At 38.4% G+C, this 128,959-nt stretch overlaps 1 protein-coding gene across 1 annotated transcript; it reads right to left on the bottom strand.

Moving 5' to 3' along the window:
- Positions 1-10,559: 10,559 nt before the first annotated feature.
- SMPD3 (sphingomyelin phosphodiesterase 3) lies at positions 10,560-126,881 on the bottom strand. The gene is made up of 8 exons (XM_074583203.1): positions 126,682-126,881; positions 42,605-44,230; positions 30,376-30,451; positions 23,264-23,419; positions 19,916-20,005; positions 18,978-19,041; positions 13,750-13,912; positions 10,560-12,903 (listed from the first exon to the last, which is right to left on the bottom strand). The coding sequence occupies exons 2-8, from the start codon at positions 43,940-43,942 to the stop codon at positions 12,802-12,804; spliced, it is 1,989 nt and encodes a 662-aa protein (XP_074439304.1). The 5' UTR covers positions 43,943-44,230; positions 126,682-126,881; the 3' UTR covers positions 10,560-12,801.
- Between the last annotated feature and the right edge of the window lie 2,078 nt (positions 126,882-128,959).

The following is a 128,959-nucleotide window of genomic DNA, read 5'->3' as shown; positions in this document are numbered from 1 at the left end:
TTGCTTTTCTCCTTCATTAGTCCCTTTGAAACTGCTCTGTGTAGGCTTCCTGCATTTAACAAGATCGAGGATGCAGTTCAAGACTAATTCATTTAGTCACTCATCTTTTGTATTCTATTTGTAGTTACAGTGGGTTGTTAGAAGGGCAAGAGACTATTACGGCTTCCGAGTGTTAGATTTTTTCCAGTGACGATTGTGAGCCGAATACAATGGGTGCTTGTGTTTTCATTCTGCCTTATTGACTCCGATGGCATTGCAAAATGTTAGTTTGGTTTGGTACTTAATAATTTTAAAACTTCACATTTCCAAGCATTTAGTGCAGATTAATGATCCAGATGCTTCTCGGAGAGAGGTGTGTGTTGATATCCCCATTTTTCAGATGAGGAAAAACTAAGTGTGCTTTGTGTGGGTGTTCAAGTGTTTCATCTGCCCCAGGCTCACTATAAGATTAGGGCCTCAGAGCTAAAAATGACTTGCTCAAGGCCATGCAGAATAAACTAATCCCCTGGCTCCCTTGCTCTGCTTTAATCATTTGTTTTCTTAGCGCAGTGTGATTTCAAACGCAGCCTTAGGAGGTTTGACCGAGATACAGCAGATAAAGGCTTAGAGGCAGCAAATCCTTGGATACTTCAGTAATAAAAACAATCGGGTTTCATATATATATATAGAATGTATATATTATATAAAAATTATGCTTTTAATGTATAGATAGTATATGCACTTACATGGCTATAGGGCTTTGGTTTTGTTTTGAAAGGCTGTCATGAAGATGACCCACTTTTTTTTTTTTTTTAAACTTTTTTTTTTCCCCCCTAGCAGGATTCTGTCTCAGATTTGAGAGCCCTAAAGATGCCTCTCATGTGGACAAGGGAACTAATGAAAGAATGAGAGCTGATGATCTCCCTGTACGCAGAGGGAAAGCCTGCCAGTTGCAGGTCTGATGGTGCAGGGGTGGCGACGCCATCCCAGGATATCTTAGGGACTGGTCATGGAACCTCCTCTTCTTCCTTGGGGTTTTGCTTAAGTGCAGCTGTGTAATTGTTGTCTCTCACTCCTGGTATTTTCCACAGCCTCTGCTCTCTCTGGCTACGCCAGTCACACTCCAGGCGAGATGTTGGTCTGGAAGAAAGAGCGGGCGCTGCCGTTTGCCGAGTGGACTCCTGCTTCTCAAGGCTGATGGATCCTGCTGTGTCTGTATTCCCATAAAGCGGCTGCTTGCTTCATGTTAGAGTATCTAAGAAAGCAATTATTCACAACCCTGACAATTGGCAAATAAATCAAGTTGCAGTGATGAAGGGGGTGGGAGGGAGAGACAAACAGCCTTCACTGCAGCACTTGGAAATGTCATATTTCTTTTCAACTGCAGCATTTCGAGGAACGGTTGAAGTGACTGTACTGTAGGTCGACACACATAATCTCATGCCTACCTCCCAGGCAGCTGCAAAATCATTTACAGTGAAGGGCTGATAAGCGCAGCTCTCACAGAGGTGGAGAGCGCCATGACTGCATCCAGAATTAATTAATCACAGATTCATAGAATGGTTTGGGTTGGAAGGGACCTTGAAGCCCACCCAGTGCCACACCCTGCCCTGGGCAGGGACACCTCCCACTAGACCACGTTGCTCCAAGCCCCGTCCAGCCTGGCCTTGAACCCCTCCAGGGATGGGGCAGCCACAGCTTCTCTGGGCAACCTGGGCCAGGGGCTCACCACCCTCACAGCAAACAATTTCTTCCTTAATTTGATCTGACTCCCCTGGAGCCTCCAAAGGTGTGAGGGAGAGGCAACCGGGTGGCCGATTGCCGGGGATGCCGCAGCACTCCGGCAGCGCCTCTTCCTCCTCCTCCCGGTGCCGTCCTGCCGCGGCCACCTCCCCGCGCCCCCTTCCCTCGGGAGCGCATCGGCCCCGCTCCTGATTGGCCGAGCCCCCTTCTTAGCCCGGACGGGCGCCATTTTGGCCTCCCGCCGCCTGAGGGGAGGGGGCGGACATGTTCTCCTCACACCCCCAGCGTTCCCCGCGCGTCGCTGAGGAGGAGCAGCGGGCCCGCCTCTGCGCCGCGGGAAGTCAGCTGTAAGCCGGGCGGGGGAGGCGTTGGGCTCCGGGGCTGGCGGGAGGGACTCCGAAGCCGGCCAAGCCCTTTGCGCCGCGGCGGGCGGCCCTGGACGTCGAGCTCTGGGGCGGTTTCCAGTCAGGGCGGCGCAGGCCCTCGCCCGTCTCGCCGCGGTGGCCCTGCCCAGCGGGCTGTGGCTAACTTTGCTGCCACGGCGGGTCTGCTCCTCCCAGCCAGCCTGGTTGTTTTCTACATCAAATAAGTTGTGTCAGTACCTGCTTCCGGTCCGCAAGTTTGCACGAGGGAACAGACTGCCTCACTTAGAGGCCTTCGTTTTAGAAGTAATGGTGGGACTTAAGAAACAAAAGCTCATGTGTTGAGTGTGTCTATGTGACTTTCAGATTGAGGAAACTAAGTGCACACACGGGTAGTGAAAAGGTACAAAAAGAATATTCATACCATATAATTTTGCCTGCTCTTTTGCCACGTGTGTATCCTGGCGTGCTGGGACGCTGTACCAAGTAGTGAGTAAGCTAAGGACCAAGACAGCGGCTTTAGTATTGAATGTTCATGCCCCTGGTGTTTTAAAACAGCAGTAACGCTTAGGGTCTCTTTATTGCTTCTTTATTGTTGTTTGAGAGTTCTCCATCATAGCTTCTTTCTTGTGAGTGGAGCCTCTGTCCTATGGCCCTTTCAGAGGAAAGCTTTATGAAGAGAAAAAAATCTTTTGAACACACTTAGCCTCTTTCTGTAGTATAAAAGGCTTAATCTTTTGGGGGGGCTTGCCTGTTTGTTTGTTTTGTTTTAAGTATTGCTGAAATTTAGTTGCTTTAAGTCTGATTTGCTGTAGAACTTTATTTTTTCTAGATATGCATTTACAAATAATAAAATAAGTCTAAACAGCTATTTTTCAAGTCACGTTGACTGACAAAAAGGCAAACAGTATGTAAGGATGTTTTGTGGGTGTTGCCTCACTTTAAGATACTGTGTTATGGCTAGCATTTATTAACTTTATGAGCTTTCCTTGCCCGAGGGGGAAGAAGGGAGAGGGCAATGGGGGATAAAAGGTTGCGAAGCCCATTTTTTCATTTAAACTTAGTGTTAATTCTGTTGTAATCATAGAATTAGAATCATAGAATCTATGCATGTAAGGCTGAAAACTCAGGGGAGTGTTCTTTATCATAGAATCATAGAATCGCTGAGGTTGGAAGGGACCTTTAAGATCATCGAGTCCAACCATTAACCTACCCTGACAAAAACCACTTCTAAACCACGTCCCTAAGTACCACATCTACAGTTTTTTTAAACACCTCCAGGGATGGTGAATCCACCACCTCCCTGGGCAGCCTATTCCAATGTTTAATAACCCTTTCAGTGAAAAAATGTTTCCTAATATCCAATCTAAACCTCCCCTGACATAACTTGAACCCATTTCCTCTTGTCCTATCACTTGTCACCAGGGAGAAGAGGTCAGCTCCCATCTCTCTACACCCTCCTTTCAGGTAGTTGTAGAGGGTGATAAGGTCTCCCCTCAGCCTCCTCTTCTCCAGGCTGAACAACCCCAGCTCCCTCAGTCGCTCCTTATAAGGTTTGTCCTCCAGACCCCTCACCAGCTTTGTAGCCCTTCTCTGGACACACTCCAACACCTCAATGTCCCTCTTGTAGTGAGGGGCCCAAAACTCAATGCAGTAAAATGCGTTTTATGTTTAAGTCTAGTCATCCCTGGTTCGTTTTAAAACATTCCCCCCCTAATTTTAAAAACAAGTAACTGTTTCAGCTGTGTTAAGTGACACATATCAGCCTCAGCTGCCTATATATACATTTCTGCTACTATGTGTCTCTCTCTGGTAGTGTGTCCTCATCTTGGTGATTAAAATGGTCTTTGGACTCCAAATCTAGCAGTTTCATTTGGTTCAGAGAGTTTAAGTAATGATCCCTTAAACGACTGTGCTGGCATCCTCATTAAGCCTTAGCCTTGCTTAAAATCAATGGCCATCTCTTCCATTGTTCCCGGTTGACCAGGCTGTCTATCCTTAGAGCAAAGCAGAGGTGTCAGAGGCTAACAGAAAAGCAAGCCAGGAAGTGTCTCAGAATTGGGCAGGCATTCATGTTTCTCTTCAGCAAAAGGTGTTTCTGCCTACAAAAATGTTTCATCTAAGGTTTATGCATCTGGAACTGAAGCATAAAACCAAAACTATCTGAAGACACTGATGAGGCATGGGGAAAGTGTGGTAAGATTACAAGAAAATTATCTTGTGCAGCCTGTTGCTCATTGAAGAGCACTAATCCTGAATCTCTAGGCCTAGCATGCCAAAGGACAAAGATCTTGGTGTTGATATGTTATGGTCTTGTGCTGAAAACTGTGCTGGTATATTGCATTATCATGGCTTAATGTCTTTCTGTTTTGTGTGAAACTGCTAGGGAAGTTGCATCTCTTTTCCTTCGTGCATTAAACACATTTTTTGTAGATTTCAGGGTTTTAAATTTTCCACACATACCCCACCACCGTTCTCTTTTTGCATAACGCTGACTAATGCTTAACAAAAACCAGCAGTTCTATGTTGCACAGCAGAACCGTAAGGTCAACTTCCATGTTAAATGTTACATTTTCACATTTCCTTGCATTATCTTGGTATGTGCTCTGCGATACACATCAAAAAAGTCTCCAAAAAGGGAAGAAGGCGGAGAAAAATCTAGGAAAGACTATGTCTTCATATTTCAATACAAAATAGGCTTTAAGTCTGTTGTAGCAAGGCACTTGGTTCCATAGGTTTCATGGGTATATACTGACGAAGCATTTAATTTCTGTGTGTTTTCTTTTGTGCTTGTCACAGACAGGAAGCTCTTCAAGGCCAGTCTCTTAGTGTATCCATGTGCAATGCCTGCACTGCCAGGCTATGGGTTTTGTTTGATGTTTATAGATGATATGAATGAAACAGCAGGATAGAGGTATAAGTGGTATTTCCATTCCAAAAGGGGCACGAGCATCTAAGATCATCTAAGTGGTTCTTTCTAAACCAGGTTAGTGTCAGGGTTTTTTGGTAAAGATGCAACGCGGGCCTTTTAAGTGCTGTTTAGCCCGTTCTCTTTCTTTGAAGCCTCCCTCGATGGCAGAACGTGTCCCCATTTAGAATGCTGCCATTTTTGTATTTGACATGGTGCCAGTCGGCTATGCTGTGCAGTCTGCCTGAATAAATAAAGGTATTTTCTCACAGGAGATCATCTGTTCAGATCGATGCAATGCCATATATACAGTGCCAGCTTCCTGCGGCTTTCTTGGACGCTGCTGCCTGTATCCCTTTGCTTACAGGGAGAATATTCCACTTGTGTCTCTGCCTCTAGCTGGGAACTAGATACACTGCTCCATTCTTTAGCTCCCCTTAAAAGCTGAGAGCTGTGACTCTCTTTTTGAGACACTCTGTATTTGCATTCCCTGCGGTGGCTGGGCAACAGCTAATCAAATAATTATATTTAAAATAAGATTTAATAAAAGCATCTCAAAAAGAAAAGGCAAGGTGTAGTCATGCTTCTCAGAAACAAAATTAGTAAGCAATGTACATACTGTGGAATGCCTCCCAAATAATGAAGGGCCATTTTGTGTTTCTTAATGTTTTTTCTTTTGTTGCCGATTTTGGTTTTTTTTTCCTTTTTAGATGCTTTTGTATCTTTATAGTATGTCTGCGGATTGAGTATCTCCTCCTTCCATTCCTATTTTTTTCTATTGCCCTCTGCCGTCCCCATGCTGGATGGGAGCTTTAAGCACAGTCGTCTTATGTAGAGCCTCGACAGAGAGCTATTCATAATTGAAGAGTTTCTGCTTGTGACAGTTCTGCCCATGTTTAAAATGTGAATAAAAATATAGATTATTTTTTAAAATAATAAACTGGAGGTCCCAGACAGATAATTATGCTTGCACTTGTAAATAATCATTACCCAGAGGCAAAAGAAATTCTGTACTTTTCGCTTGTCCTCAAACCAGACATAGGACTGAGTGGGATCTTCTGTGTTGCTCTCTGTAGTCCCTTCTTGTAGTAGGACTCGTGCATATAATTTCTCTTTAAAAATACATCAAACTGTTTTAAAAGCAGTGGGGTTTCAGAGAGGAATGCATGTTTATTTTGCGTTCCATTGTGGTCATTTGGAAGCTGTTTTTGAACTTGTCTGGTATTGTGGTCAGAAACCTCCTTGTAATTGTCAGCCCCTGGGAATCCAGGCCTGGACAAGGACCTCTTATACTGGGTACAGAGCCACTGCCCAGCATTTAACCAGACTCTGTTTCTTTCTGGTGGTGTGTAATCAGTGCTATGTTTACAGCTTCTAATTTGCTCTAGCATTAGAACACCCAGCTGCAGAACAGTGATGCTGAGGATTTTGCTGTGGCGTGGAAGGATGTTCAGGGTCAGCTGCAGGTAAGAGCACTGTTAGTTCATATGTGCCACAGAGTTCCAAGAACACCAATCTAACAATTAATGAAGTAGCTACAGCATGAAGTCCTTCTTATGTGCTTATTGTGGGATACAAGAAACGTTTTGTTAAAAGTCTGAGTTTGCTGTCGCTATAAATAGCTTTCTCGGCAAATATGGAAAAGAGAAATTATATGTAACCAAGGAGTAACAGAAAAATAGAGTTTAAATACCCATTTCACAACAGTCTTATTTTGGGGCTGAGATAATAGACCAGGCTGCGTACTGAGAATTAGTTTGACTTGTGTGATACACCTTTCATTAGAAATATATTTAGCATAGTGCTTGGCACCATACTAGGCTGAGGATTTTTTTTTTTCCATTGGTGTCTTGCAGACCTTGTAATTGCCTTTTGTTCCTTGGTATCCTGAAGGTCCTTACTAAGCAATATAAAATATTCAATATTGGCTTTGCTGAAGCTGGTGACAGTGTGGCAGTTGACTTCAGAAGTTTTTAATTGCAGAGAAAGGTCTAGCTGGATTTTGCTGAATATTTAAAATTCTGGATTGACGTTTGAAAGGTATTTAAGAGCCTGTTGCAGCCAAACACAGAGAAGGTAACAATTACACCTAGTTATAGGCAAAAAGGTAGTGAGGATGTTACACAAATTGCAGCAGGGCCAGGGCATTCAAGCTGACAGTCTTCTGCTAATTTAGAAGTTCATGAACCTCTTTAATGAGAACAAAGGTACTTAATTACATTTGATATGGAAAGACATCATCTTCCCCTCATCATGCTCATCTCTTTCCGTTCTTTGCAGAGGGATCCATTTGGAATATACTGCTATTGTGTGATTTCAGGTTTTGAACTCCCACATCGCTGCTTTCAAATACCAAAGTGTTTGGAGGCTGCCTGTGCAGGCACTGTAGCATGCAATGTTGTAGCAGCACTGGAAACCCCTTTGGTTGGTTGTACTGCATCATCCAGAATCTTAAAATTAGAGAAGTACTGTTGTGGAATGGAGCAGTTCTTACGATAATTGCATCCTGAACTCCGTGTGAGTCATTCTGCCAGGCATTTGTGGAATCGCAGCTCACAGGTTTTGTTAAATCACTGCATTTCTTAAGGACATATGTACATAGGGTTTGTTTTGTTTGGCTGAACAGTATAAAGATAAAAACCTGCTCTCCATTAGTTCAGGGACTAGATAACTGTTGAGAGGTCAAGAAGTACAACTGCATAATAATAAATTGTTGTTGTGAAGTGGTCTTATATTAAATGCTAGCAGAATGCAATGTGGAGTGGATGCCCTCGTACTTAAAGCGTGGACTTGTGCAAGACGTGGGGCTCAGGTTTGCAGCCTGCAGCAGGCACTGTGAATGCTTGCATGAAGGTTGCACACCTTGAAAACTGAGGGGGCTGTGTCTGTGCAGGGGGATGTCTGAGCCATAGAGGCCAAGGGAGAGGGGCCAAGTTAAAAGCACTCATTTCTTTCACCCTTTATGCTCTGCAGATTCAAGAGAACAGGCATAGCATAGTAGACCATACTTGACCCACCCACTGAACTGCATCTTAAAGAGTCGGGTTTCTGTTAGTGCTGCCAGACTCCACATGACAGAACCAGAAAAAGTGGACTGCACAGAATTATTTGAGCCTTGAAATTTTATTATCTTGTTTGCATCAACCAGTTATTCCTTTCAGCACCAACGAAAGACAAAAACCCCTCCCTATTGTTCAAAATACCTTGTTTTAATCAGGTCTGAGAATGTGGTTTTCTTGCAGGCAAAGAAACCAATGAAAATATTTAAACTTTTATTTTTTTAATACATTTATAACAAAATGTCAGAAGGTGTGTGCTTACCATATAAAAACATTAGGTTCCAGAAGGATACAATACCGAAAAATCATTGAAATAAAAAAGGTTATTCTTCTTACAGGATTTCTAAACCTCAGCAATAATACAAGTCTTTAAAAGCATCAAGATTATATTTAAAACAAGATGGTATGGAAAAATGAGACTTTCGGTAACAATTTAACCCTCATTGGAATGGATGATAAAATTGGGAGTTTTCCAAAGTGCTTGAATGGTATTTCTGTTCTCGTCCTATAGGGCCAGGAGGAAGTAAAAATGCTTAATTTCTGAGCTGATGATATGTGCTGACACTGATGTGCTGCTGTGTGAGCCCAGGGTAGCTCAGAGACCAAACTGGGGACAGTCAGATCTGCTTAATCTGGACCACCGAACAAAGGCTATTTAAAAAAACCAAAAACCTTATTGGAATTGTAAGTTGTTCCTTAAATCTTACTGTCTTACCCAACAAGTAGGAATGAGGTTCTAGCCAGAGTAGCTGAGAGTGCTTCTGGGACAAAACCTTGCCATAATACTAGCACAAGATAGATAAACTGGTTGTACCAGACAGCTTTCTCAAGGGTTCCTCTACAGCAGGCTACACCTAGAGCCAGCATGTGGTAGAGTTTGGTTGCTTTAGACAGCTTCTATTAAGCATCTTGAATTAGTTATAGTAAGCACTTTTTCATATAGAGTCACAGAATGATTTAGGTTGGAAAAGACCTTAAAGATCATCCAGTTCCAAGCCCCTGCCCTGGGCAGGGACACCTCTCACTAGACCAGGTTGCTCAAAGCCCCATCCGGCCTGGCCTTGAACACCTCCAGGGATGGGGCAGCCACAGCTTCTCTGGGCAACCTGGGCCAGGGGCTCACCACCACATAGCATGGAACTGTACACTAGGTGTTGCTACCCCAGTCCTTGGTGGCTGAGCTGTGGTGCACAGCAGGTGGATCACACATCCCACAGACCCTCAGACAAACAGCACACAGATTAACTGGATCTGAACGTGCTTGAGAGGCTACGTACTGTTTTCTGTAGGTTGTATTCTAGAAGTGATCTAAAGGTACCAGGTTTGTAAGGACCTGACATCCTTGAAACTTCTGGAAGTTCTTAGGTTTTGGTGTCCTCATTTGTGTCTTTTGTTCACTTGTTCTAGAAGTGCTGTTGTAAAATGTGAACTGAACATGAGAACCAGAAGATGTTATGTAGCTTTTATAAAAACAGATGACACTTCATCTACAATATCCCTGTTGAGTGGCACTTATTAAACCAAGAATAGCATTATCACCCACTTCTTGAGGATACCTGAAATTCCCATACAAAGTGGGGTCGTGTAAGCTTAAGCAGTGTAAGCTTAACTCCAAATTCTTATAAATAACATCCTACTAATAAATTGGGTCATGCTATCCTTAAGCAAAGTGAGATTGACATCTGAAAATGCAATCCAGGGTTTGATTTCCTGGGCATGTTCTGCCACCCTCCCTGCCCGCCCCGCCCTTCTTTTTTTAATGCAAATATTCTATTACATATTATCTGTCTAAGGCTTGTAACAATTGATATCCTGTCAGTATCTATGTGAGATAGTATATGGAACTGTGGTAGTAGTGGTGTAGAGAAAACTCATTTTCCTCCGGGATGTTACTCTGCTGGAAAGGAGAGCCTGTTGGTTACAGGTTACTGGTACATACGCTGTCTGACTCCTGCAAGCGTACCAAGGTATCAGAAGGCACAGGATCAATGCAAAAAAGCAAGGAGCATCTGTACAGTGGTGCCACAATGCTGTACTTCCCAGCATCACTCTTGCAAAGTTAGATCCTTGAGACAGTAAATTAGTAAGAACTACCTAGACTGATTAAATGTATGTGTATTGTTTAAAGAGAACATTTTACAACTATCCATTTCTTGATCACCGAGAAACTAAGAGCATCAAAATCTAAAACAGTTTACTTCAAATTTGAAAAAATACTTCTCAACGTATCTCAAAAAGTTGACAAAAGTGCCTGGTTTTTAGTCAGCACGAAGCCACAGAACGAATTTAGAAGTAATTTAGACCATGTTAGTTTTACTGTAAATGTAACATTGTTTGGCAGTAGTTTTATGATTATATCCTACACAGTGTCAAATTCAGCTCCTACAATTGATACTTAGTGAAGTTGATATCAAATTGTAATTTACATTGTTAGGAAAGCTATTAAAAATACTGTAGCTTATATTTACTCTTACTACTGAGAAATAGCTGCTGGACAGCACACAAATTGCTACTGATAACCATTTGGTTTTTTTAAAAAGGTTAATAAAATACAAGCAAGGTACAAAATAGGATTAAAAGCATTGTTTCAGGTACAAGTCTTTCTGCATTGGGTGGAGAGATAAGAAACCAGAAAAACACATTGCACATAGGTGCACCCTCTGTATAAAGAGAAACATACAAAGTGGGAAACTAGTGGTGCACTGGGATAGTACGCTAAAGTCTCTGATGCTGTAAACTTGAATTCCTAATTTTATCAAAAAGGGGAATTGAGTCTGGTTCCATTGTTGAGTCCCCATGGGTGACACTTGCAGACTACCCCATGGTTTGGCACAGTACACTTTTAAGAGGCAGTCTCTGCTGAAGGGATGCCAGGACTGGAAAATGAGGCATAAAACGGGTCTAGACCAGGTGCAATGGGAGAGTGTGAGAAGCGGCCTACTACCTACTTGGAATTAGCAAATACTGTTAGTCCAGTACTTTTATGAGTTTCTCTACTTGCAAAATCGGGCTGATTTAATTGAAAGTTCTGTTTACTGTAGCTAATTAAGCTAGTACCAGAGGCTGTGCAGACTGGTGTTTCTAATTTAAATCTATTCTGATTTAGCTCAAGCTGATTCCTAGCAGGTATAAACTAAACCAAAACAGGAACGTCTTCAGGAGTTTGTGGCCAGCATAACTAAAACAGTTTACTTAATGGAGTAAGTATAAGTATTAGATTAACTCTTCTACACAGGGAATTTGTAATGTAAGAGGAAGTAACACTAAAATTGAACAGGAAGTAGGCAGAAGAAACTAAGTATCATTTAAAACACAAGGGGTCTCATTGTTCTCCCAACAACACAAACCCTTCTGAATTTAAATCCCTAAAAAGATGTCAAGTCTCATTATGGACCTGCTTCTCAGCTTTTCATTATTTTTGTTTAAGGTTAGAGAGGCTGGATAGGTCAGGTCATGGGGATAAGATGGCAGAGGGGAGCCCCACATTTAAAGAGCCGCAGTGGAAAGAACGTATGCATTAGACGGCAAGACCCCTATTACAGTCTGTGAGTGCATAATAAATGGAGAATTGTCTCACAGACATAGGTCAGATCTACTCTCTAGTAGCTAGCCACGCCACACTTTCCCTTTTAGTGTACTGATTCCTTTGGAAAATTGTTAGGTTATCCTGCCTTATCAATCATACACTGTTCTACACTTTTTCTCGCAAAATATCACTTACATTTATTTTAACTCTATATCTAGCATGCATTTTACAAGCTATTTCCCACTTACTCTTTCTAGCTAAGGCAGAATGTTGGCTCTGGTGTTACCAATGGTACTACAGGAATCTATTCACTCTACTGTAACATACATATCATCTCATACCATAATTCAGAACTGCCCCACGTATGGGAAAGAAAGAAAAGACGTTACAGGGGAACCATATTTCTTCTTAAGGGAATAAGTTGCGCTTAGAAAGCTAAAGGCCCAGTTCTGGAGTCATTATTCAGACAAAACACTTCATAATTTCAGTGGGAACACAGCTGGAATAAGGGTAGAACTGTGTTCTTAAAGTCTTCATTCTGAATCTTAAATCAGACAGGAAGATATTGGTCTGCAAACTGAATAGGTTTTGTTTGTTTGTTTTAAGGTCTATCTGTAATGACAGAAGGGTTTGCCAGTCCCAGAATGCCTTGCTTTGGCTGGTATCTGATTTTTGAACTCGCTTCCATTCTGATATTCCCCATGGTATCTTACTGACTATTTTATCTCAGAGTGGCATGCAGTGCGGGCGCATGCTACTGATGCAAGCACGCTACTACAACTTTTAACAGGCGAAAAAAAGAAAAAAAGCTTTAGCTTCTTAGTTATACAAAGAAATGATGCAAAAAACCATTTAGCAGCACTAACTCACAGACTAATTACAAACTAAATTGTGCTATATATTAGTATAAAAACATGTTTTAGTAAGAATGGCACTGGTTCAGAAGGAATTAGTACTTCCATCTTGGTTCCGTTCGGTCCACAGTGAAAGCATTGTAGTACAGGCCTGCCCTGTTGCCTGAGCAACTTGTGACAGTGGCTTTTGGCCACAACCCTTCCATTTCTTCCCTTTGTATATCTGCCATCGTTGGTACGTTCTGGGGTAGACCGGGTCAGGTCTGGTCATCTTTCCTAACGTGGCACCAGAATAGTTCGTTCTTTTCCTCTGATATTTTCTTAATATCATTAACGTTTCCCTCTTCTAATCTCTCAAAGCTGGTCAGTTTTAAGGGTCATCTTCTCCTGTAGACACCATGAGACGCATTGCTACTGGTAGGTGGTCTGTCAAGCCTGCTAACTGGGTAATAAAGCTGAACTCCTCCACTTCCTGCAGAAGGAAAACAGAAGGAAGAAAGAAGGAATTGGAAAACCGATCTGTTATACCACACACCAGGACTCAGCTTTTATGCCTTTTTTTCAGTTTACTTTGAATGACCTTATTGTATTAGTAGATGTATGGGACCAGCTTGGCTGGGCTAATGGTAAACTACATGCCACACAGGGCATGTCGATGTGGTGCAATTGATGAGGTGAAGCATTTATACAGTACACAGTTGAACTAGTCTGCATGAAATCTGTTGTTGCTTTTCTTTACATTTACAGTAACATCTGTGTTGTTCCAGACAAGACTTATCTGTAGTGCTGCAGTCAGTAATCCATGTGCATACGGAGGCACTCACTGGGAGGAGGGCTGGCTGTGCCACACTATGTACAGCGGGCGGCTAAAAAGGAAGCCTGTCTTCATTAGATTGAGGTGTTAAACTTCGTGGGAATTTAAGGTGACCAGGAAACCCGTCTGAATTCCAGTCTTTGTTCTGGCAACGTTTCATAGGACCAAATTAAAGTTCTGTTGGAAATACCGCCTGCTTCCCAGCTTCTCAAAGCTGGGTGGAACAACCTTAACGCTCGCTTGATAAAATGAGTTGTCCCCTCCTATGGGCCAGGTACTTAGAGCAGCCTATCTACGAGTGTTGCTCCCAGAATCCCTAAACTCACCTTAAATTTCTTTACGTAATAGGTCTACAAACTCAGTACTTGCATGCAAAAGTAGAAAATAGCAAAGCAGCGGTTCTCCTTGGAGGATAAACGTGAACCCAAGCAGAACAGGCTGCAGTGCCATCCAGACAAGTTTATTGTGTAAATTACGGCTCTCTTTGTCAACTTGGAAACTCACCACTTTCCATTCCAGGTAGAGACCTTCTTCTGTATAGAGCATATAGTCAATCCTCCTCCCGTTTCCTTTCAGCGATGCTTTCCTCCCCTTTTGACTGGAACTGTGGTTCTTGCTGGTGGGATAGACTAAGTATCCTTTCCTTCCTTCTTCACTTTCCAGCACCCTATTTCATTCAAAAAACAAAACAAATCCTTTAAATGTTTGCTCATTCTGTCCCTTTGTACGTTACACTAGATTTTCTCCCAGTCCCCAGTAAGGGTAATGCCTGTCCAAAAGGTCTGTTAAACTTGTAAAGCCTATCTTCCAAATGCATTTTCCAGTATGAGGCTGTACTGACTGCTGACAGTGCTCTTAAAAGCCTCACAGCGGGTTTGGCATTGCTGTGTCTTGGACTCAAAGCTCTTACTTCACTAGTAATGACAGCCTCATTTATTTGATTCCTGTATGTGACACTCTTCAAACTCCTCTACAGAGACGGACTTACTCAGCAGGTTTGTTAGGACTGCCCCCATCTTGCATGGAGATTACCCAGCCCAAGACCATAGACAGAAGCAGTCAAAATTAAGAATTGGTTTTCTAGGTACCAGTCTTGTGTTCAGGCAAATAAGCTGCAGCTCTCCCGTTGCAATTTTTAGTTTGGGTGCTTAAACCTTAATAGTAGGCTTTATACAGAAGACTATTAAGGCCCTTAGCAATTTGATCTAACTTTGAAGTTAGCCCTGCTTTGAACGTCTCTTGGGACCAGATAACCCCCAAAGGTCCTGCCACTCTATTTTACGATAATTCTATGTTGCTGTGTGGTTCTGTGTTGTTTTGCTGTTGTATTGGATTTAAAGGGAAATGTGGTTTGCCTTCTTGTATTTTATTTAAAAGATCTACCAAAACAGCGCCAAAGGCAGCAGACACAACTGTGCATGCAAAAGCAGGGGTCGCACACAGTAAGTGCATGCATAGGATACTTTTGCAGACAGTGAAATTTAAGTACAATCGAAGCTGTTCTGCGTGATAACTGTGGATGGAGAGAGGGGCAGATTAGGTTGTGGTTTTGCTATCTGGCTCAAAACACAAACAAACTACTTTCAAAACCACCTCCTTGAAGATGATTTTCCTTTACTTACCTACCAAAACCTGAGCTCAGGGTTCTGTGGTTTCCCTTGTAAGAGTTGATTACGCCATTAAACTACATCATCAACTGTCGCAGGAGAAACACTGAGCCATGAACTTGGGTCCTAGCAGGTACAAAGCCTTTAATTTCACCTTGGAAAAAAATAAGATATTTTTGATCACCCAGTTTTTAAGATTTGACTTTGGATGGGTTTTATGGGGTTGTGTTTAGGAATTTTTTAATCCATGCACGTGAGAGTACAGAATGAAGCAGAAAAAAGAGACAAACCACCAGACTCTTGTGATGTGTTTTAATGGTTTCTTTGTCAAATTTTGTCTCTTTGGAAGGACCTGAATCGTGGCAGAGGGGACACAGCAATCGCTACAGCTGATTAGGTCTCAGTAGTGTTATAATCTGTAAATTTGGGTCAGTTGATAAATACAAAAAGTACTTTATGTGCCTTCAAAAGATAACAGTGACAAAATTCTGGTCATACAGTTATTTAATCAGAACTTTTCTTTACCTCCTTTGGACTTAATGAAGTATTGAAGGTTCTTAGGAGTTTATTGTAACCAGTTTATGAAAGTAAGCTTTTTATTCAGTTTTAGACTGTCATCTAATAACTCACATTAAATTAGCTTACTGTCTGCACCCCATTTGCAAGCTGATTCTACAAAGAGCTGCTGCCTGAAATTCTTTTTGTAGGTTCAAGAAAGCAAGCTCTTTGATGGGACTGACCTCTTTCAAAAATTGTATTTATATTTGGCAAAGCTAATTAAGTAACAAAGTAGAAGAAACTGTTGATTAGCACTGCAGTACTACTGCAAAAAAAAAAATCTTATTTGCATTAATTTAAAAGATGAATTTATTTTAGCAATTATCTCCTTTTAAAAGTCTGTGAACGCTGGGTATTTACTTAACCTGCACAACTGCTCACAGAAGGGAAATGTTAATTTCAACTACATGAGGAAATGTAATTGTAAATGTGCATGCATCTGCTTCTGACTAAAACTTGTACCACTCTGTATGCAGTGCTTAGCTGTTTGTCTCTACAGAAAGTAGACACAAGTACTGGACATCTGGCTATGCTGTGCTAACAGTTAAATGCTAACAATTTAAGTGAACGTAGCTTATTACGACTGAGTTGCGGAACTAAACCTGAGTTTTGTCAGAATAATTGTCTTAATTCATAAGACACAAAGAAAGGGTGGATAAAAAGAAATTGGAACTTTATTTTTTCCTTGAAAGACTTTCAGTCCCAAATAACTCCAAAGTTTAAGTATGAAAATTCTGTCATGGAGCTCTGTCCGATGGTTGGTTTGCAGCACTGACCGTAGCTGCAATGAACAAAGGAGCACGAAGAGCAGGATATGTAAGGAAGCCATAAAGCGGAACTTACTCCCTCATCATAAAGCTCAAGGGAACCATCTCTCAATCGGGTGAGAAGCACCCCAGTTAAGGAAGACTTTTCTCAGTGGTGTTCCAGCCTGTTGCCCAGAATTGTGAGCCACTGTCCAGCAGTGGAGACTGGAAAAATTTGCATTGAAATCTTGTTTCTTAGCTGTGCTGTAATGTGGTCTCCTGAGCCAGACTCTATTTAGGGCTTAGAGATGAAAATGGGCTTATTCCAGTGCTTTGCTTGAAGGTGACAGTTGTCTTTGTGAGATGAGATTATTTGTGTGTATTTCATAAAGCCGCTCTGGGCAGAAGCTCGTGCAGCTTCCAGTGCTGTGGCAGGGCCCAGATCGTTACATTTAGCTTACTAATTGTTCTGTAATTATAAATGACTTGCTCGTTATTTGTACCAAGTATGTTCTTCTAGTCCGATGTTTTACGTATGCTGTACTTAACATGAAAGAGATATTTAAGAACGAGTTGTTCTGCTGCTTTTATGGCCTAATTAGTTTAGTAATGTGAACTACTTAATTTTATTTATAAACTAGAGAAGAGTGTTCATGAAGAAATAATTCCCTGGATAGCTTACGCTGCCAATTTCAATGTCCCTTTTAAATGTCTCTAAAGTTTGATCAAGCTTTAAATGTCTGTAAAGCTTGATCATTTATTATTGAAAAATCTGAGAACAGATCAATTTTAGGAGGTACCCTGTTTTGCTGTGTATATGAATTATACTTGTTAGCTAGACAGTGATGCACAGCTTCTGTGCTATTTAACATTTCAGTGTCCTTAAAGCTCAGATGCTATTAAGAGCTTTAATTTTTACTGAACTTATTGGCAATTTTTATGTTTACTAGTCCCTTGTAGAAATGGCAGGGTAGGCTCTCTTGGCCTCTTGTGAAGTGAAGGTTTCTCTAATATAGAAGCACATCTATGTAATGTACATATGCCTAAAAAACTAGTGGAAAATCTGGTCTAATAGAGGTTTTTTTCATCAGTTTAAGAGAATTGTAACATATTGCAGAAAACTGAAAGCCACTTTGAGTAGGGAAAATGTTTTGTGGATATTCTGTTATCAACACTCAAAAATATTTTCCAGTTATCTCATACTGACGTGCTGTAGATATATATAGGTAACGGAAGTAATACTCTTAAATCTTTATTGATCATTTGATGGCTCTTTATCTATCAGTCATGTATTTGTCAGTGGAACTTCACTGCTGAATACAAGTAGCTCTTCAGGGAATAAAATAAAATACCCCTAAAGTAATTTGGTGACAGATTGTCTCAAAAGGCTGCCTGAAAACACAGGGTGGTGGGTTTTTTGGGGTTTTGGGTTTTTTAATTTATTTTTTTTTAAAAGAGCTCCAAGCCTGCTTTTGGAACCATAAAATAGAATGTTTCACCCACATATAGATTTCCATTTGCAAACTTGATTGTAGGGCCAAATTACCTTACTTTTGCTTTCCAGAAATCCGTTTCACATGTACCAAGTTCATGTTTTCAACACATGCATAGAAATGCCTAGAAATTTTGCAGGCTATTGAATGTGCAAAGCATGACTTGCTGTAACAAATCCTTATTTTGAATATAAATGAAACCCAGATCTTATGTCTAGAATTCAAATTTCTTTGTCAAAACTGATACCAAGAAGACTAAGACGTTCAATTAAGTGTCCAACTATATGCAGTGTACTGTACTTAGTGAGTAAAAATGACAACATGAACTGTGCCAACATAATGTACCGTTTCCATTATGTGTTAACTGAAGTATCTGCACAGATGTAAAGTTCAAATAACTTTACCTCTTTAGTACATTTGGGTAATGAACAGCTAGAACATGTTTTATAGTTAGTCATGATAATAACATATTCAGTCCATTAAACTAGCCTTCAAGGTAGAGAAGGTACAAAAAGGATTATCACATTCATTAAGTGCTGCTCTAAAATGTACAAAGCTTATTATTTTATCTCCACTGGCATATTATTTAACAAACAGTACAGGTATTCAAGAAACTTGTCTTAAGACGTCTGCAAATTAAGGTTATTTTTGTATGTCTCTTAAGTCCACTAGCTCAAACTAAAGATACCTGTTTCTCAATATCAAATGCTCCTTAAAAGTAATGCTGCACTACTATCACCAATAGATATTAAGCCTTATTCCTAGTTGTGTCTGAGGTGCTATTTAATTCCTCTCTATATTTGTGAGCTTGCTTTTTTAGGTGTACCAAATTCAGCAATCTCTCTAGAATGGGCAATTAGTTGTTGGGCTGGGAGTGGTGTTTTAAATTTTATGGGTTTTTTATTTGAGGAAAATTATATTTCCTTCTGTTGCTGTCCTTTACAGTGCCATGACCACAGAACTGTCTGTGCAGAAAGACTGTCAGACAAGCTGTCCGCCGCGTACCTTTTCCAGCAGCGCTCGGAGTTTCTTGTCCTATAGGCCTGTCCAGGTAGGACCAACTCTAGAGACATAAAACCACTGACTGCAGTTGCTCTCATCTTTTCACCCATTGAAGCCAATTCTATTGGACATAGAGAAGAAGCTGCTTTTCCTTCCATTTTTTCCCCTCTTCCCCAAGTAACCCTGAGTAAAAAATTATGTTTGGCTGGGGTTTTTTTTGACAGTCCATAAAACACCCCTCAATTTGTGAAATGTTAAATAGGAAGGAATGAACTGGCTTTTTAAGGAATTGTCTAAAGCCTGTGGGAGGATTAGGAATTGCATACTTCTGTAGGTTGTCTGGAGTGCACACTTCTTCATCGTATAATCCTTCAGGGTCCAACAAGGTACCTGTGAACAGAAAGGGAGATGTGACTGTCACAGCATACCTCCTGTGATGTGTCTCTCGGGAGGCTTCTGGAGGCACAGGTGTGTGAGGACAGCATCTGTGTGGAAGAGGGGCAACTGCTCTGACTGAGCGCTTTTTGTTCACTTCTCCTCTGCCCACACCTCCCTACTGCCTGCCACTTCTCAAAATGCTGCTTTGGCCCCTCCTGTTTCTCAGCCCCGATGTCTCTGATTTTCCTGTTTTTCTGCTACAACTGAGTAAAGACACACTATTAAACAGTTCCACGTTCTTACATTCAGTATCTTCACAGTTATATAATTGCTCTTCTAGAGAAAGTCTAATTCCTGACCTAAAACTTCAAGTTCAACTGAGTTTCACCAGGTATTAATATCGCAGAGTTCCATGAAATCTTTTGTAAGATGAACCCTACAAGTTTGTAGTGTTGTTGAATTGCTTTGTTACATCCTTGCTTACAGTATTTATAGAAAACCGAATGGAACATTTGAATCAAAAGCTGCAGGCAGAAAGTACAGAAACAATAGTTTGGCTTACCTCCCAAAGTAATCTAGAGATTGTTGTAAAAGTAGAATAGGTACGGGAAGGCACTCAAGTAGCTTGAGGCATAAGTTCTAGAATGTGGACTGAAGTTTGAGATCTCAGTTTGATTCTTAATTATAATTCAACAAGACAGTGTTAAGGTTTATAAAATAAGTGTTACAGAAATAGCCCATGTAAATATTTGGTCTCTACCAAATTCTTACTTAGCTAGTTATTCTTAGCAAATTCTTAGTTACCTGAACTACCTGCTGCTTATAGATGTCGTGTGAGTGCCACAGAAGTAAATGTTCATACACTGACAGCTAGGGAAGGTCTTACCAATTGCCCATGGTTTATCCTCCCCAGGACCAATTCGACACGGGTCTTTGTAGTGTGTAAACAGAGAATGCTGTTGCTCCAGCTTGTCCTCTGCAGGGAAAGATCAAACCCAAGAAAAGGCACATCAGCTATGTGTGGTGAACCTGTGGACAGTTGTGTGTTCTGCCACAACAGGAAAGGCAAGTCCTCCTTCATACTCAGTATACCGTTAATAGGGTGGATTTGAATCTGTTCAGTAGTAGCTTTACTGCACAGCCATATCTTGTCTTGATTACAAATTCCAAAAAATGCTTGCTAATAACAATGTTTCCCTGCAAAGTCTTTCTATGAAAGACATTTTTGATAGTTTCTATCTGTAAACTTAAGTTTTTTCAACATACTTCCTTACCCTGCCATTGACGCTGCATTGCTTACACCAGTACAAAATTTATGTTGAGATAGATGAGACAATGGAGAATTGGACTGACTTCACAATGTAAAAGGCTGTTTGTGGGTGTATACATACATCTTGGTAAGTCTGAAAATAGAAGCTGGTACTTTACTTGCTTCAGAAGAATTCACTGAATGTTTTCCAAGCTATAATAGATAAGAGAAAGGATAGGCAACTGATAATTTGTTTGGGACATTATCTAAAGCATCAAGACCATCCTAAACATAATCAGCATCACCTATCTGAGATAGATTAAAATTTTGTTGTGATTAATTTGCAAGTGATGAGCCAAACTTTACCCATCTGACTAGAAGACTTTTTATCTTATGCTGAAAGGTTTAAAAACATAATAGACTTTTATGCAAGTCAGTCCAAAGCAACCCGACAGTAACTTTCTAATAATGTTCCCACAGAGTGTGGATTCACTGTATGAATGTTGTCATAATGTTCTGTAAAGCTGGGGGGGAGAACTGAGTTGCAGAAAATTTGTCATAAGCATTAAGGTAGCTCGTGGACCTGGAGATCTTTGAAAACTGTACTGTCAATACATCTAAGAATAGAAGCTTGATATTCATTGAAACATTAATTACTTGCCGTATCAGTCCGTGGAGTGGGAAAGAATACAGAAAATCATACACAGAATTACAAGAAGCTGATTATTGTTTTCTAAAAAAATTAATCTCAAAATGTTCAATTTTCTGTAATGCTAACAAATGTCCCTAAAACAATGAGTAATGTAAAAATGGAGAAGAAAACTTTAAAACATTGCATTAGTCTTGCTTAGTGAATAAGGAAAGAAAGCAATCTAAAAATAACAAATGAAATAGCTTAATTTCAGTTTCCAGGCTTGAGTGAATTTTAATGGGGAGGGGGATGTAAATAAGCTACACAGATAGCAAAATTGGTTTTTTATAACGTACTTTTCAGTCCTCTTTAGCAGTGGCTGCAATATTTGCAATTATTGCAGTTTTCTTACTTTTGCTTTAAAAAGACATTTTTAAAGCTTTAAAACAACAGCATTAATTATACTCTGTACTTGTCTGAGACCTTGGTTAGTGTGCCAGAACTTCTCAGGTAGATAATACTGACCATATGTTCTGCCTCACAGCTTCACTCCCGTCTGCGTGCCTCATGTGGCACAATCCCACTTGCTTTCCATTTGCTATCTGACTATCATATCCTTTGGTATGCAGCAGATTGTTTATTTCCTTGATGGACATCTTTGCCTCCAGGCCACTTCATCAATCCAACAGTATTGCAAGTGAAACAGTCAAATCACAGCAAATGTGTCCATTTCTATCCTGCAGCTTCTGTCTCCCTCATCGGGACTGTTGCAGTTGCCTCCTCAGCCTGCCTGTGTAGCAGCTTGGCTAGCTGAAGACCAGTTCCTGACCACGTTTCTTCCTTCCTTCCCTAAAAATGCACTACCACTGCTACCATTATATTTCATCCTAATAGGTGTTTGTTTAACTACAGTATTCTGTAGCCATTACCACTTACTATTTACCTCCATCCACAGTGCATAATGGATTCTTCTACCAGTCAGAGCACTTGCCAGTACCTTCTCTGACAATTCTGAGTTTCCTTAGGATCATATACTTGTGACTGATTTACCTTCTGTACATACAAGCTAGAAACAAACAACAGAAGGGCTGTGCTTTGGGTTGATGGTCTTTTTCTACCCAATTAAATGTTTCTTCATCTTTGCTGAAATCTTCCATTACAAGGGTCTGATACAAATCATGAGATTAAAGAATACTAGTTATTTTTGAGATCAGACAATGTTTGCTTTTTGTTTCTTAATTATTTTTTTTTGGTACAGTTGTTGCCCTCAGCCTCAGTTATGTAGGCTTCTTATGAGGACTACAGAACTCACACTAGATGCCGTTCACAAATTCACCTGTTAATCCACAAACTCTGGTCTGAATTGCTGAATCCCACAGCCAGAGCTCACCTGCACACTGCACATCTCCCTGATAACAGCACAGACAAAATCCCTCTGATGACACCTCTCACTGTACCTGCCTTGTGCTGCTCCTCCTACCTCAGTACTTCAGTTTTGGCCAGTCACGCAAAAGGCCTTTCAGCCATCAGCTGTGCGGCAGGCTGGCTGCTGTGCACCACTGATCCATTTGCCAGCTCCAAACCAGCAGAGTCAATTGCTATCACATAAAGGCAGCAAGGAGCTCAGCTGGGTGCCCTGAGCTGTACTGAGCAGGAAGGTAGAGTGGATACACAAACACAATGCTCTGCACGCTGTGTTGGCAATTTAACTCTTAACAGAGCATAATGTTTATGTTCTGTGTGAACTCGCCACCCATTAATTATGGTTTTGTGGAGTTCTTTTTCTAGTACCCTCAGCATCCAAATATAGACAAAAAATATTAAAAATTTATTAAAATAAAAAAACCCAGAACTACACAGCGTCAGTTAACTTTTTCCAAGACTGACTCAGCAATGTCTAGTTGTCTCTGCAGCATTAATCTCCTATGCCTGTGTATATGCACTATCAAATTATTTTTAACTGCATGAATTTACTATGTTTTCCCCACAAAAATCTCATAACATATATGTCTTTCATTAGTAACTAAAATTCTAGGACAGTAGGTGTCTACCTAATTCAATAAAACTAAACCACTAGATCAGTCCTCATTATTGCTACTCCAAGTCACAAATTATTGCCCTTCGTGCCTTGAAAAACATCATGCTTAATAACTCAGCGGAGCTCGTAAGTGTGAGCCACTCTCCCTGGCTCATCTCAAGGCTGGTACTTTTTTTAGAAGTATCTGTAGCAATTAGATTTTTCCTTGCAAAAGCCAGTCACAACTTAGTATACTGCCATAACCCACAGGAATCAAGAACTTTCCTATGCCTTTTTGGAATAGGTAGACATGAGGAGAAGAAAACCCTTGTCTTACCAGAGGAGCAGTTATCGAAGTTGAGATCTCCACAGATTACATCAAATGCCACCAGCTCCTCTGGATTGGCTGTACTGGAGGAGGAGGTAGATTTTCTGAATTCAGACAGCCAATCTTGAAGCATATCCAGTTGCTCACATCGAACAGTAGTATCTCCTGTAGCAAACAACCAACCAATGAAAACAAGAAACAAGACCTCCTTTTAGCATGTTACGCAGCCACACATTTGTTGCTAAGCTATTGTTAGGCAACTTGAGAAAAAGGGTGCAAGATAAAAAATGGCATTGCTAATAGTATGCTCAGTACATAGTGCTCAGCCTATTGTGAAGTTCATTAGTAACCACGCTTTTTGTTGTTTAAATCTCTCTTTCTGGAATCAATTGTACTAGAAAACAAAGTGCATCTGTGCTGCAGACAACCGGTCAAAATAACGTTTCTAGCCACAGAAGGAGGATGATCTGATGCGCTAATGTTTGAAGTGGGGTAAACCACTTGATTTTTCTTTGCTTCGCTAATTTTTAAAAGTGAAAAATTTAACTTTCAATTGGTTATTAGTAACTATATATCAATGGTAAATTCAACTCACTCATAACTGTAGCAGTCCATCCGAGGAAGGGTTCTATTTGTATTCAAGTAAGAATGCCTAAACTAGAAGTATTTTTTTTGTATTTTTAAAGGTATGTGTAGATACAGGTTTGGGCAGGCAGTACTGCCCAAATAAAGAACCAGATCCTTTTCCCCAGTTGCAGGGAAGTTACACCAGGCCACATGTGCTGAGGATGTGCCCCCATTTTATAGGAGTGATGTGAAAGGGTTGAGATTGATTGGTTGCCAAATATTTTTGTTTGTGAAACCATGTGACACACAATCCAGCTCTTTAATTATAGCAACTAACCACACTTAATTTCAAACACATTATGTGACATGAGGTCTAAGAAAAAATTAATTACTAGCCCTCTTAAAATGATTACAGGAAAAGATTGATGTGAGGAAAGGAGCAGAAAGAGACACATTCTAGAAATAATTGTTTACCATATTGTCTTTCCTTTCTTTTTCTTTTGTTTTCACTGTACCTATAGTTAACAGTTATAATTTTGCTTGTTTCAGACTTGAAATGTCAAGTCAGAACATTATTTTCTTGAAAGTAAAAGATTTGTTTTCAACTGCCACAATCAGAAGGAAAAGCAGCAAACCCAGAATGACTTATCCTGACTACAATTTTATTTTAACCTAATTTACTACTTTGTGCTAGCTATTAAAAAGGTGTAAAATACAATTAGAAATGTCAGTTCTGTGTACGTCCAAAGCTGCTGTCAGGGGCCACTATGGAGTTGGTGAATATATAAGTCTGCATCCTCACAGCTTGTTACTCACTCGTCTCAACTGCAGCTGTCCCCAGCACTCTATAGACTTTCAAAACATGAACTCGGCAGCACGCTGGAACTGTGTTAGCATATGGACCAACTTCAGGCCTTAGGACTTCACTTTCCTACCACTGTCAAACTGTGAGGGGTTGGATTTTCAAGAACATCTCAGAAGGGCTAGGAGTGCGGGGGTTAAAACAACAGTTACATACAAACTGAATCAGAAATGTTCAACCACGCATGACTTGATACAATCCTAAATAATTAAAAAAATATTAAAAAGAACATAGCCAGGGAAAGAAAGAACTCTAAGTAGGTTCTGACGCTGACTTGTCTCTTCAAACTGGTAATTCCAACAGCAAATAATCTGGTTTTTTTCTTCCATTCATGTTATTCTCAACAAATCTTCACCTGTTGGGCTATAATACTAAAGTAGGTACAAGTGCTTCCTGATCTATTCCCTAACCTGCAGCTTCTAGTACTTACTTCTCCCTCAAGTTCACACAGTATCCTAATCACACAGCTTGACACAAATCCAGAGCAATGTATTCTTGGGAAAGCCCCTTGCTACAACAGCACAAGAAAGCCCTACAGTGAAGACGTAGCTAGACAAAAGCACAAGAAATAGGTCACGTGGAACTAATACAGCCTGGAGCAGGTGACACTAACCACAAAAGGTGTGCGTGACTAACATATACATTCTGATGAACTAAAGATACAGACAAAATTACAGATTCACAGCAAGCATGAGCTTGAAGGGGACCTCTGGAGATCATCTAGTCCAAACCCTCCGTTCAAGTGGGGTCAACTACAGCAGGCTGCTCAGGCCCATGTCGAGTCAGGCTTTGAATACCTCTGTGGTTGGAGAGTCCATAACCTCTGGATAACCTGTTCCAGTGCTTGGTCACCCTTGCAATAAAAAAACATTTTCCTTTGTCCATACAGCATTTCTTGCATTTCAGTTTGAGCCCATTGCCTCTCCTCCTGTCACTGGGCCCTACTGAGGAGCGTCTGCCACTATCTTCCTTACACTCTCCCATCAGGTATTTTAAACACTTCGGTGAGATCCTTCCTGTAGCTGAACAGGCCGAGCTTTCTCATTCCTGGTGAAGCTTATTCAAATTCAGGACCTGTCCTTCTTTTGCAGCATCTGAATCTTTCTATCTCCTAAGGCCAGTATTTTCTTCTGGCCTGCCTTTTTTTCCTCATAACATAACTATTAAGCATGGTACTTGTTGACAGGAATGCAGTAACGTCTTGCTCCCCACAAAGTCCCGATTACATAAATTGCTTAACTTCTAAGACCAGCTTTTATATCCCTGAACTGTCCAGGTGGTTTTGCATTTTCTGTGACTTATCCATCTAGCATGGCTTCACTAGGATGAGTGATAAACTAACGCAGCCATTACCATACAGGCATAAAACTCAGGCAGCAACCCGTCACAGACCAGCGTGAAGAATGTGACAAACCCACTTAACTGAAACACACAAAGCTGAAATTCTCCAAAACAGAAAACTCTTGAGAAAAACAAAATACAGACAGGCAAAAACATTTTAGGAGGATATTGTGAAAGGTGTCTGGTAACATGCATTGCTATTATTAGAAGAGCATTAACTACATAGTGAGGTACATCTCCCTGGGTAAGAATGCTGAGCCTTTGGAGCAGCACTAGAGAGCAGATAACCTCAGGGCTCTACAGAAAAATAGCCTTGGAAGTCTAGGAACAGATGACTTTCATTTCTTTTTAGAAAAGCATAGAACTTGTGATAGTCTGGCATCTCTGATTATCCCCACTAGAGGTCACAGAAGTAATTGCACTTTAGTACACTACCTGGAGCATGTGCAATGAAGTGAGCTACATTTCCATGACAAAAGATGGGATCCTCTAATGCGACTTGAACGTAACTGTTTCTGAGATTCATATTAAACTAACGGTGTCCAGCTTACTGCAGCTACACAGCAGGTACTGCATGTATCTGTATACAAAAGTCACTAGTGAGACTCAGTCTGACCAGCTCCCAATGATCAATAGCTTTGGAGCTGAAGAATGAAGATAACTAATCAGACATGTGAGGAGAAGCCAAACCTGTATCCAGAACAATCAGGGGAGCAGACATTTCATAAACTGCTGCTGAGGTGAAACAGCATCAATAAATACTAACAGAAGAGAACTAGGTAGTAACTCCCAACACTAACATTCAACTTCTCTGTCTTCCAGCCTTCAGCTCTAATTACGTCCAGATAGAATCACTAATCTGATTGACTGCCACCAGTGATTAACCAGAGAATACAGATTTGTACTAATTGCTCTACACTGTTTTCCTCAGTAACTGGCCTGGAAAAATGCAAATAATTGTGTTGTGACTGGTTCCTGCAGTCAGCCTTTCTGAATTCTTCGCAAGTTCTCTTCATCTTCAAATTTTGTGGAAGTATGAAAGGGTAGTGTGGGAAACTTCAGCCACCATAAATAAATACTTCACCTTTGTTCATTATGGGATAATCATATTTGCACTTTCCATTTACTTTTGAAATGCTTAAGTGAAATCCTGGCTTTAGTTAGGGCTGCAGGTAGGTACTATATGCTGAGGAGGACTGTTTTGTCCTGCTCTCAAAGACGTTAGGAGCACTGTGGTGGCTGAACAAAGCAGCTGACAGGCCTAATCAGATGAAAGCTCCAGTGGAGGTTTTTAAAACCAGCACTGATAAGTGCTATGGGATATATTGGCAGGGAACCTGGCACAACTGAGAGGAGGGGGCAAGGGCAGGCTGCCACAGTATGGATATGTGCCAGCTTTGCTATTTCAGAAACATCTGGGGAATCACTGCCTAAGGATGTTTAGCTCTGAGGTTACTCCTGATTGCACAGTCAGAATTCTAAACCTTGAGGGATCTCTGAGTCCTGAGCTGAGTTCTGCTTGAGCTGTGTGTAGGTTTGCAGAGCCTGAAACTAGAGAAGCACAAGTTGCCAGTTACTGTGAATGACCAGATTCACGCTGAACGCCAAACAGGGACGTGAACAAGGTTACCAGACAGCATCCAGCATGCTACATCAGCTGGACCTGGGCTGGAATAGCTTGAGGTTGACTCTGTTTTGATGGCTTGGTGGGGTGTCTGAAAGGCATGACTCAAAGGGACTTGGGAGGTGGGTGGATTCTAGGCAGCAAAACCTGTCCAGAACATTAATCACTGACTAATTGAAAGATGTAAAAGAACCATGTAAACTTAACAGCCCCTTGCAAAATAATTACATTCAAGTCTCATTAAAGGATCCCTTCATTTGTCACTGAAATGCAGCTATTTCCACAGTGGAAATAACGAGCTGCTTCATAGCACCATTCAGTAATAGCTAGAGAATTGAGAGGATAAACTAAATCTAATTCTAAAGTTTTATCGAAAAAGGTGAATATCAGGTCTGAAAAAACAGTAATTGCTCAGAACAGAGTTGAGCCAGCCCATTTCTTGAAAAAAAGCATTAGTAGTTCGTCCCTGACCATAAGCAGTTGGATCCCTTCATTTTATACTCATGTAAGTATCAGAACTGTCAAGTGTAAGTTTATGTATCCTAGAAAGGAAGCCAAATTGCACTCAGCCATGTATGACAAGATGATTTAAATGGCTAACCTTTTAAACAGTACTTGTTTTTATAGATACCACATCTTTACATCGTTGAAGCGTTTTTTGGATAATTTTTTAAATGCGTGAAATGTTATGAATCAGATGATACAAATCAGAAAGCACAGCTCTGCCAAACTTATGAACTTTAGTTTTCCATTTCATTACATAAACTAATATGATATATCAAAGGACAGTTAGACTCTTAAATCATTGTCTGCTCTATTTGAATGTAGTTTGAACCAGATAAGCCTAAAAACACGAAGCAAGAACATAAGTAGGAAAATGAAAGGTTGTGTTTTACCCTTGAAGAAGCTTTAGGCTGACTTTGAAAATAGAACATTACTTCCCCATTATTCTCCCCCCTCCCCCTCTCCCTCTTTAATATTTTAGGGACTTCACAATGTGGTTATCAAAGACCAACTGAGAATACATGGCTAGGGTAGCAAAAAGGAACGGGACTGGAAATGGAGGTTTATAACCTAAACTAGAACGGCAACAAATCTCAGCTCCACAAAGCAATCTCACAGTACATTACCATAATTCCAGAGTTAAAAATAGAAAACCAGAGAAGGATGTTACATTGTTAAAACCTAGCTGAAAAATTAATGAATCTTCTTTAGAACTATCCAGTCTCTCTAATGTACTTCAGGGACTGGCAGTTTTGTTCCCAAGTCTGTCTCTCTGCGACTGAAGCACTGACAAAGTAGAATGAATGCTAGCTGCCTGGCTGGGTTAACCTAGACATGCTGTAGCGCAGAGGTTCAAAGTTCTACCATTTATAATACATTACTGTCTCGCCTCAGTCTGCAGCATACATGCTGTCTTCAGGCAGGCTAGGAAGGCTGCGTTGTGCTCTCCAGCTCTCAGCAGCACAAGAATTGCAGTTGCATCAAGTAAAACTAAAGATATCCACCCCCTCTGGCTAAATTAAATTCTGATCTTACACAAAGTAAAGGTTAGTAGATTTGGCTTTTATTTTATTGCTACACCTATTCTAAGTATAGAGCTGATAGCTTTGATGCAAAAGATAGGACATACACACAGAAAATTTTCCATAGAAATCTCCAAGAATTTCAAGTATTTGTCAGTTTTAACTGATGAGTGTTCAGGTGAACAGCTAAAATGGAGAAGCATCCTGAGTTCAAAATGTAAGCATCAGAACGCTAAAAGTGGAATAAAATGACCTGAAGTTACTCACTTCTTTCCCCTTGCTTTCTGTACTTGGGTTGTAAAATGGAGATCAGGCCACCCATCTACCTCAGCCTTGTTCTGAATATTAGTATTATAAGGAGAGCTGAATGTTGAGATACTATCATAAAAAAAGGTCATAAGATGGTTGAGGAGGAACAGGCTCCACCACAATGTGACAGAGCTACATGAAATTCCAGTCTGGTTATGGGAAGCAGTAGAGTCCATGCCTCTCTTGGACACAGAAATCTGCTATTAAAGAACATCTCATTCTTTTTTAAGATAATTTAGTGAAAATTCCATAAAAAGCTTTCCACACCCTGCTAAGAGTTTTTGCATTTTATTTATCTTTAACAACTTTAGAAAATATTGTTTCATGAAACAAAGGGCACAGAGCATGCTCTGGCATGCTGTAGTAAATGTAATAGTGGTACTGCTTTTAAACATGACCAAAAGAATTTTTCAGTAAGTGTATTAATTTTCTAGCTATTTATGTATGAAATGCTCAGGTCAAGAACCAGAGAATTTGGGCTTATTTGAGCTGCTGACTTCTGAAGGAAAAACTGTCCCAACTTTTATCTTCTGATAATCCACCAGTTATGTACAAAGAAATTTAAGTTTATGTGCTGATATGGGTTGTTAAATACTGTTGAGTAATGAACATAGTAATGTATTTGCTAAAATAACAGTATTTGGTTTAGGGGGAGCAAGAGAAGAAACGCTCTAAAAGGATATTCTTTGTTTGTGTCCTGTAATATTTAATTACTCCGAGACTGAAAATGTGAAGGTTTGGCGATATACTTGTCTACCCTTCTTTCTTCACTATTTCACTGCTGTTTGCAATGCACGCTGCACTTTGTCACAAATACTGGAGGAGCAATGCTTTCTACTTTTGCACAAGAATACCACCACAGGCCTAGAAATAGTGAAAATTAGGACAGTACCTGCAATAGCTTGCAAGTGAGTGCAGGAAATGTATCCCACAATTCTTTGGTCCTGAGGTGTACTTCCCACTTGCACCTGGAAGGGAAGGAAGAAATGAAAAGGTGACTAATGGAAGAGCTCATGCAACTCCACTTCCAACCCGAGCTGTGCAGCCTCAGTACATGGTATTGGCCTTTTTCACACTTTACTCTTTACAGCCAGCTCCATTTTGAAAAAATGCACATGCATACAAAAAACCACCAGAGACACACTGGGGCTCACTGGGGTCCCATCTGCTGCTAGCACACTGGCTTCTTCCTGACCACCACTACTTCAATGTTTCAATGTTGATCTGCAGCACATGCAAAAATTTGACTTCCCTCTGCTTTTCGCAATCCCATTGGTTCTGTCCCAGCTGCGCTGGCACCCTTTTGCATTCCAGCTCTTGTTTATATGCAAGATTCAGACCCACCACCGAAGTGCCATGTAATACTATCAGCAGTCTCATGCTTGGTGTCTGTGTAAGACTAGCACGCAGAAGGAAAAAAAATGCCAAGGGAGTCTGGGGAAAAGGATGAAACATGAAATAAATACTGGGTTTGACCATGTTTTCTCCATTCCACAGCAACTTTTGGATTTTGATGGATTTTTTTTTTACATTCTTCTACAAAGGTGCTGGGGATTTTTGCTATGTCTCAGCAAAGTGTTTACATTCTTCAGCTCACAGCAGCAGCCCCCAGGTCTGTCAACCAGATGAAAACACAATGTGTGCCCCTGCTCTTTCACACAGAAGAGGCAGGGCTTCCAGGGAAGCTGGAACGTAGTATAATTCCTCATCTATATCATATGCGTGATCTTTTAAAAATGTATTTGCTGGTGGACACACAAGTAAATTAGAATCAAGTTCTGGTTTAGGTCTTCAACTCTATTGAAGGTTTAGTCAGTTCAGGACTTATAGCTGCAAATCAAAATTCCCAATGACCTGAGGATCAAGATTTGGATTGAGGCAAGAAACTAGTTCGAGCATATGGTTTTCCTGTTGGCGCTTAACATGGCAACACTGCATAGACTACTAAAGAAAATGCCCACCGAGGAAAGCTGTACTCAGGGCTCAGAAAACAAATACACAGATGACTCTCCTTCACAAGGCGAGACTCAAATTTCAGCTGATACCTCTAAATAAGAAGCAGAGCGCAATATTTCATACAAACACAATTTTGTCAGCTTGGTTGGTTTTCTTGTTTTTTAGCTATCCAAGAACCATCCAATTCATTTTATAACTGTAAAGTCAGCTTTGCAGTAAGTGAACTTAGAAGTCATTTGGACTCAACAATGCCTTGTCAACTTTCAGGTTTTGTTCCAGCTAGAAGAGCATGCAGTGAACAACTTGCATTATTCTGCCCTCAGTCTGTTCAGTCCTCCTTTAGACAATTTCCCAAACAGATATTGATGGTGTTCTTATTGCTGTTCCCATGCAGTTTAACCTGCTTCAGGGAGGGTGAAGGCAGAGGAAGACAAGGAAAACACACACAATCACTGGTGGATCACCCTAAGCCAGAGGATTCTCCTAAACTCACAAGATTGTAGCAGAGTCCCAAAGGATATCTGCTGGCAGGCTGTCAGTGACTACTGCAGAAGCTTTGCTATGCAGACCTTTTCCTTCCTCCCTCAGGCTACCTTGCTCTGAACAGATCACCATGTGATCGATTAGAAAAGATGAATTAGAGGAGCATTCTCTCCAACTTTTATGCAACGTATGCCATTCCAATAGAAAAGTGGGAAACCATTAGTTTCTATCCTCCACTATCAAGGGCAGGCAGGTGTATGAATTACATATTTTCTGAACTTAATAACTCAAAATCAGATTTTCTCTGAAAACTATATATTGTAAAGTCTCTACTAGTTTACAAATTTGGAGTCTCTCTTGCTGCAGAGAAAAAGCACGCGTCGTACATCTTTCAATGCCATCTACTGTAACCACACTGAAAAGAAAATACTGCATGTAAAGTTTTCTGCCTTACAGCAAGAACGTGTGGTTTATAATCCTCTTATTGACTAAAGCAGATGGAATCATTTTCAGTGTCTATCCAAAAAGCATAAGTGATTTAAGTCGAAAAGCTGAACACCCAAACATAAATTACAGTCGGTTGAAAAAAAGAAATCAACTGAAATTGGTTTTAGAATTTCCTGTGCAGCCTTAATGGAGTGCCTGACAAGGCCAGTACTCATCAACCAATTTATGCATAGAATAACAGTCATTTCTATTAATCATAAATAAATACGTATTGTATGGTGTCCCTGTGTGCACAGATCTATACTGAAATGGACTTGGGATCTTTTGCTCTCAAAGAATGACAAGAAATGGCCAAGAAGAACAAAAAACTGCCGCTCTATGGGGGTAGGTGACCGGGGTTGCCACCCCAGGGGACAGTGCCCCAGGGCTCTGTGCTAGGAACAGTGGCTGCTTTACACACAGTCCTAAGGGGAAAAGGAAAGGTGCTTTCATAAACGCTCTCCTAATTTTAAAAGAGCTCAAAAGCAAGCGCCGAAGACATTAGAATTTCCTTGGAAAGCGTGAGCATGGAAGTACATCCAAAGCAGCTCGTCTCCCACATTGCACATTTCCTCCAACTTTTTTGACTTTTGGGTTGTTGTTTTTTGGGGTTTTTTTTTGAGCAGCAGTATTGATGTAAACCACCAAGCAGAGTCACTTAGAGTATAATCATAATGGAGGCAAACATTTGTGACAACTACTAGGAGAGAAAATAAATATCCTTGCAGCTACCTAGTCAATTCCCAGCAACAGCAGAAGCACTAATATTTTAAATATGGTCTGAAATAAACCAGTAAGGAAAATCTGATTATTCGGTCTAATTTGGTGTTTCACAGATGGACACAAATCCCATCCACAGATGGGATGTACAGACAGGAAAACTACTTGACCTCTGGAATATTACAAGCCCTATAATTCTGCATAAAAACATTCCTTTGTGTGGCCAAATACCATGTCTACTTTTAGACTGTTCCATTTTCAAGGGTATATTATGTTGTGGTGACTCGGCCTGAGCAGCTACGTGGCAGTCCTGCAGGAAGGCAACACGGAACGTTCACTTCAGCCTGCAACGTGGATCTTGGCAGGAAGGTTCTACTTCCACCAAACCAAGTCAGCACTTCACAAATAGAACATAATTTTTGCTGCTTAATGCAGAATAAACTTCTAAATTCACATTTACAAAACAAAAAAAAAAAGCAAGCAAATTGCTGCAGAGTGGCTCCTTCACCATAAGCCTAACTTAGGTTCTCCTCAACTCTTCTACTTTAGTAGCTCTGTATCAGTAATACATTCATCAAATTACCCTGCTATAGGGAACTACCTTCAGATACTGCTTTCTAAAAAATCATTGTCTAGTCTTAGTCATGTCATGGACTCTTCTATGTCTATGGAAATTTATAGGAAGGTCATATCAAATATATTTTTAAGTTCCCAATATTTTAAAATATGATAATTATTACAAGGGAAAAAGTTTATGTGATATCCTGTTAAACTCTGATGTTACACAGAGGAAAAATTAAAACTGAGAAAACGTATTTGTGGTTTAACAAAGTGTCCCAATGATGTAACAGAAACAAATTAATATTTTTCAATATTATGCTGAAGTAGGCAAAATATATTCCAATTCTCAGTACATCTGCAAAGGTTAAGTAATCAAACTAGTCAAACCTTTGGAAGCTAGGAGTGGATTCTCACCCTGTTACACCACTGAACATTACATTTTCTTAGCTGTTGGGGGGCGCATAAAAAGCTCATTACAGATGAGAAAGCGACTTTTTTCCATAAAGGAGAAAGCGTACTGAGGTTGTGTTTGGAATTCAAAATGCCAATTTCTACTGCTACATATTTACATTTGTCCCCTGCCTGTAAATTAAATACGTAAGTGTAAAACTGACAGCTCTGAATTTTTATTTGCAGTCAGAGTGCTGCCTCTATCAAATACACAAAAAAGTACTTGACATCAAGTACTTCTTTTTATTAAAATATTTCATCTCTATGCCATAGCACATTAGTGCAATCTACTGGAGAGACCATGCTGATATTTTGCTGTACTGTGGCAAAACTCTGTATATTCCCATAATTGTGTATCAAAAGCTTGTCCTATATGGACTGAGGATTGTATGTCCTCCAATTAGACTGGTGTCAGGTAAGTTACAATGCTCATGAAAGAAATCAAGCCAACAAGGCTATGGCAGAAAGATTCTTGTTGACAAGAAAAAAACCCAACATAATGAATAGCAATAGTTGAAATTTTAGAGCTAGAGTGAAGGAAATAACTGTAAATTCAATCACATTACTTGCTATCAATCATGGGCATTTTCTGACATAACTAGAAAATCTTGTACATCTCATGTTTACCATACTCCAGTATAAGAAGTATACAAAGCTGCAAACATGACAAATATCTTGTCTTTAACAGTTTATATTTACACACAGCTGTCCCAGCAGTGCAAAACAGTTCTATTACATCTGGATGTCAAGAAAAGCATCAACAGATACTTAAACAAAAAACAGGGAAATGCTACCTAAATACCAGGGAGATTTCAATACCAGCTTAAAAACCAGCTTGAAACATGTCATCACTGTGTTAATAAATCATCGGCTACTTGGAAGGAAATATTCTTTAATGCTTAAAAATTTGGGCCATGCCACACATGAGAAATCTCTCTTGATTAAAAGAATCAAACTAGGTTCTCAAGCACTGACCAGTAATGTGTAGACAAAAACAAAAGGTTTGTTGAGAGGGGAACTTAACCTTCAGTGACATTGTCTAGAAGCTTCCCATTGCCAGGAGGCGCCATTCAAAAAAATCCTAAATAAAGTAGACAGGTTCTTAAAAGTGTACCCTCCGATGTGAAGGGTTTATAGTCATACATACATTCCCTTCATGGGAAGCAAATCCAGATGCACAAACCAGAAGAGAGCTAAAATTTTCTTGTACTCCTGGAAAAAAGAGTTCCACGGAGTTTATCACCCTACAATCTACACACGGCCAATAAGGCCAAAGCTGGGAAAAGTAAATAATCTGACTGCAGCATTAAGACTCCTTCAGGGAAATGGGATGCTACACAGATTAGCTCTAGCTTCAGCCGTTATAGTTTAATTGCATCTTGGACTGTAATGAGCAAAACAATTCATTTCATTAGTTGACCATGAAGGTGGAGATTTTGCTGTTGGAATAGATGTAAACTGTAGTACTGATTCCTGCATTATTCTTTTGAAGAGGGTATGTCTCCAAAGTAATAGACCTCTACAGCAAACGAATTTACAGTCATGACAAGAACCAAATTAATGATGATCCTATTAATAAAAACTAGCCAGGCTGAAAAGCACACCTGCATGCTCTGTGGAAAAAAAACCCTCTCTCTTTAGAAACAAAAGCATGAACACTGCATTTGTAAAGATCGTCATCCAAGCAGGGGCCTTGAGTTACTGTTTATCTTGGAAATAAAACACCCCAGACAGAGAATAAGAACAGGGCACAGAAACAGACTTTACAGGAGATGTGACAGTGACTTACTCCCACAGAAATATTCCTCTTACCATATGTAGTCAATATTGTTTAAGTTCAAGGGAAGCTCCATTAAAAATCCAGGAGCATGAGATTCAAGTGAATTACTGCAGATAAAACAACTGTTTATGCATCAGTAGCACTATCTCCACACACACTCGTGGCTCAGACTTCCCTGGTTTGATGCTCTGAGGCACGCTGGTAAAAGTACACTCTTTGTACCTCCCTATTTCAGCTACTGTGGGACTGTCGTTACAGACATCCTATGGACCTATAATGAGCAAAAATAGAGTGAGGAAAACAAATGAAAGAAATGGAAAATACAGTTTCTCTTTCTTTCCAGTACAACTATTCCATAATCTCCCAAATTGTATCAACCCCTTGTGGACATTTTTTTTCATTACAGCGGTTCCCCAGGACAAACAGGAGGGTCGGCACCAAGAAACTAACTGGAATAGCCAGACAAACTGTGTGCACAGTCTTCATTCCTGCTACTGTTAAGATGCCAAGGAAAACTTGCAACTACTCACATTCACAATTCAAACATTCCTGTCCCACAGAGATGACGTAGATTAGCGGTAAGATGTATTTTATTCCTGTACTTTGTGTTCTTTGTAGTAGTTTTTTGGTTAGTTTAGACATAGTGTAAAAAGATCTATCTTATTTTTAGTACACTGACAGCTCTGCCTTTTGCCTTCAGGGATACGTACCAGCTTCTGAAGAAGATGCATTAACTAAGTTACGAATTTATTATAATAAATATGTTATTAAAGCATCTTAAATAAAGAAGTTACAAATGTTACAACGGTCAGCTTAAAATTCTGTTTGGTGCTCTGCAATTCTTTCTAGCTACATTTGTACTTGATTATTTCAGAATCCTATTTTTCCCCACCTACCACATGACAACAATTACTGTTCCATGAACTCAGACAATTAGTTATTTGGCAAAGCTTCATTAAGCTTATATGTGAGGGAAAGTGGCTGTAAATTGGTGCCATGAACGAAGGGCTCTTCCACTTCTGAAGAGGATAAAGCCCACAACTCACATTCTCTCAAACCTGTATTTCACTGTGCACAACAGTTGTAATTTGTCCCCATTAATGATCGAGAAAAAGACTGTGATTAATAACGTTAATTACATCAAAGTGAAGGAACATGGTACAGCGCCATGGTAGGGTGTTTTTTTTTTCTTTTTTAAAAAAGTCTCAAGCAGTTTATTGGACTCTATCCAATTCCTGCATTAACATTTTATAGCAGTAACTGAACATGTGGAAAATGTTTAGGTTACCCTCCTGACTTAAATGGCACAGCTTTAGAGTTCTCTAAACAAATTCATGAACAGCACTAGACATTTCTTTTATACATCATGGGATAACTGTAGATACTGGACTACTGATCACGGACAAGAAAATCTAACCACTGAAATCTTGATATGATCTTTTACTGGAGTCAGAAAACAGCCATTCCCATTTTCTGTGTTATTCCTAGGTAAAAAAGCCTCCCCTCAATATGTTGTGCAGCTGTGTAGCAGAAGTTGCCCCTTCGCTCTCAGCCATGACACACACAAGTTGGCATGGGACAGTAAGGAGAGCTTAAGTTACCCAAGCAACATGTATCTACATCAGCAGTATCAAAAAGGAGAATCACAGAGGTTAATTCAGGGAACCCTCATTTTATCAGACAAAGCAGGCACCTCCAGAGTAGCAAAGAGTAAAAAACGGGCTTCAGAGCAGTTGTACAGTCAGAGCTACCACTCCTTCTACCATCTGTTACCACCATATCAGCTCTTCTGAAAACAAGTTAGCTTTGCACATAAGCAAAGGTTGCTAGGTTTCCTTTAAGCAATGAATAATAACATGTTATCCGCACAATTACTGTACTTCCTGAGAACAGCATTAATTTTCAGAGAATTTGAAAAGTAAATCTGTTAATAAGCTTAGGAATTAATATTAATTAAACACATGTTCTTTCAGAAATTTAGCAAAAACCACAAGACGTATTTTTTCCTTTTGCTTTTGTTAGAATACTATTAGCTGTTCAAACTACCCACCAGACTGCGGTTTTGCTTTTGCTGTGTGTTCACATACTGTGTTTTAAGCAAGCTTTCTTATTTTTGCTAAAATCTCTCTCTTGGCAGATGCCAAAACCCATAATAATCTTCTACTAAGAACGAAAGGAAGAACAGCCTTCTATACAGTATACTTCCACATATCCCAGTTTCGGTGGGAGGCAAACCACTCCAAAACTTCCTCAGTTAATAGCCATTTTGAGAATAACACCTCTTTCACTCACCTCCCTACCCCAAGTATGGCTTAGATTTACAGTTACAGCTATTACAACTTACGGATAAGAAAGAGGCAAAACTTGTCAGCAGAAGTGACAATTTTTATTGGATTGATAGAACTGGAAAAATTTGTATAAGCTCTCCAATTCAGTAATTCATCAGGTCAAGTTAAGGTTATTTTCTGGTTTTATTACACTAATGTCCAAAACTTACACAGCATCCCTGGAAGACAGTCTAACTAAGGCTACATACTAATCCCTCTATCTAAAGATGGATGTTGACATTTGGAAACCTTCTGGTAAATTACAAACAGGTGATGCATTACGCAATTTCTGCTCAGCACTCATTGATACCTCTTAAACATGGTTTGACTGCAAATCATCATCCAGTTTCTGAAAGGGACATGTATTTTAGAACTCCCTTTAAATTCATCAAAACCACTGTGAATTAAACTTATGTACATGTCAAACCAACAGCTGCAGAGTAACTGAGAACACTGCAATCTGCATCGCAGTATATACAGATACACACAAGCTCGCTTTTTAGTTAGAATCACCAGCACAGGGTAGCATCTGGGTCAGTCCCATTTCCCTCCTCTGTCTGTAGCAGAGCAGCAGCAAGAGACAAGTGGAGTTATAAAACCTACAAAGCAGACTAAAGGGTTCTTTTCTCAGGCATTTTAAATTAATGTGAAATGCAATGCTAGAACAGAGAGTTACGGCAGAGTCTCCCAAGGGCCCAGACTGTCAAAGTATAAAAATGGATTGGCTGATTTATATATTTGCTAACTACTTCTCTGAGTCTTTAACGGCAACTAGGAACAGTGGTTTAACACTTCAGACATGAAACTGTCACTTAGATGTAAGTGACATTTCCCCCCTTCTTACATATTTTTTTTGTGACCCTGTCCCTCTTACATCCCAAAGAGAACCCCAGATTGGAGGCAGAAGATCAAAGTGCTGAACATAAATTAGTCCTCCAGTTATGAAGAAAATGGGCTTTACACAGTAGTCCCTCGCAACTATGTCTCCCTCATGCCTTCATGGAGGCTGACCTGGAAAGCATCGGCCTATACCGATGGAAAAACCAGTCTGTAATCTGTCAGGAAAAGGCCAGCAGCAGCACCCCGCGTGGCAGACATCTTTAGGAAGAGAACTGACAAATTTCCTAGCAAAATTCCTTTGCGCAGTTCTCCAGATAGCTGTTAGGCAGCATGAAGTCAGTAGTATGAAAGAGCGTTAAAAGCCTCTGTGATTTACTTCCAGCTTCCTTCCTTGGTTGTGACACCCCCGGTGGTAAGCCACAATCAAATCACTTTACCTTCCTGTGCTTTAGTTTCTCCTTCTATTAAGCAGATATTGACCTTTCTTTATTATGCGCTGAGACATATGAATGAAAAGCAGTACATAAGAACTGATCGTTATTATAGCTACTAATAATAACCCTTGAGCTGTATAAGTCTCTCAAGTAAAATAATTCTGTATGACTAAGCAAATCTCTCAAATCCTTCCAAATCTCCACCTGAACTTTACAATGTAGATGGTGAAGGCAGGGCAGGGAAGAGGTGGGCAATGGAAAATCATTTCCTCTTCATTGGAAACAGAACCTATTCCAAAAGGAAAAAACGTGTGAAACACTTGGACCTTGGTAGCAGGGATCTGTTTAGTAACACAATGCCCCCAAGACAGTTTTGCCTTTTTGTTCAAAATAATTCAACCTTCATTAAATGTTTAGTTCTGAGACTTTCAATTTATCTTCCTAACATCTGTATTTGTAGTAAGGAGACCAACCATACTTATTAAATGAGAACCAGTTTCCTTCTCTGAATGTTCTTTAGAATTTGGATGTTGGGTCTTCCATGAGGTTTAGAAAGATTTGAATAAAGGCTTCATCCTCCTAATGAGTGGAAACATTAAGTGATTTTATCCATATTTTCAAAATACACAAATCTCCCCTCACTCACTTTTCACAGCTTTTTTTTTTCTTCAAACAACATACAAAGCAATTGCTCCTTTATTCAGAGCTGGAAGCTATGCAAGGGGAACAGTCTTTGTAAGTATACTTGCAAACCAAAACTAAATTGATGTCTTTTCTACTTCAGAAATGGGAACATTTCTGAATGTCCTCATTTTTCAATGAAGAACTGAAAAACACAGAGTTTGCACAGGGCAGAGAGACTTAACTGCATGCCACTACTGAATGGAAAGCAATTAGGAGACTCTTGTTCTGCACCGCTCTCTTACTGTCTTTGAAACCACACTGAGATAAACGCTAATGTAGGACTGGATACATAAAAAATATTGTAAGAGCCAGTAAAAGAAGTATCTATAAGCTGTCCATTTTGAATGGCAGAGCACTGGCTAGAATGACGCCTTCCAACCACAGTTACAATTCACTGGGATAGCGGCAAGGTAGCAAAGCGTAAGACCTCAGGACTTCTGAAGTTAATGGACTGCTTCTCACTGACGTCAAAAACAAGCCAGGCTTTTACTTACTGTAGCTTTTGTCTCCAGAGTCCACACACACTCAGTTGCTGATTAAACACTACATCAAGAAAAACAACCTTCAAACCTACTTTATTTCAAAGCTAAATTAAATAGTTCATTCCTACTTTTTTTTGTCAAAGAAAGAAATGACCAATAATCACTTAATGTACAATTAGGACAGGAAATCATTTTGTATCAGGATAGACTTAACTCAGAATGAAAAATATTTTAGGTATAAAGTACAGCATGTCAGAATGACACAGACATAAGGAAAAATGGTCTTTTAGCTGGGCCAGAATTCTGTCATATTTGAAAGAATGTAGTCATCTTTGAATCTTCATAATAATGGGTCCCTATTCCCTGCTCAACTGTAACATTACTTAACAACTTGAATCCATAATTAAGTTCATCATCCCAGTGGAATTTTGAAAACAGGCTTAATTTTCTGCAAGAGAAACGGAGACATTGCGGCCTGCTTTGACTCAGCAATGAGCAGCTGAAAGCAGATTGGTTTTAATCTGTTAATCCCTAATATATGCATATGTTGAAGTGTAGCCTTTATGACCCTGGTAGTATTTACGCTGCACGTGTATGTTCCTTTTTTGCATGCAGCACTTCATGATGAAAAAAATAAACTTTAGCTGTTTATAAACACATAAAAGACTACAGTATAGAAAGCTTAGACCCAATTTTTGGAAACCTGCATTCAGATATAGATAGGCTTTTGTCTATGTCAAATGTCTATGAAATACTGGAGTACTATCAGACTGCAAATTCTAATATTTGGGGAGTCTACACAAGACACAATACCAAAAGTTTTTGCTTCATTTACAAGTTACAAACAGTGGGTACAAAAAACCCCACTGATCCTTATTAACAATCCATATTTTTAATGGCTATTAATGGCTTTTGTTGAGAGCAAATGATTTTTTTTGAAAAATTAATTTTTTTGTTGAGAGCATATGCACTAGAAAGTACATATAATTTGAGCACCTAATATATTTTGCTAGCATTAGGAAAAAAAATCAGTTTTTAGTCAGTGAAACACATTCCAAACTGTGACTAAATCACGAAGTCTGAAATCCAATATCCTAGGAGATCTTCAGATCTGTCTGGGTTTGGGTCTACAGATTTGGATCTCTCCACAAAGTTTTGGTTCTCAATTAATCACAAATTAGAAGAGCTCACTTTCCAGTCTATGAAGAGCACAGCCAGATTCATCCAAGAATTACTCATGAACAGCCACTAGTCTTGGAAAAGCAAATCATTACATGCAGACTTTTATTTCTGCTTTTCATGATTTACAGAAGCATAACCCCAGGCTTCCTGTTCTCACGACCATTAGTTAATTTAAGTAAACTGTGTTAATAAAGTGAAAAACCTCTCTGGCTCCCCAGTGTCCCAGGCATATTTTTTCTGTTTACTCTTCTTCATGTCTCTCCTTAACAATTCTTTTGCAACCAAGAGACAGCCATACGTTTCATTGCAATTATTTCAGTTTTATGCTACTGGCATTTAGACTTTTGAATCCCACATAAACACACAACATGCATAAGCTGGTTTCCAATAGTAATGTCCATTGTACTATACTCATGTTATGAAGCTTAGAATTTGTGCATTTTACTAAAGACATTTCTGTAAAAAAGAAACTAAAATTACATGAAAACTACTTCAATTTTTGACACTTGAAATTATACTCAAGTTCTACTCCTAAAAGCCCCTCATTATTTCATGCACATCCATCACTTTAACACTGTATCTAGGCCACAAAACCTATATATAGGTTACATCAGGTAATCTAGATCTGAATAGTGCCTCTTTGAATGCTAACAGAAGTGACTGAGAGAAAATAATGTAACTTAGTAACTTATCACATCCGTAGAGTCAGTATTTATGGCTTTGAAAAGGCTCTTACCTTGAGAAACAAGGCTCCCTTGGAAGCCAAGGAGTCCGTTCCTCTTCCGTTGGGGTAACAGTGATAGGCAGCATCCATAACAGGATAGCGGCTGGCAAAAAGTAGACCACTGTTCACAAACTTAAAGCTACAGCAGCCATGGCAACTGTAGACCCCAACATCATAGACAATATATTCAAAATAGTGATGAAGCTGCTCTTTCAATTTCTCTGCAGCTCTTTTGTCAAACACTTCCTGCAAACACAGAAAGTCTAAGTTGGCAGGGAAGAAAGCAGAGATCTCATGATCAAAGGTCTCATCTGTATGTTTCTTTTTCCGCACTGAAGTCTTCTTCATGATTGAAGCTTTGTAGAGGAGCTTGTTGTTGACAGTGCTTTGGTCCACTGTACCATCTCCAACACGAACTTTAACTAAGGACTCTCGTGAAGCAGAGTAGCTGTCTAAACTCCCAGAATCGCCTTCTTTCTGTTTGTGGTTAGGTGTTTTTGAGATCTCCACATCACCTTCCAGTGAGGGCTCTGCTGGGCCACTGGCATGAGCCTGGCCATTGACGGTATCTGGTTCTGTGTCTGACATGTGGCCATTATCCTCTCCATTTATGCGGACAATGCAACTGTTTTCTTCTCCCTCATTTGACTCTCCAGCTCCACCTTTATCTTCTCTACTATCCTCACTGTTGTTTGAGCCAGAATTGTCTCCTTTATACTCCATTGATGTTGTCCTTTTGATGCCAGCATTAACAGTACGATTAGTGTTATCTCCACCCTGGGGGGAGACCAAGCTGCTAAAACTCGCTGCACTGATGGATGTGTTGGTAGGAGAATCTATGTATATTTTGATCTGTGGTCTGCTTGCCCCATTTCGGATCCTCCGGCCAATCTCCTTAGCCCTGGCCTGTGTGTTGAAAACATTATTAAATCTTGCCAGAGAATCTGGCAGGAGGCAAACATTGGCACTGCCAAAGCAGAAGCTTTTCCCATTCCCTGCAGCCTTCCATTCAGTAAGCAATGTGGCTCCATTCGCGTGGTTCTTGTCTTCTAGTCTGGAGTAGATATACGGCCGTCTGGCTGACTGGAGCGGAGACCATAACAAGAAGCCAATCAGAGCAAAAGGAAGCGAGGCCACCAACAGTGCCAAGTAGATGGGAGTGGTAATAATGATGCAGAGTGCGTGAAAATAGCACGGATCATCTGCTCTTTGACGTTTTTCATAGGTGGTTGGAACAAAAGAGGCCACAAGCCTATCTGCTAACCAATAACATGGGAAAATCAGGCCCCAGGAAAAAGAATGCAGAACTGATAGAAAGCTGTTGGGAAATGGGGAAGTGTATAAAACCATTGCAACTTAATTATGACAGCACTTCAGGGCCTACTACATGATGTCACTAAGTCAAGCATCTGTAAGAACACTGGGACAGGGCAGGGGAAAAAAGGTCCAGTCAGGAGTTTGGTTTTTTTCCAGTGAGAGTCAATAACAAAACTTTAAGAGCACCATTTCACTGTCTTGGAGTAAAAGTGAAACAAGGCCACTGTTTTCGTCTGGCTTTTTGGCATTTGTATTTGTCAAAGGATGTCATTGTTCACTGGAGGCTGCCATAATGAAACACTCTGGAGGCAAAAAGGAAATCTGTAAAAACAGAAGCCACAAAACATACGTAACAGTTATTAAAAGTTTAAAGCATATTTTCTCATACCAATTTTGCCTTATAGTCTAAGTTATTTCCCTTTTTTGTTTAGTTTACCATTTTTGATAGTCTGTTAAAGGCTATGGATCTAGGGCAACTCCAACAACAAGGGACTGTATTTCTGCAAATGAAATCGGTACATTGACTATTTAATGCATATGACTACTATTATCATGAAATTTTAGGCCTTACATCGAGAAATATAGTTTGGAATTTCTTTTCTTTTATAATCCATTGACACTAATATTTATATTAGCTGTTCTCAGAACCTTGCAAGTGGAGTTTAGCAGTTATCTTTAGGCTGCTCTGAAAGACTATTACATCTAGTATTTTATCACTGAAGTTGTATTTGCTTCAATTGCCAAAGTCCTTAAAAAAAAAAAAAAAAAGAGATGTGATGGCACTGGCAAAGGCACATTGTATTTAAGAGCAGAAAACATCTGTTTGCTATAAAATGTTATCTGCTTTGCTGCCCTTTAAAACAAAATTATTTTATTTAAATAAATTAAAATACTCTTTGTATGGTTGCATATGGTTTCAAATTTTTAATATTCAGTTTATTAAAACTATTAAGTCAAAGTACTTTGCTTTAATATTTAGGTATTTAATACTCATTATTTATTTCAAGCTGTAGTTCAATTTCATTCACCTTAAGCCCAGAAAACCTCTGATAAACCTCTGCTAAAGCCCAGAAAACTATGATTTCCTATTAACGGTTTCTTGTATCTAGTGAATACATAAACAAAATATAATGATAATTAACATCATTGTTTTTAAATTCCAATTTTCAGCTTTGAAAGAAACAATACTAATTGAATATATCAAACAAGAAAAACGGTTTCGTGTCTTTCCGCTGAAGACAGATGACGTCTTTCAAAAGGTTTTGCTACCAGTTGGGAAACTCTGACCTGAGGTATTTAGAAAATGTCATGATTAACCCAAGACATCAAATTGTTAGAGGTCTGATCTTATAAAAAAAGTTTTCCAGTATACATAGAGCTTACATACTTTTTTTAAAAAATAATTTAAGTCATCTTAACAACTTGTAGTAAGTTGATGTTTTAACACAGGTTTTGCTAATATGAAACATAAATTGTTTTTAAAAAAGAAGCACTCGCATTTATCAAACTTTATCAACCTTGAGAATGGTTATCACCAATGAATGCAATGTCAGTCTCCATAAACTGAAACCGTGACATTATGCAGTAAGAGGAGCAAAGCTAGATGGCTGATGAAAGCACAATTCCCATTTACAATGTTTCAAGTTTCAAAACGAGAATGTAAATAATATTAAGCAGCACTGAATAAAAACCATTCACCAAGTAAGCAAAAGAGAGGATTTGCACTGGACCGTGCTTCAAACCCCATCTTTATTTTTGACATCTTAGAGAAATGAAAATTACATACGTATATTTACTGGCATAAGTTCAATTAAAATCTGGGGCTCCCAGGGAGCCAAAATTAAAGAAATGATAGTTTGATGTGTATTTTAAACATTCTGCAGGGCACCCAGAGACAGTAGGGCATTTTTATTTAATAGCAAACAAAACAACGATATGGGACACAGAAGAGAGAAATACAGTTTTACAAAGCAATGCTGCCTTAGAAACAGAATAAAAATTAAATTCTCCAATTTTCTCTCACCTTTTAGATTTCCATTTCTTCAAACCAGGCCCTTGCAACTAATTTATGTTCCTACTGTCAGCATATTTTTAATTGTGGTACACATGCAATACCAGCCTGCCAACACAGAGTATACTGTACAGGTCAGAAGTGACAAGTAGGGCATTAAAATACACGGCTTAACTAGCTCTCTTTTTACCACACATATTTTTTGATTATTAATGATATGAAAATTCTTCCCTCAGATTCCCGATCAGCAGGACTAAGAGTACTCACAGAACGTCAGATTTATAGCCACGCATTTTTGGTAGGCACCATGGCAAAGAAGTTTAATGGAGAAACAGATGAAGATGAGATAGTTTTGCAGATTATTTCTTCACAGAAGTGAAAGGCAACCCTGGTCCAAGCAAGTAAGTGTTAGTCTGAAAAATCTAGTAAGATGGTGACAGCGGCTCCTAACAGAAACTGACCGGAGATAGGAATCAAATTCTAAAATGGAATGAGAAAAATCAGGTTGAGTGGGGACAAGATTATAAAGACCTTCAAAAGCGAAGCCAAGTAGTTGGTACCCAAATAGTATAGAGAAGGAAGAGTCAGTAAGCGCGTGCATTAAAAAGGACGGTAGTACCACAACAGAAAACTGCTTTTAACTACTGTGTCCTGGGCACACAAGGAAAGCTGTATGCCAGAGATGTAGAATCTGCAAGGCAGCAAACGACAGTTAATAAATATGCATGCACTGATATCAGGAAAAGATTATCAAAACCTGACTAAAAATATAAAGTGGGGGGAAGGACAGAAGAAAAGGAGCTGTTGTACTGTAGCAACACACACCTGGCCTTCCACGTATAAGGGTTACACCCCTGCAAGTGCTCCCAGCCAACTGCACGTTTGGCCAACACCAGGCAGTCAATTACATTTCATGGGAGACACGGTCCTGTGTATTTTTGCCCTGATCGTACTATTTAGATGGAAATTTGAAAGGCTGGATCAAAAGAGGGGTTTTTTTTTTGTTGTTTTTAATTATTAGCTTAGCATAACTTTCACAATCTTATGCAACATGTTTGAGTTTAAATAAATGAGTGACTAGTCAAGTGCCAAATAACAAATGCTTGGCATTTACTCATTGCCAAAGGCATTTGGGGATGTTGATAATAGGGGGAAGCCTAGCAGATTTGTTTTCCTGAGTGATTTTTAGGACTCTTTAGTAAGAATGTTCAAAAGAGACTCTGGCATCTACATATCAGATTAAAAAAAAATAACTTAAAACCTGTCCAATTATATAATTACCATTAGATAAGAAAAAACTGTAAAGAAGTTATTCTGTTCTATTGGATGTTTAAAACGCTTTATAAAAGCCCTGTCTCTTTACATAATCACTCAGTGGACCAGAAAGGTTCTTGTTTACAACAGTGCCAAGGGTAAACAGAACACTGTTGTTTGGGGTATGTGAAGTGAGGACAGACTGCAAACCTTATATTCCAACTTTCAGGCTAATGACCTTTCTGGTGAAAGCTGCAGTTGTGCTGCAGACTATAAGGTCAATTTGACTTTGACTATTTTAAAGTAACACACCAGAAAAAACACAGAACCACAATGGATCCGTAATAATTTGTCTAAGTAGGTCTTCTATAGATAAGTATTTTCTTAAGCATATGAAACATGACTTCAAGTGACAGTTTTGTGAACAGAGTAGTCAACGCCTGCTCGATGACGTGATGAAGTAAAAAAATCAATCCAACATAACTCCTACCAGTTCTGTTATGGACTGCAGCGTCAATAATCTACACTCTAAACAGCTGTCCAGCAAACCATAAAATGCTGGACAAAAAACGCTAAAATGGCTTCACAAAAGCAATTATCCAGATTATGGGGACATACTAAATCTAAGGAATTCATGCTTACTGTAGATACAACATACCATCATATGTATTAGTACAAAAGGAAGAGAAATGAATGCAATCAGAAATCCTTTCACAAGATAAGATTACATAGCAAGTGTCATAAAGCGAATTGGTTCAGACTGAAGTCTGTTTTAACAACATTTAGCAAGAATGTAATTCTTTGTAAACACTAAGGACTGAATGATGGTTCAAGGCCACATTGGTGACTCCTACACTTCCTCTGCCTTAAAGAGGGACAGTACCCTTGAAAATCAGGGATTTGTTACACAGTTTTTGACCAGGTGCCAGCTGCATCCCTCCTTGCTAGCCACCTGAAGTGGGGAGGCAACAGGGATCTGAGTAGAGATGCATTCCATCCATTTTATTCTATGAATTCTAATAGAATTCTCACAACTAATGATACAGAAGTACCAAAACTCTGGTACCACAGCAAGTCTCAAGACTGCAGAAAAGGGAGGAGGGAATCACGAGCTGGAGGTCTCCTTTAAATTTTTGCATATTGCAGACAGAAAACATTGGCACACCAAGGTCCTAATTAAAAATAACTTTTCTTGCAAATAAAATATTATCGTAATTTATTAATCCTCTAGATGAAGGAAATCACACAATTAGCCAAAGTTATTAATCCTCTAGATGAAGGAAATCACACAATTAGCCAAAGCTCTGTTACAGACTCACTGGCATGCATAGGAAACTAAGTTTCCTACTCTTGTCTGTTCACTACAAAACCATATGCATGATAGTGTCTCAAAGCCACCCAAAAAGAGAGAATGGAGAGAGTCATGAGAGACACCTTTCACCTGTGCAAGATCTTAAAGGGTGAGGGAAGGCACCACGTGAGTCAGCTGCAACTTGGAAAACATGACGCAACATCTCTCCTAATGCAACGGTTTAAATGCTGCCTAAAGCTGAAGTGCCTAATTCCTTGTGATGAAGGGTATTACTTGGTAATACAGTGCTTTATTCATAGGGGTTTGAGAGGTTAAGGGAGAATTTAGGATACTGCAATAAACCAGGTATTTTTGTACGCTACAAAGACGTAAACTGAAGTCTTGTTTAGTTGTTTTTATTATTTTCTAAGTGTTTGAAGGCTAAAAAAAGACTTTATTTAATTTTTTTTTATGGTGCCAGTATAGAACATCTCAACTTTAGTGATAACAAGACATCAGGTGGAAACGTTTCAAAGATTTTTATGATTATAATTATGCCCAGAAGTATGCTAGAGATATCATAGATCAAAAGAGATGTTCCTAGCTCCAATATAGCTTGCAAACTAAATAAAAGACAATACAAGTCAACAAATGATAGAGAAACAGAAGAAAACCAACAAATGGTGCAACAATAAGGTTACATGGACAGTCTAGAAATGGTCAGAAAAGTTTTAACTTCCTTTTTCTTAGATAACTAAAATACACTTTCAAATTCAGCTAAATTTGCTATTAACATTTCAACTGTATTTTTAAAATATATGTAAACCACTGCAAGAACAGGTTTTTTTAAAAACAGAATAAAACTGCTGAAGTGACTAACTGATCTAGAAAGTTACTCTATGGGTAACTTCACATACGAATTCGCACACATTCATTAGAACTAGTTTTTCTTGAATCCTGACAGTTGCTTGGTCTTTAGTGAAAGTCATAGCAATATGTATCCAAAACTGCATTCTAGAAAAACAGCGTATTTAGATTGTGTTGACTTTTTGTTAGCTTTATTTCATTATTGTCATTGTAATTTGAAGCAGAGAAATGCAGCTTATAACAAAGCTACCACTACACCACGCAAACCAGCAAAAATCAGTGTTTGAAACTGAGAATGGGTAAAATGAAGATCTGTGAGACCTGAGAGAATTCTCACTCAGGCTCTCCTGCTTGGTTATTAGACACACCACAACTTAATCTTTGCTTTCCTCCATAGTGTCATCTGGTTATGCTCCCACGCATACTACAGAAATCCTTTCTTTCTTCAGTCTCTTTCCCCTGATTATTCTTATACATGCTTTTAATTAGAGTCTAGTTCAACTTCTAACTACCCTTCTGGAAACAAAACCTACTCCAAAAGGCAAAATACACATAAACTGTTTTGCATGCTTGCTTGATTACATGACTGTAATTACAGAGATGCAGCCATCTCAAGGTGTCAGTGGCTGTAATGGAGATGCTTTCTTGTTCCCTTGTGATCACTTCACAGCCTGATGTTTTAACTGAAATCCTGTCATTCTGCACAGGACTCGTTCCATGAAGCAGTTTGAGATGTCAGGTAAGGGAATTTAAGCAACACTTAAAATGGCTCACCTTAACTTCCATTAAAGTCAATAGCAATTTACAGCTTACAAAAAGCTTAGTAAAAATGTGGATCCACCATGACATGAGAAGCTGAGTTAGGTGTATTACTGATACTGACGAAAAAAGCAGTACCCATTCAAACTAAGGATTTGTCAGAAGGAGAAGGGAAGGCGGAAAGTGTTTCTGCAGACTTGCCATTGTGATATTCATTTACCAGTTTCTCCCCTAAACTTTATTCCTCCTTTCTAAAGAAGGTCACAAAACATTGCCTGGCTGCTCTGCAGCTTGTCTCTTTTATGCCCACAGGCTGCAACCAGGCAAGAAGTCACTATAAACGAGATGTCTAGCTCAATTGAACCAACCTGTAAAAAATAAAATATTAAGAAGTGCGAACTTACAAGTCTTATTGAATACCATTGAATAACCAGCAGTTAAGTATGTGTCTGCAGAAAAACGAAAAAAAAAACCACCCCCACAAGTTCACAGAGCCTGCTGAAGCCTCTGGCATATTTAATAAGGAGTAGAGTTATGATGATGCAATCTCCGTTCAAAATAGAGGTATTGAGCAATTGGGCTAAATTTTCAAAAGGAGTCTTTGGAACCTCAATGATGCCCCTCTGTAATTTCTGTAAAAGCTGAACATTTAAGTAGATACAGTGCTGTTATTAACCGCAGCATTGGTAGCTTAAGGGACCTCAGACAGGGCTATGAAGTCTATTGACTACGCAGAGCAAATCAGCCCTTCTCTAACGGAGCCTACCCTAATGGAGTTGGATAGGCAGTGACAAAGGTAGCTCTTGGCACCTATATGACACGCTGCCCACAATGAATGGGAAGTGGCAATCCTCTTCATTTGACAAGAGATCGGCTGTAGCTGGCCTCCTGCTTAGTCACCTCAGCAGAGAAACTAAGCTTCGCACCGGCATGGTATGCTATTATACCTCCTCACCCCAAATGGGACATCCAGCACAGAGATGAAAATTTGCTTATGATCGGACTGTAAAACTTGCTCTGTGGTTTACACTTAAGTGTGGCATGGCAACAGATTCTTGTCTCCAAAAGCAAATCATCTCAATTTGGTAATCCCAGATCATATTCCTAGGCCAAAAACCATACCCACACACCTTCTGCTACCTAAATTAAATTGGATTAAGTTTTAAACTTAATATTAAAATATAAATTTGATTATGTTAATGTATGGAAACACACATTAAAAATATATCCAAACAATTACAACCAATTGAAAAACATGAAAAATATGACAGGTCCCTTTTTTCTTTCAAAATAGATGGAAAATTGAAGCTGAATTCATTATAGCACAAAACAACCAGCTTTTATATTCCTGCAAGCAACCTTGATTTCACCCTGACACAGTAGATTTTACTTGCTTAAAATTTAGATCTGGAGTCATAAATGCAAAAGGGGTATATCATATCTTTCAAGCCTAGAAGAGATTTATTCTTTACTTTACGCATATAAACTGCAATCCCAACTACGAACAGGCAATTGGTGCCTCTACACCGAGATACACACCAGCCGTACTAATGCTTCCCGGCAGGCCTGACCCAAACCCAGGAACTTTACCAATCCAACTCCAAATTCTAAAATATACCTCCAAAACTCTGTGCATTCTGTTATTTGAATATGAGTGCACCAATACCAGCCTGTAAACATAAGCTCACTAGTCAGATACATGCCTTTGGGGCATTTTTTAATAGGGCATTTAGTTCTACTTCGCACTATGGTGCAAAGACTCATCTAAAAATACGGACTCCAGAAACTTTCATCAATTATTTTTATTTCAGTGGAAACAGACAGACTCGCAGCTTCTGTTGTCTTTTAGAGGCGACAATGGCCACAAATACCTCTAAAAATATCACGGTTATGCAAACTAAGTAACACCACAATTAATGCCAGTTATGATCAGCAAGGGCATTACTTTAGAACAAATTTAAGTGCATCAATTGAGTAATTTCTTCAGGAATTCATGCAAAAAAAATAATCCTGAACAGCAAAACTGTCTCTTGTAGAGGAGACACAATCACATCTTTCCAGATTATCAATTCATATTAGGCCTTAGGAACTGGCAAGAAGTAGACTCACCACCATATCCTCTAATGCCTGAAAATAACAGCAAATACTTCATACAGCTTTAAGTTTTCAGAAAACCTTTGCTATCAGGCAAGATTTAGACCAAAAAAATTAATCTGACCACTTGGTGATCTCACTCAGTACCTGGAAAGCTAAACACTCTCTATTTTGAGACCTTATTTGGTGTACTTCAGTAGTGAGACAACTGCAGCATACAAATGCATGAATCTGTGACACTAAGCTCTGTTTATACAATAGAAATGGAATGGGCTCTATTTACAAAATCACCTTTTAGTGTGCTTTAGCCTCGTATTTTACAGGAGCTGGAGTAATTCAATAATGGCTAAATAAATCTGATCTTTGTAGATGGTTTGTTTAACAGATCTTACTGAGATGGAACAATATTAGCTTTGGGTGCCCAAGACAGAATTGGAGATAAAAAAAATTTTCCTACTCATCTTTCACCACCTAAAAGCCAGAGGCCTGACTACAGCCGTGCCTCATCCATAAATTGTCGGGGGCACAGGCTCTCTGTAAAATGAAAAGCTGGAGTTTCTCCGGCAGCACTTTTAGCCTTCAGGCTTCTGGTTAGTCCAATACGGCTGATCAGATAAAATTATAAAATAAGCAATTTTCCCCAGAGTGGGTATTTTTATACTGTTAAAGTTGCTCGTAACAGCTGGCAAAGAAAAGTTATCTTAGCTTACAGTAAATTCCACACAAATCCCTGCCGATAAATAGCTGCTGCTCTATAAAAAAAGCTCACCTACAATTCTCAAAATACTTTACAAGGGAAATTAAAATACAACCCAACTGAATTAAAACACAGCCACCACTATAAAGAAAATTAAAGTACATTTATTCATGTTCTACAAATGGAAAATTGGAAAAACCGAGCATCTGTAACTTGAGCAAGTTTTCACGGAAACCCTGAGATTAGACTCCTTAGCTCACAATTTCCTGCTTACTGACAAAGTCGGATTTCTTCAGGATTCACAGAGATCTAAATGTATGGTAGATAATCATAAAAGAATCAGCAATATTCAAAACTCAACACAAAAATATTGAATCTTTCCCCCAAAACTTGTTGTCATATCAGCTTCTGACAAAAACGCAAGAATTCAAACTTGAGTTGTTGGTTTTTTTTAAGATTAAGTTGTTCTTAGAAAGGGCAAGTATTTTTGTTGCATATTTCTCAAACAGTCTATTAAGATTCTGTTTAAAAAAACCAAAAACCAGCCCAGATCACTCTACACTTTTGACTTTTCGAATGTGGTAACAAATTCAAGCAAAAATATTTTGTTTATTCATTTGTAAATCCATTTCACTGTAATACACTGGTAGGCTAAAGTACACCAATCCTCTTGTATTTTAGTTTCTTGCTACAGAGTAAGTCATAAAAAAAGACAGTTAGCAATATATGATTTTTTTAAAAATATCCCAGGCAATCAGTTTGTGCTTTGTCAAAAACGTTTATTGCCATCTTTACATAAAGCATGGCTGAATTTTACTCAGATGTTACAAAACTATTCATCTTTCAAATACTCATGAATGAAACATTTAAAACCACAAAATCTGTTTGGTGATTTGTCTTAGAACCACTCCTAAGAAAGCAGAGAGATTTTGTACAGGTTTATTCTAGGAAGCCCTCATGCCATCCTACAACTACAAAACACATCACAGAACAGTGGTGCAAACCTATTTCAGCTCTTCACTGTCTACCATGGAGTAACGTGCCACTCTTGTTAGACTGGCACTCTCTGGAAGAACAGCAAAGTTACACCTAGTAAGACCCGTGCCAAGAATACACTTACGCTCTAACTGCACGACTCTGCTTCTACACGTTTGTAGAGACACCCTGCAGCACTTTTTAAAAATGTGTTTGCCACCAAAATAGCATTCTTGGGGAAAAAAAAAAAAAAAAATTTCTAGACTCTCACAAGCGTACAAAACAGAAGGACTGCAATATGTTTCCCACTCATCCTGAAACTTATTTAACTTTTTATTAAGCATTGGGTTATGCAGAAAATGCTGATCCTTCCTTTTCCCCTTCCTGACAAACTGGGAAACACACTCAGTACATTCTGGACGCCTTACTGTTGCAGCCCAGGAAGCAATGTTCAGTTCCAAAGCATCCTTTGAAGTCTACTAATGCTGCTTGAGAAGAACCAGGTTTCTGGCACTCTCCACTATATTGCCTAAGAGCTTCCCAAATTTTTTGCTGGCAGAACAGATCCTGGCTCACACCTGGATGCTTCCAACCTTTCAGGTTCCATGTTACAGAGATTCCTACTCCACACACATAACTGTTTCTGTGCATGAGTTGGCAGGGGCCGACAACATGGACTTGGTAGAACAAAGTGAACGCAACATTTGAGGTGGGGTAGGAAGAGGGGAATCTTATATCTAAGCTAAAAGATTTTATGTCTCTGTGGAATAACAATAAATGGAAATCTGATTTTTGTAGCATGGACAAAATGATGCTTACTCCATAACACACTCTGAAATATCAAAATTGTGCTGTGTTCCTCAAAATGGTCCACATTTAGAAAAGAAACAAGAGAAGCTATGCTAAATACAAACATTCTAACACTTCTATCACTAAATCGGAGAACAGCATAAGCCAGTAAAAGAACACAATAAGAATTTAAAGAGAAAAATAATGAATGAGTGAAAATGAGCACCTACTTTATTTGTGTATGCATATCTGCATACAAAGTTTACCTTACTATTTTGTGGACTTTCCTTAAAAATACAGTAATTGTTTATGGTTTTTCTGTTATTAAATGAAGTTGTGAAGATCAGGACAATGTGCAGATATTTCATTTTACACCCCTGACCCTCGCAACTACATTTTTTAATTACTCTTGCGATTACAATGAAATCAGCAAGTTTTCTACACCCAGAATGAGCAGGAGGGACAGACTACTTTATTTATATATTTAAAAGAAATCCCTGCAGTCTTCTTGGGTGATCACCAACAGATGATGCACACTAGATGCCTCTCTTGGCCATCAGCAGAAAAAAAAAATTTGTTTAAATATTTAATAGGCTTTTAAAAACTTCTACTGAGTCCAACTATTACCAGTTTTTTTCACTGTGACAAAAAGTATGTTTAATTGAAACAGCTGTTACTTAATAAATAACCAGAAGCTGTGCAAACAAATGCACGGTATTTCCAGATTAGATTTTCATACATGCTATTTTCCATATACTAGCATATAAAACAAGTCTAAATAAGATCTCAACCCAAATAACAAAACTTTAGAGAACCAGAAGCGTTGACTGGGCCTATCTCCAATATAAACTTGATCTCAGCGTTCCATTCAGGATGCAAAGCAAGCATCCCAGATGCTCAGTACTGCTTTTACTCGCTCAGGTAAGCTTTACTGTTGCAACAGTTTACCAAGAGAAGATACTACAAATTAATACTCCTATTCCAGGGGAGAAAAAAATGAGTGCATTCAAATTTGGTCAAAACATAGTCAGCAAACCAAAAAAAGCAGCATTTCTTTTTTTCACCAGATCTCTGATGCATGCTCACAGTGCAAGCAACTAATTTTGCCTTCAAAAAGTTTGGTGTTAGTAGCTTCTACACAGCCAGTCCTACCGTGGCAAGTCAAACGGGGGTTTGCCTTTCCCAGAGCTGCATCGATGCATTTGTCAAGTTTATTTTATTCCCTGCACCGACTGTGTGGTCCATTATTTTCAAAGAGCATCCTTAGAGATGTACAATACCTGTATAAATTAGTAGGGTTATAAAAGTGCCAACTACAGCATTCACACAGCAGAATCTTTGTTGACAGCAACACCTACAGCTGGTAAGACTTTTGCTACATCCTCCAAACCAACATAGTCTTGTCCTGCTGTTAGATAAACTCACTTTGCACCGTGATTCACTTCAGAATTCAACTTTTAAGAGTAATTTTGTAGAGCAGAAATACATTCCTAAAAAAATTCAATTGTCTTTATTAGAAACGCAGGCCTTCGTGTGTTGAATGCTGTGATCTTGGAAGTGAAGCTCTTCAGCACTGAAATAAAATTCATATTCCAGTGGAAGTTTGCATTATCTCCTGCATGTAACAGGACAGTTGTCAAAGGAAAAGATGTAAGTCATGGAATGCTACGTTTCTGGTACTTTTCATCTCCTTGGCTTTGGGTTATCTCATCCCCACTACAAACCTGAAGGTGTCACATCCCAGTATCTGCAAGTCTGTGTTATGAATGGCATAGCTTCCATGATGAAACAGAAACTCTCATTTTTTTTAAGGCCAAATCAATCTTTATTGGCTATTAGTTACATTTCTACCTCTGCTACCTGCCCCTTGCCTATGCTACACTTTGCAGGACATACTTTTACTTGAGTAATACAGGCAGAGATGCCATGTGTTTATTGCTTTTAACAGGAGTAGTCTCAGAGGTAAATTCGCATTAGTGAAGCAAATGCATACTGGGAAAGTATCAGAGCATGGTCAGACACAATAACATTATTTATATAATTCTGATTATTATGCATCCCGAAGTTTGTAAGATTTGAGGTGATGTAGAGGGAACATACCTTTAGTATCTTACATAATTCATCCTGATCACTTAAATAGTTTCTTAAAACAGCCCTGGATGCCTGTTTTTGAAGTGTTTAATGAGGGATACATAAAGAGGTTAATAATTATAAAGGAGGTGTAATGAGCTTCACTATCAATGGGAGTCAAAGTACAGCAGATTTTTATCTCAGATAATTATTTCTATGTGCGTAAACGCACCAGCAAAACTGAGGAAATAAAGTCTTTCAGTTACCTCTAGTGAAGCGAATTCACAAGAGAACTTTAATTTTTATTCCGAATTTGTTACATGAATCTGACAGTTAAGCTGATAAATCAGGAGACCAGAAGCCTTATGTATGTATTGACATAGAGCTACACAGCACAGCACAGGAAGCAGAACTTCACATTCCAGTGTGTCTTGGCTACAGGTAACAAGAAATAATTTGCGTCTGTGGAATTAAATGTCAAACTTTTTCCACACCGAAAGGATAACTCATTGTAGTGTGTTCCAAGAGAAATAACTGCCGTAGCTATGAGTAGCAGACTGCTATCACAATGATACCCATGGATGAGCATAATCCACAAGCTACACAGTTACCCGAAAGTGACTGACCTTTTCCTAGGGAAAATAAGTCATTTATTTACAAGCCACATTCATTCCCTCTTGAGCCCTACAGCCAAAACAACCACGACATTCTGAAGTCCTGCTGATGCATTTTGTAGTAAGTGCTGTCAAGCTGGTCAGGGCCTGGGCCGAGATCACTGAACTGGCACAGGACACTGAAAGCAGGTAACACCACCTGGTTACACTATTCGTTGTGGTTAACAGGTTTATTGATCGGTTTTGATGGAAAATACTACAGGGCAAAAGCCATAAGGCCTGTACATGCAAGATTAAGCCATTTCATACTTCCAGAGACAAAAAACTCTTGTACTAAAATAAAAAAGGTTGTGTTCTGGTTTTTTTGTTCTATGTTCCCTTTTTCCTAATGAATATTTTTTGCTTTGTATTTCAGACTGTCTTGTGAATTTAAAGAAGTAATTTTGTAGCAGAGATCAAAATTACTCTCTGAAGTTATTATCCTGAAACGAACTGAGAATTATGACTGGCTCCACTAAGGCAAAGAAGCCAAACCGGTAAGCAGTGAAGACAGTACGACTTTGCTGCTCACTCAGCTGATAACACAACTTGATTTGCAGCATCATGAGAAATTAAGTAAACAACTCACATAGGTCAGTTTGAGAGCTCCAGCCTAATCTTGTAAAGCTATTGCTAGTAAACCACAAACCTGTCAAGGTTCTTTCACATGCTGCTCCGCAAATTAATTATGTCACCATTATACTACGTTTTTAAATACACAGTTGATTCATGTATCAATGAAATTACAAGGAACTGACAGAAGAAAGGACAGCATGAATACAAGCTAAGTAAATTCAAAGCAAATTCATTTCAGTTCCAAAAACATTTCTCTGGTATGAAAAACACTCTTTGAAGTCAACTGTTACTTAAATGCAGCTTTACTAATTATTCTTTTTATACATCCCAGGACTTTCTATGCTGCAACATTATCTGCAAACAAACAAAGCAGAACAACAACAAATAAAAGCCCTAATTCTATGTTTGTGAATATTTTTTGGAAGCCAAATAGCTGCCTTGTTTTACCACATTCATCCCTCTTTTCAGTTGCAAGAACTCTGACAAACAAGTTTTGAGGAAACAACTGCTTTTGTAATCATCATTGATGGCTACAGGCAAAGGTGCATCCGCTGTTCCCAGTCTTAGGCCTCTGGTGAACTGTTTACATTAAGCAGCTACAGTACAGGTCCCTGCTATAGTTATAGAACACATACTTATGTGTTACATTTATATAAGAAGTATGCACTGGAAACTGAACTATTTGTTTTAAGTAAGGACACACTTTTCAAAGTTCTTTGCTGACTCCATCTACCATGGCTCCTACCCACAAATCTACACAAGTGATTTGCAACAAGTAATTCAGCCAGGTCTAAGCCTTTTCCAGACTGTAGCTGTGGCTTTTCAAGCACGCCATTGTAAACACTAACTCTCCAGTCAGCTACAACCAGCGCCAGTCTCTGAAGAAACTCACATCATCTACTTGCGGCAACAGCCATGTGAAAAGAGTACTCCGAAGCAAACTGGACTTGGTAGAGGAAAAAAGCTCAGGAACCTCAAACTTTGCATTACTCTACCAGCACAGACACTGATTTTCTTATAGGGCACAGTTCAACCCCAAACATTTCTCTACTGTGTTGCGCTCAGTAGAATATTTGGAAAGTTGAAAACCAGAAAGGTTTATGGGCTTTCTGGGGGGAAACTTCTATAAAGAAATTTTTTTTAAAAATTATTTTTCTGACCTCCTACCCACCCATGTACCTCCTAAGCAACCTCCCATTGGGGCTGAGAACAAGATGTTCTTTTGTAATCTTGGGATATGCTTCAAACAATATGATGGAAAATGCAGATTAATACTCATCAGTACCAGTGCTATATTTTAAAATAAATGTCAGGGTAATTGACTTGAATAATACTGAATGCAAAATGCTCACTTTCCCTTTTATTACTACACACAAAAGGTGGTGCCACCTGCAAATTAAGTTAATACCACAGCAGCAGAATGCCAGCTTCTGTCACCAGGACACAAGGGACGTGGATACAGGTGTCAGATGCCACAAACTCCTCTGAGGGGGATCTCCTATTACTGACCTTTTCTTCCTTAATTTGATTGCATTTCAAAAACAGGCATGTCAGAAACAACATTAGAAATGCTAACAGAGTATCATGCAGAGAAGTCAGATAGAATTGGATTAAGACAGTTTGTACATATCATCACCTGCAAGCCCAAACACCAGCAAGCACCGAGGTGAATGCTCAATCCTTACTCCACTGGGTTTTTGAAGTCTAAATGGATAGGGATGACTCATATGAATCTGAAAAAAGAATTCACCTATAAAACCCTAGGTTTTAATATGTAGTGCCACAAATAGAAAGAAGAAGTTGCCCTCAACAAAGTATATGGATGGCATGTTTTAGACTGTGAAAGCTTAGAATGTCACTGATGACATTGTGTCAGCTTGCTGTGTATGCATAAGATTTTAGTGTCCGAATGCTTTAAATAATTACCAGAAAACTGCATTTTTTCAAAAGAGAATAATCTCTGGGATAATCAGAACAATCAACAAACCATGCACATTTTGGTTACCAAATGTACTGCTGTATTGCTTGTTTGGTGCTTCAGCGAACCAACTTTTTCTTTAATTCAGTCATCTCTCCAAGTTGCAATAGAAGAGAGCTGCTGTAAGCTCTCCTCTAACTACATCTTTGCTTGCTTTTACAAAATACACAATGGTCCACATTAAAATACCATCAGCAGAATAATCATCACAGAACTCTATCACAATTCAGTAATTTTTATGATATGTAAAAATCATATTTCCTTACAAGCTAAGTCAGAAACTACAGACTGCAGCATGTTTCACAGACAGGCACTGAGCAGTCAAACCCTCATATATCGAACTATCACGGTCATCAGCATACACACTGATTCTTAACAACAAAATACATTTGTATTCTGAATACCCTCAGTCTGAACTCTCCAGTTACCTACAAAAGAGGTGGTCTCTGTCTGAGGCAGCCCACTTGAGACTTCCCAGGCAGCACAACATACAGTAGCAGCCATCAGCTGTAACTCTAGCAACTGCAGGGAAAACAGCTGAGGAGGAGTATTTGATACTGTGCCTCATATGAGGAGGCTGCAAGCTGATAAGCTTTAACTAATGTAACTTCAGTTTACATGGTGAGGCTAGGACAGACTTTAAGCATAAATTTGATGAAAAAAATCTCTTATTTATAAATGGATAATTTAGACAATGTTCCCATCAAATATTCAAAGTCGTCATAATGCAGAATGTGTGACTTAACTTTCTGTTTTGCTTTATGATACAAACCTGTTAGCCCTAGTTTTTAGTGATTTACTAGCTATTGGACATATATGTCCCCTTTCTTTTTCCCTATGGTCTGTGACCAAATCTTTCTTTCCCTTAGAAAAATTCCTTGAATCACTTCTATTTCTTCTTATTCAAGGGACTATAACTGTAGTATTATTATTACTACTTCTTTAGGGAAATTCCCAAAACAGGAACAGGTTAGGTACACCTACACAAAACAGATCATCACCAACAAAGGACTTTGCCATTCACACAGTAGGAAACCCAAATCTTACAATGTGATTTGGTTTTCCCTCTGCCTAAAATTTTCTATTTCACAGTTTTCTTTTAATGCACGCAGACATGTAAGTATTACTAATACATCTTGTTTCTACTCATTTCTAGTTAAACAGCATATGACTGCTTTCAAGGTAGCACTTTTATCTACCTTCAAGACCTGCTAAATTAAAGAGAAGTATTACAGGAACGAGCCAGAGATGCGTCTCCTGTCACTAGCTTTCATCTCAAAGAGACTGTGGTAACGATGGAATTAAAAACTAACTCAACTGTCAGGTCAGGACTAAAGCGTGACCTCCGTAACAGCCTAACACTGTAATTCTAAATAACTTGTATTACTTTTTTTTATTGCACTGGTAGGAAAAACCTCGATGACAAGAGCAATGATCAGGTTATGGTGGCCACTATAGGACAAAACACTGATTCACAAACTTCTAGACATCCTTCACCGTTTCTGCCATCTCTCTATCATCCATGGTCTCAATTCAAATGCTGCCCTGCCTTTGCCTCCTTGCCAGTGCACAACACATGCAGCTGAGACAGGGTGATCCAGAAACAGCTGAGCAGCAGGAGCTGTGGCAGAGACACAAAGCAAAGCGCATTCCTGCCCCTGTACCTGTCAGATGCCCCTAGTCGAGCTCTTGGACCTCTGTGTGCACCTCCTCCATTCACTGCCCCATTTCCCAGGCCAAGCTGACTTACCTGCTTGAGTTCTGTGCTGTGCTACACCTTGAATTTAGGCACAGCTTGTTAGGGAGATACCTCACTGATCAGGAGCCCAATGAGCTAGTGAGCCTGCAGCCAGTCAGCATATCAGAAGACAAGCTGCCCTCTGAAAATAGACAAGAACTTTATTCTTTGAGGCAACAATCAGCTGTGTAATGCTAGTCAAGCAACTTTCCCCACTGAGATCACTTAATTTCTTGCCCTGTATCTCATCCCTTCACATGATAAGCTTTTAGGAGTGCAGTAACTGTCTATCTTGGTGCCTTTGATGGACAAATTATTATTCATTGTTTAAGATTTCCCATCACATATATAAAAAAAGATATAGTTCATACTCATCACATTAAAAACTGACGTATTTTCATCAACGTAATTAATGTTTGTTGTGTTATCACTCAAATAAGTATACACAGTTGTGGTTCGAGAACAACACTCAGCTCTAAAATAGCACTCTTCATCCGCAGATCAATACAAATGCAGCTGGTAATTCAGCTTTTGTGAACAGGTCATCAGCATGACTAGCATATTAACGTCTCAGCCAAGGAGCAACACTTCGAGGCATTCTTTCAAAGGTTAATGAAATGGCTCAATATGTACTTCAGCAGTGATTATTTCCAAGAAACTGGTTAAAGGCAAATGGGCCTCACTTGAATTTTAATTCAAATTATAATTTTAATCTGAACAGTTAATATAGGTGTTGCCTCATTGTTATGAATATATGCTTGCTCCTGTTCCTGTTGTAACCTGCTTAGATTTGTTGAAATTAATTGCATATGGTGTTACTGATTGAATTCCTGGGAAAGGACACAATACTCATATATAATGACTAATTCACTCTCGGTTTATTGATTCTAAGTTCAGAATCATTACGTCAGTATAAATGCAGAATACATGAAAGACAGATGCTATATTTGTTTCACAGAGAAAGCTCATACCAAGAGTAGCTCATAGTAGCCATAACTGTTTAACATTAAAGTTGTGTGCTGTAATCTACTTAATTTTACATTGATTCGGCCACCCACCAAAATAATTTTCCGTCAAAACAAATAAATAAATACATATACCCCAAACAATCATTTGGAGGCATTCAGCATATTAATATATTATTCACTGCAATGACCCGCATTGGAATCCTCCAACAAATTGTCGTTACAAACAGATCAAAGAGCAGTTCCAAGGACCTAGAGACTAAGGGAAAGAACAGGTTCATCCAGGAAGCCTACCTGCTGCTACACAAAAGCTACAATTATCTTTCATATTTCTTCACCTAGGCTTTATGTCTCTTGTAGGGTAATCTTCAACTTCTTCACTGAAATCTTTGAGGGATTCTTAGAAATGCATCCCCAGAATGATCAGACCCTTGAGGTACAACTGCATCATTCCTCGAGCCATCATGCCCCAGGTAACCAAACCCTCATTCACCAGTTTCTCTGTAAAGGCAACCAGCCAGCATTTCAGCTACTAGAACAGCTGAGACCGTTGTGCAAATGCAGAGACCCAGAATGACTTTCAAAATTAATACCGTCTAATCACACGTGGGAATACAGCACACAGAAGAAAGAATTAAAAGAAGGGAGTTCTTACAAATTCTTCCTGTATCTTACTGAGGGGAAACATAAATGTTAGGGCCAATTTATCCTAGCCTCATTATGTTCTAAGGAGAAGGGTTCTGTCTGCTGGAGGGTGCCTCTCAGTAATTTCTGGGGATTTTATTTTTAATCAAAGAAGGTTTGTTCAATCTAAGTCTGCTGAAACTCCTCAACTGCTATCTGGTATCACACCCTGAGATACTTAAGATAAAATTCAAAGAACTGTTAGCACTCAGCAGAGTCTACTAAACGATGTCAAAGCGATTATTTAAAGCTACTCCTTGTCTCCTTCAGACATAACACGTGAACTTAGCCAGAGATAACCCTTTGAATGCAAATAGTAAAGCAACATGAAACAATAAGGAACAACAATAAAGAGGCAAATAATATTATATTAATAAAAATAAGGCAAGAAGCTCCCGACAAAGAAATAAAACTGCTTAACCAGCATGATTGCTACCTATCTTTCACAAGAACAATGCTGTTACAATATCACTCAGAAATTCTGTACTACATGCTATTCAGAACTTTTTAAAGTGTTTCAGTAGTGTGCATTGTTTGTCAGATTTGGTTTTTTTATGTGCTTGCACTGGAAATGATAAGCAGAATTTTTCCTCCAACAGTACAGTTTTTAAAACAGATGTAGATAGTAACAAGCAAAAACCCCTACAAGTACTGAGATTATGCAGTGTATGACTGATGAAACAGTATCTGCTTCTAATTCTGTGGCAGTTTATTTTTTCGCAAGGGTTAGGAAAGAGCTGGCCTTGACAGAAATGTTCTGCATAAAGAAGTAACAGACAGAGCTCCACAATCAGTGGAGAAATAAAGAGGGATTTTTTTTGGCGTTTTTGTTATTTATTCTGCTTTATTTTTTAACTGCCACCTGTTTTAACATTCTGGAATTTATTATCTAGTGTTCCGTACTTCCTGTATTGCGTACTGACTTTATGGAAGCATGAGGTAACCTAAATTATTTTAATTAAATTTCTGTTTGCATCTACAAAGTTATTAAATAACTTTGTATCCTACTGCTCTAGCTGTATATTGCTATAATTTAAAAAGGCATTTTAAAAGTCTTTAGATAATTTCTGTTATTATTGTAAATTAAAGAAGTGTGGGTACTATATAAATTAAACATGACACTTGGAAACAAATCTTACAATCTCTGCTAGGCAAAATTCCCAATCAAATTAATAAAGCTTTACCTGAGCTATACCTAAATAAGAACTAGAGGAGATGGCCACAGTTATCAGCTACCAAATCTTCATCACAAATCATAATTACAAAATAATCATTCTAATGCATATACTTATTTTTTCCAAGATCAATTGACTTCTCTAGGTATCACTGAAAATCATCTGAAGGTAACACTTAAAATCCTTTCAAGATACACCAAAGTGAGCTGAATAATCTTCACAGATAGCAAGAAATATAATGACTTAAAATCCATAAGGTTGTGCAGTTTATAGTTATGGTAAACAACCTAGCCTGACTTTTAGATTTTCTATTACTCAAGCACAATCTGCTCCTAACACCTCAGCAGATCAGGCACCCTCAGTGGGAATACAGAGTTGCAGCCAACAGCAGACAAACAGCCACATTTTAGTCTTTCCATGCGTATTTTAGGCCAGCTTTTATCCTTGTACTTCTGAGCAGCTAAATCTGGGCAAGCGGATCCAAAGACAGAATTTGTCCACCAGTCCAACTGTGTTACGTGTTCCCCAGGAGCAGATCATGACACTTGTGCAACTTTGACAGCAATGAAGCCAAAAGGCAGGCAGGAGCTGGGAGACATGTTAAAAACCAATCTTCAAGAGGGAACTTACCCTGTACCATGCTAACCATGCTGACGGCTTTCCTCACCTAAGATTTCATCTATATGAACTGATGAGTGTGTAGGTGTACATGAACTTTCATGTATGTATTTGCATATTTAATGTTGACCAGCAGAACCGATAAACTGTTTTATAATTGCTCATATAAGAGCTGTAGAAAAGAACCTGTGGATTTATTGTCGTGCCTATGTGCATGTTTAATACTTCCAGTCCATCCTTCTCCATAGTATTAAATTATTTCTTTCGTTCAGACAAGGGCAAAGTATTTTTACTTTATGATAGAAAATCTTCCTAAAAACAACAGAAAAGAATTAAAAGTAATCACAGATAATACGAAAAGAATAAAAATTACCTAAAAACTCAGCAGGAATATATCTCTCTACTGTGTATAGAGATCCCAAGGGAGCAAGGGCTGGGGAAGGGGAAATTCCCTCGTGCGTAAATCTCTTCTGGAGATTAACTCAACATCGTATGCGCCCCTGTGGATTAAGAAACTCCAAATACAGAAGAGTATACATTCATCTGTTCGTTTTCTCCCAAATATGGAAAAGAGATGTGTCTTTCAAAAGACACTAAGACAAAAACAAGAATCTCACTCTTTTAAGCTCATTAAAGACCTAAATAACTGACTGTCCCCTTTATGGCTCTGAAAACTTCCTATTAAATCAACTTAAATGCTACTGTAATGGGTGCTGATCTGCATAATGTTATGGTAACACATGCAGTTTCTTTCTCTGAACAAAAGCCACTGTTTTTCCAAATTAACTTGAAATCAACCCACTAAAAATTGCTTATGATGAATAGCTGCATTACTAGACTATCTTTTCATAATTGTTAGTTTATATTCATCTTGAAGATAAAGATAATTTATACTGTGAAGTGATACATTCCTTATAGCTCAGAATGAGAGTTGTGCTTTGGATAGCCATTCCTCCGTAGCCTTGATGTCCCTTCCAAACTAAGCGGTTTACACGCAGCCTATGTGACAACTAGTGGCTTGGTTTTTTGCTTTCAGAAATGCAGTCGGCAATAAGTAAACTGCAAAAACTCATAAGTCTTCTAAATCCTGTTCTCGGTTAATTGTAAGTGCTTTCTTTTTTCTCACAATTTGTATGCAATTCATTACACTTAGGCTTTTCTTCTTGGCCACAATAAAACCTGGAAGGGTAGTTCACTTTCTTCTTAATTAAAAATATTTTTTACTTTGTCTTAGGGTCTTGGGAAGTGCTTTATCTGTATTGATTTTGGCAAGGGAGAGTACATGAAAAAAAAACTCTCTCTGGGCCTTTCTGCACCAGTGATGTTTCTCTCTGTTGTCTGAAATTGTGAGGGCTATGCATTTGATAACCCAGATGGTCCCTTCTAGTCTTACATTCCTTGAAAAGACACCAAGTACTGTAAACTGATGCCACATGGCATACAAAAATCACAAAATTCTTTAAAAGGTCATGCAGTTATTGATCATGTTTTAGCCCCATTATAAATGAAAAGTACCATTTTCAAATGCAGTTTTGTGTTAACAAAATCTGAAATCAGAAAATTAAGCTAGCTCTACTATTAAACAACAAAGGCATATCTCTCCCCCAGATCCAAAGCAGAAGTAATACAATTATTGAAAATACATGCAATCCTGATCATACAAAAAACCAACATTTTTTTGGACACGATGATCCTAAAAATAGTCACCAAGATGTATTTTTGTGTGGAGATGAGTATTTGACAAATACAGGAAAAGCAACCCTCCATCACTGCCATTATCACCAACATCTTGTCAATAAGGAACTAAAGCACTACTCTCTGTTAGGTATCTCTTTCAGGGTACACTGCTCACAACTCATCCTTTTCAGGGATCCACATCAGGTCATTCAGCCATACATTATGGCCTCCTTATTACTACGAATGCATTTGAGGAAGCATGAGGTTGTTTATAAGCAAGTAGGTATTAGATTAAGAATGTTTGTTCTAAAATTGTGAAACCAGTATGAAGTCTTATCAAAGGCTGTCCAATTGAAAAGCCTTTCTAAACCACCTTTGTTTTCGCAGGAGGGATTTTTAAAAGGCACAAAGAACAGTTTGGTGCTCAAATGCCTTTAAAAATGTCTTTGATAGAAAGCCACCAGGGAAGTCATTCAGTGTTAACAGCTCTGACTTTTTCCAACATAACAAATCAGTGCTTTGTTCCTCCTCTACAAAAACAGCAACATAGATTTACGCAGCTCCTTGGAATTAAGAATGAAATGTACCCTTCCTCACACACAAAGCATCGAAGTTGGGATCTTCTGGTCTCCTTAGAAGTCAGTAGCTCAAATAAGACTCCATCTTACCTTGCAGGACTCTGACAACTTAACTCTATGCCAGTTTGTAACAGTGGCAACAAGCCTATCCTTTCCTTTCAGATGCAGGCTGACCTACTTCAGCAAGACCAACAAAAATACATTTTTAAAAAATTAAAAATAAATACATAAATAAAAATTAAATGGAACATGAAAAATTCTTGAAAAGTATCCATAACAAATGGTAGTGGAAACAGAAACCACAGCAACAAACGTGAAAAGCGAACTTTGCACCAGTAAAAAAATTCTTCACAAGCTTACATGGGCAAGAAAGTACCAGGCTGTCATACCCACTGTGAGTAGCTGCTAAAGAATAATTACACACCGTTTCGTTCATTCCCCCCCCCACCCCCCACCCCGAGTTTGCTCACATCAGTTGGTTTTGTAGTGAAGTTCAGTGACTGGTCCACAATGGGATTTACGAGACAATAATTAGGTGCCTTCCCATATCTCAGCAACGTATGGTAAAACAATCAATAACGTTTTAAAATTTGAAATGTTACTGCTACACAAGTCCATGAAAACACTGACCAAAAAAAGCATTTGTATAGCTTCTGCTAACTAAAAGAAGAACTGGGTGAAGCATGCATCATATGCATGCCACGAATGCGTAAAACAATCAACTGAATAATTTTTCAGGATGCAGTAAGATTCCTATCATCACCAGCATAAAAGTACAAGTGCTGGATAATTATGATGAAAAGCCAAATAATCCAAGATGTGAGAAAAAGACACGTGGCTGCAACAACTATTTAGGAACATAAGTATTTTTTGATGTTCTTGAATCCACTGGCTGTGACTGAATGACTAACAGTATGACAATGAAGAATCAAACTCGCACAGTTTTGTAGAAACATACTTGTTTGATTTTTGCAAAGCAGTATTACTTTCCAGTTAGCTTGAAATTTTAAAGTGAATGCTGTCACAAAAAACTAAACAATTCTGAAAAAATCTCTTGTGAAAAATAAGCCTACAAAATTCCCAAGCATTTCACCACCTTCAAGAGATTTTCAGTAGAATCATTAATTTGCAAAAGAATATTAAATTTTAAGGTAAGTGCTTCTAAGTAGAGGGACAAGCAATGATATGCAAGCCTTAAGGATCTTAACTCAGCTATGGACCTTCTATGAGAGAAATGGGTATGTGTAGACATGAAAGTTTATATTACTGGATGTTAGTTCTATCTTTAGGGGAAAAGAACTATATACAAAGGAAATACAAATTTTATATTAACTGGGTTAGCAGAGAGGAATTTATTTTTAAGGTTTAATATCACCTTTGGACTGAGACCAAATATAATTTGCAATAGATATGGACTGTATCCCAAAACCCATTTTCAATGTCAGCTTTTGAAAACTGATTCACTTCACTCTTCAAGGTCTGAAACATTTTACAGTAATCACTTTTATTAAAAAAAGAAAAATATGTTCCATTCTCACCAGTCATAGCTTGCCAGCAGAGCTATGTTAAGTGAGACCATTTTCAAAATTATTTGCTGACATCAGTTTCTGGAGGCAGAAGTGGATCCTCCCAGGGTGCTAGGAATATAGTTGCTGCTATCACGCTTAATTACCATGTGATACAAATGCAAGCATAGCCAACAGGTCACTTTGAATCTCAGGAGGCTTTAAGGAAGAGCCAGAAACAGCACTTGCAAGATTTTTACTAAAAAAAAAAAAAAAAATTCCAGAGGAAACACTTGGTCAATCCATCGTTCTCTTCACATGCATAAATAAAAGTTGTACATATATGATTTTACTTTTTACATAGAATATACACATAAATACATATATATTTATATTTCTGCAATACATTTACATAATACATAGATGCACACACATATATATATTTATTCATGTACGCATACTTTCCCTATCTTTTCATTTGCTGACCCCCCAAAACAATTTAAAAGACTGATCCAGGAAGATGCTTTTCCCTGTTTTATTTTCTTTTAACTTAAGCCTGTTAATACAACCCTTTTGTATAGTTTGAGTTTATTCTATAGACTGAATCTACATCCAGATGAAGCAGATGATTTTTCAAGTAAGACCCTAAAAAAATGAATCAATCTTGCTCAACTGTTAAGGTAAAGCCTAGTGAGGACTCTGTAGAGAACCATGTCTTTCAAAGGAGTATTTAGTTTACAAGAATCAAAGAGTACATCTTCCACATAGAAGCACTGTTTTTAAAATGGGTATTCAGTGGAATCGTGTTTCTAAAACTGTATGAAGAGAAAGAGGTAATGTGTTTGACACTACCTTTTTGTGACATTAATCTGCTTCACAACGGCAGATCTTGCAGCATATGAGTGATGAAGAATCAGAGTACAAAATCATTATCATGCTGTTGCCACATCTTTCCTTAAAAAAAAAAAAAAAAAAAAATCTTATTTCACCCTTCTTTCTGTGTTCTGAGACACACTGTGCTCTCTTTTACCTAATTATAGGAATGCAATGAGTTGCAATTCATTTTCATATCTTAGTCTCTTACACGTGCTCTCAGAAGGGTATCTAATTTCAGGTGCTTTAAAGCTATATTATTCTATCACCTAAAGCATTGCATGGAGAAGGGAGTATGCGGGGAAGAAAGAAAGATGAAAGATTATTTCCTAAGGATGTCCTGGACAGGTAAAGAAACAGTCTGTGATCTAACAGAAAACTTCTATTCATTCCTTAGCTTTTAGGCACACGGACTTCAGAGAGGAACCCTCTGAACTAGACACCTAGCTTTACCAGACAGTTCACACTGAAGGCTAACCTTTAGAGTCCAGAATTCAAAATAACTGATAACATGAGCAAGAAACTAGCTGGAGTTAGCTGTTTAAAGATACTCTGTTACTTGATTAAAACACTGACAGTCATCTCAAAAGGCTGCAGAAAATTGTGTCACTCTGTTGGCCGCCACAGGCTAGTTCATCCGTTGCAGACAGGCATCGGTACACTTTCAAAGGAACTGAGCTGAGCTCTGTTAAAGGCTTATCACAAGCACTCACCTAGTGGGGGTGTTCTCAACCATACAGTTTCTGGACGAGGTAACTGCATGAAACAGTCCTGGAAGAAGACAGTGGAACACAGACTGGAATCCTGCTCTCTGTCCTTAAGACGTTGTGTTGTTCATTCCTTAAGTCTCCGAAAAATCATGGGGAAAAAATGATCACTGCCCAAAAAATTCGCATAGCACTGGTCAGGGCTATCATACTAGTAAGGTGTTGACGTACAATATTTACTTTCTTCAAGCAACCTCGGCTAGTTTCTACCATTATCTTTTCAAACGATCTCTTTTAAGCATTTCTTGTTTAAATTCTCTAGTATGAGCCCACAACAGTCATTTAACTAATGATTTTTTCACTTTCCCAACTTCCTCCATGGACTTACCAACATGGTCAGTTAGCTTTTTGCCCTTGATAGGATTAATAACCAACATATCAGCTAGAAGGTGGGTGTTCTCCCCATTGTCCAGGAAATATACTGGACCAAAGCTCTCCAGTATACAGCACTACATACAGGGAATATTAGTCCAAACTTCCCTAACACACAGCAGAAGACAGTAAAATCACTCAGTAAAAATCACTCCAAAATCACAATTTTAGAAAGAGTTAAGATTTTACTAAAGCAGCAGCACTCAAACACACAGGGAGATGGAAGGTCCCTGTTTTCTACCACTAAAGAATAGGATAACAGGAACAAAGTTGTAACAGCAGGGTTCTCCAAAATACACCTATATCATCTTTCATCTGTTTATATTTGGGGGGATTCTAGGTTAAGATAGAAGTCAGAGGACCAGCAAGCACACATTTCACCTTAAAAGGATTACAAAATAATGACTTCAACCGCAAAGGGTTTTTCCTGATACATATATAAACTAAATAACATTGGAATTATTAGAGTATGTGTTACTGAAGTCAAAGTTTTGCTCTGTCAGACATCTAGATAAGCACCAGCTGCTAAGTTTTAACTGTCACATTGCAACTCCAGATTTGAACTGGGGTCTTACACTCTTTGCTACTAGCCTTTCGCATCCTTAGTTGCGACTTCCGAAAATTCATTATCTTTTCCTAACTTATTTGTTCTCCTTTTTAATATTTTATATCAAGTTGTTGCTATAAACAGAATTAGGTGAGTGGTTGTATAGAAAGAAAACTATACTTTTACAAACATCTTTAAAATACAAAACTATTAAAATATGAAAAAGTAAAATAAAAAAGTTGATTCATCCAGTGCAAGCCTACTATATCTGTATGCATACTCAGAAAGACAATGGATATATTTGTGGAGGGATGAGAAAGGAGTGCTAGGAAGAAGAGCAACTTAAAAAATTTTTCTCTTAATGAACACTTTGCATGTGGTTACCTACTTACCACATCACCCTTTCTTTTTACACACTAAGTGACTCTTTATGTTTTTTCCCTTTACCATTCCCAAGGAATTAATATAGTCCCACATGAAAATACACCCCAGCTGGGGACGTTGTGATCACAGATCTTTATATGCAAGTCTTTCACAGGAGCCATTTGCAAATCTTCTCTAGCTAGATTCCATAATCTGTGAATCTACAGAAATGTGCTGTAAGTGCATCTCTGCCTTCTGATGCGGGTTCTACCCACCAGTCTTCATATCCTTTTATTTACTGATTAAAACTTGTCTGCTATCCTGTGCAATTAGATTCAGAGCGCCTTGATATATAGTCATGACAAATATAATATAATAATGATTGCTCTGAAACTTGTGTCATCTAGTGTCACAAAAAGACCCCAAAACCCCAGTCCTTTAGCACCGCAATATTGTAATCAGCTGTCTTACACTGGTGCACGTATTTCCAGACACATACGCATATTCCTAATTCAAACAGCAATAGTCCTGTTATTTTTCTGAGTTACTCTCATCTTAACACAATATATTGTGTTCATTTTAAAATCCTCATTTAGAAATTTTCAAGATTTATCTTTTACATCTTTTATCTTTGAAGTAACATTTATTTTCTTGATGAGAGGAAAGACAGAAGAGGGAAAAGAAAAACAGGAAAAAAATTATTCTGCTTTTTCCAGTGATCACAGTCTTCCGCCTTGCCAGAAGTTGAATTACCAGAGGCTAACAATTCTAGAGGATCTTGCTCCCTTACAAACTTCTGTCAGTCTTCAGTTTCTCACCTCACCAATGCCCACAAACATCAGTCTCAAGCACATCTTGAGTTTACAGACAATATGCTGCTTTCCTTAAGAGAAGAACTCCCCCAAAACTTGCACTGTTTGCACCCATCTGAAATTGCAATAAATTGTATCAACACAAATCATGGCTTGCAGGAGTTTATCCATTTTCAACACCAGGAGTGTAGGTTGTCACAACTACACAAAAGGGCGTAATCAGGGCAAAGCCTCTGACTTCCATCCTCGCAAAGGAAGTGGGTGAAAGCAGAAATCTAATAATTTTACCTATGTTGACAGGTTTCTCCCAATACTGCACAACAGCTCCAGGACAAAGAGCGGTTCTGCTCCATGAGGCCTAGCAGGACTGGGGATGTATAAAGAAATCAGATTACATTCTAAATTATGAAGGTAACACATAGACTGATAAATTTTTAGCTAAGTTGTGCTATATTTCACATAATTCAAGACGATACAGTACATCAGGAAGAATGAGTTTCAAGTTTAAATTTTAAGAATACGGCAAGTGATAAGTAAAGGTGGTCCTTTGGCATCGAGAAAGAAAAATAATGCGCAGAAAATTCATTATGTAACTTTATTTGCTACAACTTACTTCATATATGGTCTGAACCACAAAACTATAAAATTTAATAAATTAATTTGAACCTGGATTTGAATTCTTGAACTCAGCAGTTGACAAAAAATGTCTTTGTATGCCACACCGTCCTGCTTACACACATCATTCTGGACAAGCCACAGACTGTCTAGAATCCTCTGATAATAATAATGCCCATCAAAACCAATTTATATTACTATAGTCATCACAGAACAGAGAAGCAATGCTGGTAAAATATACCACGTAAAATTTAGAGTTAAAAACTAACTTAGGTGCAGGGCATATGTTACATAGAGTTTTCCAGAAAGCAGAAAGAGACACTTTAATTTACTGACTGGAAGGAAAAGCATCCAGTGTCCCACTGAGATCCTACTTTTACAAACAAATACTGCAGAAAAAGGAAATTTCTGTTTATGTATAGATTCATGATTCTCTGGGTTTTTTTTAATCATTTAAAAATCATTAAACATTTATTGAATCCTCCACCTCTATTTTAGTGATTTACAGATAGGATCAAACTGTTAAAAATTTCACCTGCTGATAGTAAGTATGAAAGGCTTTGGGAAAAGCTCAGTACGTTTCCAAGATCAATTGATCAAGTGCTTTCAGAATCCAGCAGCAAAAACTAGGAATCTTGACAAGAGCACTGCAATCAGACTGCTAATGGAACACATGTTGCCATCACAGTACAGACAAAAAAGGTGTAATGCTATTATTACTTGTTATTACCAAACCTACATGCCTGAATGCCCATTTGTGCTTGCAAACACTTGCACAGCATAAGCTTCAAGGAAAATAAAACTACAAGAGTGCAAACATAAGCAAACAACTGTAACATTAATGCATAAACAAATAAAGGAGAAAAATCCCACAGCATAAGCTTTCCTTGGTAGCTTATAATAAAATAGACAGTGAAATAAAACCCTGGGATAGAGCTTTCAGCTCAAATGCTGTCTTTTCTTTCAAAGGTCACCAGAATAGACTTCCACTTTCTACACACTCTTGTTGAAGTGTTTTTAGAGCACAGATTCCCTAAACAAAACAGAGAATGTCTAGTAACATCTCTTACATATCTGTTAGTCTTTTTATGATGAAGACACCATATGTGATTGCGCTTGAACGGCTCATCTCCTTACACTGACCACTTTGTATTCTGCATCCTTTTATCTCATCAGCTTTCCCATCCAAATTTAATATTACTTTTACTGACACTATTTTTTCATTATTTATATATTTCCTTCTCTCTTTCTCCATTACAATCACTCATATTTAATGTAGCTATTGCTGTATATTTTGATGGACTGTTATATAAAGATCCAGTTTAGTAAGGTTATTCTATAAACAGACTGTGAATAACAAACACACTGAAATTACTTGTATGTTAGGACCAACACTACCCAATGAGTCAACAGATTATGTTGATGCTGTTGTGTATCGATTTTTTCAAGATGATCTGCATTAACATTATTTTAGTTCTTGAATACTGTGACTACACTCTTCATAGCTAAACATGTTCAACAGCATTATTGTAAAACAGCACTAAAGAGTGACAATTACATAAAATTTCCAAGTACTCTGACAACTAACATTACCAAAAGGAATTTTTAAGTACTGGCATTAAGACAACACCTCTCAAAAAGAACCAATAAGTAATTGATTTGAAGAATTTTGTGCTTCATTAAGTACAGCTACCTCATTACCAATACAACATCAACATAAGACATTCAGAGACTTTAGGGTTTTTTCATTCTGTCAATAGCTAGCAAGATCTGCAGGCTGGGCTGAACCCACCATCTCTCCTAACAGCAAAAGCAAGGAATCAAGCAAGCACCGAGACTTGTCAGGCAGCGTCACAGGAAAACTTGGAACTACTTTCCCCTGATATCAGAAATCACAAGCACATTATAGAGGTCTTAATTATTTTCTCAGATATAGTTCAACTCCAGCTTTTTTGCTTGGGCAGTAATTAGGTGAGGTAAATCTTATTCTTAGATTTTCACACTGCATGGGGATACTCTACAGATTTTACTGTCATCTTGGGAAGTCCTAATTACATGAATCTGCTGCACTGGCTTTAAATATTCAAAAAGAATCCCATGAGAGCAACCCACTGCCAGTTTAATATGATTGGTAACATTCTTGCTATAATCCCTACTGCCAGCAGTGGATTATGATCAACTGTGTCCAGCTTCTTTTTAGCCTATTCTTTGACTGCAGTTTTCTCCTTGACTCTTCCTTTGCAAATCAGGGCTTATTTAGTAACATACAATCTCCATTTTAAGTACATCTTTCAGGATTTAAGCCTGAAAGCAGCTCAGCACATAAAGCTTAGCACACACTAGGATTGAGCTGCAAACTCCAAGGTTCTGGTCTTTATTTGACAAATGAATCCACTACAGAAAAAGCCAAGTGATGATCTTCTGAAAACACTCCTAAAGAAAATGAGAGTGGATAAACGGTAACACATGCTAAAGAGAAGGCTTCTGTTTATTAACTACATGTTGTAATAGGCTTTCTATTTTTACAATGCAGTTGGAGTTAAAATTTATGAGGCACACTTTCAATCAGGTGGTTAATTTCCGCATTCAGACAATCTGATGCGTTTTAATTCAGAGGCATGTCTTCACTTATGCATCAGAATACCAAACTCATTTCCTGTGTAGTGGAAGGTAAATAGATGTAGTGCATAGAGTTACCACTTAAATCATGTTTCCAGGTGTTCTGCCTGACAATGCACGATGTACAGATTGAAGTATTCTCTGTGAGCTGATTTCCTGTGATTCATAATTAAAAGCTTTACATTAACCACTCGTTAATGCTGAACATTTCAGATTAATTTCAGGTACACCCAACTCATCTAGCTGTCATGTCCTGCTGTTGCCTGGCTTCTTCTCATTACAGTAGCTGCCAAAGTTCCATTACTCTCTACAAAAAGTAAATTTGTAAATTTATTACATTTGTTGAAGCCTGCTCTGTTCATTAGCTAATATAACCAAATGAAAGTTTTTTGAAAAAGTCTTCCTCCAAGCTGTGTCACAAATGTATTAGGAGAGTTCTTTTTAATATAGTAGGCAGCAGGCATTCAAGAATAACATCATGCAGCCATTCCACAGGGCAACAGAAGTTTCATTTGAGTTCTAGCTGCAGAATTTGGCCTTACACAGTTCAGTTGTTAAAAGACCAACAGAAATCCAAATTGATGATGTAAGATTAGAGCCAACGGCTTCTTCACTTACAAGAAAAATTCTGCAAAATTCTGATGCAACATAAAGACTTAAATACATGAATGTCTGCCTGCCATCTCAGAAAAACACTCCCAGAAGGAACCACTGGTTGACAGGAAAGAGTCAGATGCGTTAGTATCTTATTATCTTTAAACTTTAATTCATAAGTCTGCAGTATACGCAGCTGCACCCAGTAGATCTAAACCACAATCCACATGTTTTGGTTTCGTTAAATTTCTATCTACTAGCAGACCAGCTTTTTAAACTTCACTGCAATACATATTAATCCCTTTTATAATTCCACATAACTAACAATAATAGATTACGCTGCCTTTTTGGCTGAGATCTTATCTGTCAGATGCCTTTTGAATGTTTAATAATAAATACTGACGAAGTGCACTTGCTGCTGTGCTGAACATTTCTTAGCGTAAGTGTGGTCTGGAAGGAAGGAAACCTCATTGGGACATTATATAAGCACAGTTTCCATTAATTTCACTGTTGCTTTATGCCTTTAGCAAAAATCAGTATGCAAAAACATTGCAATTTAGAAATTTTCAATTAGCTGCTATTAAGTTAAAGACCATTTTCTTTAATATAACCCAAGAAAAATCTAAACAGACTTCTACCATGTGTGCTTTACGATGCTTTCAGTCTAAATCTTCAAGACTGGCATTTCTAGTGCACAAAGTAACCTCTCAGCGACTTGAAAAAGTGTTAGTAAAATATCGCACAGAATTTCCACTTACATAATCGATCCATAGTCTTCCAAGAAAGTTCAAGTAAGTAAACCTGGCAAGCTCACCATGTTATAAACAGCTCTGTCAGTACTTTGCATTTATTTGTGAGAAACACAAATTGTCTATGAGTTTAACTCATAGACAGGACTTGCTTCAAGAAGTAAGTTTGTGAAGGTATTTCCTTTCTTTCAAATAGGACAATTCTACAATTGTAGAATTGTAACATACAATTCTAATCAAGGTCTGTGAAGGCCTTAGAGATTTATGACCTGCTTAAAACTTACCGAGAATGATATGCCCTAATCTCTTGTCATCTCCCCAAACCCAGAAAGCACAAACATGGAGTGGGAGAGAGGAGAATACAGAGCAGTGCCCTTTCCTTGAATCTAATGAAAGAGTAGTTGTGTAGTGAGAAGAAAGCTATGACTCCAAAGGAGGATATGGCATTAGGTAAACACATCTAGAATATTAGGGAAAAGGAGGTTTGTCTTTGATAACTGACAAACACCTAAAGATAAGCTGTAGGCAAATGTAGAAAAATCACATAAAAGCTCAGAAACACACTTAAATTTTGTCCTGCACCACTGTCTCATATGTTAGTTTTGCTAGTGGTCCTCTTGTGACAAATTTTGTTTATCCCCATATTGCCACCACAAATAGACTGTGCATGTGCAAAGTAAAGGAGAGCAGAGTACAAATCCAACAACTTTACACAGACAACTAGATGGCAGGCAGAATTTGAGTCAGAAGCCACTCTTTCTTCATCATATCACATCCATTTTATAACACATTTTTCATGGAACTTACTATACGCTGTACGTTTTCAAATGCCTAGTTCTCTTGCACTCCACAAAAATAGGCAACTGTAGTGTGTACACAGAGGGAGAAGGGAACAACAGAAAGACCAGATTAACGCATAACATTAAATATACAAATGCTAAAATACAATGTATATGAAAGCTTCAAATAGTGCACAACTACATGGAAAGGTACCTCCCTACCTATCACATAGAGCTTAATTTCACAGCATCCATCTCTGTGTGGCTACACCCTAGGGAACAGTGTTGGCATGGTAACTGCAGGCTCTATGGCTTTGGTTTTTTTCCTCCTATTAGCAGTCATACTGAGTTTTTTGTTAGCTTTGGGATCAAGTAAATTTAGACTAATAGCACTGTTTATTTGGGGCAAAAAGGAGAAGAAGGGGTTTGTCTGAAAATACAAACAATCCTGCAGGTGGGAGAAGCAGATGCACAGCTTAGATTTAAAAAAAAAAACAAAAAACAAAAAACAACCCACAAAACTTAAGGAAAAGTTATACACGGCTGTACTCCTCAAAACAGTGTCAAGAAAGAATATGAATCAAAAGCTGTCAATCTGACCTGAGTCACATTAAGGACAGCATGGGCTAAATTTCATTTTTACTCTAGTGCCTTCATGATCAATTTCAGCAGAAAAGCAGAACAGTGGTCAGATTAGAAAAACTCTTTAAAAGATATTTCAGTTAATTTTAAAAATATTTTTGTCAATGAGGATGTTTTTCAAATAAGTTTGACCCTAAGTTACCTTAACAGCCATCATATTTATAGATCTGATACACAAAAACCCTAGTATTTTTAAAACAAAGGAAAGAGTGCCTCACACCATGCCTCTGTTATATTTATCACAGAAGAGTAACTTGCAGACTAATGAAACACTACATATTAGAAGACGACCACAAAAAAAGGCTGGAAATCACAGTGCATACAGTTTAACCTTATCTGTTACAGCATCTAAAGAATTACCTCAATGACCAAGCCAATGATTTCCTATTAGTCTTGCGCTTTCTACACTCCACTTGCACAATATACACTAACTTGACCCAGTCAAAGTCATGTGGTGCATAACAAATGACACAAGAATTCATTAGATAATGCTTGTAGTGGACACGCTGTGGAGATGGTAAGGGGCTATAATATATCCCCAGGACAAGTACTGAATGAATTAAGTAATCTTGTCAATCTAAAGATTTATGTAACTTTCTCTTTTATACATGTAAGGGTTTACTCAGTAGTTAGAAAATGAGTTGAATAAAATTATACTCTAGGCATTCCAGGTAACCATAATACATGATGCCTCTTTGCACCACCATGTTGTAATATCGCCATCTCTTCTTGCAGAAACAAATAGAGAACATCATTCTGATACCTTCGGGAAATTTCTGACTGTAAATTAGACGTGCTGCCACACTGGTATCTCAACTACATTTTGCTGTTCCAAAGTGTATCTCATTTGCCATACGATGATGTATGAAAGAGAGAGCAGTAACAGATTCTCTTTCTTTTTTAAAAGCCAAACCTATTTCAAAATCATTTTGTCCATTTCTTTCATACTGCAGTCTTGGCGACCATTAATCAAATCTCAATTTCATTCTTTCCCAGTTCCTTACAGCTTTAAAACAAATAAGAAAAGCAATATAATTAATAGAAGTGTTTTGGCTGCTTGTAAGACCTCTCCCATGTCTCAGTTCTTCCACTTTACCTCCCCTATTCTCTAAAACATTAAATCTCTCAAACCACTGTCCTTTCTTGCTACCCACCAATAAAGCTGACCTTCCTCAAAAGTATTCAGAGTGCTTTGGCCACTGTCAGTGGGACAGGCGGACGTGGAAATACTTCCAAGTACATGTTGACATAATTTAACAATTGCTATCTAACAAAGAGAAGCCATAATGCTTGGTCATGCATAGTGTTGTGTACTTACTGGTTGCAGAAATAGCATTTATAATGACTGCAGGTGTGGGAGAGGGGGGTGGTCTGTGGGTTTCATGCTATGCTATGACATTACTGTTCCATTTTGTAGAACTCAAAGTAAATGCAATCAATTGTAAGCCAACATTAGTCAGAATACTGCACTTCCTGTCTATTGGAAAGATAGCTACTTTAAAACAAACAATTCTCCCCCTCCCAAAGAAAATCCTTTTATAAAAAAAATAAGCTAAAAAAGAGGGGGGGGGGTATTATCTGTGTTTCAGAGAAATGTTTATGAGACGACGAACTGAAGCACTCTGGTATATTTACACTTTTACTACCAGGAAAAAAAATATGCAAACTTATTCTGATTAGTACCTCCAATCCCCACTTTCTTGGAGAGCCCAATTCTCACGAGTAAAGGTTATTGGCAGCATACTGACTAAGCAGGTATGGCCAAAAGCCAATCAGGAACCCAAGTAAGTATTTAAGAGCTTTTCTTCATAATTGAACAAGAGGGTCCTTCACCTCTACTTGAGCTCAGGTCAGCTTCACAAGCCCCACTCTGCAGGGCTCTGCTGTTTCTTGTAGTATGAGAGTCCAGGCTTGTTCAGTGTGGGTTAACCAGTATTTCTTACTCACCGGCACTGAATTCCATACAGTAGCTTTGGAATGAATTTGCCATCTAAATATCTAATTTCTTATATGGACATAGAGAGGGGAGAAAAATAAGTTAGAATTACCCTTCCCATAAAGTTGAAGTGATACCACTCAATTCCATATTGTTCTCATTGGCAAGAAATACTTTCTTTAAATATTATTACAGAAATTAATATGATCATCTACTTCTTTTTGTGATTTAGCATTTTTAATGACTCTTTACCAGATGGGGCCATTTCAATTTGTGTGAGAGAGAAGACACCTTTGGGAAGTGCAAGATTAACTTAAAAAAAAAAAAAAAAAATCCAGTGGCAAAAAACTTGTTAATTTGCAAATAGCAAATTTAGAACTTGAAGCAATACTGGTTGCAAATTTATGCCTTTTTCTATTATCAATTTCTGTTTAATAAAGGTTAGAATTGTAGGCGATAGTGTTCACTTGCTTCCATAGCTACTGTAGTTCCACACATAGAATAGCGTGCTATATTTAAAAACCAATGTATTTCAGAGTTAATAAAAAGGATACAGTGGCAAGTGAATGCGAATCATAAATAAGACGCAGTTTCTTCAAATTCATTTTGGAACTGTCTACGAAACATTTGAATGACACAAGGCTGAGTAAGTACAGTATCCACATTTCAATGCAAGATGATCTATAAGCCTCTAGAAACAGTTAGAAAAACGCCCAAACCCTGCTCAGGCACATTCATCAGTTGATTTTCCATGCTAAAACCCTGACTAAAGGCTAAAACCATGTCCTCTTGTTACCTAGGTAGGCTGGGACCAGTCAAGCAATAAAGCTTGTATTATATAACCACATCCTTTTAAAATGCAGAACAAAGATTCCTGTTATGCATATCACGGTTCTGTTACCTGCATTGCTTTTTGTGTTGTGTGGTTTTTTTGACTTTTTTTTTTTTTTAACTAAATCATTAGGAAACCTAGATGTATTTGTCACATGGGAGTTCCGTATCTGTATCTTAGTAGTGAACTGTGCAGTGTGTTCTTACCTGTCTCATACAAAACCATTTCTTTCTACAGCTAAGAAAAAACAACTGTAACAACTTATCTCATTTTTAAGATGAAACACCATGTACGGTTTTAAAACTGAATGCTAGACCAGTTAAGAAGCACTCAAATTACGTAAAACTAGATATACAGAAACTACTGAATAGAAGACCTAGTTATCTCTGGAGTTTTCTAATCCAAATTACTGTTAGACCAGATTGATTATCACACTGAGATTTGACTGCAAATACCACAAGCTATTTGTAAGCATTTCTGGGGTTTATATGTAAAGATTTCTTTTAATATACATGCTAGTCTTCAATGTCTAAATAATTATGACCAAAGTCATTCAATAGAACCCCTTACAACATGTTAGTTCATAGCATGGCCTAATCATATGCTATATCAAAATAAGATTTGGTAAAGGCAGTACAGGAAATAAAGGAAATAAGATTACACTAATTCAAACACTGAATAAAGAATGGAATGTCTGTCTTAATTCAGGCAATTTGAATTATTAATGAACTGTTTACATCTGTAGAGATTTACTCTATTAGAAATATTTCCTCAACCATCTGGATCAGGAAATTGGAACCTCAACTTCTGAAAGGTCAGCTGCAACAAGCTGGAAAGGGCTGCTCTTTTCCAGAACTTACTTCTTCGAGTCAAACAAAATTACCAGGAAATCCATACTTCTAAGTGGGTAACAAAGCACCACAGTAAAAAGAGTGGGATACTGAAATAGCAAGCTAAACACACGGTTCCAAAATTATTCTTAAATACCTTAAGGAGATGGCATTTCTGCCATCAAAATACCATAGCAACAGAGCAACAGACATGATGTCAGTTTTTTGTATACGTCTGTCATCATTCATTAATGAAGTCACAGCAAGAAAAGAGGTTGCATTTTCTCCTGCAGCTGGCACCTTCATTTTTCTGCTCCAAACAATAATATTTATTGTGAAAGTTCATAGGCCCTATCGGTTTTAGTCAGTCCATTAACCACTTTGAGAACAGAGAGAATGCTCTTCACTCATGAACAAATGTTTACTTTATTTGTTCATTCTTCACACTGGAGAATTCTAAGACTTACAGCATCTTATACGTAAAATCACTCAGAATATGTAAATCACCCAATTTACAGACTAGTAGACCTCTAGGCTTACAATAAAAATCTAATTTGTCCTCTGTACGTAGCAAAAACTACTTAAAGAGCAGCAGTATTTGTCAATGTCCAAATTTGACTGAGAGTTCCCATGAGAAATTTGTTATTATTGCCAGCATGGCTAAAAGAAATCATCAGTCCTTCGCATTAGGTATTTTATCCCTTTAATCTTGCTTAATTATATATTTTATTAAGTCTTTTATTTATTATTTTTGACCTCTCAGTATGCCTTTCTTTGGTAATTTGCCAGTCTTTGTTACAGACAGTTACTTCCAGTTCAAAAAATGCCCTCCTTCCTCTTAATGTTACCCTTCCCTTTCAAACTGAAACCAATGTTCAACTCTTGCTTTGTTTTGGAATTCCAATAAGAGAGACAAGTCCCTTCTACAAAGCCATATAAACATTACAGAGAACTGGGTAAAGAAATAGAGGTGATCTCTCAGGGGTTCAAAACATTGGTTTTGAAGCCCTGATGTTAAGATTTGCACTCACAACCAGAGGCTGTCTCTTCATGATACTGTATCAGACGCTATTAGAAAAAAAGACAGGTAAATACAATACACACAGAGAGTACTCTAAGTAAGAATAAGCAACGATATTTAAAAGAAATCCAGGACAAAGCTTCAGAATTTTACGTACAAAAGTTAATAAATATCCCCTGCATATATGTCTCACCAGTTGCTCAAAGATCCTATGCCTTGTAATCATGCAACCCCCAGAAGGGATGCACATAATCAGAAAATGCTGTCATTGATGTAGGCATACCAGTTGGTAAATATACATCAAATGTACCGTAAGAGAGTTCTACTACCATCTGCACTAGGGGGAAAAAAAAAAAACAAAACACTTTTTATGATGCTTTAAAGTCAGCTGGCTAATCGTACATGGATAATTTTCCCATCCATATTGTAAAAACCTATTATACCTACAGGATCCTACATTCAAGCACTGCAGCTTCTAAAACTATTTAAACAGAAATCTTGCAAGTAAGACAATCAGAAGATAAAGGGACAGATGGCATTAGCAGTCCAGCATCACTGGGGCTTAAAGTAACCACTTCCCTAATAGAGTTCCGCCGCATCTCATCCTATCCCACTGCATCTTTTAAGCACCTATTAAATGACATAGCAATTCTCATTATGCTCTTGGCAAATCTTTTCCATCAAATCAAGTATAGTATTCCCAATAGTAATCAAAAGTCATGTTTCCAAGCCCGGATTCACCAGCACATTTGTCATACATAATAGACACCTTAGATTTTCCTGATGAGTGCAAGTCACAAAAGGCAAATAAATTGCATTACATTTGTTTTGTGCTTTCAGCTGCATCACTCACTCGACCCCATCATTTGTTTCTGCCATGACTGAGACTTTCCACGCTTCAACATCTTGCAGTTATAATATTCTTGAAACAAATAAACCCACAAAATAAAAAAAACAATCAAAAAAGACATTTTTACCACTAATATGTTTGCCTTCTGCCATTCATGTGAGACATGTTTACTATTCCTTCATAAATTTCAGCAATGTCTGTTGAAAAGGAAAGCTGCAAGAAAAACGCAGCAGATTTCTGCTGGAAAAGAACTATGCAGCGAACGATGGCATTTTCAGAGTTGTGGGTATTTACCTTTGCTAAGCAAAGCATGAGAAAGGTATGTGTCAAAGCACGGTCTTTAAAGTAGTTTTCAGTAATCGGATAATCAAAGGTTTTACTTTCTACTGTGCGCATGATTCTTGACATTTAGCTGTATGGTTTTGTTCTGCCATCAAGTTCCACAAATCCTAGATGGAATCACCAAGTACCTCATGCACAGTCCGTAGTAATCAGGGCTTTACAATTACTATTTCTGAAACAAAATGTGCAAGAATTACTTTAGCAACTGCTTGTAAAAAAAGCGGCATAAGCAAAATGGAATGTACAAGTGAGTTACCACAAACACTTGTCAGAACCCCTTTATGCAGTTCCACACCAACCTCTACAGAAGACTGGGTAGTCTTATACAGTCACCATCTGAATTGTGTAAATGAAATAAGGCACAAAAGTGATAAAACAAAACAATGACTGCTTTTCATTGTGCCTCTAAACTACTTTGTTGTGAAGCAGCCAGCCAAGACGACAGACATACTCTTCTCCTTCTTTGTTTTCAGAGGCACCAATTCAACATTTTGTGTAAGAACACAGAAAAAAGTTAACTGTACAGATGCATCTTAAATCTGCAGGTATCGCTAGAATGCATTAACTTCCCAAAGGACTCCAAAAATCCATTTATTTTCAATATTAATCATTAAGCACTGTTTCCAAAGTTCATTGAATGTGAATATCCCTAAACCAACTTAAACATTCTACAATGCATCAGAAGTTTTGGGCCTTCTTTTTTTGAAGCGTAGCCCTTTTTCTTTCCTGCATTCATCAGACAGCTACAGATATTTCCAGCAATGTGCTCAGCACCCTCTTCTATCAGCAGCAGTGTTTAGCACATTGCATTATTTTACTGACACTGCAGATAATTACTGTAGTTTTGCAGACAGATCTTGAGTGCAACCAGTTCCTGCTGTACTGACGGAGAGAGTACATGCAACTCTCTCTGAACGCTGACTGCATCAGAAGAGAGAACCTTCCAAGACCTATCAGGGAACACATATCCTGGCTTCCCTGCACTGAAGATCTGGCTCCTAAAGAAGTTTGCTACATTATTCTGTTAACATCAATAGGAATCACACAGGTGAATATTCACTTCAGGTCCCACTTACGTACATTTCTGATTTCAACAACTAATGCCAGCACGCCAAGGTAGGAATAGTTCTCTAGTCAGGGATTAGTCAGAGAAAAACCATCAAATATAAATGATTATGAAGACGTAAAAAATAATTTTGCTATTAAAATAAGACTTTAAGAAATAAAAAGTTTCTGCAATGCTACTAATACACATTTTTATCTTATAAACACCCACCTCAGCTTCAGCAGGTCAATTTACATGTACCAATCTTTGTAAACTCAGGAGCTATAAACAGTTTTCTTGAAAACAAAAAAAAAGCCCTCCCAGCAGCCTACTTTTATAAAGATCCCACAGCTACTTGTATGTGTAAACATTCCAGAGCACATTCCATTATCAAATTCTTGAGAAGATTTGAAAAACAAAACCAAACCAAATGAGACGTTCAACTCTAGCAGTTTGGTGTTTCCTCACAAAATTATGACTATGCTGTCAGTCCCCAAAATAATAATTTCTGACTCTGAAGAGTACTGCAGCACAGACAACCAAATGCTCCATAAAATATTTCTAATGCAAAACTTTCAAATTTAATACCAGACAACAAGAACCTTGTGTATTTCCCAATAAACGTAGTGCTTTCTAATTTTAAAGACTTATTTGGAAATCATTATGCAGCAACCTTTTCTCCTCAGTGGGATTCAACAACAGATTAGCAGCAGTTAAAAACCTGAGATTTGTACCCTGCAGTTAAGAAAGGAAAAAGCCATGCTAGTTGCTAATATTTTGGTCAAATCTCACTTTAAAGAAAAGAAGAAGCTTGGTACTACTGACTGTGATTTAAGTACTATTCTACATGGGACAAGTTCAACCTTTGCAATAATAGGACAAATTTTTGATGACAGATTCTAGAATCATTGTAAGACTTTCTGCAGGGGAACAGTTGGACATGCAAAAGTCATGCTGCTAATAACTGCAGCCATTTGTGAACTGGGTTCACATATAAGTGAATCCGATTTCCTGCTGACTTCTCTAGCAATTACATTTCGCTTTATACAAGGAACACCTGCAAGTACAATTTTACTGTGAGTACGGCTGAGATGATTATTTTAACTTGAGCCCAAGTGAATTCTTGTGAGATTTAAAAAAAAAAAAAAAAAACAAACCAAAACCAAACCACAACTATATACACAAACATTATGGTTTCCAAACACAAAAAATCCTTCCAAATTGTGAGCTTATAATGAAGATCTCTGGAAAACTTCAACAGAAAAAGAAAGCAACCTAGTAGTAATCTCCCTAAATAATACAGAAGAAATAAAAAAGCTAAGCAGATTCCGTTGTTTACAAAAATACCTAGGAATAATTTTTCATCTTTCTCTGTATGTTCAGGAAACGGGCTTCAAATTTCTGTCCTTTCATGTCAGTAAAGCAAACAGTAGTAGCAATATGTTATTGCAGTCCTAAAAGCATTATCAAAGCCCTTTGTATTATGAAGGATAGATTTCCTCTCCAGGTTTTATTTCAGAAGGGATCAGACATGTCCAAAGAAGCGATCCCCACTATGCAACCTCTTCTCTCTGGACAAACAGCCTCTAGGCAACCTCTAAGCACCCCACTCAGTACAAGATGTGCCTCTACTCCAATTCTTTCTTTTCCTTGTGCCTGGTTGGGTACCACTGGGCCTCCAAACTGATGTTAAGATCCATTTTTGGCTTCAAAGTTTGCTATCTGGACCATTCTGATTTCTTTCCTTTGGAAAGCCCCTATTCAAATTGTGAAGTCTTTGGAAGACAACCTGTCTTTCGTACATCTTTATAAAAGTCATCAGGAATTATTCTGTCCCAGTAGCAGCTAGAAATTATGGAAAAAAGACCGGAGGAAAAAAAGAGAAAAAAAAAAAAAGTACCTGATAAAGAATGAAGCAAACTGTAAGAGAAATTAGATGCAAAAATTAATCAGAAGTTTGTAAAAAGACAGCATGTCCCAAAGAATGCAAACACAAATATCCTTCCCCCCCAAAAAACCCACCACACTATAGGATTCAAAAGACAGTCTGCATTAAAAAAAGCACAAAGAAAGTGATGCAAGAAAAATGAGAGAATTCTCCACGTAAGTGACAGGAGAGCTAAAACATGCTGTGTAAAGCCTGTGGGAAAGAGCAGATTTGTTCCCCTTTCCCCACTTCAAGTCTTGCAATTACTCAGACAGAACTGCTTGGTTACATCCCTAGACTAATGTTTAGATTCTGGTTCTGTCTGTGGCTCTTGCTCACAGTCCTCTCTGAGATTTTGACACGACATTTTTCCCCCTCCATCCCCCTGCCTTACTACGTGTTCTTGTCAGCCTGAACAGACAAGACAGACTTTTTGGGAGCAGACACTGCTTTCTTGCATTTTTTTACAACACTGGTCAAAATTACTAGTCTCTAAAAGATCTAACTACTAATAAAGTGTCCAGAAACAAGATTTTGGTATGGTTCAGTATTGCAGTAGACACTGATCATACTTTTTAATGGCTATGCAGTCATCTCAAAAGAGATTTGGGTTTAGGTTTTAAAAGAAGTCTAAAACATGCAAGATTCTGTCTTCTGTGAACTCCTGTGAAAAGCTCTGTATGAAATTATTTTCTCAGGTCAGCAAAAGGCCTAGAATACTGAAGTATTTTCTCAAAAGTGGAAAATTTTCAACTGACTATGCCCCCTCCATCTTAATTTTGGCTCAAAGTCATTAGCTTAATTTTAAATAACAGTATTTTTATTTCAAGAAAATAACTGAAAAAAATTATTTTTAATGAAAACCCTAAATATTTAATTTTGAAAATATAAAAATGTAAACTTACATTAATTTTTGTTCAAAATTGTTTTTTCTTAGGGAGATTAATGGAAAACAATCCTATTCAGCAAATGATTTTATTTTCGGTTAATCCATATTTTGACATACATGGGTTACGGAGAAAAAAAAAATCATCAGGAAGGTCTATTTCCTTTGTCTACAATATTCTTCAGTAGGAACTGATGATGATTCAGATTTTGCATAATTAAATTTTTAATTTACACAAAGGTTTCAGCCTCCTGGGGGGAAAAAGAAAAAAAAGATTTTTTTTGCCTGGAATAGAGAAGGGATACAAAGACGCTAACACTGCTTATCCTGTGGCACTTGCCTTGATATGGTAGAAGGGGATGGTCGCCGGAAAAAAGTTCTCTTGGATTTTTAAATGCACAACAGAATTTGGTGCAGAAGCAGCATACAATGCCAATAACACAGAGGTCAATGCATTAAACCCATTCTCTGCTATTATTTAGCACGCTACCATGGCCACCAGACCTAAATCCTGACTTTTGGATACAACTGGGGCACCAGCCGAGGTCCCACCTTCCCTCAAACCAATAGAATTATATTATCATTTGCAACATTTCCAAATACGGGAGTAAAGCATGGCAGATTGTATAGGTCTGCGTTTTTGTGAGGTATTACGGAGAGAACATCCTGTCTTCTTTCAAAGCAGAGACTCCTGAGTAGGAAGCATATCAGAACAAACTAGAGAGTTTGTTCATATTACCATTTTTAGCTGAGCCTAACTTCTGTGAAGGTACAACTCAGTGCTGCAGCTGAAAAGGCACTCTCCTCTCCACGTACTGCATTCCTGCCATCTACTTTGTTCTGCTGCTAATGGTGAGTCGTATCAGTGAAGCCTGCACAGACAGCAGCAGTGTGATATTAGATTGGTTAAGGTATGTCATGAAACCAGCCGCAGGGATAACCAAACAGTGCTCCCAGCTAAGCACAGTATATTGACATCTGGCTCAAAGTCATTCAATCTGCACTTTCTCCACTCCCTCTCTAATGATTTGACTTCAACACTTGGGGCCAAGAAGAGGACCTGGATTCAAGGAGAAATGGTAATTGCTACTTTTCTCAACTGTGCAAAGGCTGGGACGACACAGCTATCGAGTACGTGGTCATCATCAGCAGGTGAATAGTCAAATATTTGGAACAACAGACCTAGTTTAGATTTATAGTTCACAAATACAATTAGCCATACAATTCCATTTTTATACTACATGGATATTAATGACATTGTTACAACTGCAATCATACAGTTTGCTTTCCTGCATACAAGTTCTCTGCGTATTAAATTTACCTTACTGAGCAATAATAAATTTCATTTATTCAATGATGTATGCACAATGCAGTCTAATTAGTTGGTGTTATTACAGCTGCCAACCACTTGGACTGGTAGTAAACAGTTATCACATCATCATTTTAATGGATGGGAATTCAGGTTTTACTGTACATGCGTCAAATAACTACCACAAAACAACAATTGTAGCATACTAATGAGCCCCATTACTACTGGCTGTTCTTAAGAGTTTGATTATTCCCAATCACCCACCTTCATTTAGGCTGAGCATCAGGATTGTTCAGCACCGACTCTGTTCAGAAGACACTGTACCTGCCTGAATTAAGTAACCTTTTTACTTTGCATAACTCACCTAGAAATGATTCAGTTAAAAAAGCTTAGCTTATTTGCAGAGTAATGAAGGAATTGTCCCCCCAAACAGGTTTCACCATCCATTAGAATATCAAAGTCCTTAGTGGCCTCTCCATACTCATAGCATCATGGGAAATTCAGTTTGGAGGGGACCTTGGGAGACCTGTAGTCCAATCTCTGGCTCAATGTAGGGTCAGCAATGAGGTCAGATCAGGTTATTCAGGGTTTTACGAAGTCTCAATTCCTTTCATTAATGAGAACAAAGATAAACGTATCTAGCACACACTTACAAACACTGTTTGAGCTAGCACAGTAGAAGCAAACCTCAGCGCCAGGAGCACACTGCAGAGAAATCTGAGCCGGATCCACATGATCCAGGTTGATTCAGATAACCCTCTGTGGGCCGAGCCGATTAGCTTCAGCACAGTTCACAATGAAATGACTACAGTATTTCTGGTCCCCAAGCTAGGAAGCATGCATAGAACTTGGGCATTTGTTCCTCTTCCTTAAAACTATTAGCTAAGGCCATGAAGAAAAGTGCTTACCTTTTTTTTTTTTCCCAAATTTATGAATAAAACAGAAGTACAATTTCTTCAGGAAAAAATCCAGTTAACTCAGCCCGTTCCCTAGGCCTGGTTCTTCATGCAGTGTTACACGAGAAGACCGTGAAACAGAGAAAAACAACTGCCATGTCTAAACAAGATGTAAGGTTACTACTCGATGTTTCAAGCTTTCTTTCAGTCCCTTCTTGTTTCTGCATAAGTAAGATTACTGTTTCTTAACCAGCAATTAGATTTATATAACAAAAAATTACCAACGAATAAGTAAATATCATTTTCGTCAAATAAAAGTTAATACAAGAATCGTAACAATCTAATATTTGAAACATTTTTAGAACAGTCTGTGTATAACATAAGTATATAACTTTTTTCTCCCTACAGATTGAAAGAAATTAGATTTCATATAATAGATGCAGAAGTAAATTTTGATGTGTACAGTACACAAATAATATTGATGCTAATAGAGAATCAGTAGCACATACGGGATTTTGCTAGGAGGGAATAAAAAGGGCTAAAGTTGCAGAAGAGGGAAAGGAGACAGATCTTCAAGTTTCTTGCTGCAGTTCACAAGACTAAAATTTAAGCAATCCAGAGTGAGAATGAGCAAAATTTACATTCAAGTATTTCTGGCTGTTCAAATTTAGTCTTCTGTTAAAGCTCTATTAAGAACCTTTCAGAGGCAAACAATGGGCTTTTCAAAAATAAGACAGCAAATCTCTATAAAAAGAGCCAACTTTGAGTCAAACAAATTAAGATTATTAAACATTTTTTTCATAACTGAAAGCATGAAATAACTTTTTCTTCTTAAAAACATAAAAATTCACACATAGCTATCAGACAATAAACATCAATAGATTTAAGGGAAAGCACTTATTAGCTTTGTATTTTAAATTGGTTTGTATGTGTCTGAAATAATCCAACTGCATTTCACTATTTTTATAGTTAAAATAACAAAGTTCCTTTGTATATATATTCTTAGGTGACTGCCAATTTTGAAAAGTGATTATATGTTGCATAGATAGAAGAGTTATAAAAGAAGTTACATAATGAAAACACCTTCAATAGAAACTGAAGGTAAAGTCCTGCCTGCTTTTACTAAGTCTGAATAACAAAGCCCCACCTAACATAATAAAATAAGCGAAGCCACCAACCCTTAACCATGGGCTCAGAAACTACAGCTAACCAATTGCTTCAGGGCAGCTACTACTTCAGGCTACTGTCTGGAAAACTACCAAGCCTCTGAACGTTCCCTAAAGCATTTTAAAACCAGAGGCAGAGAAGACAAGAAACAGCAAAGAAGTAGAGCATCAACTGCCCGACAGGGACTAAGCGCTCTCCAGTAACTTCAATTTCTGACTAATTTTTAGACTAAACATCTACATGCATCCTATCACTACACGCTAAAAAGTTATTACCAGAAGTTATTAGCCACAACCTTTTTTCCATTGAAGAGAGCATCAAACAATTTCCATCAGCCTTAATGGATGCAAGAACAGCTGCTGATCTTGTTGCTACATCTCTTCGGTGCTCAGTTCTTGGCCCACTCCTTAGAAGAAACCATTGAAGAAAATGATGCAGTTTCTGCTCAAGTTTACTACCGCATTGACTTCTAACCGATTGCAAACCAGACACATACAAGTTAGATATTTGAGGCCTATGAACAGCTTTCCCCTGTTGCGACCCATTTGCTAGCTGCAATCTATGAGAACAGAATGCCACCCATGAAACGATGACAAAACTTGACTAAAAAAAAAAATAACTCTTTCCCTTCAATATGCACATTCGTAGACATGATAAAATGGGAGGGATGAACGAAGATGTAACAAATATTCAAGCATTAGTACCATGTTTTAGTAAAGGAAAGCCTTTATGATTAGACTGCAAAATAGCACATATGGATTTTTCTTTCAATAAAGTAACATGACTCATGGCTTTTTATTTTTACTTTTTTGTAATCAGTAAGATAACTTTAGATTAAAGAAGGTACAGAAACACTACAATAAAGAATGATGTCTGCAGGTATATAGCATACACAAAAATGCCCGTATAGCATGGGCCGTATGATCCCTCATACAAATGAAGCAAGAAACAAAAGACATCTGAGCCTGAGAAACCAAACTTCTGACACTCCCCAGGTCCTTCAGCAGGATGTGTGCCAGACAGTAATATTAAGCTTTGTATACTTTATGAGAAATTGTTCTACCCCAACAGAGACCTTCAAGTAAGACGGTGTATTATACACATGAAGCTAAGTAGTAGAAGAGATACTATATTTTCCATGAGCAAAACCTTAAATAATATCTTCTTTGCTTGCAACTTCAAATGTAGTTTTCTATATGCAATTCATTTTGGACTCTAGATCTTTTTTCCTCCTCTTACAAACAATACTACTATAGTCACTTTCCTTAGCATACAAAAATGTCCTAAATTTCCCCACTCAGTCCCTTTGAATTTGAATGTATAAAAAATTCATGCAAAGAAAACCATGTCTAGAATACAAATTATGGAATTAGATAATTATGAAAAAACTGTATTTAACTGCACTCTCCCAAGTCTAAGTCTACCAGCTAAAAATGGCATATAACTAGAAAGGAACAGACCCAAAGCAGTCTGGAATTACAGATTCCATCCTCTCCCAGAAGCATTTACTGATGCAACTCATAAAAGGGTTGAGACTGCCTTGTAAGCATTGGCCAGGATCAGTACTATCTCTGTAACAGAGACTTTCCTGTTCCTACCATTACATTTTGTTATTGTGATTTTGTGGATCTTTTATGAGGCCATGCCCCTCCCACAGTAAAGCAATGAAAGCTTATTAGTTAAGGTATCAACTGAATATGTAATTAAGAGGCATGGGAAAGCGGTCCCCCTGTATTCCTCAAGTTAATTCCCTTTAGTTTAGAGACACCAAGTTATGTACCAGGTTGCATATTATTATTATTACTAGTACTTATTATATTATTGCATAACATTAAATATATGCACTCCTTACATTGTTCAGACTCCAATTATACAAGCTGATTCAGAGAGACTGCATGGAAATCAAGTCTACCACATGCAGGTATTACTGTGCTATGCCTAAAAGATCTAAAGGGCTTTATAGCTTATATAAAATGGCCAACCACTCAACTCATCCCACAAACAACAAGGAGCACATATTTTCTGGAATATGGCAGTAATTGTGCAAAATTTTTGCATTTTACTTGTAGAAATGGGAAATAAAGAAGGAGCTCTCTACGTAACTAGCACTCTCACAGTTTCTATGGATGCAATTAGTATCTCAAGGCAGCCACCCAATTGCTCAGTCAAAGCAAGCCTCAAAAATCTTAAAACCTAACACACTTTTTTAAATTCAGTATTTTATCCTCCTTATTAACAGAAACTGGGACTGGAGTCTAAATTAACAGACACAATAAACTTTAAAAGATAGCTGCTTTCGTAATAAAAGAGGTATATTTTTGCTAAGTAACTCATTGAACTATAGTAAAAAAATTTACAGCAGTGAAAAGTGGACTTCTGACTTCACAACAGACATCAGAGAAGAAGATGCCTCTTGCTATGTGGCTTACTAGTGTTGATGAAAGCCTACAACACAGTATAAAATTTTTTCAAGGTCATGCATTTCAAACCCATGAAAAGCAATCTGGTTAATCTCAATTATCCGTTTACTACCATCTTAGTTCCAAACAACTCAAATTTTGTATCTGAAAGCTTTAACTTAGGCCTTAAAAAGTATTTAAAGGAAAATAAATACATCTCCAATTCCTGAGGGAATTGCTAATACTGACAGTCAGTGAGGTTTTTTTTAAATCAACCCCAAACTTGACTATTCATACTCTAATAGTCAAACTACGGCAGCACAATGAAAAACAGACACTACCAGATCCACGCAACAGGTAGACTAGATTTCAATCAAAGCAGAAACAATATAAATCAAACTGAAGGCTTTAGAAATCTTACGTACCACAGGCCAGTAACCGGAATGAAATGGTGTTACAGCCTTTTAAACCAGACAGAATGCAAAAAAACCCCTTCTCCTACAGCTTGGTTGTCTGCAAATAGCTCTTAAGATTTCAGCCAAAGAAAATATTCTGGCAAACACAACCAGTCCTACAAAGATACAAAAAGCATTGTAAAACACAAACACAAACTTAAGGAACTACTGCAGTAAAGCATTTTTTTCTTTACATAGAATCTTTCTGGAGATCAGAAGGAGCTACAGAGGTATCTGAGCAGCAGAAGCATTCTTTTAGTGATGCAAGGGACTGAAAACATTTTTTTCCTGTTTTCTACTGCTCAGTTAACTCTACCAAAAACATGCAGGACAGATTGATGTTACTTCTGAAACGTTCTTTGTGCATCATATTAGTCAACATTTCTCAATATCAAATACCCTCAAGGTATCCTGAAGATAAAAAAAAAAACCCAAACCATTATGGCCAGTGTGAGCAATTGCCTTTCTAACTGAAATGTCTCAAACCTCAAATAGCATGTAGATAACGTAGAAAAACATTAATTAATGACCAAAAGTCTTTCCCATAGAGGATACAACTGTGAAGACAGCTTCATAAGGAAGAAAAATACAGATGATGTCCGTATATGTCCAGCAGTGCCTGTAAAAAAAATATTCTATTAAAGAAAATTTCTTTTCCATTGTGCTGCCTGGCACTGAGCCTAATTACTGTAGTAAAAAAGAAAAATGGATGAAAAATGATCCCGCACAGCTTTAACTCTCTATAAGCTCTCTCTAACTTGAAAATTGTATTTGCTCTCAACAAATGTTAATTTCTCTGCCAAAAAAAATATCTAGGATTGCTGAGAGGTTAATAAGATATATTTTAAGTAATATTCTAATATATTTCATTATAGCAAGACAGTAATTATGTTTTATTAATAAGTAAGCAGTAAATCCAAAGTTATGCTTTTTATGGACCTATTCCCCATAACATCTCCAGTCATTTTATAATAATTACCTCAAAGTCTCTACCTAAATAAAATTCCACATGGAATTTCCTTCGTATTCAGCTTCCACAGTGTTTGGTTCTGATTCCAGAAAACTGATTTAATGGTTAAGACACTAAGTATCGTGAGCTGGTTTAATTTTCAACTCTGTGTTTTGTGGTTTTGGTTTTTGTGTAATTAAAAGAGAGACACTCTCAAAAGTCTCTGACCCTCTATACTGCACTTCTTTCTTCTTGGCCTGAACATGCTGCTATGCCCATTCAAAAGACTATCTGCTGGTTTGAGCATCCAGTCAGTTCTATAATTTAACATTAATCCTATTTAACAGGTGGTTCAAACTAGGCTCCTAAGTATTTCACCGATCATCATAGAGCAAAGCAGTGAATGGAAGAAAATGATGCTACAACTTCTGCAAGTACATCCACAGAATTTAAAAAACCTTTGCAGTTCATTAAGTTTAACAGTAGGTGGATGATTGAGTAAGCAAGTCTCTAAACTGAAAAAGGTAATTTTGACATCAATCTAGCAACTCCGACATCAAACTCTTTTTTTCCTTAAAGTGAGAGAATAGTTAGCAAAAGCTACATATATTTCTATTAGAACTTATGATATAAACTCGAGATATAATTAACAAATTTACAGCTTTACTTAAAAGGAATTCACCTTGAGGGTTGTTGCAGGATATCGAATTGTACTTGTCTCTTCCACTGCTGGTGAAGAATGATGCATAGCAGCAGCTCTGAAATTATGCTTGGTCTGTATCCTGTCAGCATTGTATTTTATTAATTCTGCCAATGAGAAACAGATACTATGTTTGGTTTTTTCCTGACAACAGTTCACTGGGGGAAGGCAACGAGCCTGAAGACAGCTCCAGAAGGTTTAATTGCTTGACAAAATGGGACACTACAGGACTCACCCTGTGTGCAAAGTAGCAGATGGCCAAAATACCTATCAATTTCAGTAAGTTTATAACTGTTCCCTAAATCATATTCCTATTACACTGCAATACTTGATGGGAATAGGTCAGCATCTTCACTGAACAAATGACACACAGCAGACGTTAGGAGCATTACTGCCACTGTGCCCACCTCCTAAAGGTTAACTATAAAATCAGCAAGGTACCCACTCAGTTATCCAATAGATGCAGATTCTGTTTTCTAACATGAAAAAGTCTACAGAAGGTAGTCTTCTAGTAAAGCTGCAAAGTAAAGCAAAAGGAAAGAATGCTAAAAAAAAGGACATGCTTAGAAAAATAGAAGGTTTTTTTTCTGCCAGAAGTTAATAATTGTTTTCTCTTTGGATTGGTAAATATTAGCTATGAATACTAAAGGTCTTTCATTAAAATATTTAACATTTTATTCATGGTTCAATCTGATGAGAAAACATCAGACCATATTTTCTTTTCTTTACTTATAATGACCTATGTATGGAGTATTTTTAGCTAGGAAAGCATTTTAAGGATTTACTTTATTTTCTGTTTCTACTTCCATCCCAGTCCTTTAAAGGGCTTTAAACAGCTTCCTGAAGTCATCAAAGACTTAAGATTTGCCTCCAACACGACTGTGACATCCCCACATTTGTAAGTACCATTCGTAACGAATCCACAACTAGGTGCATTTCTCCTTACTCCCACGTTTCAGGAGCGTGGCTTTTCCCCCATTGTTAGTTGCTAGTTATACGGTTTATATGGATTAGCTGCATTAGTGCTGTGTCCCTGATAAGCTGTGATGCTAGGTAGCTAATCATCTTCTCCCTCCTTTCCATTACCCTTCTTCAATACAAGTTCTTCTTGTCTTTTTTCACCTGCCCCACTCCCTGACCTTACAGACTTATTGATCTTTTAAGATTTCAGGAGACAGCCATAGAATGTGTAGTAGGCTATTAGCTGTCTTATTGCATCTTAAGAAATTGATGATTCTGTTACTGTCTAAATCAAACATAATCAGATATACAGTTCCATCTTGTAGCTCTAAGTAACCATGACCACACTGTAAAGGCTACACAGTTAAAGCGTCTCTGTTTCTGAATCACATCAAGAAGTGGTGTTGGATTAGAAGCAGACAAGACAACAGAGTGACTCTGGTTACGAGGGATATATTTTCTTACCTTACTCTTCCCCAATTTTCAGGCCAAACCAGCTTTTACTGTAATCAGTTTGAGGGAATGAACAGATGACAGTACAACTTTCCCACCATTCTTAACTGCAAATTACTAAGGAAAACAGTATTGACCTATGGAGTAAACATCTTCTATACCATGCTTTTAACCTGCACCTTTCTCAAAATGAATTTTGGAAACGGCAAGAGCAAGATAGAAAGCAGAATCAAGCAGACTTAGTGCTAATCCTTGCTATCTCACTATTATGAACCATAGTGAAAGAACCATAGTGTAAGCTACATACATTTCACTGTAAAGATTAAATTGTTCTGTATGGTTGTTGGTAGGGTTAAGTATCATCTAGGATATAATGAGCACGCTGTTCTTGCTGAATATCATTTTGTAAAAAATAGCAATGGAAAGGATTTTCCTCACTAACGAACAATGATGGGGGAAAGAATGAAACTCAAGACAGCTAATTTTTCCAGGATTATAATGTTCTTCATTTTTAGGTCATTTGAGTTCCATATTAATTATAGAAAAATGGAGGCTTTACAATCCCCCTGATCCCTCTCTCATTACATATGTAATTGTAAAAGCTACCTTCCTGTAATAAAACATTAATCTCTGTACTTCTTATTATGGGATCACAGACTCATAGTGATGGACGACCATGTGTCAGAGCACATTTCCACAGTACGCTGTAATATAGAATCATAGAATTGTTGAGGTTGGAAGGGACCTTTAAGATCATCGAGTCCAACCTTTAGCCTACCCTGACAAGAGCCACTTCTAAACCATGTCCCTAAGTGCCCCATCTACCCTTTTTTTAAACACCTCCAGGGATGGTGAATCCACCACCTCCCTGGGCAGCCTATTCCAATGTTTAATAACCCTTTCAGTGAAAAAATGTCTCCTAATATCTAATCTAAACCTCCCCTGACGTAACTTGAACCCGTTTCCCCTTGTCCTATCACTTGTCACCAGGGAGAAGAGGTCAGCCCCCATCTCTCTACAACCTCCTTTCAGGTAGTTGTAGAGGGTGATAAGGTCTCCCCTCAGCCTCCTCTTCTCCAGGCTAAACAACCCCAGCTCCCTCAGTCGTTCCTCATAAGGTTTGTCCTCCAGACCTCTCACCAGCTTTGTAGCCCTTCTCTGGACACGCTCCAACACCTCAATGTCCCTCTTGTAGCGAGGGGCCCAAAACTGAACGCAGTACTCGAGGTGGGGCCTCACCAGTGCCGAGTACAGGGGGAGACATCACCAAGTCATCATTTGGAATGGCAAAGCACAAGTCCAGAATCTTAGCTAGACTACATCTTCTGTTTGTTTGCTTGTTTTAAACCTACTTGCTAAAGTAGTTTTTGTGTCATACCATATACAGAGATACCTGACATATTAATTAAGCATAGTCATACCTCATTGAATAATTCTGCATATGTACAAATACACAGAACTGTAATCATGTTCTGAAACTTGACGTAAAGGCAAATTAAAGGCAGAATTTATTATACCCAGGAACAGCAGTACATGTCATGGGCATGAATGTTATGCAGATTTTAACAAAAAAGACTGGAGAGATACAATTTCATTGCAGTTGATATGACAGTACTTGCTTTGTAACACAATAATGACAGAAATTAGAACACTTGTTAACTTATCCGAAGATAGATTGATGCAGTTTATTTTATCTGCAGAAAAAAAATTTTGGCACCTATCCTTTATTCAGCTGGTGTTCAGTATAATTTCTAATGTGGCTATGTGGCTTTTTACTCCACATTGCGCCCCCCCCCCCCCCTTTTTTTTTTTTTTTTTTTTTTTAATGTGCTGTGTGGTCCATGACAGCCACGATCTACAAATACATCCGGAAGATACATTTACCTATTTACAATAGCTACTTACAGCTGCTTCTAGATTAAAAACCAAACCAAACCAAAACATACTAGACTGAAAAAGTGTGTCAGTCAGCAGCTTTCACTAAAAAGAAGTAAAAAGAAGCAAACGTTGATTCACAAGTTCCCAGAAGCCTGGGCTGGAAGCTATAGAAAAGTCTAAGCTCAAAATGACTGCGCTCACTCAACCTAAGATTCCTAAATCTTTTATTAAGAACAATCTTCACACAGAAAGAAAGTACAGTTCTTTCAAATATCCTACCTCTCAAAGTTAATCTCCCTGGTCATGGAAATTACAGCGTGCAGGTCAACTAACTTAGAAGTCTTAAAATAAGAACGCATTTTAATCTTTGGAGAAAGACAAAAGAAATGCTAGCTCCTTGGTCCTTTTATCTGAAGGAAGAATGGGCCCTAACTCTAGCGCTACTGACAACAATTTTTAAAAGATTAATGCACATAAATATCCAAGTAAGAATCATACAATATAGCCAATGCACTGGCAGACATACATATATACACATTGGTACATATATTCTCAGGAAGTTCTACGCAACTTACATAAACAGGTCTTCTAGAAAGAGGGGGGAAAAAAAATTGCAAAACTGTACCATCTTATTTGTTGATTCTTAGAAAAAGGAAGGTTTACAGTGGGAAATCCCAGTCTTTGGATCAAAACAGTCAAAAAATCAGCATCACATTAATATCAATGGGATTGTGTTGTTTTGCCAATCCATGTACTTCTTTCTCTCTAACTCAAATTATCCATGTATACCCTTTACGGAATATTTTCCCTTCATCCTATCCAACACAAAATGTTGAGTTTCACTTACACTTTAGTGTGTCCTCTTCTGTAGGGTCACGTTAATGTTAGTCAAATAAAAAAAACCCAAGTCTCTGAAGTTCTAACTAAGCATTTAACACTTTCAGTGCTTATCCAAACTTAGTTACATATAAAGTTATTTTATTTTCTCAATAATTATCAAGTAGAAAATACAGAGCAGTAAGTATTTATTTTTAGAGAAAGATCTTAACATAATGTAAACTGAAAAATAAATCTATGAAATTCACATCTTCAGGTTTCACTATTACTGGACATTATTCACATAACACACTTAACTACTTGTGGAGGAGTGACTGTAACAAATAAAAGGTGCCCATGGTTATTTATCTTCTGCAAATGCAAATGTGCTTTGTTGGGGGACAACAGCCATCTGAAAGACCTATGCAGTGCTTTTGGATTAAGGCTAAAGAAATCCATGGTAAGACATTTACTGTAGACATGTAAGCAGGACAAAGGAATGGCAAACTGATTATTTCTTACCATTAGGGTAAATACAGGGGGTAAATACAGACACTCAATAACTAAACGCTCCACTTTTAAAATGAAAGAATTATGTTACGCTTTATAGAATAAGCATTTCTTGCTGGCACCCCAACTCTTTGTGAAAAGTGACAGTCATTTAGCTGTGCTATATGTCAGTAACTGCAATCTGTTAAAAGTGATTAGTTTTTGGACAAAACCTATTCAAAGCAAATCTGTTCTATGTTTAAGCATACTCAGGACAAACATAATCTGAAGCGATATAAAACACAGCCAAATGTGTCATGAACTTCTTCCCCTACAAATATATCCAAGAAGTTTTATGGACATAACAGGACAGACTGATCTCTGTAAAGGGAGTTATTTTCACACAGATTTACAAAGCTGAAACGAACTGCACACTGAAGCGCTTAAGTCTTTCCACTAACAATAAAGGTTGTGGAGATTATTAGCTCAGATGATGTGTAGACAATGTGTTTATACTGTAGTTGCACAAAACTAGACAAGATTAACACCCCTCCCAGAAGTGTAACCTGTGTGTTTTCCTTGGTGTTTGGAACTGCTTTGAACTATTCGATTTCAAACTTTCTGCCAGAACACCTGTTTCTTTGTCCTTGTTTTCTTGAAGATACTAGCAGAAAAGGTCACTTGTACCAACAAACCCATGCCAGCTTTAAAATTTTAATCATAATTAAACTGTAGAAAAACACTATCATGAATATACAAACACCTGCTCTATTTAAAGAATGGCTTTATATTTACAGAAAGTACTGGTAGTTAATAATATTCAAAGTTAACAATTTTCATATAAAGGGACAGCACAAGGCCTCACAAAACTCAAACACTTAAAAATAAAGCCAAACAATGCATACGCTTTCTAACTATCATCTATAAATTGGTACGTTTTCCAGATAATCTGCATTTCTAAAGGCAGGAGGGAACAAGATCTCAAAATGTCACACAGAGAAAACATGCAGGGAAATAATCCAGATCTCCCAGTTCCTAAATCTTAGATTCAGTGCATTAAGCCTCTTCAGGTTTTTTTCAGGAACCACAGTTTAATACAAAGACAGTCTAAATTATGTGAATTTTGTGAAATATTGGTAATGTCTGAGACAAAGCCATAACTAAACTCCTAATACTCAGGAAGAAAAAAAAAAACAAAACCAACTCTACTCCAAAGTAAACATATGTCTTATTTCCCCCTCTGTAGAGTGTTTGCTGTTCTCTCTCAATTTTTCTGATAAAAACATGAAAGAAATTCATCATACAAAGAGTAGCTCCCAATTAAACTGGAGAGCCACAGACATTTCAAAGAACACCAAAATCTTAGAGGCCACAAATAAAGTCCAGCAACAAACACTTTTACAAATATTATGACCTTTAATCTTTTGTGAATTCTTCTGGTTCTGAAAGCCAGAGTGCAATGCCAGCTTATATGCAGATTTCTATTGACTGACTATTTGACTTTGAAAGCGAAAGGCAGATTCAGGTTGATGCTAATTTATTATGTCCTTTATTTAAAACTTCATATAAAGAAGTCATCAAAACAGCCTAGGAGAGAAACCCAGTCAAAAGAAACTCTATTTTGGAATCCAGATCTCTGATAAACAAGTAGCATGTGTCAAAGCAGATGATACCTGCACACTGAAGTAATTCAGAACTATCTGCTTATCTTATCCCTCAGATGCACTTTCTCCAGTTTCAGATTTGCATTAATTCTTGAAATAAGAATCTTCTTACTTTTAAAACAGTACTATAATCCCAAAGGATTCTACACTATGTTTTTAGCTAGTAACTAGGTACTGTTTGCAGCTAAACACTAGCAAAATAACTACTAACCTCTATCTTCAGGCAAAAATATCTGCCGTCTCCACTGGATCCCAACTATCTCAGGAAAAAAGAATAGTTGAGTTCAATCCTTAGAAAAATGCAGACATCACTACAGTACTTTCTGATAGCAAACAAAAACATACTGCAGAAAGCAATTCATGTTTTTCATTTGAGTTCCTGAACCCCTTACTGTTGCAAGAAGGGACATGGATTCCTGAGTGACTTAAATTTTATAAGTTTATTTCCAATGAAAAACTGTAACTGGGAAAAAAAAAGTCTATTATGCACAATGCTACCAGGTCACTGTTATGCCCAAAAAAAAAAAAATGAAACTACTTGTTGTCTATGATTTCCAGAACCACAGAAAACAAACTATAGACAATATGTCCATTTATTAAGACGCAAATCCCATTGTATTTTGTCACAAGTTATTCAGGCTACACCACTGGAACACAAAGACAAGATTCTGGGATGAAACTTCTATTTGCAAATCAGGCTGGATTGCTACTTCTACCAAAGTCTTAACGGAACACAACTGATTCTTCCAGAGTCACTTGTTCTTGTTTTAGTCTCAGTAGTCTTGCTCCGTAGCATGGAGCAATCCTTTACATGTACTACATAGGCTACCTTTTTTTTTTTTGGTGGGGGGGAATATGACAACAAACAAAACCACCCAAGTGTAAGTTATCATTTATTCCTGCTTTACTAAACAAAGTATTAGAGTAGCTTTTTGTAACAGCAAAATTTGAAAAAAATAATAAACACTAAAATATTTCCTTGCTTTGAAAAAGTCTGTGCACAAAACTCAGCTTGTAAGACAAAATTTAAAAAACTAAGCCACTTATTTGGGGCTGTAAAGTATAACTTTGTTTTTAAAAATTTAATCAGGTCAACAATACTGGTAGAAGTATTTATTTCTTACAAATTTTAATCTACATACCTGTAGATACTTCTATCTAGGAGACCAGTAGCAATTGTTCTCTGCTGATCATGGTTTCTATATGTCATCCATTAACAACTTAAGCTTTTGAAGTTATGAACAATATTTATGTACAGTCTTAAAGATCTAAATAGTACTTTCTGATGCCAAAGGATTATTTAACATAAGGAACACAATACAAATTAAAATCAACAACACCTTTCATGTCTTGAATCACTAAAAGCTACAGGGATTCACATGGTATTTTTCAATGTAATAGAGCACAAGACTGATGCTCATAGCTCCACTAGAAACACTTATATGCAAAACACCACTTTTTCCAATCATTAATTTCTTTTGAGATTCATTATTGCCCTATAGTACTTTTGTCTGAAGAGACTCTAGGGAGATGACACTTTCCTTGGTTAGCATTGTTGCAGCTGACAGAATGCATAAAAGGCAAACCGCTGCTTCTCCACCTTTCAGCCTGAGCCAATCAAATGCAGAAATTCTCAGCCTATTCTAATCTTGAATTCTGGATTTTGAAGTTTACAGAATAATTGTAGCTTTCGAGCACAGAATCATTTTGTCACATAGCCCATTCTAGCTCACATAAACGCTACTGGTGCCCTAAATAACATTAATAAAAAAAAAAAAAACTTGTTCTTTGCATTGTAGACATGTCAGCCTGATTAAAAATGATTGCATATTGTTAGCATTAATGCACATTTCATCATGAAGAAATGATCCCTGAAGGCACCTTACACTTACCTTCCTATCAAAAATTAATTTATACCTGGAAACATTTTTTTCTTCTTTCTCAAGCTGGTATTATAGGCCCCTGCCTGGATTCCTGGGCCCTGCTGTGTTAAATGCTTGTACAAAACCACAATCTCTGCACTGAAGAGCTTAACAGAATCTTTCATTTTATTTTTAGACAACAATACAGAGGGACTGGAAAGTACAAGTAACAAGATGATTTTTAACATCATGATAAGCACTGTTTAATCACTGTAACGGCTTTACAGATATCACAGCAAATGAGAGTTTCAAAAGGATGGACTTGAAAGGAAGGAAGGTGACCTCAAGGGATATTTAAAGGCAGCTGCTTCTAAACACAAGGTAAAATAAAAGTGGCTTGTTAGAGAGCTTGATAAATAAACAACAAAGACACTTTGACTGCTCATTTGTAGTTCAGAATAAAAACTAACAGCAAGTGAGGCAATAGATAAGGCAGCGCAGACCACAACTAAGCAGCTTTGTTTGGAAGTAGCTGAAAAGATCCTGTCACAAGTATACTTCAATGGCGTGTAGGGAAACCATGCAGGGTGGCTAACTCAACAACCAAGCAGATGACCTTAGCAGCAGAGTTATGCATTGATGTTAACTGCATAAAATTGGATTCAAGGTTTATAGAGAAGGGCTTTTTTCTCAGAGTGAGGACGAATTCTGGGATTTGGAAAGCTTTTTTGAGGGTTCTGTTTCTGGTTTTGTTACAGTTCAGCGCAAGATACTGTGGCAAGTTATAAATGGCAACAGCATTTAACATCAACTAAGAGTTCAATAATTAAGAAAAATAAGCATTTCTTTCATTAACAGTGTCACCTCAAGCTACACCTATGCTATCTCTTCACCCCTGGCTCCTCAGTTCTTACAAAAGCCCCATGAGTTGAGAAGCCATCTAGAAAATAAAGGCCTATAAAGATCAAGACAACCCAAGTACCAGAAAGATACTTCATCATATACTGGAACAGAAGAAAAGCCAGAGTTGAACAGGCAGTGTAGTCTGGCCCAACTGTGCAATTAACATAGACACCTGAGCTGGCCTCAATTCAAGCTAATGCAGCCGTACTGTGTGGCTCAGCCCAGGACACAAAGCAACTGAGTTTCATTAAGACAGCACTGGGGGTAAGCTAACAACCTCTGCCTCTCCGCAAGTTTTACTACCCTCCCAAGAGTCTACCACATCCATTGCTAGCTCAGCAATTCTGTGCTGCACTCTGTTGCTCTCTGTGCTCTCTGTTATGCACCAACAACTAACCATGTTCAACAGTAACCACAGCCATCTGTTTCCCTTTTCCAGGCCCCTACAGAAAACATTTCTGACATCAGCACTGTCTCCATAGCACCTAGAACACTTAAGTGAATTTTTCCGGTTTTAAAGCAAACCAGAGCAGAAAACTGGAAAGGCTTAAATTCAAGATGACATTTAATAATTCAATAAACTACTCCAAATGGCAAGGAGTAACTAAACTATGTGCAAGTCCATTTTTCATACATTCACAGAAATTTTGACTCAGCCAGTGTGAACCTGTGCAGCCATCAGAAAAGATTGTTTTGCACTTCTTCCCTCCTGCTATATGCATTTTTCACCATGTCCTTTGCACTGATACTAGCACCTCAAGCACAGTCAAGTAAACTGAGGAATTGATGCAGGTAAAAACTGTGTGTAGCAGCACTGATTTGCATCATCTTAAAATTGAGCATGGATCTGCATCCCCAAAGTAGTTTATTGCAACACAGCACGTCACACTGCAGCTGACAAGTTTGAAATCTTTATGTGACTATTTGTAGATAAATTGGTAAGAAGGGCAAAAAAAGTATCTAAATGAAACTCGCTATTACTTGCTATTCTGCCAGTCAGCAGTCTTACTAATCATATTCCACTGGATCCCTTCCTCTGTCAGAAGTACCTCAAGTTTGATATATCTCCTCTAAAAAGAATGTGCAGCTTTTGCCTCTGCTTCTGCTATGTTTCTTAGATTTCACTTTTTACTGTACCAAAAAAAGTTATTTCCCTGCTGCACAGGTTTATTCCATTTTCTTTGGCCACCGTTCATCTGTGGGTCTGTTTCTCTTCAGAATGGAAATACTCATACTTTTGAAGCAGTATTAAATCACTTGATAGTACACATGTAATTTATATGGACTCTGCCACCTATTGACAGTTATTATCCCTCTGCTTCCTCTAATCCTTTTAGTTTACTGTGACACATTCAGAACAGTCTCTGTGAAGTGATCCTACAGCAGGCAGGAATTTCTTTAAAAACATATCCTGTAGGATCCCATAACAGTTAGTCTCACAAAACTCTACTCACACAAAAGAAAGGACATTTTGGAAAGGCACACAAAGTTAGTTTTTAATATCTTAAACCACAGAAGATAGTTACATTGATTTTTATACCAATGGTAGTAAATATTTGTGTTTTCTAGAGCACAAATAAATCATATGACACTAAATATTTGATTTTCAAAACTGGAAGCACATTAAACACTAAAGCAGAAAATATGCTTCCACATTATATTTTTTTGGAAGTGTAGCTTAGACATTATTCTCACAAATAAAAATTATGATATCAAACTGCTTGACCTTGTTTCAGTACAAGTGATATGCAGTACATAGAACTATAGAAATTGTAGATATCTGCATCTGAGACAAATTCCAGTCTATAGCTTGGATGAACAGGTGATAGCACAGTAGTGCTTAGCACTAAACTCTTTCAAAGTAGACACTTATCAAAAATGGCCTTTTGATAGATATCAATGTAGTATATATATATTTTTTTTTCCATTTGCCTTATTTAAAATTCTTGCCACACTGCTCTGGGTGTGTACCCTTCATTACTAGGCCACTTCTTACCCTCATGCCTGTAATTGGAGAGTAATAATGCCATAATGGGCTCACAATGTCAGTGAAGCGCGAGCTGAATCAGATTCACTATATTAGCCCCACCAAATTAAATCTTCATTTGCAGAAGGACATTCAAGGGATACAGATGTAAAACAGAGCTAAGTTATCCCCCCCAAAAGCATGACAAAGGAAGCTGAGTCTCATCATAAGTACATCAAATATTCTTTGTCCAAACTGAGGCTTGTGACTGCTGTGAGATTTCTCTAGCCTTCTGTGATAAGATTTTTTTTTACAAATTTCAAATATCTTCAGTCTTTGTGATGAAAGAGGAAGGATTTATAAAGCCTTCTCAACCTTATTTTTACCACTGTGACAACATACCATAAAAAACAGAGAGTAAGCGCAGTGATCCAACGGTGTGTCTGAGAAAATGGCTGAGAAAAAGTATGTACAGGCTACGCATTGCCATTTTAGTGTTCAAGTTCTACATTTAAAAAACAAACGAGATGAAACATAAGGAACTGCTACATGAAATTGAATTTTAGAATCTATGTCACTCTGACTTCAGAGCATATATTACAGCTCCAGCTAACAGGGGCAGGTTAGAAACAGTATAATGTCTAAGCGTCCAGTTCAGAAACATCTGTAAAGCAGTTATCTTAACAACAATTCATCTCTTTTCCCTTATCACCTTTATTTGAATGTTTCTGAATCTTACTGCTCTGAGAGTTGACTTAAATTTAGCCATTTTGAGTTTATTTTCATTTGTTTACCTGACGTTCACTCAGCTATTCTCTCAGTGCAATGCTATCATATAGACCGGCATCCCATGTTTCCTACATAAGAATTACAATATTATAGTCTGCTTAATCTGGATTATTTAAAGTCCATATTTCAACTGTGCAAGCACAGCACAAAAGAAATACAGTGCATGCAAAAATACAGCTCTGTTTTGATTTGCTGTGTCTTTTCTTTTCCCTTCAAAAGTCCACAGAAAATTACTGGTTTGTTTCAGTTTCATTTTCCCATAGTTTATGCTGGGATCAAGTGATGGAGATTGTATATAAAAGAAGTTTTGTCCAAAGGCATACTAAATTATTATAAAAAATATTATATGTTAATATCTCCTGTATTTATTTTTTCCATAACAGATCACCTTCTATCAATTAAAGTTGATGAATATTTGTTTTTCTGCTTCTACAGGAAAAGGACTAGAATATTTTACAAGGAATCTCACACTACATTCCCACCTGGCAAAACAGGCGCATCATGCACAGCTTCTATTTGCTAATAAGGCATTGCAAAATCTGTGGGACTGCAAAATAAATAAGGAAAAAAATATACCTAAACTTAAGGAAACTATCTATCTGTGGCTTGACTTGGCACAGAAATTACTTCCAAATCCATTTATAAATACTTAGCAAATTCATAATTATCATTTGTGTCCTGATAATAAAATATTAAATCCTTATACAGAATTCACCTAACTCCAATAAGTACTTCTCATAAATGCAAACTAATCTCCAACCATATCTAATCAGACATAGTGGGTCCAAAGACAATGCCAAAACATTGCACAAATGGACAACTAAATTAATTTCAAATCAGGGAAATTATTCAAAAATAGAACTAAAAATCTTCTATAGTGTCTGAATCTGCAATAAGTCACGTAACTAGCCAGAAAGACCACATGAATAAATATTACTACCCTGTAATAGCACTTCTAGTAAAAAAGATGGCAGATTGAAGTAAGTATTTCCCAACACAAAACATTCATTTTTGTTTCTACTGCAACTATTTTAATACAGGACTCAACACTGCTAAATCAAACTCAAAAGGAATTGCACCATTGATTACAGTAAAAGGGAACCAAAACATTTATCCAAGCCTCTAGGTCAGAAGGCAGCACAACCTACAAGCAGTGGTGGTATCTCAGAACCCACAATATTATTAATGATTAATTCAGTAAATTTTAATTAAAGCATTTTATTCCTGTACTTTACCAAACACATATGACATTTTGCACTCTTGTAACTAGCATTCTCCCTTTCACAAAAGCTTATACTTCAAATAAACGCACAGGCAGAACAGAGGTGGCAAAACAATAATTACCTTCACTGCAAAGTTTGGTCTCAACCTTGAAAGTTATTTGCCTGAACGTATCAGAGAGCTCAACCCTGTCTTACTCTGTGCTGGGTGGCAGCTTTGGGGTACTGAACTGAGTGGGAGCTGCTGTATAGCTTTTTTTTTGGGGGGTACACGTTATTACTGTCCTCACAACATTCTAAGAATGTCATGCTTAGCTATAGGGACCAGATTTTCAACAGATCTGTTCAGTTAGGCACAAAATCAAAATGGACAAATCTTCACAAGAGCTCAGAACAGTCACTGCTAACCTGTTTTGAAAATCTGTCCCCAATTATAGATGCCAAGTACTCGAAAACCTGGCTCCGAGCTCTTAAAAACCTGTTTTCATATGCTCAAATCCAACACTGCAGCCACTAAAGGTTCTGGGACTCCTGACACTATGTATTTCTACCATGGGAGGAGCAAGGCAAGAGGCAACCTAGAACAGACTGAATATATCTACTTTAAATGACAAAGCTTACTGCTACAACTACATTTACTGGTACTGTCCATGGGCTAATTTTGGATTTAGCCCCTCTCTTATTTATATATTAGTCTTTCTGAGCCAGAACTGAGCACCTCTTCCTTTTGACAGTTCCCCACTGATGTCAGCCTAGGGTGTTGCTAGTGGCAGTAGATTAGAGCCAGAATAATGAGCTGGCCTGAAAGAAAATGCAGCAATCCCTCACACCTTTCTTTTCCTGTAACCAAACCATGCTGAATCTATGTAAATGAACTGAGTTTACATGACACGGGCAAAAAAGACAACAATAGAATGTCCATCCAACTGATAATTTATACAATTGCAAAAGAGAACATAGACATTTTTTATTTAAATGGACTAGATTGGTATCACTCAGCTTTAACACACACTCCAGGAATCACTGCCTAAAAGAAACTGCTAAGCAAAATGAGACTGAATTACACGTTTTGAAGCTTTCACAACTTTGAACTTAAATACAAAACATGGAATACCAAGGCCAAAATTCTGCCTTCAGCACAACTCTTTCTCCCAAAGACATGAATAAAAGTTGTTTTTTATTAGAGTTTCTTTGAGGATATTTGAATTTAGCAGTACAGTAGTTGCTTACACTTTTATGCTCAAATGTAAAACAGAAATGACAGCTTTCGCCAATTCATAGAGTTATTACACTAGAAAGTCAGTTTTCATTAGTTCCCTGAACTGCCATATAGAAAAAGTAGAATCATCAGAGCTTTTTCCATGCTGTCATCAGAGGTATAAGGAGAAGTCTCCAAGCATCTGTTAAGGAACTCTTGCCTTTAAAAGAGGTGCATGACATCTAATGTAGAAGTGTTTGGCTTTTTACTGCTACCTCCTGCCCTGAAAATTTAAACATGTTATTTTCTTAACACAAATTCTCTTTACCCCAGTTACAAATATAGACTTTTTAAAGAGGCAATGTTAATTCTGGCTTATTTAAACATAGATGATTCTTAGGAGACAACAAAAACATCAGGGACTTAATGTAAAAACCTTCTAATACCCTAGCGTATAATTACATTATTCATTAGCAAGTAACTTCAAGTGGGTGTAATTTAATGTTTCCTTCCTGCCCCTTGAGCAAACACAACACAGAATAGTTAATCAATTTGATCCCAAGCTCCTAAAATCCACTGTCTGAATAAAATCTGATACAGAAACTCATCGAAAATCTCTATCTCAACCTACCATCATGGATCAAGAGTGCTTACCCAACTTATAGGTTTACCCACTGGAAGGGGAGGATGGCAGGTAAGACTGTGCTTCCTTAATTTTTCAGTGAATTCAGCAGAAAGAAATTGCCCTGTAAGACTCACTTATCGTCTGTTGTTCCTTCTAACTCCAGGTTTTGTGAGACAAGCTGGTCATTCATGAGATACCCTGCAAATGTGCACATCTGTCCCAATTCTCACCTCAGACCTTCCCTTTCAACAAAAAAAAGTAACCACGTTGCTTTGATCTCAGCTTGGTACAGTCTGGGTAAGGATCTGCACACTGACAAAAAAACAAAGCCTTAGTGCTTTACACAATCTCCCTATTTAAACATTGTTTATTTAGCAACGTTATTTACTAAAACATTTAATTATTTAATAGAGCTACCACCATAAAACACCTTTGCTCCATGCTGCCTAGCATTTCCAATGACAACACCGGAGAAACAGAAATAAGAGAGGTTTACAAACAGAAACCCACGGTCTGAGGAGAGGGTGACCCAGGAAAACCCGGCAATGGCTAGCCATGCCTGGCCATACCTTCCTGGCCATACCTTCCTGCTCACTGACCCTCCTCACACCTCCTGGTTCTCCTCAGCTGCCACCATTCCTGCCCTCATCCCAGTTTTTTTCTCCCCTTTTCTGTTGTGTTTTGGTGTTCTTGGTTTTTTTTCCCCTTCTTCTGCAAGGCTAGCGCGATAAGTCCGACAAAGGGATGACCACAGGAAGCCAGTTTTGGTTGCTACCTACGGGCTTACCTCTCCCGAGAGGACGGCACGTTGAGAAACGGAACTGGTCGTCGCCTGCTCTAAGGAAGCTGTAATGGCGCCCTCGCCCTGCGACAGGCGCGATAGCAGAGAACCCGTTTTCCCGCTGCCCTCTCTCTGATTGGCTGCTCGGCAGCAGAGGCGGAGACACGGCGGGAAAGCACCAACCAGAGGCGAGGGTAGTGCTTTGTGACAGCTGTGGGGCTGAGGAAGCTGTAAAATGGTGGTGGTTGGCGGTGTGAGGGGCTTTGATGAAAGAAAGACTCCTGTTCCTAGCAGCCAGGTGCCTAGCTTTGGTGAAGAGTGAAACGTCAGTTGATGTTCTCCAGATGAAGTATAATCTGTATGTAATTTTTCCTCAATGTTGTATTTGTTTGGAGGTACCTAACGTTAGCTTTGGAAGTAAAGTGTCAGTGCCCTCTTGAGGAATAGCCTTGCTTTATGTTACCTGTATCTTTGCAATACTATGTGACAAACTTTTATTGCCACAGTCTGCTTTTAAACCAGGAAAAAGGTGTCTTAACTGATTATGATGAACACATCTGGCCATCTTTATTTGTGCTGAACTGCCTGGCCGGCTTGCTGATTTAGCCGCCTTCTACCAGTTTCTAAACTGGGAAGTGACTGAGGCCCAGGATTAGGGGATTGAGTGTAAACTTGGCAGAAGTTGACTACATTAAGCGAGCGCTTCGTAGGAGAGATAGTAATTCTCTCTGGAGTGTAGAAGAGCTGCTCATGTTAACCTGTTTGGCCTTCTGGCATTTTTGTTACTTAGTCCCTCCTGGCATCTGCTTGTAACAGCAGTGGCTTTCCTGCCCTCTCCCTGTTGCTTCGTGTTACCTTCTAGCACAACTGGAATGCAACAAAAAACTAGGAAAGCGAAACTTGAGATGGTCTGAAGAGGAAGGGTAATGCCATGAAAGTGTGTTTAAATTTCTGATACAGCTGTAGCTGGTAGGGTGTGGGGCTTGGGACGGGACGGGACTGGGGTGGGGGAGGAAGGGTAGGTTGAGCTCTGTCAGCTCTCTGTGAGCCTATTGCCGCTTAATGGAAGAGGCTTCCAACTGATACAAGAGTTCTCTGTAGTTTTCGGAGAGAGTGGTTTCACCTAAGACTCGTACTAACTGCCTGTTTAAAGTAGCTTGATTAGTTAGTAGATTTAGATAGTCTTGCGTATGATGATTTTTTTTTTCTCTGAACTGTAAGCATATTAGTTTTTGTCAGTTGGACTGACTTATTTTTTCATTCTTATGATGACTTTTATACTTGTTATTACGTTAGTGGTTTATTTAAATCTGTTTTATGTACCCAAAAGTCTGGGGTGGGTACTTCATAATTATGTTGGCTTTTTGCATTAACGTGTGATCTATAATGTTTTGGAGCCATCCCATACTGTTTATTTAATTTGGTTGCCTTGCCTGTGTATTAAAAATCTTTCTGCATCTTGGAGAGTAATCTAATTTTCTGAATACCAGAAAGATAATCTTATTCTCTAAGAAATTTGACAGGATTTTTAACGTTCTACTTGCCCATGCCACGGCCATTTTTCTTCTGCAGTAGTGGTAAAAGTCTCAGCATAGCTTAGAGAATTTTGGGAGAGCTCTCTTCAACAATGGACATTTTTTCTTGAACTGTACAGCTTAAACACTCTTAATATTATACTGTATGTGTTTCATGAAAACAGCATGTACTGAAGTTTATGTCTCTGTAGTAATGCAACCCTAAATACATAAACATCATCACAGAACTCAAAAGAAGGATGCAGTTTTCATCTTGTTCTCTATGATTGGCAGTAGTAATGGGCTGGAAAAGTAGTAAGAAAAAGTAAATGGCTCATCAAGAGTCAATATAAAAACTATTTTTTTAATTTAGCTGCCCTTTTGGGGCATTTTTATGCATCTCCTTTTTTTGTCAGAACTATTACTTTTTATGATGGTATCAAGTGCTAATAAAATTTGAGATCAGTTTTCATGAGATCTCAGGACACCTCTCTGAGCATGCAAAACTGTTCAATTCTCAGACTCGTTCTTCCTGCAACCCCCAGCCCCTGTACATTTAAGTCACTCTTATGGACAAGTGTTCCAGGTTTTTTTTGTAAATGTCAAGAGAAGTGGATTGTACTAAAAGTATTTGGAAGCATGTAGAAACTTGATTGCAAATATTAAGTGGGTCTCAAGATACAGGTATTGATTGCAGTTGACTGTTAGGAATGTATGGAATCTTACTGATGCTGAATCTGTAGCTGTGAGAAATGCAAGCTTTGTGGAAACTATTTTCTTCTTATTAGACAGAGTGTAAATGAGCGAGGGGGGGGTGTTCACAATTCTTAGCTTCTGACACTGTTTTTCATTTTGAATACCAAGAGCTAGCTTTTTGCAAATGAATCCTAGGTGACAGATTTATCTTTTCAGTGCTTATGTCTATTGAGCATTTTCTGTGCTCGCTTTTGAAATCACTTTTACATCTCTGAACTACTTGCTGCTGCTTTTTTAGGTGATGCTTGACCTTTTAATCCTTCCATTGTCTCTTTGCTCCTACACTGATGCTGAACTGCCAGGCTTGAGGTCTTATTGCCTACAGTTCAGCACATCATCCACGTTCTTATAGAAAGTGTTGAAGTTGCATGATTCCTCTCCCTTCATTTATGTGCTTGGCAGCAGTTCCTTCATGGGTATAGCTGTTGTTTTTCCTCTCTACTGAATGTTCTAGCTCTTGCAGTGTCAGTTCCTTCACCAGCCATCTGTCTTGCTGGCTCACTAACTATCTTAACAGCTCTCCTTCTCAGAGTAGTTGCAAGTCCTAGTGAGTACACCATCAGCTGTTAATTTTTTTATTCAGAAGCTTTTTAATCCTATATTGAATCCTATATTTCAATCCTTTCTATTCAGTCCTTAGCACTTAAGGTTGCTTTATTAAGCCTCCTCCATTTTCCAGGTTCTTTCACAACTTGTTTGTTTATCATTTCATTTCTTTTCCTGAAATTTTTAAAGGAATTTTCTTCAATTTGGCACCCTAGCTGGCCCCTGAATTCTGTCTGGAAAGCGAATGCCTGAATGCAAGGAATGTCTAATCCAATTCTGATTGTTGTTTTTGGTAACTATTCTTTAAAATCTCTGAAAGAGGAATCTAAATACTTTCAGATATTGCATAAGTCAGATAGTAGCTCCTAAGAAATGTAAGATGGATACTTTTTGTAAAGAAGTTAGAGAACAATTTCTTTGTAGCAGTATCAGTATTACAGATATGATAGATGGTCTTGTAGCTCACCTGCTGGCATATTGCTAAACAATCTAGCAATCTTTTTGATGAAAAGTTCTATTTGCCTGTAAGCCAGTCAGGCCTGGATGCAAAATTGCTTTATGAAGCCACGAGTGTATAGTATCCCTTACTATAGTAGCAGTTTGCTTTGTTTCCATATGCTATACCTTCTTTATAATCTGCCAGTAACTAAAGTTAATTTAGGTAGTGTCTATAGCATCGTAAACCACTACTTGGTGTTAGTGCAATTTTCAGGGGTAGAAATGAATCGCACAGATAATAATTTCAAGATAGACGCGTACCCGTTGTTTTTTTTAATCAATGCTGATAAGCCTTTCTCAGACCCTCTGCTCCTTTCCTGGACAAATTCAAATATTGTTTCTTGATAATGCCATTTAGCCAGCCAAGCATCTGTAGCTGGCATCTGTCCTCATGAAGAAGGTCCCAGGAGATGAAAACTCCTGGGACACTGGTTTGCATGTTAGATATTACTGTTTGTCATCTTCTAAGTGTCTTTCATACATGTTGTTTCTTTATCATTAAGAAAACTGAGTGTGTTTGCAGTGGTAACTAATAATTAGTAAGCTGGATTTCATTTCCCCACTGTCCTTATGACTTACAGGGTAAATTTAGACCTGTCATTTAATACCTCTACTAAGGGACTGTCTATGCAGGGAAGGTTTGTTTCCAAACTAAACCAATGCAGCTGAAACAGGTCTTCTCCCATTGTGATGCTGTTATGCTGGTAAATTTGTGTTCATAATAGATTGGTCTGTTCTGGGCTAGGAAGTTAAAGCTATATTACTATGTTTGTAATAGAATTTATGCTAGTATAACAATTCTAGTGGTACAGAAAAGCTTGTAGTCTTACTAAAAGTTACACAGTGTCTCTTTCTGGCATTGCCCAGGCCTTTTTTTTTTTTTTTTGTAGTCTTAGTGCACAGAAAGTTACAACAGTCAAGTAAGAGAGAGCATAAATTAATTTCTTTTCTGTGTCTCTCTCAGGCAAGTCAACTTCCAATAGGTAAGTGGCATAGTACTAGTATTTTACGCTGCACAGTTGTCTCTAAAGCCCTGTTTAGTGAGGTTCTCAAGTGTGGTCATGACAGGCCTTCTGATCAACTATGATGATCAGAGGCAGATGAATTTGAAAATGTCCAGAAGTCTGCAACTGTGAACTGGTAACTAATACACTTTTCCTCTCATTAAGTGAAGCTGCAGATATATTATGCTAAAAAGAACAAGTAGTCAAACCCAAGAAAGCTGCAGACAGAAGCTGGTGAGCTACAACTTATCTTCCCTCCATGTTATTAGGATGTACTCTGTAGCCTGGGTTCAAACTAAGCATCATCCCGTTAATATTAAGGAGTGTCATCATTGTTAGATGATGCCTAATGCTGCCTATGTTAATTTACTGTGCTGGAAATAACAAGTAAACTCGCTACATAAGAATAAAACTATTCACCAGAATGTGATTGGAAGGGTATTTTAAGAGCATGCAAAACCCACTACATGCTATGCTAGAAGGAGCTAGCTGCTACTTAGCATCCTATTAACTAAAAGGAATCTCTCAATTAATTCCCCCTGGAAAAAAAAATCATTAGGCCTCACAAGTTTTCAAAATTTTGTGCTTTAAATAATCTCAGTTACCAAAGAGAATTCCTGTTAATAAACCAGTCAAAATTTGAAGCAATATAGTTAAGGAAGTGTGAAGTGAATAAAAACTTAACTTTTGCGTTAGGTTAATAAAATCTTTCCATCATGGAAAATATAGAGGCTTTGGCTTCATCATAGTTTTTACATTCTATTCAAATTAAATAGATATACATTTTATTAAAACTGTCTGAATGAGTCATACTTCCAGTTGCCAAGACATGCTCAACTGCCACATCCTAAAGTAATAGAAACATCACTGTGTAGAGTTTATTAATCTTTTTCATACTTTCTAAAACAAAGCAGGTTGTTCCATGTACTTAATCTATCTTCTTATTGAACCCATTATAAGTAACTTCCCGTATTCTGTAAAAATGAATGATACGATATAGCTTGTGTTGTGGCGCAGACGTAGAGACTGCGTATAGGTAAGTTCTGAAGGGAAAGATCTGGATCTGGGCCCTGCAGCGTTGTTGGAAGTAGCTCTTCAGAGGCAGATTATGAAATTAGAGCTGTAATCTCTGCTTGACATAGAGTTAATATGCAGCCTTTCTAGGGCTGAAGCTGTTTACTGGTTCTTCCATCTGTCAGGATTTTCCTAGCTTTTATGGGAAAGAAATACATACATTTGAAACTGAGATTGCATAGAGGAAAGCTTTCTGTGATGGTGTGTTCTCCCCCTCCCCAGCTCCTGTTCAAGCCATAACCATCAGTGGGAGTTGTGATGAGTTGCACCTGGGCTTTGGGGGATGGCTGGCAACACAGCCAAAACACTGTCTGGAATGGGGACCTAGATATTTTGTTCCCATTCGAATATGACTATAGGTCAATTATAAGTGACTAATAGCACGCTAAGCTTTGAACTCTTAGCTACGTGACATAATGGATTGATTGTGCATATATAATCCCTCAGACATAAAGTGTTGACCAAGTCTGGGACTAGGATTGGATCCAGCCGCACCTAAACTCCTCTCTGAGAAGCAGTTTAGAGAGCAAGGGGGTCCTTTCTGAACCTCGTGACTCAACGGGAGGGTCTCCCTGACAGCTTGTCTGACCCTGTCCTCTATGCAGTAAATAATCGAGTATACCTTGCCATCAAATCTTGTAAAACACTGTCACATTCACTACTAACTTTGTTAAATCACCATTTTATATTAATAAATATTTCACTACTTCTCTCTTACAAGTGAAGTTAATCACTACGCACACAACACTTTCGTTGTGGTTATGTTACGGACCCCTTTCTAAGAATTGTAGTTAGCTGCTGCAGACTACCAGGTGAAGGAGTGAATGGGTGTAATGGAATTAGTTATTTACAATAACTAAACAAATTAAAAATCCTTTTTCCCCCTCTTTGGTATGACACTTGAAACTTGTTTGTGTGAGAGAAAATAGTGGGGAAAAATAATAGTCAAAAGCATTAAGAAAAATTCTCAGGAGAATTATTGACTGGATGGAAGCCTATGTGAGGGGTTTTTGTTTGTTTCTTTTAGGACTGGGCTTAGCTTTTTTCTTTCTGAGAAAGTTTAGTGTGCAAAATCTGCACGGTTAATGTACAAACTAAACTTGAAGGACCTTACCGTTGTGAGGTACTGAAATCAAGCATCATATCAGCTGCAGAGATGAACTCTTCATATTTGTTGTAAGCTACTTGTGCAGACTGGCTTGGAAAGTCAGAACAGTGAACATGTGAAGGAATACTTGTTTCGTGCTGACCCAGTGATCTAGTAAGGTAGTGTTCTGCACTTACAGGTTGACTCTTGTGTTCCATAGCCTTTTCTTGCAGGAGCAAAATGCAGACTAATGTAATTAGATGTGTGCATCGGCAGCCAGTGTGCTGTGCGTCAGAGAAACTTTCAGTAAAGGTTTCTATGTTCAATAAAGACTTATCTGTGCTTGTACCTTTTCACCTTACATACCTCGAATACATTACTATTTTGCTTTGGAATACATAAAGAGGAGAATTCTGAGAAGTGATCAAAAAACTGACTTTCGAAAAGCTGCAGTTACCTATTTCTGTTACTCTTGTTATTTGAAAAGTAATAGTTCAACAAAGTAGGTGAAATTACAAATTCTGGGGCTTCTCTTGGTGAGTAAAAATCATTTTACAGCCAAGGTATGTCCATCCATTTACAGCTGTATACAATTGGAAGTAGGTCTGCCAGTCTGTGGTAGCCAGTTTCTTGTGCTTCATTTCCACTGTACATTGTTCTTTCAAAGGAATGCTTATCATATAGCTGATACCCTGTCAGCAACTAGAGTAATCTATGTAATTGTACCATATCAGGACAGGCTTTTTTCAGTAATTTTTCACCTTTGGTGTGGGAGTAAGAAAAGTTTCCCCAGGACTAGAAACAATGAAGTTTTTAGACTATATGGTCGTCTTTACTTTTGCATTATCTTGCCATGTTGGAAGGGTACATGCAGCTTAAAGTTAAAGCTGTATAGAGCTTTAAGTTTCGTCATGAAAAAGTGATGGTATGTGCATCCTCTATGACTAGCAAGAATCCTCATATCCAGTTTGTGTCAGCAAAATATGCATTCTTATGATCAGGAATTAATTATGGGCACTAATTGTCAGGATCTCTTCCTCCCTCTGTCTCTCAAAGATCCGCTAAGGGATTCCAATATGGATTTTATCCTTTTTTTTCCTCTCACTCATGGGGACAAGAGAACATAAACTTGTCTCTACCCTCTGAATAGATATACTAACATATCTCAGCCCACACAAAAATAATAAAATTATCAAGACTCTTATCTTTCTGCATTGGTCTCTGCTAGTTCTTTAGCTCAGATAAGAGACTCCTGTTTGTGTTGTGTTTTCTAGACTCTCCCTGTCTTGTCCTTTTGCTGGTACAGTCATCAGTAGAGTTCGTCTTTGAGCTGGATGAAGCACATCTATAGAAAAAGCTATGAAACTCTGATCTCTCATCTGTATGGCAGTACTCATTTCACAGAAGTAACTGTGCTGAGGAGTCAGAAACTGATTAGTTTTTCTTCCAGTCTGTGAAATTTGAAGTGTTTCAGGGCACACTCGCTATTTTAATGTATCTTCACTTTTAATTTCTCACTGAGACAGAATTTCTCATTGTTTTCAATGTCAGTGGCAGTTCTGCTCAGTAATATGGGAAGAGGGGAGTAGCCTGTATAGAAAGCTACAGCTCCTCAACTGATAGCTGTTAGCTTTTTGTAAGTAATATTGTCTCTTCCCAGGCAGGGTAAACTCTGCCTTTTCTCCATCCGGTAACAGCTCAATAAAGAAAGAAAACGAAGTTGCACAACTTCCTGAGGCGAGTGACCATGAATCTTTCTGCTAGCCTCTTTGCAGTTACCCTAAAGGAGTCTATGGATTTTTCACCCCTTTCTCCAGCATGGCTTTGTCAATGTTTGAGTAGGTGAACGGAGTAAAACAACTATTTAACTCCTTTTGGCAGGGAGGAGATTAAAGCAAGACATCCTGCTTAAAAATTAATACCTTCTACTGTGCTTGAAGCACAGTATAGTTAGGAAAGAACAAAACCCAAAAACTCAAAACCTGTGTTGAAGCAAAACGGTTAATCAAATGCTAACTTGTTTAGAAATAGTCAAGAGGAACAGATGGAATCCTGTGATTCTCTTTCTTCTCCTTGAGTCAGTTTTTAAAATATATTAAAAGTTTGTGTACTTTTGAGTGACAGATACGGCTTTTCACTTTCGAGGTTATTTTTGCTATTGTTAATACTGAAATAGAGTGTGCTTGAGTTACAGTAGTTGACAGAAGTCTTAAGTACTACAGAGAAAATACTTGTCTTGCATTTATTATCTCAGCCTCCAGGAGCTCCATTAAGGAGCTGTATGTGGTTAAACTTTGAAATTATGTAACAGTAATAGAATCCTGTTCACCTTGATCATAGAATCGTAGAATCTTCGTGGTTGGAAAGGACCTTTGAGATCATCGAGTCCAACCATACACACACACAAAAAAACAAACAACAAAAAAAACCCACACCCAAAAAAATAACAAAAAACCCCCAACAACCTACAATCTCAGCCCTTCAGAACATGCCCTGAAGTGCCAAATCTAGACGTTTCTTAAATACCTCTAGGGGATGGTGACTCAACCACCTCCCTGGGCAGGCCGTTCCAGTGCCTGACCACTCTTTCAGTGAAGTAATTCTTCCTAATATCTAATCTAAACCTCCCCTGCTGCAGCTTCAGACCATTTCCTCTGGTCCTGTCATTATTCACCTGGGAGAAGAGGCCAACACCCACCTCTCTACACCCTCCTTTCAGGTAGTTGTAGAGGGCAATGAGGTGTCCCCTCAGTCTCCTCCAAGCTAAACATGCCCAGCTCCCTCAGCCTCTCCTCATATGACTTGGTCTCCAGACCCCTCACCAGCCTGGTAGCTCTCCTCTGGACACACTCCAGCACTTCAATGTCCCTCTTGTACAGAGGGGCCCAGAACTGAACACAGTACTCGAGGGGAGGCCTCACCAGTGCTGAGCACAGAGGCACGATCACTTCCCTGCTCCTGCTGGCCACGCTATTCCTGATACAAGCCAGAGTGCTGTTGGCCTTCTTGGCCACCTGGGCACACTGCTGGCTCATGTTAAGCTGGCCATCCACCAGCACCCCCAGGTCCTTTTCTGCCGGGCAGCTTTCCAGCCACTCTTCCCCAAGCCTGTAGCGTTGCTTGGGGTTGTTGTGACTGAAATGCAGGACCCAGCATTTGGCCTTAGTAAAGCTCATGCAGTTGGCCTTGGCCCATTGATCCAGCCTGTCCAGGTCCCTCTGTAGAGCCTTCCTACCCTCAAGCAGATCAACTCTCCCACCTAGCTTTGTGTCATCGAACATGCCTTTTAGCAAGCACAGGAGTTGGGGGGTGGTGTGATTGTACAGTAAACACATGTTAAACTTTTTTCTTAAGTGTATTAAGATAGCATTCACTACCCAGAACAGTGCCTAGGACATGCTCTCTGCAGATTGCACTGAACTAATAATGCATCTTGTGGTATTTTTCCCATGAGACAGTGATACAAGTCTAAGACTTGATGTACTTCATATTTAAATGAGAACTTCTCAGCTTATGTTGTCTAATTGTAACCCATTCTCTGGTAACGTGTTTCTGGAGTAAACATCCTCTTGATAATGAAGAGAAAATGCATTTAAAATGATCTCAAAACTGAACAGAGTTGTTACATCTTGTTCTAATTCTGAGCTGAGCTGTGTCATAGGTCACATGCTAGTTTCCAAAGTGCAAGCTTCAACAGATGCTGTGGGAATGTTAACAAAGGGCAGCTTTAAGAATCATTTCCCATATTTTCAGGATGCCAATTTAATATTTATCTACTCTGTATTTGCGATGATAAAATTTTAATGCACTTCTAAAGCAAAGTTACCAAACCATGTTACCAGAGCTGCTCTGTACCTGCAAATGTAAGCAAGAATAGCCCCTATCTGCAGGCATAAAGCTAAGTGGACAGGCAGAGAGGATAAACTTCTTATGAGTGAAATATTGGTTGTACACAGATGACTCTTACAATATCTGAGACATGTTGGGTCCAAATCTAAAAATGACTGTGTAACCATCTTAAACTAAAGCTAATGGAAATTCTGGTTGTTTCAGAAATTTTAAAGAATTCGGTCCCGTGTGTTTCATAGGGAATACCTAACGTGGCTGTATTTGCAAATTTTGTCAAGTTGCATTTTTTGAGGACGAGTAGCAAGAGGTTTAAAAAAAACCCAAGCCTGTAACTTTTTGATAGCAGCCTCAGACAAGTCTCAAAAAACGCATAAAAGAAACCTGAAGATTGACAGAAGACGTTATTTTATGCAGTTCTCATGAACAGGTGCTGGTCCAGGCACATCATCTACGCTATCTGTATAATAGCAGGTGAGTGAAGAATACAAACTACAAAGTAGCATTTAACCTGAAGCCTACTAGGCCAGCAGCCAGAGCGAATAATCATCACACAGACAGAACAGCAGGCATGCTGCCCAGGCGGCATCCACTCCCATTGAGGAGACTGGGGTCAGCTCACACACAGAGTGCTTTCTGTTCTTTAAATGTACTTGTTAAACCTCAGACTTGTAGCACAGGGTTCAAGACAGAGATATTTCTCAGTCTCCCTCACCTTCACTAAGATTTTACATAGTCATGAAGTTGCTTGCTCCTGCTTTGACTTAACAGGGTGTTTTCTGGTCACTTCATTAAGGTATGGCAGTGTTCTGCCTGCTTTTAGCATAAAAGCTGAGTAACCCTGACAGTGTAGCCATCAAAGGGCAGTATTTGCATGTCTAAGTCAGGAATCGCCAAAATCTGGTGACTTCACAGTTCATAAATACAATCTTGTGTGCGGGGCTTTCCCTCTATCCTGTCTTCTTTCTCTTCTTACCCCCATCCCAAGCACTATAAACAAAGTTGAGTAGAACTTAGTCAAGAAGGAAAATCCTGTATTCATTGCAATTCTACATAGATACTCTCCCCAAACTACATGTTTCTCAGAAACTAGTTGTTCAAGACAAAATCAAATGGTAGTGAATATTTCTGCACAAATCTTTGTCAGCATGGTATTGCCAACTCAAATTATGGACTGTTCCTTTTTACAACAATGGCACAATTCAGCCATATTCTAACATTTTCCCAGATTTTATTGTGAGTTTGACCTGTGATACATAAAAGTACATGATTATAGCAATCACGCTTGGAGAGCGGCTACAATTTTCTTCTGTTTACTACTGAATGTTGCAGAGAACTTACTACAAATGCTTAAAATCTGCAGTTAAATACTTGCAATTTAGGACCAATACCTTCAAAAATTATTGAGAATATCTACTTGTTACTTGAAGCAAGTGACTGGGATTACTCCTTTTAACTTAGCAGGCCCTCTCTTTAAGAGGAAGCAGTTCAGTAACTGCTTGTTGCATTGTGCATTTGAATATTTTCTTTTGAAGAGTAGACTTGGGAGTATCGTACTAACAATATAAAGACATTTATGCGGATAAGCAAAATCTAGTTATATTTAATGACAAGCATTGCTAGAATTAAAGTAGAAAATTGGCACTATACAATACATAAAATTATTTTTTTTCTCTTTTTAGAGTTGTAGAAAGTACTACATTTTCTGTAGTACTGGCCATCTCAGCCACAGTCCAGGGAACAGAACAGTGTATTAAAATTTTTTTTTGGTAACACAGGGTACTTTGGTTCTCTTTCATAAAGGTACGTGTCTTATCACTCTCCCTCATACAGATAGCAGTAAAAAAAACACTAGCCTGCTTTTCAGTAGCATGTGTTGATTGTTAATGATAGATAGCATTTTTGTACAGATTGTGCTTATAAGGATTTTTTAATCTTAAAAAAAAAAAAAAAACAAAACCGTATTGCACTGCAGTATAGTGTGATCATAACAGTGGCTCTAACGTTAAAAATATTTCCAGGTCAGGTTTTTTTTGTGTAAGTCTTTTTGAAAAATAGACTTTTACTTAAGTGTAATGGAAACATTTCCATGACTTCAGCAGTCTACTATAGAAGTTAAAATAAACATTTCCACGAAGAGATTGCAACTTGAGATTTACTGTACTATGCTGAATGTATGATAACTGGCCAGGGAAAGTGGATCCTACATTAGAAAAATATTGATTGATTGTTGCCCAAGCTGACATGTAAGTAATTAGCATAAATGTTCTGTTTGCAATAGCCTTTAGCGTAAACAATGTCAGGGTAACAGAAGTGTCCTTTTTAAAATATTTTGTGAAGACCAGATCATTTGCTCTATTAAAAGCATGCTGCACTAGCTTCATTAGCACAAAGCAGATTTGTCTTTGTCCTAACTGACCAGGTAAAAATATGAGTGTGGCAGCAAGCACAGAGTCTCAGTTTATGAATTATGGCAATGTAGGGGTGTGGTCAGAGCATGCTGCTTAGCTCTTCTGATATTTTAGTGGCTGCTTAAGGGCTGTTGCAGGCAGCAGCAACTGAAAATATTCAACTGAAATGTCTACAGTGTCCTTCTGGTGTTAAGCCTCTTTCATTCCTACTCAAAAATGAGAACCTATTTTAAGGTTTAACAGTGTCCTTTTAAATTAGAAGCAAACTGCCACAGTGAGATATTCAGACTGGGTTAGGCAGTGTATGCTATGGTTACCATCACTAAACAGAGCTAGATCTGTTATGATCAAAATGGTTGACTTGTCACTCTACAGTAATTGTTCACCGTGAAAAATAAATTCAATAGCATAGCTTAAATCACACATAGCCGATCACATGCTCTGAGGCTTCTATGGTGCTGAGACTAAAAGGGAGGGGGTGTCTCAGGAAATCTTTCAGTTCCACTGGGGGGAAGGGAAGCTTGCCTTGCATACAGTCATCTGCACAAATTGATTTTTAATTTTACAGTAATGTGCTATTATAATTGTTAACTCGTTTCCTAAAAGGCGACTTTTAAGGGCCTGATGTTATGCCCATGCATGTCCAAGGTGCCTGTTGGAAGGAGAGTTTTTGGATGTGCGATGACTCTGAGATGGTACCGAATCTGTTCAACTTCTTTTTTATTAGAGTAAAGCACAAAAGCTGTTAAACTGCAGCCTATATAAGACAAATTGAATGCATGCTATCGTGGAAATTAATTACATACATGAACCTTAAAATCATTAGTACAAAAAAAAAAGTCAAGTCAATGAAATATGATAAATACTAAGTTCCTATCCATACTGGAGAATCTTTAATAACATGGGAACTGATGCGAGTCCCATCAACTTGCTTTTAAACACCTGCCTTACTGATCCCAGGAATTGCCTTTCTGGCTCTTTTTCTGGTTTAATACGTGATATAGTAACATGGGGAGCAGGGGATGCCTTGTACACAAGGAAATTCTTTCTTGATACAGGGCAGAAGTAAGTGTATGCTAGTTAGACTGCATTTGTTTTTTTAAATGAAGCAATTTTTTAATCTTAGTTTGGTTCTTCAGTTTCTTGTCAAAATCAGCATAGAAACTGTGCAAGTTCCTGGTCTGTCTGCATGCAGTCTTCTAGGTTAAACTTTTCTCACTGTCTACACCTGAGAAAAGTGCTGAGTTTCCATTTTGCCAGCCTCCCCCTTCCCATGCCAGTCTGAGAAATTGTAAGTTAACTTGTATTACCAATACAAAAAAAAAAAAAAAAACCAAACCAAAACAGCTGCAGACTACTCTATCTAGGGTAAAACATACTATCTCAACAATCCTTTGACAACAGAAGCTACTACACATACAAGCAGTTAAGAACACTTGCTACTTGATTATGCATGTTTAATATGCTTGCTCAATTCCCTGTTCATCACCCAGCACTAAGGGGAAGCTGAAGCATCAGGCATAGCAGCACAATGCTTGCCTGTAAATGACTTCGTGTAGGATGTAACTTGTCATTTGGCCTTAAATACAGTGGAATTTTTTCCTTCCTTTTCTGACGCTTACTCACAGAAACACTGTGTGTATGCTAGTCTGTCTCTAACCTTTTACTGCTTGTCCTATCTCTTTGGTGGTGCTAGTAATCCACTCAGAAATCAGTAAGAAATTATTCCTGTGCAAAACCTATAAAGCACTACAGCTAAGGAGGGTACTCAAGGAAACCATTTTGCAGTCTTGACTGTAGCACTACCTTACCTGTACAACAGACACTGCCTTTATCTTTTCCACTGTTGAGCCATGAGAATAGGAACACGATTCCAAGAGCAAATTCATGTATTTAGGTGTTTTTTTCCCTACATGTAACTAAGCACAGACACTTGCACTTAACCAGCCATCCCTCTGTTCTCTTCCCTTCCCCGCCCCCTGGATATTAAAATAATGAAACTACTTAGAAAGCGTATGCGCTGCACCGCTTTGTTCCCCGTGGTCCACCTCGCGGTGCTCGCACCCTCCCAGACACCTCGCGTCTCCATCAGCCTCCGGCTCTCGGGTCGGCTAAAGCCCCTCGAGCCCGGGCCCCGCCGGCAACTGCGAGCAGAGGGGCGGGCGGGGATGCAATGCGGATGCGGGGAGGGAGAGGTTTTACCTGCCGCGTTCCTCCGCCGAGCCAGGGGCGCCCGGAGTTTCTGCATCCACGCTGGGGCGGGCGCTCAGAGTGCCTGGCGGAGGCGGCTGAGCGCCGGAGCCATCGCCGCGGTAGAGAGGGAGCGCCGCCGGAGCCTCTGTAAGCCGGGGGGAGACTCAGCACCTGGGCGCTGAACAGCTCCACCGAGTGCCACAGGCGGGGCTGGCGCCGCGCTCCCCGCCCCTGGGCGCGGGAGGGCCGCGCCGCCTCCCGCCTGGCTGCGCGGCGCTGCGGCCGCCCCGCCCCGCCCTGCTCCCGCCGCAGGCGGGGGCCCGGCCCGCGGGTGGTAGTCAAGCAGAAAGGGCGGGAGTGACCACACTTCCCAGCCGCCCCGGCGGCGGGAGGAGACGGCTTTGCTCCCGGGGGCAGCCGGGAGTCGTAGTCCTGTGACTTGCGGAGCGCTGGGAGCGCCGGCGGCTCGGTTGGGCGGTAATGGGCGCCGTGAAGGGGGGCTGACTCCCGGTGCAGGCCCGGTTTTCAGCTCCCTCGGCGCGGCAGCGCTCCAAGCGCCGGGCCGGGCCGCGGCCGCCCCGCGCGGGTGGGTTGTCAGCGGGTCGCCGCGCTTCTCGTGGAGACTTTTCAAAATGCTTGACTGTTCTTTTTTTATTTTATTTTTTTCCCTTTTTTAATCAAAAGTCTAGGATACTACAGTTCTTCCGCAGTGTTAGGGGCTTTTTTAGGGGAGGAAAAACCCAAGTGATAGTATCGTTCTTATGGTCTTTGAAAACTGTGCTCTCTCTCTCCCTCCCTTTGCCTTGCTAATCAAAAGCAAAGCACTACCAAAAATGTAGCAAAAAAATACCGTAACCCAATTGCAGCTGGCTTTCGGAAAGGCATCTCTAATACCAATGTTTATACAGGGCTCTTCAGATAGTTATGAAGCATTTTATGAAGCAGGGTGTGTTATTAGTTAGCTTAGAAATGAACTGATACAGTATTTCCAAACAGAAAGTCATTATTCAGTGTAGTTTTAATTAGAAGCTAACTTACACTTTTGGAAATGACTACAATAGAAGAAACTTTCAAGAGTTGCTTAGAAAAAGGGGTTAAGGTTAACAAGTTAATTTAGAAGTTTGAGCACTAGCCTGCCTATCACCCTGAATTATGTAGCGTTGAAAGGTGCTGAAAGCTTGAATATAGAATCCTGTATGTTAGGGTTGCTTACGTGCCCCTGTTATTGCTGCTTTGACACCCTGGTGTCCAACCAATCGCCCTCATCTAGGAGAAGGTTTTTAGCGACTGTACTGTGAGCTAGCAAACAATACGACAGAAAGCTAGGACATCCAAATTAAACTAAGCAGTATGTTTTATTTACACTATGTTAGCAAAACCTTCCTTTGGGTCGTCTTCATCCCTGTGTAGTTTATTCTAAACTAGTGATGCAGAAGAAGTTAGGTTTATTGCTTCTTTTTTTCAACAGGTAGATATTATAATGATCTCTCATCCCCTTTCAGGTGCTTGCTTGGATACTTCTTACATGTAACAGGTTTCCTTGATAGCAACTGGATCACACAGACACACTCTACTGAGCAAGTTCACTTCTGCAGCTATTCTAAAAAGGTGAGAAGTTAACACTGACTCTGATATCACATGTTGCATAGTGATTCTTTTATTTAAAGTACAGTTGGATGCGTTGTAATGGATGTCTGCTCTCATACTACATTATATGCAACCAGCATACTAACTTGATCACAGTGTAAGTAAAGTCTGTGGAATACATAGAGCTGTTTGATAATTATTCTAATCTTTGCTACATGATGACTTCTAAATTACTTCCTGAAGTACCTTCCCCAGTGTTTTCACAAGACTCACATAGAGCAGAATTATGTATTCTCAGTTCCCCACCTGAACTTTTCAACATTATATCGTTGTAGAAAAGTATAGTAGTTAAGTTTAAAACAGCATTTACTTTATTATCACTTTCATTTGACTGAAGCAAACTGTAGGTGTGGAAAGTGTTTATGGAACTATAAGGCAAATTCTTCACTTTGAATAATGGCTCTTGAGATTATTAGAAATGATTTCTTGGTATAGTAAAGAACAAATAATGAAAAACAATTTCTTCCTTTTGTCATTTTCTTCCCATTCAAGTAACAATGGAATGTACTTCCTCAAAGCTGGGGCTTTGGTGTGCCATTTGAGCTCCCTCTCTGGGAGGCATATGCTGTATCTGAGACAGTAGGAAACCTGCACTGATAAGGAGCCTAGCTGAGGTAAACAGTATAGTTGAGGAAAACCT

The sequence above is a fragment of the Larus michahellis genome, chromosome 4 (assembly GCF_964199755.1).
Source record: "Larus michahellis chromosome 4, bLarMic1.1, whole genome shotgun sequence".
Lineage (NCBI taxonomy): Eukaryota > Metazoa > Chordata > Aves > Charadriiformes > Laridae > Larus > Larus michahellis.
The sequence above is the reverse complement of the archived record's forward strand: the minus strand, read 5'-3'. Positions and strand labels throughout refer to the sequence as shown.

What these genes read in the sequence shown, in the direction of transcription:
- SMPD3 (XM_074583203.1), bottom strand. Translation starts at nt 43,942, where the DNA reads ATGGTTTTATACACTTCCCCATTTCCCAACAGCTTTCTATCAGTTCTG. An exon ending in TCACTTGCAAGCTATTGCAG is followed by an intron (nt 23,420 to 30,375) that starts GTACTGTCCTAA and finishes TGTTTGCTACAG; the next exon opens with GAGATACTACTGTTCGATGT. An exon ending in GGATAAACCATGGGCAATTG is followed by an intron (nt 19,042 to 19,915) that starts GTAAGACCTTCC and finishes TTCTGTTCACAG; the next exon opens with GTACCTTGTTGGACCCTGAA.